This window comes from Cloeon dipterum, chromosome 2 (assembly GCF_949628265.1).
Source record: "Cloeon dipterum chromosome 2, ieCloDipt1.1, whole genome shotgun sequence".
NCBI classification, from domain to species: domain Eukaryota; kingdom Metazoa; phylum Arthropoda; class Insecta; order Ephemeroptera; family Baetidae; genus Cloeon; species Cloeon dipterum.
Genome location: NC_088787.1, coordinates 34,585,698 through 34,707,593, shown reverse-complemented (window position 1 = coordinate 34,707,593; position 121,896 = coordinate 34,585,698). Strand labels below are relative to the sequence as shown.

General features: G+C 39.2%; 13 protein-coding genes and 2 long non-coding RNA genes across 15 annotated transcripts; 9 read left to right on the top strand and 6 right to left on the bottom strand.

Annotated features, from left to right (window-relative positions):
* The first annotated feature begins 5,492 nt into the window (after window positions 1-5,492).
* On the top strand, window positions 5,493-10,888 carry LOC135936209 (uncharacterized). Its single transcript, XM_065478951.1, has 22 exons — window positions 5,493-5,733; window positions 5,928-5,987; window positions 6,210-6,317; window positions 6,377-6,412; window positions 6,465-6,498; window positions 6,904-6,968; window positions 7,021-7,129; window positions 7,187-7,428; window positions 7,874-7,933; window positions 7,986-8,034; window positions 8,087-8,163; window positions 8,223-8,319; window positions 8,382-8,602; window positions 8,656-8,728; window positions 9,113-9,198; window positions 9,255-9,375; window positions 9,426-9,532; window positions 9,589-9,651; window positions 9,710-9,740; window positions 9,797-9,882; window positions 10,368-10,470; window positions 10,523-10,888. The coding sequence occupies exons 1-22, from the start codon at window positions 5,731-5,733 to the stop codon at window positions 10,753-10,755; spliced, it is 2,064 nt and encodes a 687-aa protein (XP_065335023.1). The 5' UTR covers window positions 5,493-5,730; the 3' UTR covers window positions 10,756-10,888.
* A 12,183-nt stretch (window positions 10,889-23,071) lies between these two features.
* Window positions 23,072-25,501, bottom strand: LOC135937575 (uncharacterized). The gene is made up of 4 exons (XM_065480732.1): window positions 23,605-25,501; window positions 23,387-23,544; window positions 23,148-23,325; window positions 23,072-23,086 (listed from the first exon to the last, which is right to left on the bottom strand). The coding sequence occupies exons 1-4, from the start codon at window positions 25,498-25,500 to the stop codon at window positions 23,072-23,074; spliced, it is 2,247 nt and encodes a 748-aa protein (XP_065336804.1). The 5' UTR covers window position 25,501.
* A 1,384-nt stretch (window positions 25,502-26,885) lies between these two features.
* On the top strand, window positions 26,886-30,019 carry LOC135937404 (uncharacterized). The gene is made up of 3 exons (XR_010574500.1): window positions 26,886-27,128; window positions 27,257-27,395; window positions 27,462-30,019. It is a non-coding gene; the product is annotated as an uncharacterized LOC135937404 (long non-coding RNA).
* An 823-nt stretch (window positions 30,020-30,842) lies between these two features.
* Window positions 30,843-33,940, bottom strand: LOC135936380 (uncharacterized). Its single transcript, XM_065479174.1, has 8 exons — window positions 33,417-33,940; window positions 33,302-33,361; window positions 33,085-33,240; window positions 32,961-33,032; window positions 32,787-32,906; window positions 32,677-32,727; window positions 32,511-32,621; window positions 30,843-32,454 (listed from the first exon to the last, which is right to left on the bottom strand). Exons 1-8 carry the CDS (start codon window positions 33,444-33,446, stop codon window positions 32,377-32,379), a joined length of 678 nt encoding a protein of 225 aa, XP_065335246.1. The 5' UTR covers window positions 33,447-33,940; the 3' UTR covers window positions 30,843-32,376.
* LOC135937574 (DNA ligase 1-like) lies at window positions 33,693-35,312 on the bottom strand. Its single transcript, XM_065480730.1, has 6 exons — window positions 34,347-35,312; window positions 34,140-34,292; window positions 34,015-34,089; window positions 33,892-33,966; window positions 33,761-33,836; window positions 33,693-33,709 (listed from the first exon to the last, which is right to left on the bottom strand). The coding sequence occupies exons 1-6, from the start codon at window positions 35,310-35,312 to the stop codon at window positions 33,693-33,695; spliced, it is 1,362 nt and encodes a 453-aa protein (XP_065336802.1).
* Window positions 35,313-42,520: 7,208 nt separating this feature from the next.
* On the top strand, window positions 42,521-45,664 carry LOC135936344 (uncharacterized). The gene is made up of 12 exons (XM_065479120.1): window positions 42,521-42,642; window positions 42,814-42,960; window positions 43,019-43,125; window positions 43,203-43,376; window positions 43,435-43,453; window positions 44,011-44,127; window positions 44,192-44,359; window positions 44,426-44,656; window positions 44,713-44,813; window positions 44,868-45,038; window positions 45,091-45,250; window positions 45,312-45,664. Exons 1-12 carry the CDS (start codon window positions 42,558-42,560, stop codon window positions 45,596-45,598), a joined length of 1,767 nt encoding a protein of 588 aa, XP_065335192.1. The 5' UTR covers window positions 42,521-42,557; the 3' UTR covers window positions 45,599-45,664.
* Window positions 45,665-51,046: 5,382 nt separating this feature from the next.
* Window positions 51,047-54,777, top strand: LOC135936222 (CLIP domain-containing serine protease B15-like). The gene is made up of 10 exons (XM_065478964.1): window positions 51,047-52,457; window positions 52,531-52,731; window positions 52,795-52,810; window positions 53,130-53,249; window positions 53,312-53,482; window positions 53,533-53,757; window positions 53,815-53,915; window positions 53,972-54,142; window positions 54,202-54,361; window positions 54,422-54,777. The coding sequence occupies exons 1-10, from the start codon at window positions 52,305-52,307 to the stop codon at window positions 54,643-54,645; spliced, it is 1,542 nt and encodes a 513-aa protein (XP_065335036.1). The 5' UTR covers window positions 51,047-52,304; the 3' UTR covers window positions 54,646-54,777.
* A 1,998-nt stretch (window positions 54,778-56,775) lies between these two features.
* Window positions 56,776-61,774, top strand: LOC135936283 (transmembrane protease serine 9-like). The gene is made up of 12 exons (XM_065479042.1): window positions 56,776-56,914; window positions 58,821-58,967; window positions 59,023-59,126; window positions 59,200-59,376; window positions 59,434-59,455; window positions 60,172-60,291; window positions 60,353-60,523; window positions 60,573-60,803; window positions 60,861-60,961; window positions 61,017-61,187; window positions 61,248-61,407; window positions 61,467-61,774. Exons 1-12 carry the CDS (start codon window positions 56,824-56,826, stop codon window positions 61,682-61,684), a joined length of 1,713 nt encoding a protein of 570 aa, XP_065335114.1. The 5' UTR covers window positions 56,776-56,823; the 3' UTR covers window positions 61,685-61,774.
* Window positions 61,775-71,422: 9,648 nt separating this feature from the next.
* Window positions 71,423-73,576, bottom strand: LOC135935880 (aurora kinase C-like). Its single transcript, XM_065478466.1, has 6 exons — window positions 73,511-73,576; window positions 73,258-73,392; window positions 73,010-73,201; window positions 72,226-72,525; window positions 71,939-72,167; window positions 71,423-71,879 (listed from the first exon to the last, which is right to left on the bottom strand). Exons 2-6 carry the CDS (start codon window positions 73,380-73,382, stop codon window positions 71,757-71,759), a joined length of 969 nt encoding a protein of 322 aa, XP_065334538.1. The 5' UTR covers window positions 73,383-73,392; window positions 73,511-73,576; the 3' UTR covers window positions 71,423-71,756.
* Window positions 73,577-78,551: 4,975 nt separating this feature from the next.
* On the bottom strand, window positions 78,552-82,382 carry LOC135936300 (uncharacterized). Its single transcript, XM_065479061.1, has 7 exons — window positions 82,245-82,382; window positions 81,747-81,810; window positions 81,248-81,509; window positions 81,113-81,176; window positions 80,824-80,889; window positions 80,677-80,769; window positions 78,552-79,119 (listed from the first exon to the last, which is right to left on the bottom strand). The coding sequence occupies exons 1-7, from the start codon at window positions 82,245-82,247 to the stop codon at window positions 78,838-78,840; spliced, it is 834 nt and encodes a 277-aa protein (XP_065335133.1). The 5' UTR covers window positions 82,248-82,382; the 3' UTR covers window positions 78,552-78,837.
* A 3,205-nt stretch (window positions 82,383-85,587) lies between these two features.
* LOC135936400 (uncharacterized) lies at window positions 85,588-90,503 on the bottom strand. Its single transcript, XM_065479196.1, has 21 exons — window positions 90,414-90,503; window positions 89,120-89,239; window positions 89,029-89,064; window positions 88,829-88,974; window positions 88,653-88,761; window positions 88,363-88,601; window positions 88,250-88,312; window positions 88,142-88,190; window positions 88,010-88,086; window positions 87,861-87,957; window positions 87,399-87,504; window positions 87,220-87,334; window positions 87,093-87,165; window positions 86,952-87,037; window positions 86,776-86,896; window positions 86,614-86,720; window positions 86,495-86,557; window positions 86,397-86,430; window positions 86,250-86,341; window positions 86,092-86,194; window positions 85,588-86,042 (listed from the first exon to the last, which is right to left on the bottom strand). Exons 4-21 carry the CDS (start codon window positions 88,889-88,891, stop codon window positions 85,819-85,821), a joined length of 1,821 nt encoding a protein of 606 aa, XP_065335268.1. The 5' UTR covers window positions 88,892-88,974; window positions 89,029-89,064; window positions 89,120-89,239; window positions 90,414-90,503; the 3' UTR covers window positions 85,588-85,818.
* Window positions 90,504-95,689: 5,186 nt separating this feature from the next.
* Window positions 95,690-98,414, top strand: LOC135937573 (uncharacterized). The gene is made up of 9 exons (XM_065480729.1): window positions 95,690-95,735; window positions 95,792-95,868; window positions 95,923-96,019; window positions 96,320-96,425; window positions 96,948-97,065; window positions 97,116-97,188; window positions 97,589-97,674; window positions 98,121-98,241; window positions 98,293-98,414. Exons 3-9 carry the CDS (start codon window positions 95,959-95,961, stop codon window positions 98,412-98,414), a joined length of 687 nt encoding a protein of 228 aa, XP_065336801.1. The 5' UTR covers window positions 95,690-95,735; window positions 95,792-95,868; window positions 95,923-95,958.
* A 41-nt stretch (window positions 98,415-98,455) lies between these two features.
* LOC135938158 (uncharacterized) lies at window positions 98,456-99,761 on the top strand. The gene is made up of 5 exons (XM_065481722.1): window positions 98,456-98,513; window positions 98,571-98,604; window positions 98,657-98,745; window positions 99,285-99,387; window positions 99,444-99,761. Exons 2-5 carry the CDS (start codon window positions 98,586-98,588, stop codon window positions 99,680-99,682), a joined length of 450 nt encoding a protein of 149 aa, XP_065337794.1. The 5' UTR covers window positions 98,456-98,513; window positions 98,571-98,585; the 3' UTR covers window positions 99,683-99,761.
* A 2,575-nt stretch (window positions 99,762-102,336) lies between these two features.
* On the top strand, window positions 102,337-103,258 carry LOC135935091 (uncharacterized). Its single transcript, XR_010574177.1, has 4 exons — window positions 102,337-102,483; window positions 102,703-102,849; window positions 102,916-103,019; window positions 103,097-103,258. It is a non-coding gene; the product is annotated as an uncharacterized LOC135935091 (long non-coding RNA).
* A 762-nt stretch (window positions 103,259-104,020) lies between these two features.
* Window positions 104,021-106,468, top strand: LOC135937762 (coagulation factor X-like). The gene is made up of 7 exons (XM_065480989.1): window positions 104,021-104,183; window positions 104,238-104,366; window positions 105,343-105,462; window positions 105,531-105,651; window positions 105,751-105,915; window positions 105,972-106,131; window positions 106,193-106,468. Exons 2-5 carry the CDS (start codon window positions 104,333-104,335, stop codon window positions 105,761-105,763), a joined length of 288 nt encoding a protein of 95 aa, XP_065337061.1. The 5' UTR covers window positions 104,021-104,183; window positions 104,238-104,332; the 3' UTR covers window positions 105,764-105,915; window positions 105,972-106,131; window positions 106,193-106,468.
* Window positions 106,469-121,896: the final 15,428 nt, after the last annotated feature.

The window sequence follows — 121,896 nt, the reverse complement described above, 5'->3', positions numbered from 1 at the left end:
ATTGCGCAAATGTTCCAGGTCCCGGTAGAAGGATTAAATGGAACGTCGACAACTCCAATAATTGTTGAAACGATGAGTCAGTCAACAACCCCAATCAGTACTGCTCAGACTACAACAATGGAGGTTTCAAACTGGATTTTAATTTACTTTTTATTATAATCAGAAGAAATCATTTGAAATTATTTATAGAATGATTTCATTACTTATTTACTTTTCCCACACAGGCTAGACGAACAAGTGAAACAATGACGACAATAGCACGGCAAACTGAAACCACCACTACCCGACCCAATTCTACTACCACCTTCACTACTACTGTCACGACCAGCACTTCAACTGTAGTTATCTTATGACTTTCATTCTATAATGATTCCCTTTCCAACTTAGAATTACTAGAAAAACTTAAAATCAATAAAAACTATCGCAATTGTTCCATAGACAACGACAGAAGCAGCAACGGTACTATGGACAACTGTGAGTAAAACGTTTTCTCCTTGGAAAGCGGCCGGCACCAAACCTCCACCTTCAACAACCAAAGCCCCAATGGTATAATAAGATTTTCTTCCTGCTCTAAAATTTTCTTCATTTAAATATTTTAACACCGTAACACAAGGTTTTACCTTTACCTACATGTGTCTCATCGTGCAACAAAGACGTAACAGATTAACTCAATTTTTTTAACTACTAGAACAAAAAAATTATAGACCACCTTGTTTAACCTGGATGGGTCAATTAAAGGTAAGAAAAACGTTCCATCTCGTCATGATAAATAATAAAATCCAATTTTTAGAATTGTCGTCTTACGGTTTTTGGGTGGAAATGTGTGGAAAGCTGTTCGTTTTTGGCAGAAGTTATGTTAGTTTTTTTATAATTTTAAAAATAGTGAAAGAATGAAACCATCATAAAGGTAAACTGGGAGCAAAATGTGGAGAGATGCTGCAAACTCGGAATGAAGCCAATTGATTTGGAGCTCGCAACCGACGTTGAATGTCTCAATTCTTTGATTAATAATAATTGTAAGAGTTTAAAAACTTGTGAAAAACAATAAAAAAGCAACGTTTTGAAAGCCTACAAGAAAAAGATGAGCAGATTTTACTGGACGTCTGGTTTGAGGAGTACACAAGACGCTCAATCCTTCTATTTCTGGTGCAGTAGCGGAAGAAATATAACCGGAAATTGGGCAGCGGGAGAGCCAAATTACAGAAAAAACGCCTCAGAAAACTGTATTCGGCTGGAAATGGCTCCAACACTGAAAGCCGTGAGACTTTCTGACGCAAACTGCGGCGTACTAAGCGTATTTTCATGCCAGGTTATCAATTAATTACTAATTATTACATTCTATTGAATTACAAATCATTTCGCAGGGACCGATTATTCCACAAACTTGTAGCTCTCCTGGCTGCCCAGCTATTCCTTGCAAAAAGAAGGTTTGATCGAAAAAGACCTCATTAAAAAATGTCCCTTAATTTTGAGTTTGGCTACAGGATGATTTATTTAAAATACTGGCAGACAATACAACCAGATACTTGATTGGTAAATGACAATATATCATCTTTTCTTTACAAAAGGTTCGATTTTGTTTTATTTTTAAGACGCGGACAAGCATGGAATTTGGATCAAAAACGATTCACGCGTATTCATGATCAGTCATTCAACCGATTTAAGAACTGTAGGTCGCAAATTGAGTTGAAACGTCTTGTATATTAATAATCTAGAGAAAATATAGTTTACAGAATCGTTGGCTGCGTGTTGCGATGTGGGATTGAAACTGCTCAGTTTGCACCAGGACACTATGTACTCAATTCTGATCAGCGCCTTTAAAAGTTTGACAAAATGAGATGATCGATTTTTTTTTAAATAAAATAAAATTTTGGTCAGACGCAAGTATTTCTGTTGGACAATTCTGGACATCTGCCACCGACCAAGGTTGCAAAAACAACTTTGGTTTCTGCTCGACCAACAAACTGCTCCGCGATAATGCCAGGTTTTTATATCTGATTTTTAATTTTTTTTTCTCAATTTTTGGTCAGGTGGGCACCAAGACAGCTCAACCTGACAAACGTGGACGGAACTTGCTTGGCGGTGTCCCCTGAAGGGCTTTTGCACATCCAAAGGTGCAGCACTGGGATGAGATACGTTTGCGAGGTTTCTCTTGTCCCTTTTCACCAGGAGTTTGAATTAAGCAAATTTAAAAATAGGGAAGAACTCCGACAGTCTCGTTTTTCAAGTCCGTTGAAAGTGAATGCGCGAAGGAATACGGATTGACTGCGAGTGGGTGGTGCTTGCAATTATTAATAAAATATTATCAAATCCGAATTTCTCTCTAGTTGAAGCAAGTTTGCTTTTAAACTCGACTCCGTCCAACTTGAGGGAAAAATGTTTCATAAAATGCTACGGCGAAGAGATTGGATTGGTATAATTTATGATTTTATATAGTTTAAAAATTTATATCGAGTTTTGTATTTTCTCTAGTTTGAAAATGGAAACTTGGCAGAAGACACGATATTTTCTGCTTTCCAAAGATTGACTCAGAATGATATCCAGCTGTTGGACATGTCTGCATCAATGGACTACTGCAGCAATGCAGCAAGTAATATAATTATTCTATAATTTAAAAATGGAACAGTTTTCAAACATGTACATATTTAAGAGGGAATGGATCCTTGTGACAAGAGCAGCAGTCTTCTCAGTTGCGCTCAAGAAAATTCGCCTAGCTTATTATTTGACGGATTCGCAAATTTAATGGAGCTATCAATAACAGTATGAAAGCAACAATTTATTACCATTTTTATTAATTTTAATATTTTAAGGAATCTCCGCTCATTTTGTCTCCATTGACGAAAGGCGTTTGTCCGGAATTCGAGTGCGTTGGCATGGTCAGCGATACTTTGAAATTGTTTCTTTTTACCAAATTTGAAAAACCTTTCATTGCAGGCAGAACTAATACTTAGATTGACGGTCTTAAATGGTATGATAAATATATCAATTCACGATTTGTTGAAATTATCGAATTGTGTTTCAAGTTAATTTGACCATGAATGTCGGTGGACAGAAATTTAAACTGTCAGAGGCGTGCAATAGAAAATATTACATATATCAATCGAACGAATCGGTATGTCATTAGTTCTGTGATTGCAGATTTTCTGATTCCTCCCACTAATTCCAGCGATCGTTTGTTTCAAATCTGGAATATTGCTGTAACTTTGGTATGCGGCTAGTCACAATTGACACACAAGCAGAGTACGACTGCATGGTCCAGAAAAACATAAGTGATATTTAATACCCATTTTGATTTGTTGATAATTGAATTCTATTTTCAGCTGGCTCCTTTGGCGCTGGAACGATGTTTGCCGTGGCAGCCACGCGATTGGGAAAACTGGACCGGCCCGCATGGTGCTTCTCAGAAGCTGAATTCAATCTTACCGTCGAGGTGGACAAGTTGTCGACTGACACCTTGGAAACCAACTACGCGATTGCATTGAGTTTTACTCCCCCGTACACTATGCAAGCAGTGGAAACTACTAAAAGTGTAATTTGCGAACCAATTGATTAATTAATAAATAAAACGTACGGAGAAATATTGCTGTTGCTATTGATTAATAACTTTTTTACGGTATTGTTGCAAAATAATGTTTGGAGGTTGAAATAAAACTTGTTTTTTTACGTATATTGATTCCGAAATTTCATAATTCCCTTGCTACTATTTTTAGACGCAGAACAGGAATGTTTAAATCCCAATAAAAAATACGTTCATCCCCAATCAGGACCAAAAGGAAAAAAAGCACACAAGCACACACAAAAAATTGTACAACATCTGTCGTGTTTTGAATTTTGGGTTGGTATTCAACTTTCTGAACTTGATAAAGATTGAATTTTAGTCGCTGTCCCGTGTTTCACCCGAAATTGAAATGCCTGCGTATAAACGAAGTTCATGGAATACCTAAAATATTGTGGAAAATATTTAGCACGATAAATATAAAACGGCGAGCGTGGAATGCCCAAAAAATTTTATACAGTCTCTAATTTGTATATCGTGCAAAGCAGATCTGATTAATCTTTAATCTAACTAGAGAATATGCTGAAATTCATTAGTTACATCAACAAAACTTATCAAGCAGGGTCCAGAAAACCTCAGTGTTGGTCATTTGAAATGAATGCGATTCATACAATTTCAAATTCTATGAAAAATCCATTGGAAACGTATATGTATCGCGCAATCAGAATATTGCGATAAAATCATTTCAAACGCAACAGTTCCACGAGTTGCGCAGATGAATCATCCATCAATCAATTCACTCTCTCATTTCAGTAAAGCATTCGCAATCATTATGGTCGGAGGAAAAATATTTGCAATATTTCTAGTGGTGCTTGTCGTTTTGGTGGTAATATTTTAAAATAAATTCCTTAATCTAAATAATTTATTGTGATTCTAGATTTCTATTGAAAGTGCCAAAAGACGCAGAGGTATGCAAGTCATTCAGCCCGATTCGTGTATTCAGAAAAATAATTTTCAGTAAATCGAAAACATCCTAAAGCGCATAGGAGAAAGAGCTATATAATCAAGTGCTGCGGGAAGAATTCATGTACAAATCCGAGATCAAACTTGTCCTTTGCGAGAAGGACTGTGCAAACCCACAGCACATTTGTAAGATTTTCAGCATCTTTTAAGGTTGAGAATTTTTAAAATTAGGCACAGAAAAGGAAAGTTGTCCGTTCAACTTCATCAACTTCCAACGGTGCCCCCAAAGCAAGTTTACTGGGTTAAATTTTAACATTTAACTATCAACTGAAGAAAATTCCAGAAAACCTCTGTGGATTTAACATCAGAAGACATTACTGAATCAATGATTTTATCAGAAATAACAACCGAGCTAAGAGATTTTATCAGTTCTCAAGACGAAACCAGTGCTCCCTTGGTGGTATTACGTTATTCAACAGAGATATATTCAGCTGTTGAATTTCTCTTTCGCCCAGCAAAATTCTGTTGCTAGCCCATCATCACCACTCCAAACGGATGCAAGGCCTACACCGTCACTTCCTTTTATCAGCAGCCAGCTGCATACATCGAACGCTGTTTGAAGCCCTCTATTATTATATAACTTTCATCTAAAATTTTCTTTTCGAAACGCAGGCTGAAGAAAGCAGCAGAACGATTAAGACTCTAATCAGTGGATCAACTACTCCATCGAGTACAATCTCAAGAAGTGTTGTTGAAACCCGCCTGCCGTCAACAGAAGCAGCAACCATAAAATTGAAAACAACTGAATATTTTTCCTCTTGGAGAGACAAACCACCTACAACAACCACTAATGCCCCAATGGTAAATTCCGTACCTCCCAATTTCTTTGGCTAGCAGCAGAAACCTGTTGGTAGCCCATCATCACTCCAAACGGATGCAGGGAATATACGTCATCATCATCGTCATTTCCTTTTATCAGCAGCCAGCTGCCCACACCGAGCGCTGTTTCATGCCCTATATCAAATATCTCTCATCTAAAATGATATTAAATTTTCTTTTCGAACAAAATTTAGGCTGAAGAAAGCAGCAGCACCACCATAAAGACTCAAACCAGCAGTGAAATAACTACTCCATCCAGTACAATCTCAAGAAGTGTTGTTGAAACCCAGCCGTCAACAGATTCATCAACCATACAATGGAAAATAAGTGAATATTTTCCCCCTTGGAATGAGACAGGCACCAAACCACCACCAACAACCACTAATGCCCCAATGGTAAATTTTATATGCCTCCCAATTTGTTTGGTTAGCAGCAGACACAGCTAGCCCATCATAACTCCAAACGGATGCAGGGCATATACGTAATCATCGTCACTTCCTTTTACTAGCAGCCAGCTGCCCACATTTGATGACCTATATAAAATAACTCTCATATAAAATGACAATTAATTTTTCTTTTTGAACAACAGGCTGAAGAAAACAGCAGCACCATAAAGACTCAAATCAGCGTACCGTCAACAGTTACAGAGGTAATCACAATTTTAATCTGTTGAATTCCTTTTCAAATTTCAACACTTTGATGTAACGTTTCCAAATGACATTGAAAATTTTTGTAGTTCAATGTTGCGTTCGGCGCTTCTGTAGTTTCATTGCTCTCAGTCAGATAGGCTGTTATGTTGCTTTAGAAATGAAAACCTCAATTTCATAGACACTTGATAACTGAAAGGCGAGTCAAATTGTACTTTTTGCAGTCCACAACAGAAGCAGCAACCATACAGTGGAAAATAAGCGATGAATATTTTTCCCCTTGGAAAGCGGCAGGCACCAAACCACCAACAACAACCACTCAAGCCCCAAAGGTAAAATCTGTATCTGTGCCTCCAAATTTCTTTCAAATCTCTGTCAATTTCCCCTTCAGGTTCTTCCTTCATGCGATTCAACATGCAATAAAGATGTATGAGAATTATTTTAGCAAAAAAACTAATTAGACAAAGGAAATATTCTAGATGTCCTTATTTAATATTGATGGGACCATCAAAGGTTGTAATTTAATTTTACCTTAAACTTTCATGTGGGTCGAATTAGGTTAGACAATTCAATCGGCAGAAATGTAACGAAAACTTAGCAATACTTTAGCGGAGTTTGGTCTGAAATTACCTCAATATTGGCTCACAGGCAGATCGAGACGGCAGCGCCACAGCATGTCGCCTAATTGTATTTGCTGTCGATGTGGCGCTGCTGTCTCGATCTGACTGCGAGCCAAGCAAAAGAACCCATCTCTCTGAAAGGTCCGACTTATATAGAGAAGTTCAGACCGAAAATGTAACGGATTTTACGTTTCCACTGATTTGGCAGTGAAACCTATATTAATTCGACCTTCAGGAATCAATAAGCATACTCTCTAAAAAAATCCGGTTTTCATTACTTTAACGCATTCCTAATTAGATTTATCATCACATGGATTTTGGGTGGAAATGTGCGGAAAGTTGTACCTTTTCGGAAGGAGCTTCGTAAAAACATCAATTAAAAACCCTAATAAATTAAAATAAATAAATCTTCAAGGTTACCTGGGAGCAAAATATGGAGAGATGTTGCAAACTTGGAATGAAGCCTATTGGTTTGGAGCTAGCAACAGACGTTAAATGCCTCAATTCTTTGATTGATGATGATTGTCCGCAGCACAAACACATATTAAACTCCATAAAATTAATTTAAATTTTTTTATCAGACTACAAGAGCAGAATAAGCAGATTTTACTGGACGTTTGGATTAAGGAGGACGCAAGAGGCTAATTCAAGTTACTTCTGGTGCAGCAGCGGAAGCAACATCACTACCAACTGGGCGCCAAATGAGCCGAACTACGCGAAAAATGCGTTTGAAAACTGCGTTCGAATGGAAATGTCCAAGGCAAATAAAGCCGTGCAACTTCTAGACAAGAACTGTGCGGTACTTAGCGTGCTTTCATGTCAGGTAGGAAGTTGCAAAATTAATCGCGGGAGTAATAGACCGTCTTTGACGAACTTTCTGAGCACAGCAAACGATTCTTGAGGGTCGAATTAGGTAAAGTGGATATTTTTTCCGTCCAAAAAGTCCAGCGCGACGTGCTAGCCTTTTTCCCGCCAAAACAATTTGAATGTGAGAAGTGCGCATGCGTCAGAGCTGGCTGGATCTAACAAAGACGTCGTTCGTAAAGGCGGGATCTTTGAAAGTGCTCAAACCAGCTCTCGCGCATGCGCAGTTCTTCGCAAATACATTCATATTGTTTTGGCGGGAAAAAAGTTCGCACGTCCCGCTCGGCTTTTTGGTCGGAAAAAATATCCACTTTATCTAATTCAGCCCTGAGGAATCGATTGGTGTGCTCAGAAAATTCATCAAAAACGGTTATTTATTAATATAACATAATTTTAAAATACAGGGACCAATTATTCCAAGAACCTGTTCCTCTCCGAGATGCCCAAACTCGTGCAAAAAGAAGGTTTAAAAATCAAGGATTAGATTAAACATAGCTGTCTAATATATAGTTACAGGCTAATTTATTTCAAATACTGGCAGATAAAGCCACAAATTATTTAATTGGTAAATTCCAAATCTTTTGCCAACGCCATTATATTTAATGAATCCACCATAGATCCAACGCGACATGGAATTTTGATTAAAAACGATTCTCGAGTGCTTTTGATCAGCCACCCAAACGATTCTCGAACTGTTTGTGCTGAGAAACAAGAAAAAAACATGAGTTTATGACAACACAAATAATTATATAGTTCGCAGATTCTTTTGCCGCGTGTTGCGACGTGGGTTTGAAGCTGCTCAGTTTGCACCAGAATTTCATGTACTCGGTTTTGGTCGGCGCTTTCAACAGTTCAACCTTTTACTACGATTAATTTTTTGTAAATAATTAAAATGAATTTTTTTAACCGCAGACGCAAGCATAAGAGGGGAAAATTTCTGGACCTCCGCGACCGACCAAGGTTGCAGATATAACTTTGGCTTCTGCTCGTCCAACAGACTCCTACGCGAAAATGCAAGGTGGGCAAAGGGACAACCCGATCTTTCATCCGCGAATGGGTCTTGTCTGGCCGTGTCTACAGACGGGCGTTTGTTTGACGAAATTTGTACTTCAAAAATGAGATACGTGTGCGAGGTATTGTATTTAAGTTTGGCATGCAGGTAAAATCCAAATATTTTATTAAACAGGGGAGAGCTCAAACTACATCGTACGCGGGGACGGTCGAGACGGAGTGCGCTGCTGAGTTTAATATGACGGAGAGTGAGATAATTTATTTCTCCGCGTTGAATATTTTTTTTTAAAAATCAACCGCGGTTTTTTTTTAATTTTACTACTGGAAAACTGCCCCAAACCATTAATAATGTTCAAGCAGGGGCCAAAAAATTGTTAAAAGGACTCTGGACCGTGTTTTTATTCCGATATCGGGAATTTCTATAAGAATAAATTTGGATCTCACTGCTTTAGAGCATTATTTATTTGTTTATTTGATACGAAATTGTTATTAATTAGACTTATAAATTTCCTTAGTTAAATTCTTTAATCACCTTTTCCTTTATTTTAGTTTCAAGCTTAATATTTAATTTCAAGTCCTGGAAAAATACGAAATGACATTTTCTTTTATTCCCCTGTAACAATTAATTTCAGGTGAAGTAAAGCACTGTTTTAACTCAACGCCGACTGAATTGAGGCAGAAATGTTTCCTAAAATGTTATGGCGAGGCGACTGGATTGGTTTGTGCATCGTTTAAAAAATAGTCAAAGATCTGAAAGCTATTATTTCTCTATAGTTTGTTGATGGAAACCTAGAAGGAGACAGAGTATTTGCTTCTTTCCACGCTATATCTAACGATGACACAAAGAAAATGCTGGATATGTCCTCAACTTTGGACTACTGCACCAATGCAGCAAGTAATAATTTCTAATTTTATACGTTTCTTTTTTTTAATTGGCTCAAAAAGAGGGAATGGATCCGTGCGATAAATGCAGCAGTCTACTTAGTTGCGGCCAGGAAAATTCACCGAAATTATTCGGGGATTTCTTAGACGTGATGGAATTACCTCTGACGGTATTTAGATTTTCACTTGGCTCCAACCGAAATATTCAAAGTGTATTTTATCTCAGGAGTCGCCAATCATACTTCCTCCTGTGAAGGGCATTCGTCCGGAATACAATTGCTACGCTAGAGTATGTAACCAAATTAAATATTTACACTTAATATAATAGTGCAACTTGTTCATTACAGGCTGAGCCAAAATCAATTGCAGATTCCCCGGGTTTGTGCTGATATCTTGGATTTGATTAAACACTATTTTTTTGTTATTATTTCTAGTTCCATTTCGCGCCCTAGGGCCTGGATTGAAATTGTTTCTTCAGCGTGCATGCAATAAGAAATTTTTGATACTCGGAACCTCACCGGTATGTGCAATCTTTTTAGAGCTTTAAAGGTTTAAAGACCGTCTTTGACGAAGATTCTGAGCTCACCAACTAACTAACTCATCCTTTAGGGTCGAATTAGGTAAAGTAGATATTTTTTCCGACCAAAAAGTGCAGACTATTTTCCCGCCAAAAATATATATGTGAGATGCGCATGCGTGAGAGCTGGTTTGAGCACTTGCAGAGAGACCACCTGTACGAATTAATTCTTTGACAGATCCAGCCAGCTCTTACGCATGCGCATTTCTCTCGCAAATACGTTCATATAGATCTGGCGGGAAAAAAATTTCGCACGTCGCGCTGCACTTTTTGGTCGGAAAAAATAACCACTTTACCTAATTCGACCCTCAAGAATCGATTGGTGTGCTCAGAAACTTCGCCACAGATGGTTTGTAAGAAATTTTAATGAATTATTCAGAAAATAATATATTATTTCTCTACATAATGGAAGACTTTTAAAATTTCAGAGAACCTTAGCATCAAATTTAGAATATTGCTGCAGCCATGGCATGCGACTGGCGACAATCGACACCAAGGAAAAGTACGACTGCATGGTCCAGAGTAATCTGAGTGAGATTTCAATATAATTTTAGCTATTTCCAATCTCACAAACGCATTTTAGCATTTCAATACGCGTCTGGTACTCTGTTCGGCGTGGCTGCCTCGCGCCTCGGCAAGCTGGACCGGCCCGCGTGGTGCTATTCGGAGGCTGAATTCAATTTTACTTGGGCCGAGGACCTTTTGTCCAATGATACACTCGAAACCAACTACGCAATCGCACTCAGCTTTTCCCCACCTTACAAAATGCAGGCTGTTCAGCTCATTTCAAACATCGTGTGTGAATCTCTGCATTGAATTTTTGAGTTTGTAGATTCAAAATGATATTTTAATCCCATTTATTGAGTGGAAAATTGTTGTTTTTGTCAAGATGTATTCACTATATAGGTGAAAGATTTAATTAAAATGGCGTGTGTCGCAGTAAAATTCAGTCCCTTGCTTTGCTTTCACCCTACTTGATGTCTTAAATTTTAAAAAATTAATTATTAAAAATACCCTATGAATAAATTCGTCATTGCCAAAACATTTAAAGTGTTTAAATTTAAGGAAACAAAAGACCTCATGCAGTCTTTCATTGTTTCATAATTTTAACACGCTTCCCGCAACCCTCTAATGAAAATTAGCCGTTGAATACGCTCTTGACTGCATACATTTCATTGACAGGTATTTAAGTTTTAATCTTGTGCGGTAAAAAATTGTACTGCGTCTCATTTTCTCCTGTAACTTTCGCAGGAAATAAACAAGTTGGTGAATTAATTAATTATACTCGATTTTCAAAAATCACAAACGTTCAAGGGTTCAAAGCGAATTAAAATAAATAAAAGTGGCGAACCATTTCGCACCGGCGATGTTTTGTTTTTACATCTAGTTGTTGAACAGTTGCGGGCGCGGGCACATCTGGGCACATCGTAAGCAGACCAGCATATTTTGTCACGTGACTTGCTATCATCCATCTCAAAAGTCGCGCAGCAGATGAGTAGGTGCCCACCTTTAGACAGAAAAATCCAAGCAAATTAAAATTTATTCCGAGTATATTACAAAATGATGGTATAGGGAAATACTACAATAAATGACTAGTCGGACAATACATCGGCAATTAGGGGTCCATCAGTTTAATTCCTGCAATTAAATCGCATCAAAAATCCCTTCGTCGTTTGCAATATCTCCAATTTATGTCAAAATAACTTAAAACGATCGCAAAACAAAGGTTGTCAATTTAATGTCATTGTAACAGCCGCTAAATTTGTCTTTCTATTTATTTTAGAGATACAACCTCAGAAGAAGATAAGAGGGATAAAACCTAGCTTAATAAAGCGGTTCTATCCCTCGGACAATTTATTTTTTCGATGAGTGCTGTGTATGGGTTAATAATATTGCAGTAGAGCGGTAAAGGGTGTGCGCTGGGAGGGCGCTCGGGATAGACTGACAAAAAGCAGCGAGGAGAAGCCGAGCGAGAATGACCTGAGCGTTGTGTATGGATTTATAACAAGCATTGTTGAGAGCGATAAAGGGAGTGCTCTGGGAGGCCGCCCGGGATAGACTGACAAAAAAGCAGCGAGGAGTTGCAGGAGAGCGGTAAAGGGTGTGCGCTGGGAGGGCGCTCGGGATAGACTGACAAAAAGCAGCGAGGAGAAGCCGAGCGAGAATGACCTGAGCGCAGTGTATGGATTTATAACAAGCATTGTTGAGAGCGATAAAGGGAGCGCGCTGGGAGGGCGCTCAGGAGAGACTGACAAAAAAAAGCAGCGAGGAGCATAAAGCTGAATGAAACTTTGAGCGTTGTGTAGAACAAGCATGAGAGCGTTAAAGGTTGACAAAACTCCCTGCAGCTTGGAAGGAATAAGCTGGATAAAACTTGGTGGAAGAGTCCAATATTAGGAGAGGCTGACAAAACTCGCTGCAGCAAGGAAAATCCAAGCGCGCTGCATTTCTATTAAGCTGGATAAAACTTGGTGGAAGAGTCCAATATTAGGAGAGGCTGACAAAACTCGCTGCAGCAAGGAAAATCCAAGCGCGCTGCATTTCCATTAAGATGAATAAAACTTGCTGCTGCTGTTTCCAAGAGTTGACTTCGAGAAAGCTGTTGTTTGAGAGTCCGTGCTGTGTGTGAGGAGAAACCATGAGTCGAGCACAGCTGAATAAAAATAATTGGTATTTTTAAGAAATGAAAAGGGCGGGGAGGTGTTATTTTTATGTGTGTTTATTAAGTTGAGAGTCTTACAACGCTACAAACTGTATCTGGCAGAGAAATAGTGGCATTGTTGTATTGGTTTTTGACACAAACAATTTCGTTGAATTCACGTCTAAATCCAAGTCTCAGCTTAATAGCTTTTCTGATGTAATTTACGCCTCGCTCGTCTTGAACGTGGAAGCAGTGCGAGAACCATTTAGCGTGCTCAAGCCATGGGTCATCTTTGCTCGACAAATTCCTCAAAATTCCGCCGCAGTGGAAACAAGTTAAATCGCCGAACACAGGATGCTTGAAGAAACCGGCTCTCGCAATATCAACATGGTATGAGTGCTGTTTTGAATGAGTTTCAAAAGTAGCGAGTCTATCGATGTATGCTGACATGTCCAAGTTAAGTGGGATGCCTCGAAAGCGATCTGAAATTAAGAAGAGAAATAAATTAACGAATCACTAGCAAGATTTTTTTTTGTTACCTTTATCATTCTTTTCGGAGAGGACTAAGCCATATCTTCGTGGTCGTATTTCTACATCAAGCGCTATATTTCCGCATGGTATGTCTCCAAGCGGACACTTGTACGAGCTGTATCGAAAATGAGCAATCGTACCCGATTCACCTTTGCGCCAAGTTTTAGTTTTTAAATCGCAAAACTGACACATGATAGATTTATCTGTGTGTGAAAAATATAATCCACGTTCAGACAAGCTTCTAGCAGTAGGTAAGGCATCAATGAGGGAAGCAGGTAATTGGCAATGAAGAAAAGAGAAAGTGCGATCTGTCTCAAAATAAAATGAAAGGTCGCCCTCTAGAGGAAAATCATCAATGTTTGAATTATTCTCTTCAGCGCACGACTCATGGTCAGTCAAAATTTTCTCGCAATCATCTAACTTGAAAGAATGATCACTGTTAAAAACACAATGAACGTGATCTTCATCAGTGGCAAGAAAGCCTGAGAGAGCAAATTGCTTGGCAAACTGCCTGTACTTGTTAACGAAGGGAATTTCGAAATGAAGGAAACGCATGAGCGCAGAGGACTCTACATAGGACGGCGTCATTTTCGATACTAACGCTGAAATGGAAAAAGGTTGACTGACTCAAAATTGGTGGGGGTAAATGGAGTGGTGGGGTAAATGGAGTGGTGGGGTAAATGGAGTGGGGGGTTAATAAAAGTAGGAGCATCGTCGTAGAAATTTGTAGTATACCGTGGAACACTACCCTGAGCACCCAACGCTAAAAGATGGCACTCGATGCAGACGAGGTACAGTGTATACACCATATATATATCAAACATGTGATAAATTGCAGACTGGAACTAATATTATTGCTTATTTTATTTTTCAGGTTAAGATTGTGTTTGACGCCGATGCCGACGTTCTTGATACCCTTCATACCAAGTGCATCTTCAAATTCGGTGATGGCTTTGAGAAGATTTGGCGCGGCCGAGAAAAACCAAGAAAACTAACGCGCAATCTAGCCGAAGCCTACGAGTTGTTCTTCAACAAAGCGTCCGATCGGTGTCCTGTCAGCAAAGTGTACGATCGTCTGAACATTGAAAGGAGGAAAAATTATTTCCCTGTTAGCCATGTCACATACGAGATTTCATCAAATGTTAGTTGTGGGCTTGTACACAATGTAGCCAGCAATGGATACGTGATGTCGCATTTCTTCATCAAATGTCACGAACGTCTTGTCTCGTTCTCAGACGTGAGCACAAACCTAAAAAACTCATTCTTTGAAGTCAATACAAACCGATTTGTTGCTGGCAAATCATTCACGAGCGGCGGCGTTAACTTGAAAGTGAACGATGATGATTATGGAAATCTCTGGTTCACTCTGACTGAGTACGAATTACCTGATGATGATGATGACTATAATAATACACATGTGAAACGGCCTTATCGAGTTGTGCTTTCAAACACTCAATTTCTAGCTGTTCGCAACATTGCAAACGACACGATCCCTCAGATCGACGATTGGTTCCAGTCAATGGAAAACGCATACAATGGGGTAATTCGCGACGTTGTTGCTTCAACCATGCGCAGGGTAAAGCGGTGTCGTTACTGTCGCCGTAAAACCCACCGCACGCCTGCCTGCAATTGTCACTTGACGTCTGAAGTAATCATTAAAAGGGAATTGAAGCGCGTCATTAAGAGAAATGCCTCTAGAAGTCGTCATTACGGTCACGAAGTTCTGTACAAAAATATCGCTGCTGTTTCTGACCGCATTGCCGAAAACATTGAGTATGAACTTGTTGGCGAGGGCTTATTCTTCGATGCAACCTCGGTAAATCTCCCACCACCCATTAGAGTGTGTGAATACATTCAGAGAAATGTGACGAACGACAACCAGACTCTTTTTTAGATGTTCTTTGTGCAATGAATAAATACTCTCTTAAAATAAAAAAAGCTGTAGTTTCAATCATGACTTTGCCCTGGATGCATCCTTTCACCTGTACGGTGTCAGGTCCTACATCATGTGGAAAATCATTTTTCGTGACGAAATTCATTAGTTACATCGAATCGATGATAGACACACCAATTGTCGAAATTGTTTGGTGTCATGGAATATCGCAAAAAATGCACACCGAACTCCAACGAATAACCAAAGTTCCGATACGTTTTTTTGAGGGTGTTCCGAGGATTGATGAAATATCGGATGTAGATTCGGGTCCAAAGTTGGTTATATTGGATGATCTAATGGGCAAATACGAAAAAGAAACATTGGAAATATTTAGTAAAGGGAGTCACCATAGATCCTTATCAGTTTTTAATCTGATACAAAATGTTTTTCATCAAGGAAAAGGCTCGCGTGACGTCTCTCTCAACTCTCAATACATGGTAGTTTTTAACAATCCTCGCGATCGAGGACAGATAGCACATCTAGCACGGCAGGTCGAACCTCTAAATTCGAATTATATCATCGAAGCTTATCGCGATGCTACATCTACACCTCATGGTTACATTGTGTTTGATTTTTCACAAGGCTGCGAAGACTCGTATCGCATCAGAACACGAATATTCCCAAACGAGCAAACCATTTGTTACGTTCCGAAAAATAAACGACTATAAAAAGAACAACAAATTATAAATCTAACCATTATCAGCCATGGTTGAGAGACTAAAACATCACGCGGGAATTTTACGGAAAATTGCCCGCAGCAGACCATCGAGGAGATGTGAAATATTAAAAAGCGCAGACGATGAGGTAATTAAATGCATTTGTGAGTGTGCTATAAATACCTTAAATAACAACGTAAGCCTCACAGAGCGTCAGTTCAAGAAACTAGCTCCGCACAAAAAGGTTGTCAGATATTTAGCTAACAAGAAAGTGTCGTTTAAGAAAAAGAGAAACAAAATCATAAAACAGGCTGGTGGATTTTTATTGCCACTGTTGATACCCGTAATATCCACCGTTCTAACTCAGCTTTTACAATGATGCATGCTAAGAAGATGATTTTGGTTCCATACGAGAACCATAACATCAATTACTCTGAAATTCCTAAAGCTCCAGCTCCAGCAGGAGACTATAACCTTATGGATAATGAAATTAAAAAGATTTTGAACGACAAATCCTTAAACGATATAGATAAATGGTTCAAATATGAACAAATCTTGCAGAGATTTATGTCGTTGAAGGAAAGAACTAAAAGAGATTTCACAGTTTCATTGCCGCATGATGATATTTCTGAAGACGAAGATGAACAAAATTCAGAGAGCAAGGAAATATCAAAAATGAATTCTCTTCTCGGAGGAATAACAGCCGTAGCAAAAAGAAAAAAAGCAGAGAGAATTTATCAGCTGCTTTCAAAATATGCACGAATCAAGTGGAGTGATTTGGGAGCAGCCAAAATCGACGGTGGTAAAGTGGGAAATATAGTTGAGCTTATCAGTCACACTTTAACAAATAGTAAGCTCGAGGCCCCTCCTAAGGGATGGCTTGTTTTTGTCAATCTTCTAAAAGATATTAGAATTCCTGTGAGTTATGTTGATAACACAGATTGCAAAAATGCTATAAAGACAACTAATCTTTCAAAACGGACCAGTTTGCCACAGGCTGCCACACCAAAAGGTAACAAAATTGCTGAAAAGAGAATTGAAACAAGATGGGCACCGTACGAGAAGCAACTTCCGAAAAGCTAAGCAAAATTTACTTTGATGTGAAGAGTCCGGCTGGATTTAGTAGCATTAAAAAACTCTCTGTCTACTCTGGTGTACCATACAAAACTGTTAAAAAGTGGGTTGAGGGAGTTGATGTTTATACTTTACACAAACCCGTAATTAGAAAATTTAAAAGGAATAGATATTATGTTCCGACATTATACTATCAGTTTGAATGTGATTTAGCAGAGTTTCAAAATATCGCGTCGGATAACGATAATAATAGATATCTCCTGGTGGTAATTGACGTTTTTTCCAAAAGAGCTTTTGTTGAGCCGATAAAAGATAAACGCGGTCCCACAGTGGCAGTAGCTCTAGAGCATTCATTCAAAACTTTAGGAATACCGCTTAAATGCAGGCACGACAGAGGTCTTGAATTTTTAAACAAACACGTAAAAGATGTTTTAGATAAGAACCACATTCACCAAATCACTACGGATAACGAAGAAACGAAATGCGCAGTTGTGGAAAGATTTATCAGAACATTAAAGAATAAACTTTATAGATATTTTACACACTTTGGGAAAAAAAGATATGTTGATATTATCCAGAGTATTGTCGACAGCTACAATAATTCGAAACATTCTTCAATAGGTAAAGCACCAAATGAAGTGACCACCTTGAATTCAAAAGAAGTGTGGGACTATCTTTATTCAGGAAAAGGAAGATATGAAAAACTGATCATAACTGACAGAAGAAAGCCAATTTTCAAAATTGGAGACTGTGTTAAGATAGTAAGTTCGAAGAAGCAGTTTTCAAAAGGATACATGTCAAACTGGACCACCGAATATTTTATTGTCAGGAAAATTATAAAAAGAAATCCACAAGTCTACGAATTGGAAGATTCTCTTGGAGAAAAAAATCACAGGAGTATTTTACGCGAACGAATTACAAAGAGTTAAAATTGATGCTAGTACAGAGTTCAAGATTGAACAAATACTTGAAAGCAAGGGGATTGGTCGCAGTAAGAAGCTGCTTGTCAAGTGGAAAGGTTATCCTGCGAAATTTAATTCTTGGGTTAGAGCTACAGACCTGAAAGCAGCATGAGTGAGAACATGTACTTGACGCTGAGTAGCGATTCTCCTTGTCACTTTAACGAACAAAATACAACGTCTAAATTCAGAGTTCACTTGGGAAATGTTGTCGAGCTGACTGGTCGGTATGAAGTAGGCTTGTGCGAAGTGTATTATCCCGATACGCTTAAAAATGTAATTCAAGATGAATGCTTCGTTCTCGTTCATAAATTTGATTTCTCGAAAAATAAAGACGACAAGTCCTTTAAAAAATGGGATACGGATTTTGAAGTAAAAAAGACTATGAAAATTACCATCCCTCCAGGTCGATATAAAACTACCAGAGAGTTGATCGATGAATTAAATAAAGGCACTGCACAATTCTTTGTCATGCACTTTAAAGACGAAATTGCATCTATGAAGTATACGGCGCCATATATTCGTGCTGTGTATACGTTTTCTGACAAGCTTGCAGATATTCTAGGATTTCAAAGAGGCGTCACGTATCACGCCTTATCAAAGCAATTCAATTCTACTTACACTGCCGATATCACACGAGGTTATAGTCAAGTGTTGACGATCACTACGGATCTAATCGAAGATCAAATTTGCAATAACAAAAAGGAGAAAATATTAAGGTCATTTCTTGTCAATCGCAAAAATTCGAAATTCGGGATGCAAAACAAGGAAGTTTTTAATAGAATAATGTTTCGGCCCGTGACGAAAAATAAATTCGAAAGCATCGATTTCTATATAAAGGATGAAAACGGTAATCAGGCCCCATTCATTCAGGGAACTCTAACGTTAGTGCTTCTCTTGAGGCGTGTATAAACAATGGAAAACAAATATTATGCTTATTACGAGGCTCAGGCCAGAGGAATTGGTGGTGGAGCCAAATTACACAGATATCAAAAGGGACTGGGCATTGGATCCACTCTTGTTGGACTCTTCAGACGCATTTTCCCATATTTAAAATCAGGATTCAAATCAGTAGGATCGGAGCTACTGGATACAGGCGTGAACATACTAAAAGACACATTGAATAAAAAGAATTTGAAGGAAAGTTTAACTACAAACATGGTAAACGCTGGTAAGAATCTAGGTGAAAAAGGCTCGAAAACAGTGCAGAGTCTTTTAGGGCTCGGATATAAAAGGAAGAGACCTTTAGGGAAGGGTCATTCAAGCAACGGCAAGCGAGCAAAGCAGACGCGCGCAAAGAATAAGAAATTGAAGGCAAAAACAATCAAAAGAAAAGTATCAAAAAAGAGAAAGAGGAAAGATCTATTTGGATTCTAAAATATAGCAAAGATGGGTTCTGATATTGCAGATACGATGGTCTCCGAACTAGATATTTTTCAACCATTGACTGTTCAGACAAGTGTGCTCTCTGGAGATTATCAGTATTATAAACCAATTCAGGCACTCGATAATAATGGACCTATCATCTTCAACGTGACAGGCACAGGCGATTCATATATAGATATGTCGAAGACAATGCTTTATGTAAAGATGAGGATAATTAATGGTACCACCGGGGGTGGATTCGTTGCCGCTGATGGTGCTTACTCGGTAGTAAACAACTTATTAAACTCATTGTTTAGCGACGTGAAACTAGAATTCAACCAAACTACAGTGTCAAACAGCTCCGGCATGAATCATTACCGCTCGTATATTGAAAATCTTTTCAATTACAACGAAACTGCAAAAAAGAGTCATCTAACTGGATCTCTATATTTCATTGACGAAGCTGGTAAATTCGACGACCTCACATCAAAAAGCCACGTAAACCGTATGAAATATGTAGGACTGAGCAAACCAGTTGAGCTGATGGGTAGACTACACGTAGATGTGTGTAATTGTGGAAAACTCTTGTTAAATGAGATTGATTTGAGATACACTCATACTAGAAATCCAGCATCATTGGTCTGCGTTGCAGCACCCGGATTAAATCCTGAAATAGAACTATTAGATGCCGCCTTATTTGTGCGAAAGGTCCAAGTTAATCCAACAATAATGCTGGCACATGCTAATCTATTGCAAACTGTCACAGCTAAATATCCCTACAAAAGAGTCGAGATGCACAATTACACTATACCCGCTGGGGTTTTCCAAAAGTCATTCGAAAATTTATTCCTCGGTAGAATACCTTCACGAGTAATTTTTGGCTTTTGTAAAAATTCCGCCGTCTCTGGTTCGCTTGTTGAAAACTGCTTTGAATTTGAGCATCTGAATGTTTCCCAAATCTCACTATCTGTCAACGGGAAAATTGTCAATTCAAGTCCATACAGATTAAACTATGCTCGAGACGACTGCGTAATACCTTTCATGTTCTCGTTTTTAGGGACGGGTAATAGTCTGATTGATGATGGTTATTGTGTAGATAGATCAGAATTTTCCCAAGGTTACGCTTTATACGCTTATGATTTATCACCGAACGAGAGCGCGTCGTCAGATTATTCCTCTCCGCCGCAGCAAGGAAACGTAAGATTGGAAATAACTTTTTCTGCTGCATTGCCCTACGTTGTTAACGTGATATGTCACTCAGAAATACCCGATATGATTGAAATTGACAGAAATCGCGAGATTCTAATTCAGTATAAAAGGTAGACGATCGTTGATTTAATATTTAGTGATCAAAATGTTCTTGATCGTAGAGGTGCAAGGTTACAGCACTACTGAATTTGGATTTTTACCCAAGGAGGTATATTTACTAGGAAAGGGAATAGCCTCAAAATATTTGATAAAATCAACAAAGCCTCTACATGAATTCAATGCTAAAGATCAGAAAATAATAAATTGGAACACTTTCAAATATCACCATATTCCTTTTAGTGTAGGAAGTTGTAAATTGTCAGATTTCATTCTGCATTTCTCAGAGATTGCCAAAGAATTTGATCACATATTGACTAAAGGATCTGAGAAATCTTTATATCTTTCACAAATTTTAAACCGAACCGTTGTAGATATAAGTTTTTACGGCTGTCCAAGCATTAGAAAAAATAATATTGGTCCACCCTGCAAGCTGCATTTTTCAGACGCCACACATTGTGCTGAAGCTGCAGCAACGTTCATAAAAAATTGGATAGATGGACAGCCAGACATTAAAAACTTGTTTGAGAAAAATAAATGACCTAACAAATAATAGGCACAGCGTAGGTGTTTATTCTGCAGATCGAATACCTAGAGATAGATGTAAACCTATGGCTTTTATTTTACATACTGAAAACGCTAGTGTTCCGATAGGCCATTGGGTTGCCTTTTACGCTCCGAAAAGAGGGAAACCACAGTTTTTTGATTCGTATGGATTAGAACCTTTTATCGATTCACACGTAAAATTCATAAATAAATATGGTAGCTTCAGCTATAATTCACGATGCTATCAAGAAATCGACTCGACAGTTTGTGGCGGTTATGTTTTATTATTTCTAGCCCAAAAAATGGGGTACATAAAACCATTTAAAAAATATTTGGGCGCAGATAAGAAAGCTAATGACGCCTTCATTGCAGACGCTACCGAAGCACTTGTTGACAATTTGAAAATTGAATTCTAGATTTAAAAATGTTCCTCACTCTTTTAACTTGCCCCCACTCTTTTCATGGAGGACTCCATGGTATAAATTAAGCATCAGAGTAGGAATTTTATCAGTCACGTCTGAGTCTTGACAGCAGGAACGTCATCTGTAGCAATGGCCTCCAAGAAGATGTTCAATAGCCGATTCAAGCCTTATCCTTCAAGCGGTAAAGGGAACAAGGATTCTGCATTCCCAGAGAAGACTCAAGCAAAATCATACGAATGTCACGACCGGACCGATTGTGTGCTGAGACATATTTGGCCGATCAACAAGGGAGCAACGAAACATGTTGTCCTAGCAGCTGATCCGGAATACAACTTCAAGCCGACACTGGTGATCAGAAAGCCTGGATTTGTTGGTGTGAAGCTGAATCCAAGTGCAACAGAAATGTTCCTTGATACATTCACCAGTATCAACGAGCATTTCAATTCGCCTGTGCGTGAGCGCTCACACATCAAATCCATTCAGTTTGGACAACGAGAGATTGGTGAACTGGGTGTTCACTACAATCACCAATCTCTGTACATACGTACACAGAGCGGACTTGGCGAAAGCATCAACCTTCTCATCAACCACCACACTTGGAAATTTTTGTATTCCATCCATCCTCTGCTTCGTCACGTCTACAATCACCTGGATGACATTTCTGGAGAAATCAACTCGATGTATCAATCTCTTAAGGACGTTGTGGCCAAAAACTTCAACCTGGATCAGGCGTTGGATCTGAATCAGCTCGAGGAATATCTAACAGCCCTGAGAAGCGAAGAATTGACATTTATTCCAACCTCAGAAGAACCGAACATCGACTATATTCGCCTCTTCTACGAACTAAAGAGATTCTGCATGTATACTTTTGTAAACAAATAATCTGTATTGCAACCAATAAAATTTTCTTTCAAAATTGAAGACAAATTTTTTTTTATTTTCCTAACACCTACATAATAAAAGAAGATTACTTTGACAATGTTTTCTCAAATAAGTTTAAATATTTAACAAATTTCAACTTGAATAAGAAATTCTCCAAAGCAGCTACTTTGAAACTCTTTTTTATTGGATATCAGTGAAACAAAATACATATGTGCATTTGAAAAAAAGGTGGTCATTTTATTATTAATTTACACTGTACAAATCTGATTTAATATAAATTTACACAAATAAACAAAGAAGTATTACATGTCCAATTCAAGGGATATGGTTTCTAATATTCCAGTCATCAATCACGATATTTTCATCGGGGACGGGTTCTTTTGCACCTCTCTTGGTGCCCCAAGGAATTGTTTCATATTTGGAAATCATAGCTCTTTTATCATAGACCAATCGCATTTTCTTAGTACCATTTTCAGAATAAATTTGGAAATCTGATGATCTTTGAATTTTGTTGTAAATTTGAATATTGATTTCGTCAACCTCTCCGTTAAGCAATTTTTCTATTGATTCCATGTTAGTTTCCTTGATATTATTTTGTCTTAATGTTATACCCTTACATTTTCTCACTTCTTTGCAAGTTCCGTCTGGTTTTTGCACGACAAAACAATAGTTTTTAGGACCGAGAGACGCGTATTTGGTTATTTTTGATCCCTCACCGTATTCGGCAACTTCATCTGTCAAACATCCCAAGAAACGGCCTGTCTTCAGGAAAGGTTTTCCTTTCTTTTGAGTGTAAATAACGCTATCGGTGTCAAATGCTAGAACATTCTTACCTAGAATGTGTAAAAGTTGGTATAGCATAATTCGTGCGTGGCTCGTAGTCAACGCTGCTACCAAGACATTAACATTATTCAGAGTATCCTGGTCGTCATTGTACTGAACCACAACTTTTGATGTCGCATCACACATAATATTAGTGACAGTCACGTTAGGAGCTGAGAGAAGTTCAAGAAGCCTGCTGCGTTCACCAATAACTGCTGATTTACTCCTTACGTTTTGACCGAATTTTCCCCTATAACAAGTTGCACAAATATAAATTATCCCAAATAGTTTAGCTAGTTATAATTGCTCACCATAGCGAATTAAGGCAGAGTTTTGCTACGGTTCTTATGACCTCATTCTTCTCGATTTTGCTTTCGTCCAGTTCGATGTTTTCTTCGACAGCGTATGATTCGATGTATTTTTTCTTGTCCTCGTTAGACATATTGTTTACCGGCCAACCGGATGCTTCCTTAAAATCAGAAACGAATGAATTAAGCTATGCTGCACATATTAGTTAAGAGAAACTCACCTGCTTCAATTTCAGGAAAGCGTTCACAAAGCTGGTGAAAAGGCCTTCATCTTCATCCTTCTTGTACTTTGTTGTTTTCTCATAGTGCCAGATTTCGTAAATTTCAGTGATCTTGTATCCAAATTTCCTGGCCAAGTTCAGCTCCCACGAACTCCAAGAGCCATCAAATGATCTTTCGTCATCGGTGTGCGTGCAGTAAGGAGTGTCGTGGTTTTTTTCAACAGCGCATATCTTACATAGATGGAACAAAAGTTTATCTCCAACTTTTTGGGGTAGGACAGGGTGATAAAGAGAATCTGGGGGTAACACTCTGCAGAAAACAAATCCCTTTACAGATTCGAGACTAGGGAAATTCGAGGTGTAGACGGTAGGATGGCCTACAATATATTCACAGTATTTCTGGGTGGTCGGATAGAGGGAAGTAAAATCGTAATAATTAATTTCCTCGTCATGACCGCATTCATGCAATAAAATGACACTGTTAGTACGACCACCGCTAAGGCAATTCCTTGCACGCAAATAACCCTTTTGAACAATCGGATCTTTCAGTAATTTCTCCTTAACTTGTGGCTGATCTTTCAATAATGCTTTAAATTTGCATCCATACATATCTACAACCCTGTATCCCAAATTTTCCAGCGCTTTGGTTCGCATAAATGTAGCCTGTCTTCTGGCCAGTCCAGATTCGTGTTGTTTTTTAGCCTCAAAGTTGGCTTTTTCGTCGTCTGGATAGCAATCTCGACAGAAATGCCAGTAGTCACCCATATATTGGTAAATAGTATTATTTGCTGTGTCTAATGCGTCAACAGGATATCCTCCGACAATTTGCTCTTGCCCATTCCCAGCGTGCTTGAGATTGACCAAATTGAGTTCGGTCTCTAAATATCTAAAATACATCAAAGCTTCTTTACTCTGGTCAGTTCTAAATGAATCGCTTTTCGGTATCAAACCTATTGATTCTGGTTTGTAAAAGTTCCTTCTGTACAAAAGGCTTACAAGAGAAGCAATTGTTACAGATTCAAGAAATGGACTGCAGGCATATTGCTCGAAGAATGAGTTAAATTGCAATGCAGCTTGTCTCAGAATTGTCACATCGTTTTTACAGTACTTTACTATCTCAGTTGAGAAATCAAAGACCTCCTCAGGTGATTCCTCTAGACGTTTCACTTCTTTTTCATACCAACAATTGAAGGCTTCGTATTGAGAAACGGCCATATTTGTAGGGTCATAGAACTCAATCGGAGGTAACGTTTTTTCTCTGTACGCGTAATTTTCCGGTCGATTGAACAAATGGGGAAAGTAACCTTTTGCTAAATCGCCGCTTAGTTTGAATGCTTTTGGTAATTTGCTAAGACTGCATGGTACAAAATTAATGAAATCCTTAAATGAAATTCTTACGCCTGACTCGATGTGAACAATCTCTAGCTGCATTACAGTTAATCCATTTAGTATTACAGATTTCACATTCCATTTGTTGGTACGTAGTATTTCGCTCATGATTAAGATACCGTCATAACCTTTAAGATTATGAAACAGGCACACGTGATCTGTTAATCTACGCTTCGAGTTGCCAGGCCGATGTGTCCCACTGCTTTTTTCATTAAGCACCTCGAGAAACGCTTTTACGACGTTCAAGCTATGATCGTTAATATTCGAAATACATAATTCGCGTATTCCACACACTTCGCATTGTTGGTCGTCTTCGCTAATCTCCCTGTCCCGGCATTTCTTACAAACAGTTTGGGAGCATACCAAATTCACTCTATGGATTCTACGTACCCCATCGCGATTTTTCGCATGCACCTCATCGTGCTGCGTACATTCGAAATCTGCAAACGTGATTAACGTGTTGCTTTCTCTCTCCTCGAGAAATCTATTAGGCCTTGGTTTACGCATGTCCCAGCGAGCAGAGGGGTAACCGCGGTCACTTTTTGGTCACCTGACGAAAGTTGAACAAAGTGTGGTTTTGCATTTAAATAATGATCCTGATTCATGTTTCATTGGATTTTTTTTGAAATTTGGCTTGGATCATGCAAATTTTGAGTGCCCAGCCTTGGGCACCCGATGGGCACCTTTCGGTTACCCAGAGCGGGCAGGGGACACTTGCGGTCACCTAACAAAATTAAAAGTAAGGGTGATTTTGCATTTCAGGCATGATCCTGAATCATGTTTCATCGGATTTTTCTCGAAATTTGGCTCGGATCACCGAAATTGCCAGTGCCCAGTCTTGGGCACCCATCGGGCACCTTTCCGATACTCGGAGCGGGCAGGCGGTTAACTATGGTCACTTTGCGGTCACCTAAAAAAATTAAAACTAAGGGTGATTTTGCATTTCAAGCATGATCCTAATTCATGTTTCTTTGGAATTTTTTTGAAATTTTGCTTGGATCATGCAAATTTTGAGTGCCCAGTCTTGGGCACCCATCGGGCACCTTTCGGTTACCCAGAGCGGGCAGGGGGTCACTTGCGGTCACCTAACAAAATTAAAACTAAGGGTGATTTTGCATTTCAGGCATGATCCTGAATCATGTTTCATTAAATTTTTGTCGAAAGTTTGCTTGGATCACCGAAATTGCCCGTGCCCAGTCTTGGGCACCCATCGGGCACCTTTCGGATACTCGTAGCGGGCAAGCAGTTTACTATGGTCACTTGCGGTCACCTAAAAAAAATTAAACTAATGGTGGTTTTGCATATCAGGCATGACCCTGAACCTGGCTTGGTTGGAATTTTTTTATATTTGGCTGGGATCACCTAAAATTGCCAGTGCCCAGTCGTGGGCAGCCATCGGGCAGCTTTCGGGTAACTCGGATAGGATAACTGCATGCGGTGTGACCGGTTCATGAACTGTTTTCGTAAAATTTTGGGCACAGAAAAAATATTATTATGGTTATTGTAGGATTGAAAAATAAATTTTTATGCATTTAAATATGATTGCTAAAAAGGGGCAACTTTTGGCTACCCAATGGTTAACCGATGCGCGGGCACCATTTTACTTTACTCGTTTTACACTCAAATTTGGTCAGATTTTCGTCACCGCAGGTCTTAATTTATTTTGGAAAATATTTTTTAAAAGTAGCTTAAGTACACAAATAAATAAAAAAAAAACTTTGATAACCAAAATGGGTTACCCAATGGTTAACCAATGGGCAACCTGAGAACCACCGTAAATTCTCGAGTTCGTGTTTCGTAAAAATTATTTTTTAAAAATTTATTTGGTTATAACCGTTATAACACTAATTAGCATTTCAAACTCTTTAAATTATCTCGTTTTGAGCACTAATTTTAGCTCAGCATTATCGCGCGCGCGTTTCTTTGTTACACTCGTGTGGCGCCACTGTCGGCAGCAGCACCAGCTGCGGCTGCCTCTGGCTCAGTGACTGAAAACAAGCATGATGGTTGAGACGCGCTGGATTGCATCATCATTTTTAGCCGAGAATTTCGCCGTGTTTTCGGTTGCTTTTCGACAAATGGACAACATCAGCGGGTTCTTGGATGGATTGTAGGTGTTCCTGATGTTCCGAAAGGTAAGGTATCATTGAATTTACATTAGATTTGCGTACGGCGCGGCGGTGTACAAAAATACGCGCGCGTAGACACATATCAAAATACATATTCGTTTTAAATTGCTTCAAAATCATCCTTGTGTCATCAGGCTTGCACCGTGTCCCGCCCTGATTGATTATTTTGATGTCCTCTGGTTGGGAACTTGGGAATAGCTGCCTGAACGCGATGGCCATCCGGATGACAAGCCTGGACAAGTTCACAAAACTCCGGCCGCATAGTATCCGCAGGTATGCAGTTGAATTCCCGGCGATATTATTGAGTAGATAATTAATACTTTGTATTTTATTTTGCAGGGTTTGTCTGCTGTTTTGTTTCCATTTTCGGCTGACATGAATTGGATGGAACCATGGACCCCAAAGATGAAAAGCAACGCCCATGTTTACAGGATAAGTGCTGGGACGCTGGACGACATGAGTAGGCACATTGAGTGGATTTTTGGTTTACCGGTTTTCTTTGTATGTTTAATGTCGTTTTTTGTGTTTTAATCTTAAATATAATTTTTAACAAGACTCATAAATATATGTTCTGCTCAAATACGTTAGTAAATTCACTCAACTTATGTTTGCAGCAACTGAATCCAATAACTATTGTTATGATTTAGTCTGTGTTTGCGGCATATTTTTAGTTTCGGTTTACATTCTCTAGATGAAATTTTCTATAATTTCCCAGACAACTAATTATTGTGGACACAACTAAATTTTTAAAATTATTGTTCTGATAATGATCTCATAAGTTTAAAAAATAACAATTGCAAAAGCCTTAAATGTTTCAAGCCAATAGCAACAGATGGTGCCACTGGTATACTTCTAATTTTAATTCCCTCTCATTGAGTTTTTTTATTAAATGCTGCTGCTGTGCCTTCTGGACTTATATAATTCATTTTAATGTGCTTAAAACGAAAATCAGTTACGCCAATCACCCTAGAAACATCAGCACATTGAAAACAAATGTAATTACACTTCGAAGACGATTGGTGTCCAGCACATCAAATATAATTATTTTAAGGGTTGAATGTTGAATGCACAGCTGCAGGACCGTGTCCTCTTTCTCTGTGGAATCTTATTAAATCAAAAGTAATAGCTGTCGCCAATTAATGGCAGCCAAGGGGGAATTCCCAACTGCTGGTAAACTCGTACAATTGTTATAATCATCCAATATTATTTGCTCTGTAACTGCATAACCTCAAAAATTAATATGTTATGGTTTTAAACGTTTTAACTATTAAGTCTTATTAATTTGTAAGTGTGCAGTTCTCCGCAGTCTATTGTACGCTTTTTTTTGGTGTTGAAAAATAGTTGTTTACACTTGATAATTTATTTTTTTAATTGTAACTGATTATTCTGTTATTGAAAGGTGGAATGTAACTTAACTGCATCAGGTATAACCTTCGAATTTTCACTGCCAAACCTAGTTTTCAATTGTGAACTACTTTTAATTCGCAGGTCAACGGTCATGGTCACCTTTCTTTTTTGAAAATTCAATATTAATGGATGATAGCCCTCTCAGATTTTTTGGGGTTAGCCCGTGAAAATCTGCACAAGCACACCAAGTTTTAGAAGTACCAAAAATGTTTGCTGTAATTTGAAAATGAAAGTTGAAATACGGCTCGATGCCGCTCGATCGAGCATGGCCTTCGGTCAGCGAGTTCGCCTATCATTCGGCGATGATGTTTTAATCCATTCCATTTGATTAGGCACGACAAGAGGACCAAGGATAGACACATTTAGGTCATAATCAACCTTCAGGGTCTGAACCGAACGAGACCCTGAGATGATAATTTGGAAAATGTCCAATTTCTTCAATCATGGTGTCTTTTTATAGGTTTTGGCCTCTGTACAGCTCAAAAATACAGCCTAAACCGCCAAATGACAATCCTGAAACCAATTCTTGAAATAATTGTGGAAGCCATTAATCCTGACGTGATGTTAAAAAGTGTTAAAATTTGAAATCGGCAGTTTTGGCTTTATATTTGATCTGTAGACTGGTGATAACCTACGGAAAGACACCAAGCTTGATGAAATTTGATATTTTAAAAAAAATTATCTCAGGGTCACGTCAGGTAAAGACCCTGAAGGTCGGTATCGACCTTAGCATGTCTACCCTGGGCCCTCTTGATGTGTCTAAATAAATGGAATGGGTAAAAATATTCTCGACGAATGATGGGCGAACTCGCCGACTAAAGGCCGTGCTCGATCGAGCGGCATCGAGCCGGATTTTAATTTTCAAATTCAAATTACAGCAAAACTACTGTTGCGCCTTTGAAACTTGGTGAGCTTGTGTAGAATTTCAAGGGCTACAATTCAGCCCTGAACCCCAAAAAGATCTAAGGGTTGTATCATCCCTTGATTTTGAATTTTTGAGTAAAGGTTGCAAAAGGTGACCTAGACCTTTGCCCTGCGAATTTTTTGTAGGTTGATAAGTTGTTCATGGTGGAAAACTAGGATAGAAAATGAAAATTTCAAGGTGATAACCTAACCCAGTAAAGAGTTACAGTCCACCCTTCATTCACATAATTTGATTTTCGGGGATTTTTAAAAATAGGGATCTTCAAATTTGATGTAAAAAATGTATTATTTAATTGTACTTTAATTGTTGTATGAATATCATCCAATAAAAGTGCTGCCCATCTAGCTGCCCACTGAGGGTAACCCCAAGCGGGCACCCAATGGTTACCTTTTGGCTACCTCTTACCTAGGGCTGTCATTTTGCGCTACATATTTATCTTTTTTAACGAACAGAGTCAATCGACCTGCCACCTGACAGCCCTAGATAAAAGGTAGCCAAAAGGTAACCATTGGCTGCCCACTGGTGGTAACCTCAGCCGGGCACCCGATGGTTAGCTTTTGGTCAACGAACATTCTCGGCTTCTCATTTATTACGCTCCCTGAATTCAGGTATACTTTAAATGTACATAAAAGGAGATTCTGTGAAAGGTCATATAATGGGTGCCCATTTGGTGACCGAATTCTGGGCATGACCACTCGCGGGTGCCCGAAGGGTTGGACATGCGGTATAACCAATGGGTGCCCATCTGGGTGCCCACGCGGGGTAGCCGGGTGACCGAACGCGGGCACCCAATGGGCACCTTTTGGTTGACTTTTTTCTCGGTGGGGTAGCAGTTGTGTGGAAGATTTTTGAATTTTTCACAATTTTGACAATACCTTGTGTTACAAATATGTTTCTTTCCCTTTAAAAGCTTGAAATCGATTAGCAAACAGCACTTTCCGCAAATTTTCCTCTCTTCACATTTCAGATGCTTTTTGTGCCCTTCAAAACACATTTTAGTCGAGAAATCGAAGTTGCAATCACTACATTTTCTTTTCTCTTGCAAAGGAGCGTCCGATTTACAAGCAAGACCGCATTTTGAGCATTTTGAGCCACGACAGTTGCTGTGGCGTTCGTTAAAATGACCTTGTTCGCAATAAACACAGAAAATTTTTCTCAAGAGAAAACTTGCAGGGCTTTTCATCATGTTATAGTGATGGGTCTCTGAATCGTATGCTAGATAAATATGTTTCTTAGATTCATCACCAGACATATAAGCTCTGCCAAATGAACGAGCTGTGTTTGAGTGCCCAAAATATACTATCAATTTATAATCGTTGCCCAAAAGCTCTTGAATTCTTTTAAGGTGTGCCGTACCTGCTCCGTTCTCTAGAGACATGTTTAAATTTAGTAGGAACCACATCACGTCATTTACAAATTCTCGACTCCTTTGCTTGGTGTCCTCTCTCCACTTTTTTTCTAGTTCAGCCTTTCTACTTTGATATGTATTACGGTCATCTTTCGCAATTTTCAGGTTCTCCTTGTACTCGCAAAATTTCATCCCTGTAACAACAGCATACAGAACACACATTTTCTGCTGTAGGTTTACATCATAGTTCGCATGGAGTAATGCATCTGAGAGAAATTGATTTCTTTGATAGTTTTTTGACGTCACACAAGATTTTTTTTCAGCAACGTTTTGGTTTTCTTTAAACCGGCTTCCCTCCCCATGAAGATCGGGTGCTACTATAACGTCAAGTTGAAAAATATTAGTGGCAATAAATTCTCTCGCAGATTGAGCAAATGATTGAACATGATTTAAAATAAATTCAGGGCTGAATTGACCCCGCCGAATGAAAGGTATTGTCAATGTTTGGTCTTGATTGGTTGATATCACGAATCCAATAAAATCTAAATTGTGCACATGTTCAATCATGTACTCGACACTATCTACGAGAGCCGCCAAAAAAGATATTTGTGGATTGGTATTGACGACTTCGACTTTGCATTTAGTATAACGCATTTGGAATTGCTCAAGAGTGCGAATCGCCCTACTTGTTATTTTGAATGTCTTTGTTCCATCTCGGGGACCTTCAACAGGTTCTAAATCTACCACCTCCTCTATTTGCGAATCGTTTGAATTCAATTCACGTGCACCATTGATGATCTCTGCTAAACGTTGCATTTCGTGTGCTCTGTATGCATTTGAGGTATTTTCCTGAGTTGGCGCGCCTAGCCCGATCTGCGAGTGAAAAAATTTTTTAGTATATAAATATTTTATATCTCAGACGACTTTATGTGAAAGCTAGTTCTTGTATAAAAGCAAAATTGACCCAGTAAGCATCTCTATTTTTCGTGTTATATGAAATAGTTCATAGCTCAACAAACATTCTAGTTTAATGGCTAAATTGATAGTGTGCATCGCTGTAAGAATAAATTTTCTCTAAAAGGTGATTTTAATTCCTCAGGTTAACGAGTTGGAGTGTGATCATTGTTAATAGGAATACAAACTGCTGTGATGTACAAATGCCTCTGTCTTTGCAGCTCGCGAGTTTAAATTTAAAAATATATTAAGTTCTCTGATTATCGATCACTAACAATTTTAGTAATAATCTTATTGATAATTTTAAAAATGTTATAATGAGAGTAATGAAATATAGGACTTTTTTCTAGGTCGTGGTAAATATAAATAATACAGAGCTCAACATAGATTCTAGTTTTAATTGCCAGTTTCTGGCATGAAAAAAATAGTAATTTTCTAAACGTAATTTAAATCTCAATATCGCATCTTTGTATAAGAAATAATTTACTTGTGTTAAAAGTTATGTTAAAAATATTTAGCGAATTTACATTACGATCAAGCAATCACTGTTTTTATAAAAGTAACCTTTTTTGTCGCAAAATGGACATGCGTTGAGCTATGAATATTTTTATACCACGATGCTATTTATTTGAACTTCTGTTACATTTCGTTTTCTTCGTTACCTGTTGCGGGGTGTTTGCAGCTTCGTTGGGGAAAACCTTTAACAGAAATTATATTATATAACCTGTTGTAGTGGTATTTTGTTTATATTTACCTCACAGTAGGCGGAAAGCTTTTTATATATGCCATCTTCTAAGGCATCCTTCAGCGCAGACAGTACAACACGGAATAGTGAAGAAGCGTCTTTGAAGAGTTTGGCCACGTTCTGAAAAAATATCATTAAATTTATGACCTAATATTGTTATATTTTAAAAACTTACCATGGAGAAGTTGTTTAGCAAACCTGTTACCTCGGACCATTTTTTATTGGGCTAGAATGTAAATTTTATATATTCAATATGCAATTTATTGTATATAATTTAATATTTACCATCAGATTTTTCCGCATTTCTTTTATCCCTCTCAATGCAGCCTCTTCAGCACATCTCTTTTTGTTGGACCCTCCTCCTTTGACGATAGTGACAGCTTTTGAAATTATTGTGTTCTTCGCCTGTAAAATATTTTATGAGACTCAAATCGAATAAAAAAACATTAAATCAAGTACCTTCTGTAGAGAAGAAACCTGTTTGACACAAGCTCTCAATTTTTCGTATTCTTGTGTTTGATCGTTCAGTTCCTAAAAATAAATATGAAAATGATGTAAATACGCATTTTATTTTTTTTCTCACTCCATGCGTCATTATAGCTGTAAGAACGCTGTTGATTACATCAAGATGATCGATCTGTTGCTCGAACGATTCAGTCTGTATCTTCTTTTTTTCTGATGAACGGATCGTTGTATCAACGGTACTTGCTCGATCCTCAACCGTCTTTTTTTTCAGCATCTTTTAATAAAAGTTACCATAACTAAATTTTAAAAGATTATATATATATATATATACTTACAGTATTGGCCTGATTTGATGATTTGGGCGCCAGATAATTTTGGATGGTTGTTTTACATGCCTGTTAAAATTTTTAGTCATAATGGCGATATATTTAAATATGTAAATGAACTCACGGCAGAAGTAGACGCTTTCGGATTAAACATATCGTCCTCCGAATCATCATCAAGCCATGTTTTCTGAAATTATATATATATATATTAAAATAATTGAAAATAAATTTCTTCTTCATCTTACCTTAGGCTTAACATTTTCTTTTGACACTTTAGCTGTGTGTGTAGTCGATTTCCCTATGGGCTTCGATCTCTGAAAATATATACGTTAATTATTATCTTGTCAAATATTTTCTGTTTAGTATCACCTTTTTTATGGGCTCATGGTCGGATTCGCTGTCAGACGTCAGGTATCTCTATAAATTGACGTTACAAAATTTTAAACTATAATTAAATTTTCTTTTTACCTTTTTTGTTTTTTTTTTCTTGGGGTTCATTTCCTCTCGCCGTGTGCATTGACAGTTTTCCCGTAACCTTCGGTCTCTGAAAATATATACATTTATTAAAATCTTGTCAAACATTTTCTATTTATTTCTACCTTATTTTTAGGCTCATCATTTTCGGCGAAGATATCGACGTTGCTGTCCGATTCGCTTTCAGACGACGATGAGCTCTATAAATTGAGATTTAATATTTTTAAACATTTTCTATTTATTTCTACCTTATTTTTAGGCTCATCATTTTCGGCGAAGATATCGACGTTGCTGTCCGATTCGCTTTCAGACGACGATGAGCTCTATAAATTGAGATTTAATATTTTAAACATGAAATTAAATTTTTCTTCACCTTTTTAGAGCTAGAGGCGAGTTCGTTTTCCAGGTCCTTGAGCTTTAGTTGAACCCTCTCCAGATCCTTTTGTTGTTGATGCCGTATGTACTTGATTATTTTGTCAAACTCTATGTTGAGCCGATCCATATTTGTTGTTCTCTCGCGCCCAGGCTGAAATTAATTTGATTAGATTCATATATTTAAATTCTACATTTCTACATTTACTTCTTCAATTTTTTCTTTGTAGCTTTTTTCGCAATCTAGTACTCCGGTCTTGTTTAAATTTACGTCCTGTTCTTCACGCGACGAACTCAGCAGATTGATTTGCTTGATGGTCTCCTCCTTTTCTGCCATCTCCTTTCTGATACCGCTCAGCTTCTCGTCTAATTTCTTCATTTCACCATCGATACCTTCTTTAACTCCCATTAAATGTGCGAGATCTTCTTTCGCTTTGTCGCCGTCCTTTCTTCTTACTTCAATTTCTTTTTTCTTCTTTTCCAACGCTGCCTCAGCAACACCCAAGTTTTTTTCGAATTCTCGTTGTCTCTCCAAAATACCATTCGCCTTTACTCTGCTTATTGCCATTTTGTAATCTCGCTCAATTTGATAAATCCTTGTTTGTTTTGATTTTTCAATCTCTTCAATCTCTTTTTCCGAATCAAAGCTATGTTTTCTTACTATTTGCTTCAGATCATCTATACGGCTTTTTAGGGGCCGTGGAATTTTAGCGTCCATTCTTGGATCTCGATTCTCTTCAAGCTTCTCACGGAAAATATTGAGCTTCCTCGGGAACAGACATTTATTTTCGTCTGTAACGGAGGGAGGCACGTCATCTGCTTGCTCCTTAGACGCTGTTTTATTGTTCTGATTGGACGATCCGTCGGGACTTGAAATATCGTGGCGCTCTGGCTCGTGCTCCATATCTTCTGATTCTGCTGATACCGAAGCCTCTTCAGCAGGCTCCGCAACATCGGACGATGAAGGACACATGATTTCTTCAACGCGATCTTGAATTGGCTGGTGGGGCAACGGACCTTGCAGCAGAGGTTCATTTTGTAATGGTTGTAGTTGAGCTTCGTCGTGGCGCTCTGGCTCGTGTTCCATATCTTCTGGTGCTGCTGATATCGCAGAATTCTCTTCAGTGTGCAAAGCTAGCTGAGGTCCCGCAACATCGGACGATGAAGGACACATCCCGCACAGAAAATTATATTCCAAAAATATCCGGAATAATCTTGGGCTATTCGATTTTTATCCGAAAAGATTAATCCGAAAAATTAATCCAAGATTATTCCACGATTATTCCAGGTTAGCCACAGATTATTTAAAGTTCACCCTAAAAATTAATCATCAGGAATATCCCTAGAATATTCCTGGCGGTGAAAATTGTATTAACCATGCATAAATATTCCAGGAATATTCTTTTGGATCATTCCAGGGTTAACCCAAAAAATTAATCTTATTAAATGTTCCAGAAATATTCTTTTGGATCATTCAAGGGTTAACCTAAAAAATTAACCAAATGAATATTCCAGGAATATTTCTTCAAGATGCCCACTAGAATAATTAACTACTTCCCCAGATTTTTCGAGCGGTTCTTAATTATTAAAAATTAAATACACGCATTCCACGTTTTTATAGATTTATCAAACTTGTACGCGCAAAAAATATTCTCGCAAATATTTATTTATAATTTTTTGATGTTGTATTTAATTAAAATATTACGACCAAACAATTTTTTGATTATTTAACTAAAATTTATGAAGCCCCAGAGTCAAAAGTTGAAACTTTGCTTTAAATTCATTTAAATAAACTTATTTACTATCACTAAAGCCAAATAAATTTTCCTAATTAAATATAACGACAAACGGGCAAATCTTTAAATACAGATCTGGTCATGACGAAGGACAAAAAAGGGTTAAAAGGACGATTTTATTCTGCGCGCGGTAGCGGCGGCTGCACAAGCATGCACGCGCTTGCATGGAATGCCTTCTGCCTGCCTGTGTTATGGAGCGGGGGAGGGGGCGACGGGCAGCAGGACAGACAGGCAAGAACAAGCAGGCGACTTCCACTTCCATAATTCCTGCTTCGCTCTCTTCCCTAGTCTAACGAAAGAGTCAAGCGCAAGCGAGTCGTCAACCGTCAACGGCCGTTCAAAGTTTAAGTTCAAAGTGTTTTAACGGTTTTAACGGACATCGGACATCGCTAGACGCCAAAAGTGATAGTGAAGGACAATCGGACAGCCGGCGGTTCGGACGGATTGCCTGGATCGGCTAGACAAGGAAGCGTCGGACGCTTATTTGCCAACGGCTGCCGCGATCCTCAGTTTTGAGTTAGGCCTCAAGATAAACGATACCGGCGTGTTAGAAAATTTTGTACATGGAAAAATTTCAGTTTCTGCCGGACTTCATTGTCACATCTCGCCAGTTCTTATGAGAATCCAACATAAAAGTATTATGGGAGTCTTGCAGGAACTGGCGAGTTGTGTAGCCCGGCGGAAACTTTAATTTTTCCATAATTTTTCGTAATATGTATGTAATTGTTTGGATAAAAATAAATTATGCTATATTTTAAGTAATAAAGAATAAAGTTTTTGCTATTTAAATCAACAATCCTAAATAAAAGCAAAAAAATAAAAATAAAATAAATAATATTCCAGGGTTATTCTCTAGGAACAATCTAGGGTTAACTTAAAAAAATAATCCAGGGATAACTTATGTCACGCTTAAAGTTGTTCAAAGAATAATCGAAAGGTTAACCAAAATATTGTTCCAAGAATAACCCAGAGTTAATCCAAGAGGCAGAAAATAATTCTTCTCCAAGAATATTCCTGGGTTATTCCAGGAATATTTTTTCTGATTAACCAAAAAGGTTAACCTTGAACAAGAAAAAGCGTGACATTAGTTAACTTTCGGACATAAAAAAGTCATTCCTGGCGGTTAATCTTTGGTGAAGATGGTATAGCCCAGGGTTAACTTTGGAACATATTTTTCTGTGCGGGATGATTTCTTCACCACGATCTTGAATTGGCTGGTGGGGCGACGGAACTTGTAGCAGAGCATTATTTTGAAGTGACTGTTGAGCTACTACGTTTAAAAATTGATCTAACTCGGCTAAACAGTCCAATTGGTATGCGGCGGTCTCCTACAACAGATTTCGTCTTGTTATTCAAAACTGATCACTTTGAGTACATGGACAATTCGAAACTTAGATTGTTGCGACTCAAATATAAATTTTAAAAAATATAGGTATTAAATAATATGCGCAACACTGAGAAAAATACTGTTCACACTCATGTATAAGTCAGAACCTTAATATTTTGAATATATTTTACTCACGTTTTGCTGTACAGAGTTTTCGGCTTGGCAAGGCTCTTGCGCGCCAACCCTGAGAGGATCGAAGTTGTTTCCATCTTGCTGTAGTTCTTCTTCAACGTTTGATGAAACAGCTCTCTCAGTGTCTGTTAGCCTGACTTGTCTCACCTCAGCCACGACTTCATCGGCAGTCTGCGTTTCCCACGGTGCTAAATCAGGACAGGCCATAGCTTCAGTGTCTCTCATAGAGATGGTGTGTGTGTGTGTAATTCCACAGTTTATATAACATAGTCTCCGTTAACGCCCCCCCACTCCTACCCTGAAATTAACATCACCTTTAGTATCAACCCTTAACTTACCACCCCTATTGGACCTTTGCTTCGACCAATTGCATTCCTCACTTGTATATCTTCATACTATTGGTTGCACACTCACCCCTACCACAAATTTTAGCTTGGGAACGCCTTTTTCCCCCACCCCACACCTTAAGGCTTAGGAGTCGTTTTTTCCTAACACACAGTCACATTCCAGCTCTCTCTTCCCGCACACCATGCATGTAATTGATGCATTGATCCGTTGGACAATGTTTTATGTTCAGCTTAAAGTTTTTCCTTATACTCGTCACGTTCGACCCAAAGCTGCGGGACACAAGTTTTGTTTGGAAGGACCCTAAAACACTTGTTCATTTCTCTGAGGATCTTTAGGATTTTTTCTTAATCCTCGGCTCCTTGTCGTTCAAGCTGTGTGACCCAAATAATTTTTTGCTTGGAAAGACCCTAAAACACTTTATTCCTTTTCTGTGAGAATTTTCTAAACCAGATATACTATTGTAACATATCACGTACTGAAACACAAAGAGTTTGTAAGGTTTTTTAAACCTCTTCTCCTCGGCCATGAAACTCTACCCGCACAGAAAAATATGTTCCAAAGTTAACCCTGGGCTATACCATCTTCACCAAAGATTAACCGCCAGGAATGACTTTTTTATGTCCTAAAGTTAACTAATGTCACGCTTTTTCTTGTTCAAGGTTAACCTTTTTGGTTAATCAGAAAAAATATTCCTGGAATAACCCAGGAATATCCTTGGAGAAGAATTATTTTCTGCCTCTTGGATTAACCCTGGGTTATTCTTGGAACAATATTTTGGTTAACCTTTCGATTATTCTTTGAACAACTATAAGCGTGACATAAGTTATCCCTGGATTATTTTTTAAAGTTAACCCTAGATTGTTCATAGAGAATAACCCTGGAATATTATTTATTATTTTATTTTTATTTTTTGCTTTTATTTAGGATTGTTGATTTAAATAGCAAAAACTTTATTCTTTATTACTTGAAATATAGCATAATTTATTTTTATCCAAACAATTACATACATATTACGAAAAATTATGGAAAAGTTAAAGTTTCCGCCGGGCTACACAACTCGCCAGTTCCTGCAAGACTCCCATAATACTTTTATGTTGGATTCTCATAAGAACTGGCGAGATGTGACAATGAAGTCCGGCAGAAACTGAAATTTTTCCATGTACAAAATTTTCTAACACGCCGGTATCGTTTATCTTGAGGCCTAACTCAAAACTGAGGATCGCGGCAGCCGTTGGCAAATAAGCGTCCGACGCGTCCTTGTCCAGCCGATCCAGGCAATCCGTCCGAACCGCCGGCTGTCCGATTGTCCTTCACTATCACTTTTGGCGTCTAGCGATGTCCGATGTCCGTTAAAACACTTTGAACTTAAACTTTGAACGGCCGTTGACGACTCGCTTGACTCTTTCGTTAGACTAGAGAAGAGAGCGAAGCAGGAATTATGGAAGTGGAAGTCGCCTGCTTGTTCTTGCCTCTCTGTCCTGCTGCCCGTCGCCCCCTCCCCCGCTCCATAACACAGGCAGGCAGAAGGCATTCCATGCAAGCGCGTGCATGCTTGTGCAGCCGCCGCTACCGCGCGCAGACTAAAATCGTTCTTTTAACCCTTTTTGTCCTTCGTCATGACCAGATCTGTATTTAAAAATCTGCCCGTTTGTCGTTAAATTTAATTAGGACAATTTATTTGGCTTTAGTGATAATAATTAAGTTTATTAAAATGAATTTATAGCAAAATTTCAATTTTTGACTCTGGGGCTTCATGAATTTTAGTTGAATAATAAAAATTGTTTGGTTGTAATATTTTAATTAAGTAAAACATCAAAAAATTATAAATAAATATTTACGAGAATTTTTTTGCGCGTACAAGTTTGAATAATTTATAGTATAGGAAGGAATAACGATGCGCAGTGGTTTCCTATATTATGAATTTTATTAAAGTTGTTGTTGTGGGCTGCGTGTGTGGACTGCGACTTGTGGTTGATGGGACGACATCGGAAATGTGTAGACTGGGCTGCGTGGCTGAATATATGTGAATTGTGAGGCTCGGAGAATGGGACGGAATAAAGACTCGGGACGCGTCCGAGTGGGTCTGTCAGGGACTTCGGTGAAGCGGGGTGCAGCATCCGAAGTGTGGTACCGCTTAAGCCCAGGCATGCGATCAACAACATCGGGGACGGAAGCTACATCGTCCTGCTGCGATGGCGATCTTTACGTCTTACAGGGTCCTCGTCCAGTTTGTCCTCACAATCAGGGTTGGTCCGGTCGTCTAGGCTGCTGCAGGAATTCTCTCTCTTTGAATTGAGTCGCGTCGGTTTATATATGCTCGTCAAACAATGTGATTAGTCTGTTGTGTGAATTTGTGTGTTGCAGAATGGTCATTGTTTGACGGAATGTAGGTACCCTACATACGCCCCTTACTGAGACTGGAAGTCGTATGCAGGTGGAAAATTTTGAATCTCACTTGCCAGGTCTTGATCGAAGAATTCTGCGTGTTCTTGTCTGGATGAATTTAAATACCTGATTGTTGAGGGCCGCGATGCATTTTGAACTAATTGTTGATTCTTGTTAATTGTTGAGCGGCCTCTTCCAGTTTGAAAAATTCTTGAGAATTGGCTGTCTTCATCCAGCGTCTATCGTCGGGGGTCACCAAATATATAGGAAGGAATAACGATGCGCAGTGGTTTCCTATATTATGAATTTTATTAAAGTTGTTGTTGTGGGCTGCGTGTGTGGACTGCGACTTGTGGTTGATGGGACGACATCGGAAATGTGTAGACTGGGCTGCGTGGCTGAATATATGTGAATTGTGAGGCTCGGAGAATGGGACGGAATAAAGACTCGGGACGCGTCCGAGTGGGTCTGTCAGGGACTTCGGTGAAGCGGGGTGCAGCATCCGAAGTGTGGTACCGCTTAAGCCCAGGCATGCGATCAACAACATCGGGGACGGAAGCTACATCGTCCTGCTGCGATGGCGATCTTTACGTCTTACAGGGTCCTCGTCCAGTTTGTCCTCACAATCAGGGTTGGTCCGGTCGTCTAGGCTGCTGCAGGAATTCTCTCTCTTTGAATTGAGTCGCGTCGGTTTATATATGCTCGTCAAACAATGTGATTAGTCTGTTGTGTGAATTTGTGTGTTGCAGAATGGTCATTGTTTGACGGAATGTAGGTACCCTACAATAGAAACGTGGAATGCGTGTATTTAATTTTAAATAATTAAGAACCGCTCGAAAAATATGGGGAAGTAGTTAATTATTCTAGTGGGCATCTTGAATAAATATTCCTGGAATATTCACAAGGTTAATTTTTTAGGTTAACCCTTGAATGATCCAAAAGAATATTTCTGGAACATTTAATAAGATTAATTTTTTGGGTTAACCCTGGAATGATCCAAAAGAATGTTCCTGGAATATTTATTCATGGTTATTTAATTTTCACCGCCAGGAATATTCTAGGGATATTCCTGATGATTAATTTTAAGGGTGAACTTTAAACATTCTGTGGCTAACCTGGAATAATCGTGGAATAATCTTGGATTATTTTTTTGGATTAATCTTTTCGGATAAAAATCGAATAGCCCAAGATTATTCCGGATATTTTTGGAATATAATTTTCTGTGCGGGTATTTGTCACGTTTATCCAAATATAATCTAGGTCATGCTCCCTCACACAGCTCTACCGCCTCGATTACCCCAAACAACAGTTAGTTTTATCCAGCTTCATGAAACTGAAGCACGCTTGGATTTTCCTTTGCGTGTTTTGTCAGTTTCTCCTAATATTGGACTCTTCCAACAACAGTTAGTTTCATCCAGCTTATTCCTTCAACGCTGCAGGGAGTTTTGTCAATCGCTACCTTCTCATGCTTGTTCTAAATCCATACACAACGCTCAAAGTTTCATTCAGCTTTATGCTCGACTTCTCCTCGCTGCTTTTTTGTCAGTTTATCCCGAGCGCCCTCCCAGTGCGCTCCCTTTATCGCTCTCAACAATGCTTGTTATAAATCCATACACAACGCTCAGGTCATTCTCGCTCGGCTTCTCCTCGCTGCTTTTTGTCAGTCTATCCCGAGCGCCCTCCCAGCGCACACCCTTTACCGCTCTACTGCAATATTATTAACCCATACACAGCACTCATCGAAAAAATAAATTGTCCGAGGGATAGAACCGCTTTATTAAGCTAGGTTTTATCCCTCTTATCTTCTTCTAACCTCTCCTGCAGTAAAAAGCGAGCAACTAACAAAATTGATTTTTGTATGCAGAAAACAGGGATAATTTCATCTACCAATTTAAATAAAAATGATTGACCTTGCTCTCATTTGCGCATACCTTAGCGCAAAAGCATTTTTGGTGCTCGCGAGTCGCTGATCACGTGCCCACCCAACACCCAACAAGCCAGACGTAAAAATTGTTTGAATAGCGGTATTTAAACAAAATTTCAACCTTTAAGTTTAACATGAATGTGTTCAAAGTGTCCAATTATTTTCCTTTCTAACTATAATGAAAAGGCCTTTCAGTTAAGAAAATTCAAATAATTTTTCTTACTATGGCCACAAGCCTAAATAAAAACATATCGCGCGCCGGCGATAACTCAAAAGGTCATCCGAATGACGCGCATACAATTAGAGAGGTCAGTCGAAAACTGGTGGAATGGCCAAAAGTATCGTTTTTAATGCTAACACTTGATAATTTAATCAGACTGGGAGTGCTGTGCGCGACGGTCGCAGCAGCAGCCCTGGTCCATCGCGCGCAGAGACGAAATCACGGAGATGAGGCGAGCACTTCTCGTGCTCCTCAGCCTCGCGCTTTGCGCCGCACAAACGTCTGACAGCGATGTTCTTTTTCCAGCTCCGTGTAAGCATTTCTCAATTTTTTATTTTGCCCTCTTAAATTTTGATAGTAGAAGATTTTTGGCCGAGCGCAATTTTAAATAACTAGACAATATAAACCCTTGAATTAATTAACAGCCACTTGGTGTTAATAGACCTAATTGCTATCTTGAACTTGCATATTTCTCCGTCACAGTTTTTGACGAAGGCGAGAATTTGAGTAGCCAGAATTGTGGAAACGAAACAGCTTGGAACCAATCGGCCGTTTTCATTAAACACTCTCATACTGGAGAACATTGCTATTTTTTTATACCAATTTCTCAAAGGACTCTACTTGGATTAGGTAACATATGAATATCTCTCCTATAAGATTATCAACGACAAAGATTTTTACTGTCCAGGTATTTGCCCTCTCTTCGATCAAAGTGATACGTATTTTCTAGAGGTGTTTCCGAATTATTGTCATGGGCGCACAGCAAGCAAAGAATGCTCCGGTGTTTCAGCCAAAGTATGAATTACTTACCATTTTTAGCAAAACCGTTACATTCACCTAGTGCATACAATATATTTTTTCAATGATTAAAGATACTGGACCTAATTGACATTGCTACACAACCATATAAAGGATTCGCTTTCAAGATATTGATAACGGAGACAATGCCAAGTGTGATTTCTCCCGTTTGTTTGTTTAACCGTGACAACGCAATGGACTCGCAATTTCAAAGAGAATCGCCCTACTTTGAATGGTCAGCATGGAACGTTCGTATTTTTAAATCAATTTTCGGCCTTAGACTAATTAATAAATCTTATTTTATAGGATAATCCACCTATCCCAAGTAAGTTTGTTAGATTGTAACCTTAGAAACATTTTTGGACCACTTTGATTTGAAATTAATTACAGGAAAATTCAATACAGATATCGGATAATTTTACTAAGAATAAAAATACTTTGCATCTCTGTTTTAAAACAGTTTTTACTCAACTACTGGGCTCATTAAAATTTCGGCTGTTCTAGCTACCCATATTAATTGAATTCCACTAATACTGATGATATTTTATATTATTGCATATTTATTTACAAGTAAGCGTCGGAGGTGAGAATTTATTTTTTATTCTCATATTTAATTCTTATTTAAAAGTTGTTTGTACGAAAAATATGAGTAACATTAATGTCTTTGTGTTCAATTAAAATTAACGCGATTTAATCAAATACATATTACTATAACCATCTCATGTGAGACTTTCCCCAGCAAGCCTGGATTTTATTCAATTAAAAAGCTGGTTTTCACGGTTTCGAATCACTCGGACACTAAATATTTTCATCAGTGAGATAGTTTTAGACGCCTTCAAACCCATTTTTAATGTCATTTACACGATTTGTCAAATTTAAAAGAAAATGTGACGGGCCAAAGCAACTGCAAAACGGTTCTAAGCAGCTATGATTGGAGTTACTTGGATAATTATGACATTCCCATCCAGAATGTCCTGTGTGTCAAGAGTGGCAGATATCGTAAGATTTATACAAAAATTAATCTCGATCAATGTTAATAATGGTCCCTTTTAATGCCACAAAGACGATTACCTCATCAATTTTTACAAAGGACGATATTTCTTGAGAGGAGTTCAATATTATCGGACAGAACATTTTTACACTGACATATTGCCATACATTGACGAGATCGCAAGACACGCAAGAGACATTTCTGTTTTACGCCCGATCCCTCCGACAAAACCACCGAGAGGTAATTTCACACGCAAAAAAGCTCACATCAATTTTATACTATATTTATATATATATATTAAAAAAGGATTCAAAAACCCCGGAAACGTCAGTTTCCCAAACTGTGGATGGAAACAGACTTCAACAAGAATAAGACGAGGAAATGAAGGTTCTTCCGAAGATTTCCAACCGAGTAAACTTATTTTCGGCGGAAACGTAGCTCACATACGCAGCCACCCGTGGCATGCTTCCATTGAGAATGAGGTGACTGGACAAACCTGTGGCGGGACATTGATTTCACTGAGAGCAGTTTTGACTGGTAGTAAAGCAAAGAAATTGTGAATGTCATGACTTCCATTTAAAAATTTATTTTAGCTGCACATTGCCTTCACGGAGCAAAAGCAAAGGACTTCAGAGTTACAGTTGGGATGGATGATAAAAGAAAAAGAAGAGCTCCTGGCGTTCAGACAAGAAAGGTTTCAACCTCCACGTCAATTACTCTCATCCATAATAATTTTGAAAACATTTAGGTTAGAAGTCTGATCATGCACCCAAAATATGACCCTGCGGAACTCAACAGTGACGTCGCACTCATGATTTTGAAGAAAAAATTTAATATAACCGACGATGTCCGACCGATTTGCTTGTGGAACGACGACTCTGACTCTAACTTGGCTCGCGTGGCTGAAACTGAAGCTATGGTATAAATGAATATGAAAAATCGATTTAATTTTGGTTTATTTTCTACTGAAGGCGGTTGGATTTGGGCTTGTCGACAACCACACGCGCACAGACATACTGCAAGAGGCTCGACTGCCGATTAGAGGTCACAAAGAGTGCTACTTGTCAAGCAGGAGGTTTTTTGGGAAATATTTGCGGCCAGGGGACAATTTTTGCGCTGGCTTCACGAACGGTAAGGAGTCTCCACAATTAGCCATTAGGTAATTCTCTAAGTATTATTCCTTTTAATTCAGGAACGACCGTCTGCAACGGGGACAGCGGAGGTAGCCTTTCCGTGAAAAAAGACGGCCGTTGGTTCATCAGGGGCATTGTCAGCTTTGGAATGTCGAAAAAAGTCATGTTTGAGGGCGAAGAAAGATCCTTCTGTCACCCAAATCAATATGCATTGTTCGCTGACGTCGCAAGTTACGTGGACTGGATCGTGGGAAACACCCCGGAAATTTCTTTCCGAAATTATAAAAGGGAAAAAGGGATTGATATTTCCGATATTTATTCAATAAAAAAATTTAGATATAATTAATAATAATCTCTTATCATAATATTTTTTCTATGGGTTGTTCAGAATAAATTGTTTTAAAAGTTTTCATTGCTCGGCTTTTAATATGAAACCCAAAAAGACGACATTATTTTAGGCGATCCTACTCTGTGCTTATCACACATTTGAGAGAAGAGAAGAGAAAAGAGGTCAAATCTGTGACCTTTCGTCCGTGGCCTGGTCTCCTCTGCCTTTATCGTCTGGTGAGAATCAACTCTCCTGTTTTTGCAGCTACACACGTACCGCATGGGTAGGTAATGATGATGATATTTCAAGAAAGCTGAAAAATAGGACTTGAAGAAAAAATTCGAAAAATTAAATAGCGCATGTCTCACGTTTGCTATCAGAAGACCATATTTTTAATTTATTTGTGCACATTAATTTAGTATACGTATATAATTTAATATATTATTTTACTCGATTCAACATTTATTACTAAATTTATATTTCCTCATAGAGTTGTTGCTACTAAGCCGTCTGCCTCTGCCTTACAAATTATCAAAATCTTTTGTTCAATATTTCCTACATAAAATATCATCAGGTTTACGTTTTTTTAACCTCGTTTGGTTAAATCTATGATTGTTTGTTCAAAAATATAATTCAGTTAAAGAACCAGCGCTTGCAGTGTCTAGGATCAACGCAGTTTGCCTTAATATCGTGAAATTAATAGTATTACTCATTACTCTGCCAAAATGCAAAACAATTGGATGAGAAATAAAGTAAGTTTTGCGAGTACGTGATCAGCAACTCGAGCACCAAAAGAGCTTTTGCGCCGAGAGCTGCGCGAATGAAAACAAGGTCAAGAAGTCATCAGTGAGGCGCCGTGGCGGACAAAATCTCGGCCTCTTTTATCCTCTTCGCGCCGAGACAGACGGCCAAAGTACAAGTATCGCCTTCTCTTGCCAATTTAAATATTAATTTTAGCCGACGCGAATCATCAACGGCAGCACAGTGTCGAAATACGATAACTCCCACGTTAGCTTTTTTATTAACTAATTTATCTATAATTGACTAAAAGGCTCTTGCCAAATTTAAAAAATTAGTATCAATACAGGGCATTACCAATTCTGGCAGCGATTGCTTCACAGAAAAATAATTTCATATCAATTAGAGCATTGTTAAATTTTAATAGTTTGGTTCCAATATTTTTTTCTGATATATTTAAAGACTAGACCAGGGGTAGGGGGCCTCTTCCCGGCCAGCCACCCAAGTAGCGGGCTCTGAGTTATGGCACCTGCCTGTATCTAACATTTTTTACCAGCTCAACCCTCAGTCAGGGTGAACGCGAGACAAAGACCCTCCACGCATTCCAAACTATTTTCAGTTTTTTCCCTTGGCATGCAGCTGCGCGGGAGAATGACTATGAGCATTTTATTTTACCTGCTCCAAAAATATTTATACAACTACACGTCTTCAGCCTCGACCTCAACAAATAGCAGGCTAAGCTGGTTCCAGAATTTAAAAAAATCAAACAAACACAATAGACAGAAGGAAAATTCCCCAGAAAATGAATATGAAGTATGAGAAAACATTAACGAAAAAATAAAAAAATGATAAATTAGTTGCTTTGATTTAAGGTTTTTTGTATTTCTTTCCGATGGAAATTGATGTTCTAAATGTTTTAATTAATTAATGAGGCTTTTTAATTAATTTAACTTAAAAATCTTTTTGGAAACTGAAATATCTACTGTGCAAGAATTGTCACAAAATTGCGACAATATCAGTGGTGACGAGCCAAGCAGAGCTCGCTGCCGCAGCCGTTAAATTATTACAGGCGGTTCAGAATTAATGTAGTCAAGCGAGAAAAACGACAGAAAAATTGATAGCGGTGCTTCGCTCTCCCACGTGGATCTCGCGCCACTCGCTGGAAAAGTGGAGCGGAGAGAGGCAACAAAAGTCTATCTGTTTGGATAGTTAGAAATTCTCTAATTCGGGTGATTCGTGGTCAAGAGGTGAGTCGCTGGCGGCAGAGCCGCACTAAAAACCAATAATTCCGCTATTAGCCGTTAGGCGATTTTATTTGTTCGGTCTGTCTGACAAGTCGTGGTTTTCTCGTCGCGCTAATGTCTGTGTGTTTGTGTATGTTTCAGCGACAGTGTATTTTGTGCTGATTGCCGTTCTTGTCTACTGGTGGATAGCGGCCGCGCGTCTTCTACTTGGGCCGAAGTGTGATCCTACAACAGACCGAAGAAATAAGGTGAGTGACGGATTTATTGTGCCTTCAGATTGTGAGTCTATTAGGGATCAGCCGAGTACTAGGCTGGTCGTAAATAGAGTCGCTTACCTGAGTTAGGTGCTCTAATCTTTTCTCTCTGCTTTCCAGGTCGTAGGCTACGTCAAGGGTTGGTCCGTCCTCGAGCACTCCTGCGAACAAAATAAACGCGGGTGATCAGGCCGTTCTAAATTGCCGGGGAGGTTAACACTCACAGGTAAGGACTGACGTAGGTGTGTTCCCTCCTCACTGAAGCTAGTTTTCTTCCTAGGGCTGCCTGCCACAGTCGGTCGCCTACCAGGTCACTCCGGCTGCAGGGGGCTACACCGAAGGAAGGACTTATCAACAGATCTCCTATTGAAAGAGAGCAGAGAATCAACGAGGGGCCCAACACTACTCGAAGCGGTCGCACCTATTCGGATGGAAGATCTGGCGGAGCCTGGCGATCAGGTAAGGGATCCTATGCCAAGTAATCCGTCTGGTGAAGGTCCAATTTCCTTTCCAGGTGGGCAGCTACCTCTTGAAGGAGATGACAGCTCGTTCTGCCTCGAGTGACGTGCTGCTGGCCTTTATATATCCTTCGCTGACTGCCGCCCCTCAAGCGTCGTGCGGTCGCACTGGCAGGGAGAAGTGGAGGGTGGACTCCTGCTGCAGTGGCGACCTTCTCCTTCATCAGGTGAGCACCTGAGTTAAGAGGGGCGGGAGCGGGGAGGTCTCGGCTGGCAGCCGTGTGACCACGTGCCTTCCCAGCCAGACCGAGCTAGCAAAATCGCCTTCCGACTAAGTGCGGTGAATTTATATCTGATTCTCTTTACATTTAAGTGCCTTTATTTTTAAAATATTTACGTTATTCCATTACTAATTTTAAGCTGGATGGGCTGGGATTATTATCAGTGGACAATTATTTTTGTCTCACTTGGGAAGTAAATATGTATTATATTCTAATAAAATCATTGAACTAAACTAATTAATAAAAAAAAGGGGAGAATTAAAATTCGACTAAAATTATTTACAAGGGCACTGCATTTATGGGCTTTATTAATATTAATGCCATCCAGCTAATACAATAAACTTTGCAGGTCTAGAAGGTCTGGAAGTTCTGCGTCTTGGTCATCCCTAGGTCTCCTCGTTGTGACCGGCAGCTCGTCGGGAATTATTTAAATTAACAAAATTTGTTAATCGGACTCGCCCCGGACCAGCGGCTCTCCCACGAGCAAGCAGAGCAGAATACGGCGCCGCCGCAGAATTTGTGTATAAATTTCATTCATCTTGTAAATTGCTCGTATCAATAAACCAATTAAATATTGGTTCATTTACTGACATTCGAATTTTCTAGGAGTTTTCCATAATATTTGGTAATCACTTTTCATTTCAAAGTGCATTCAATTGAGTCAATTATAGTCACGCTCCCTGCGTCGAGACTTGCGAATCCAAAGCGGCACAATATTCTATTTTAGTTTCGTCAGAGAGAATGGATGATGTTCGCAATTTTGCTCAACACACGCAGGCAGACACGCAGTTTTTTTTTCAAATGCAGCTGTTTATCCCGAGAGTGGCCTTATGAGCTTTTTTAAGGCCTTGAACGCTTGAGAGAAGCGAGGTGAGAGCTGCCGAATGTGCTCAGCCCGCTCGCTGTTGAGAAAGTTAACTCTCGGCAGCGATAAATTTCCTGACCTTTGTAATATTGCCGGAGGAGGCCGGTTTTGGAATTAACAAATAGAGAGAATTCGTCGAAGGTTTGGGTTGTTAGAGCTTTCTTGGATGTTGATTTACAGGACCTAATGCATTTTCGCTTTTGCCATTTCTTGCTCGAAAGCGATTTTCAATTTTTCCCGCTTTTTCCCAAAGTTACGCGTGCATTGCTTGCTTTTCAACCCAATTTTCTTGCTTTTCCTTGCTTTGATCTATGTATTTAATTAATTTAAAAGAAGCGAGACGAACATTTCTTTATTTTTACGGTCCGATCGGAAGAAATTTTAAGATTTTCTAAAGAAAAAACTGATTTAAATATTTTGTGAATTTATTGCTGTGACAAGTTTTAAAATGTTTATCTTATGCGGTAAAAATTTGTATTGCGTCTCATTTTCCCTGAAACTTTCGCAGCAAATTCACGCAGCAATTAAAGGATATCGCCGACTGACCTTCAGTCTGGACTCAAGTCTCTCTTCTCTCTGTCTCCCAAAGATTTTTTAAACTGCTACTTGGACATAATAAGGTGGCAAACGCCACCATGGGTGTGGAAGACGCCAAAGCCAAACGGTGCGAGCTCTATGTTAGAGGTGAAATAAGGAAAAGCGCACTATTTTATATACATGAAAATGTGGCTCTTGTTTCGCGTTGGGTCTGCTGACGCGCGTTGGGGCACAACACGCGACGCTGTGTTTGCTGAGCACGTGTTCAGCCAAAACTCATGTCCTATTAGCAATGAGAATCACGTGCTCTCGAGATGAAAACAAGAGGTCAAAGGCCTCAGACGCGAATCTGGCTGGCTTGATATTGAACTTTGCCTCCGCACGCTCTCCTCGTCTCCTCGCAACATAGACAGAAGATTGGAGCTGAACCAACTTAACCACAAAAGGAACGTGTTTACAACAATAAAATGTAAAAATAATTATTGTAAAGATAGGGCATACTTCTTGAGATGTGCGTTTTTTAAATCCCCAATGATGGACCAAAAATATTAATTAAGTTTGTTAGGATCAAAAATTTTTGGCCCGCTTGTTTCGCAATTTGTGGCGATAACGGAATGACGCACTTTAGCGAGAGAGGTCAATCGCCAACTAGAGGTCAAGTGACCGAAAGTATCGTTTTTCGTGCCAACACTTGATGATTTATTCAGACTGGAAGTACCGTGGGCGACGGTCGCAGCAGCAGCCCTGGTCCATCGCGTGCAGAGAAGAAATCGCGAGATGAGGCGAGCGCTTCTCGTGCTCCTCAGCCTCGCGGTTTGCGCCGCACAAACGTCTCTCAATCAGACCGACGTCTACATTCCAGCACCGTGTAAGTTTCTTACTTGTAAATCGCTTCCCCGTCATTCTGGGTGAAAAAAATCGCCACAGCCGCGTGGATGGACGACAAACCCGGCTGGTCGACGCGGGGCGGTGCCCAATGAAGTGTTCGAGGGTCAGAATCACCCTCGGGCCCATTGGAGCATTAAGAACAAAATTACATGAAACTGTCACTTTTTGCGTCGATTTTTGGGGGGTGGAGAGGGCGGTTTGGGATACTTGGGATGGCAGTGGTTCCCAAGAGACGCAGAATTTACGGCGTGAACAGCAATCATTGGTTTTTGATCGTGCGTCCCATAGGAGCCGAGCTATGAATTTTTAAAGGTGAAAAAACGCGGTTTGTGACATTTCAAAATATTGGTTTTCGGGGACTGGCCGGGGCCCCGAGGGCCGGCGGGCAGTGATTGGTGCACCCGGAGATGCGCCTCGGTGGTGCGTGTCCGCCCGTGTGCGGTTTTTCAAAAACGGACCATTTTTCGAATTACAGCGAATTTCTTACGGCAAAACTTTTGTAAAAGTCAAAATTTTCGGAATTGTCTTTGCACCGTAACCCGAGGTTTAGTCGGATATGCCATCAAACTTCAACCATTTTGAGAGAATTTTATCAAAATCGTTCGAAGAGTTTCGCTTGAGCGGAGGTGGAATTTTGCGAACACGGCGGAGGCCATATCGACATACCTCGCGAATGGGGAACAAAATCGAGCTAAACTCATGGTCAATCTACACGAAATATATCTGGCAAATTTTTTAGGCCAAGTACCACCCGATCCAGCGTGTATATTTTTGCAAGATTGATTTAAAAAAAATTAAAAAACGTGATTTTTTTAACTTTCCCCATATGAATAACATTGGAAATAAAAATATTTGCGATTATTTCGAAACGCAGACTCCTAGAAGGATGCCACCTGTTCCACCCACTGTGGAAGACCAACGCGCGTCTGCATACCGAATTTGGGACTTCTGGAGTTCATAGAAAAATTAAAAATAGATTTTCGTGTTTTCAAGCCGTCCGTTGCGATTGCGATGAGTGCGGTGCCGGCGATGGTTTTATTTTCCGAAAATTTCGACCGCTCGTGCTATCCTCGACCACGAGCCCTCATCGGAGCGGCGCTTGACATTTTTCACAAGAAATATTTTACCCTCTTTAGTTTAGATAATCGAAATTTTCAAACGTTTTTGGCCGAACTTAATTTGAGGGATCAAAGGGAAATTCCCCAAATGAGTTATTGTTAATACAAAATGGAATAGTAAACCTGTCAATAATTTAAGTCACCACTCGGCTTTGCTAGCTTGAACTTACATTTTATTTTCCCTCACAGATTTTGACGAAGGAGAAAACTTGAGTAGAGAGAACTGTGCAAACGTAACAACTCTGAACCAATGTGTCGTTTTCGTTAGAAACATACGTACTGAACAAAATTGCTTTCAATTAATAGCTATTTCTCAAAGGAGTGTTCTTGGATTTGGTATAATGAATATATCTTTCCTAAGATTATCAACGACAAAGATATTTTACTGTCTAGTTACTTGCTATTTTAGTAAAATTGATACAACTGATTTACGGGTCTTTCCGAGCTATTGTCTGCGCAAAACAGAAGAGGAATGCATCAGAGCTTCCGTCAGAGTAATTATTTTGTCATTTTCAGCATAACCATTGCTATCACCTTGTTTATTCATGTCTTTTTCAATTATTTAAGGTGCTGGATACAGTTGAAATTGCCATACATCCAACAGTTGATTATAAAATCTGGATGTTTATAAATTATAAAATCTGGATATACATAACTGAGAAAATGCGGAGTGAGGCCGTAACTCCCATTTGTTTATTCAACCGTGACAACGTGATGGACTTGCAACTTCAAAGAGAATCGCCCTACTTTGAATGGTCACCACTTTGGGTTCGTATATTTTCAAACTACTTTTTGTTCTGTCTTAGATTAATTATGAACTTAATTTTATAGGTATCTCCAATCCGAAGTAAGTTTGTTAGATACACTATTTGAATAATATTTTTGACAGTATTTTAATTAGAAATTAAAGACCTTAAAAATTTAACATGTCGTATAGTTTTTAACAAATTAAATTCTGGGCGCCGATTAGATTCATTGGAAATGTTTTAACTTAAAAATAATCAATGTCCACCATAAACGAATTTTTATCAATTTATTTAATAAACATGTTTATTTTATTCTCAGCATGAACATTTTCTTCCCTATAGAGATATTTAAAGACCGTTTCAAATGTAATTTTTATGACGTATCATAACTTTTTGCTTCGTATTTGTCAAATTTTACAGCAAATGTGACGGGCCAAAGCAACTGTAGTAGGATTCTATGCAGTACTGGATTGGAAGATTTGAAATTTGATCAAATTCCCATCCAGAATATTCTGTGTTTCAAAGAAAACGATATTTTTGGTAAGTTTCATACAAAAATTGATCTCATTTAATTTCAATAATGATTATTAATTGCCATACAGACTATTATAATCTGATCAATTTCTACAAGGGCCGCTATTTCTTGAGAGGTTTAAAATATTCACGGGAAGAAGGAGTGTACATTGATATATTGCCATACATTGACGAGATCGCAAGACACGCAAAAGACATTTCTGCTCTGCGCCCGATCCCGCAAACAAAACAGCCAAGAGGTAATTAACCATAAAAAGGTTCATAGCAACTTTATTTATCTTTAAAAAAGGATTCAATGCACGAGACAACCTCAGTTTCCCAAACTGTGGAAGGAAACGAACGTCAAAAAGACAGAAACGCGGAAATCACGATTCTTCTTTACAACCGGGTACACAAATTTTAGGAGGTAAAAAAGCTCAGAGAGGCGAGCATCCTTGGCATGCTTACATTGAGAATGAGGAAACTGGAGCAACCTGTGGCGGGACAGTGATTTCGCCGACAGCAGTTTTGACTGGTAGTGAACCAAAGAAAAGATTAACTTCAAGAATTCGATTTAAAAAATTCTTTCCAGCTGCACATTGCATTTATGGATCAGAAGCAGAGGACTTCATAGTTTATCTTGGGATGTATGATAAAAGACAAGGAACAGCTCCTGGTGTTCAGACAAGAAAGGTTTTAACTTCCATGTAAATTCTTCTCATCTATAATAATTTTGAAAATATTTTTAGGTCAGCAGTCTGATCGTGCACCCAAAATATGACTCTAAGGAGTTCAACAGTGACGTCGGACTCATGATTTTGAACAAAAAAATTAACATAACCGACCACGTCCGACCGATTTGCCTGTGGAACGACGACTCTGACTCTAACTTGAATCGCGTGGCTGGAACTGAAGCTATGGTATAAATTGTACGTGAATTCGAAAAATAGATTTAATTTTGGTTTATTTTCTTCTGAAGGCGGTTGGGTTCGGGCTTGTCGACAACCACACGCGCACAGACATACTGCAAGAGGCTCGACTGCCGATTAGAGGTCACAAAGAGTGCTACTTGTCAAGCAGGCGGTTTTTTGGGAAATTTTTGGTGCCGGGGGACAACTTTTGCGCCGGCTACATGAATGGTTAGTACACCCCTCAATTAGCAATTAATGAGATTTTCTCAATTTTATTAATGAATTCAGGAACGACCACCTGCAACGGGGACAGCGGTGGCAGCCTTTCCGTGGAAAAAAACGGCCGTTGGTTCATCAGGGGCATTGTCAGCTTTGGAATATCGAAAATGGTGGAGTTTGAGGGCGAAGAAAGATCGTTGTGTCACCCAAATCAATATTCCTTGTTCGTTGACGTGGCAAGTTACGTGGACTGGATCGTGGAAAACACCCCGGAAATTTCTTTCCGAAATTAAAAGCGAAAAGACGTTTGTCAAAGGGATTGATAGTTATTCAATAGAAAAATGTAGATAGAAAGCATATTATAATCTCTTATCAAAATATTTTTTCTATGGGTTGTTCAGAATAAATTGTTTTTAAAATTTTGATTGCTCGGCTTTTAATATGAAACCCACAAAGGTGAAATTATTTTAGGCTTTTTTCACAAATTTGAGAGAAGAGAACGAGGTCTAGTCCGTGACCTTTCGTCTGTGGCCTGGTCTCCCGTCTTTACATTAGGAAATGATGCTGATAATTTAAGAAAGCAGATAAATAGGACTTGAAGGAAAAATTTGAAGAATTATACAGCACGTACGTGTCTCACGTTTGCTATCAGAAGACTGCTTTTTATTATCTTTTCTGTATTTTAGTTCATTTTTGCGCTTACCAAATAAGATGCGCTTTGATTTACTAACATTAATTTAATATACACAATTGGACAAATTGTTGTTACTAAATCGACTGCCTCTACCGTAGAAATTATCAAAAATTTTAGAACCAGCGCTTCCAGGGCCTAGAATCAACGCAGTTTGCCTTAATATCGTGAAATTAATGGTATTACTCATTACTCTGCCAAAATGCAACAAATTGGATAAGAAAAAAGGTAGGTTTAGTGAGCACCAAAAGAGCTTTTGCACAGAGAGCTGCGCGAATGACAACAAGGTCAAAAAGTCATCGGTGGGGCGCCGTGGCGGACTCTGGCTCAAGTCTCGGCCTCGTTCATCCTCTTCACGCCGAGACAGACGGCCAAAGTACAAGTATCGCCTTCTATTGCCAATTTAAATATTAATTTTAGCCGACGCGAATCCTCAACAACGGCACAGTGTGGAAATACGATAGTTCCCGTGTTAGGAGCTCTCAGCTCTTTTAAAAACTTTTTTATTTAAAATTAACTAAAAGGATCGTTGCAAATAAAAAAAATTGGTTGCAATTCTGGCAGCAATTATTGCATTACAGACAATTTCCAGAGGGATAATAATTTCATATCAACGAGAGCATTGTTAAATTTTTATAGTTTGGTTTCAATAAAATTTTCCTGAAATATTATAAGACTAAAACTAGGGGGTCTGTTCCCCATCAGCGACCAAAGTAGCGTGCGTTGAATGATGACTTGATGAGCCTGCCTGTTATCTAGCATTAACCAGCTTGCCTCTCTGTCTAAGTGAAATCGACAAAGATACTCCGCGCATTCCAAACGATTTTGTGTTATTTCCCATGGATTACAGCTGCGCGGGAGAAGAGCGAGCATTTTTTACCTGCTCCAAAGAAATATCTACTCCGCACCTGCTGCACGTCTTCAGCAAAAAGATAGCAGCCGTTTGTTACAGAATATGAAGTCGTTGCCCACGGGATGTGCTGAGCAGAGGTTAAAAAGGAAAATCTGGACCTGGACTCTAGTCTCTCTTCCTTATGCTGGCGAAAGACGCCTCGAAGGCTCGGGGGATGAATTTGACACCACTTGGACCAGTCAGTGATTGGAAAAAGGAATTATCAGGCGTGGAAGACGCCAAGGCTCGCTCTACGTTAGAGGTAAAATTAGGAAAAAGCATATTTTATATACATAAAAATGAAGCTATTGTTTCGCGTTGGGTCTGCTGACGTGCGTTGGGGCACAACACGCGACACTGTGTTTGCTGAGCACGTGTTCAGCCAGAACTGATGTCCTACTGGCTCTTGGCCATGAAATCACGTGCACTCGAGATGAAAACAAGAGGTCAAAGGCCTCAGACGCGAATCCGGCTGGCTTGATATTGAACTTTGCTTCCACGCTCTCCTCGCAACAGAGACAGAAAATTGGAGCTGAGCCAACTTAACCACAAAGTGCAGTGTTTGCAATGTAAAAATGTTAAAATAATTATTGGGAAAAGGGGATAATATATTTCTTGAGGTGTGTGTTTATTAGGTCCCCAATGATGGACCTAAAATATTAATTCAGCTACCAAAGAAGAGAAAATGTTTGCCCCGCTTGTTTACACAATTAGTGGCGATAACGGTATGACGCACTTTAGCGAGAGAGGTCAATCGCCAACTGGAGGTCAAGTGACCGAAAGTATATTTTTAAGTGCTAACGATTGATGATTTATTCAGACTGGGAGTGCCGTGGGAGACGGTCGCAGCAGCAGCCCTGGTCCATCGCGCGCAGAGAAGAAATCACGATGAGGCTTGGACTTCTCGTCCTCCTCGGCCTCGCGCTTTGCGCCGCACAAACGGCAGACAATGAGACCGACCCCTACTTTCCAGCTCCGTGTAAGTTTCTTACTTAACTTCTAAATCGCTCCCCCAAAATTCTGGGTAAAAAAAAATCAGCATTGATGGACGCCAACCCCGGCTGGTCGACGCGGGGCGGTGCCCAATGAAGTGTTCGAGGGTCAGAATTAGAGTGCTTATAACGAGAGTGAGATGGCTAGGCCGACCGACGCGACTGTGGCCTGCGCACTGCCGCATCCCTATCTCTCCCCATGTTAAAATGCGCGCACGCGGTTGGCGCTACAGCTAAATTCATGAAGCCACCCGCGGACTTATTGGTGTCAATCGAACGCGCACGAGTCGTTTTATCATATAACTCGGAACCGAGCCTGAAAACAAAAGCGCTTTCGAGAATTCCACCGCTGAAATCTAACCATTTCGTTTCGCTGCGAGCTCCGACAGCGACGATCGCACCCGAGCGCCAGCGGCTGTCGGCGAAGCACGCATCACCATGGCAACCAGACAACAAGTGAAATTCACTTGTTGTCAGGAAATGGGCAGATTCCAGCGGTGGAATTCTCGAAAGCGCTTTTGTTTTCAGGCTCGGTTCCGAGTTGAATAATAAAACGACTCGTGCGCGTTCGATTGACACCAATAAGTCCGCGGGTGGTTTCATGAATTTAGCTGTAGCGCCAACCGCGTGCGCGCATTTTAACATGGGGAGAGATAGGGATGCGGCAGTGCGCAGGCCACAGTCGCGTCGGTCGGCCTAGCCATCTCACTCTCGTTATAAGCACTCTAGTCAGAATCACCCTCGGGCCCATTGGAGCATTAAGTAAAAAATTATAACAAACTGTAACTTTTTGCGTCGATTTTTGGGGGGTGGAAGTCCCGGGTTGGGATGGAGGTTTAGCCCAACAGACGCGGAATTTTCGGCGAGAACAGCCATCATTGGTTTTTGGTCGTGCGTCTCATAGGAGCCGAGCTATGAATTTTCAAAGGTGAAAAAACGCGGTTTTTGATATTTCAAAATATTGGTTTTCGGGGCCTGGCTGGGGCCCCGAGGACCGGCGGGCGGTGATTTCTGCACCAGATGATGCGCCTCGGTGGTGCGTGTCCACCCGTGTGCGGTTTTTCAAATACGAACCATTTTTATAAAAACAGCGAAATTCTTTCGGCAAAATTTATGAAAAATTTCAAATTTTTTACACCGGGACCCATGGTTTAGTCGGATATGTCGCCTAGCCAACTCACTTATTAAACCATTTTGTGGAAATTTTATCAAAATCGTTCGAAGGGCTTGAGCGGTGCGGTGGAATTTTTGCGAAAACTCGCGCGCGCACTCGCGAATGGGGAACAAAATCGAGCAAAACTCACGGTCAATTTACACGCAATTTATCTGACAATCTTTTGAGGCCAAGTACCACCCGATCCCAAGTGCATATTTCAACAAGATCGATTTAAAAATTAAAAAACGTGATTTTTAATGAATAAAATAGGAAATCGGAAATTATTGGCGATTGTTTCAAAACACGGACTCCAAATGGGATGCCACCCACCGTGAATGACCAACGCGCGTCTGCATACTGAATTTGGAATATTTTGAGCTCTTAGAAAAATTAAAAATCGATTTTCCGTGTTTTCGAGCCGTCCGTTGCGATTGCGATGAGTGCGCGGGTGCCAGCGGTGGTTTTATTTTCCTAAAATTTCGACCACGAGCCCTCATCGGAGCGGCCCGTCGGGCGCCCACAGGGCCAAGCGGCGCGTGCCACTTTTCTCCAAAAATATTTTGTTGCCCTATTTAGTTTAGATGATCGAAATTTTCAAACATTTTCGGCCGAACTTAATTTGACGGATCCTTAAATAAGTTATTGTTAATACGAAATGGAATATAGTAAACCTGTCAATAATTAAAGTCACCACTCGGCTTTGCTAGCTCGAACTTACATTTTATTTTCCCTCGCAGATTTTGACGAAGGAGAAAACTTGAGTAGCCAGAACTGTGGAAACGAAGCATCTTGGAACAAATGGATCGTTTTTGTTAAACAAAATAGTACTAGACAACTTTGCTATCCATTTATCGCTATCTCTCAAAGGACTCTTCTTGGACTGGGTAAAATGAATATCTTTCCTAAGATCATCAGCGACAAAGATATTTTATTGTCTAGGTAATAATTGTCCTTGGATAACAAATGATACAACTAATCTACGGGTCATTCCGAGCTATTGTTTGGGCAAAACACAAGAGGAATGCATCAGAAATTCCGTCAAAGTAATTATTTTATCATTTTCAGCATAACCATTGCTATCACCTTGTTTATTCATGTCTTTTTCAATTATTAAAGGTGCTGAATGTAATTGACACTGACATACATCCAACGGCTGATTTAAAATTCAAGATTTGGATTACTGAGAAAATGCCGAGTGAGCTCGTTACTCCCATTTGTTTGTTCAACCGTGACAACGTAATGGACTTGCAACTTCAAAGAGAATCACCATACTTTGAATTGTCAATATCTTCCGTATTTTCAAACTACTTTTCGCAGTGTCGTAGATTAATTTTGAATTTAATTTTATAGGATCCTCCACCATATATCCCAAGTAAGTTTTTCAGATCCACTATTTGAAGATTATTTTAATTAGAAATTAACGACCTTTAAAATTTAACAAGTCGTATATTTTTTAACAAATTAAATGCTGGGCGCCGATTAGATTTATTGGCAGTATTTTAACTTCCTAATAATCAATGTCCACCTTTTCAATTTATTTAATAAACATGTTTATGTGTGATGTGCGCGCGCGCGTGTGTGTATTGCATATTTTTTAACAGTCAATGTCAGGCGTAAGAATGACTTTTTTATTCTCAGCATGAAATTCCTACTAACGTTAATAATATGCAAAATATTTATAGCTTGCATGTTAAATTAAAGTTATTTTGTCTTGTTTTATCCTTTTTTCTATGTCAAAATCAATTTTGTATCACACGAAAGTTGATCTAAAATCATTTGAAAGGAATAATGTCTTCAGAGATAAATTGATGGATCAAAATCAATAATAATATAAGCATTTATATATTGATCCTTTTGAGCCATTCCCAGCAAGTAGGAAATGTAATGGAAACTATTTCAGTTCTTGGAAAAATGAATTTATACAATTTACAACAAAATATGAACAAATAAAGGCTGTTTGAGCTAGTTTTCACATTTTCTGTCACTTCAGAGGATTAACATTTTCTTCCCTGATTTCGAGAGATATTTATAGACCCATTAAAATGTAAACTTTATGATTTTTTGCGTCGTATTTGTCAAATTTTACAGTATATAATGTGACGGGCCAAAGCAACTGTAACAGGATTCTAAGCAGTGCTCAATTGGAAGATTTGAAAACTAAAAATATTCCCATCCAGAATATCCTGTGTGTCAAGCTAACCAAAATGAGTAAGATTTATAAAAAATAAGTCTAACTCAATTTCAATAATGCTCATTTAATGTCACACAGACTCTCAGTATCTGATCAAATTCTACAAAGGACGGTATTTCTTGAGAGGAGTAAAATATTATCGGAACTACCATTTTTACATTGATTTATTGCCATACATTGACGACATCGCAAGGCAAACAAAAGATATTCCTGCTCTACGCCCGGTCCCGCAAACAAAACAGCCAAGAGGTAATTTAACATATAAAGGTTCATATCAATTTTATTTATCTTTAAAAAGGATTCAAAGCATCAGACAACCTCAGTTTCCCAAACTGTGGAAGGAAACCGACGTCAACGAGAAGGAGACGCGGAATTGTTGATTCTTCTGAAGATTTGCAACCGACTAGACATATTTTGGGCGGAATCATAGCTCAGACCGGCAACCACCCTTGGCATGTTTACATTGAGAATTATATGGCTAGAACAACCTGTGGCGGGACATTGATTTCGCCGACAGCAGTTTTGACTGGTAGTGAAGCAAACAACTGAATAATTTCATGACTTCACCTTGGAAAATTCTTTCCAGCTGCACATTGCATTTATGGATCAGAAGTAGAGGACTTTATAGTTTCTCTTGGGCTCTATGATAAAAGACAAAGATCAGTTCCTGGTGTTCAGACAAGATTGGTTTTTACCGTCCACGTAAAATATTCTTTTCCATAATTATTTTGTAAACATTTAGGTTACCAGACTGATCGTGCACCCGAAATATGACTCAGCGGAATTCAACAGCGACATCGGACTCATGATTTTGAACAAAAAAATTGAAATAACCGACCATGTCCAACCAATTTGCTTGTGGAACGACGACTCTGACTCTAACTTGGCTCGCGTGGCTGGAACTGAAGCTATGGTATAAATTGTACGTGAATTCGAAAAATAGATTTAATTTTTGGTTTATTTTCTGCTAAAGGCGGTTGGATTCGGGCTTGTCGACAACCACACGCGCACAGATGAACTGCTACAAGCTCGACTGCCGATTAGAGGTCACAGAGAGTGCTTCTTGTCAAGCAGGAGGTTTTTTGGGAAATTTTTACGACCGGGAGACAATTTTTGCGCCGGCTACACGAACGGTTAGCACACCCCTCATTTATCCAATACTGATTGATTTAAATTTTATTAATTAACTCAGGAACGACCACCTGCAACGGGGACAGCGGAGGCAGCCTTTCCATCGAAAAAAACGGCCGTTGGTTTATCAGGGGCATTGTCAGCTTTGGAAAATCGAAAAAAGTTATGTTTGAGGGCGAAGAAAGATCGTTCTGTCACCCAAATCAATATACGTTATTCGTTGACGTCGCAAATTACGTGGACTGGATCGTGGAAAATACGCCGGAAATTTCATTCTGAAATTAAAAGCGGAAAGAAGTTTGTCAAATGAATTGATAGTTATTCAATAGAAAAATGTAGATGGAAAGAATATAATAATATCTTATTGATATGTTTCTAAAGATGAACACTTGGGTGTTCGCGCGCTGGCGCCACTTTCGTTTTGGTTTGGTGACTCCTCTAAAAAAAATCAGTACTGACAAGCCAAGCAAAGCCAGTGTTTATGTTCTTTGGTGTTCCCTGAGTTAGATGAATCCAGAAGGGTCGTGGACCCTTGCTAATGGCTGGCGAGGACGCAGTAACTTCGGGTGACGAAAGGAAGAAGGGCAAGAAGTTAACAAGTGGCGACGAGGATATTGTAGCGGACCGCGAGAATTTGGTAGTGGTGCACCGCGTGCGCGTCAGAGCCGGCCGCCATTACGTAATCTAGACGCGGTGAAGGTCACAAAAGCATGGAAAATCAAGGCCATCCGATGTCAGACGGGGATCAAGAGCAGCCGAGTCGTAGAGAAGGGCCAAGAAGAGGGAAAAGGCCGGATCCGTTCAATCCAAACGGACCGTTATCGTTCGAAGAATATCTACAAAGGTGGGCATTTCATTTTCGAGTCCAGAAAATTTCTGACGCTGAGGAAAAACGAGACTACTTTGTGGACAGCCAGGATGATAAGACGTTCAGCATTATCAGTAAAATCTGCACGCCTAAATCGCCGGAAGAAACGTCATTTGAAGTGATTACGGCGAGGCTATCGCAATACTTCATGAGGAACGAGCCGCAGAGGATTGTGTATCAGGACCAGTTTAACCAGCGTGTGCAAGGACCTCAAGAGCCGGCTGCAGAGTATATTGCAGAGCTGTCAAGCTTGGCTACGAAGAGCGGGCTCAAGGCGCGAGAGGAGTTGCTGGTGCCCAAGATTATTAGTGGATTGAAAAACATGAAACTGAAAGAAGAGTTCCTGGCTGAGGAATCAGAAAAGTTGACTTGGGATTTTGTTACAGCAAAGATTTATGCTCATGAACGTGCTGCGTTGAGTGCGCAGTCATTGTCCAGCCCACCTGCAGTGCACCAATTGGGTGAGTCGGCGAGGAAGTTTGGAAAAAAAGGCCAGTTCCAGAAGTATCAGCGTGGACAGGGAGTTGGCCTAGAGGACCAGAAGAAGCCTGTTTGCTCTGGTTGTGGCCGCAGACATGAACGCTCAGAATGCTCGTTTAAGGACGCGGAGTGTTTTATCTGCAAGAAAAAGGGTCACATTGCTAGGGTTTGTAAGGCTAAAGAGAAAAGGGGTAGTGCGCACCATGTGCAGGAAGAGGAGGAGGTGGATGATGGACAAGAGGACGCCGTCACCAACTATTTGTTGCAGATTGAGGCGATGCCGAAGGCAAAGCAGAAGAAAATAGAAGTGAAAATTCCTCTGGCAGGTCGCGAGTTAGCGATGGAAGTGGACACGGGGGCAACCTATTCTCTGATTGGTTGGCCTACGTTTGTGGACTATTTCAAGGATGGCAACTGTCTCCAGCCGAGTGACGTGAAGATGAAGGCCTGGGGACAAAGTGGAGACATCCGAGCAGCAGGAAAAGTCGTGGTGCAGCTCACGCCAGTGGGAAAGCCGCCAGTGACGCTAGACCTGCTAGTTATGGAAAACGAAGGGCCTGCTTTGATTGGTAGGAATTGGTTCAAGCCACTGGGGATCTCGGTGTATGTCCCGGAGCTGAGATATGCTAAGACAAGCCCCAGGGTCTCCGAGGCTGTGGATGTGCCTCGGGTTTTCCACATGACGCAGCTGCCGCCAGAATTGAGTGAGTTTGCTGATGTCTTTGAGCCAGTGCTGGGCAGGTACAAGGGGGCACCTGTGCACATTCCGTTGAAGCCTGAAGCAAAGCCTAGACAGCTGCCAGCCCGAAACGTACCGTTTGGCCTCAGAGAAAAAGCAGGAAAAGCACTAGATGAACTAGAAAGAAAGAAAGTGATTGAAAAAATTATGTTCAGTGAGTGGGCTACGCCTGTAGTGTATGTAGAAAAGGGTGATTCAGTGCGGTTGTGCGCCGATTTTTCGGCAACCGTGAACCCTGCTTGTGCTTCGGCTGATTTCCCACTGCCTTCCATGGACCAGCTGATCTCCGGTGTGAAGCCTGGAAGTCATTTTGCCAAGATCGACCTAGCGGATGCCTACTTGCAGTTTGAAGTGGATGAAGAGTCATCTAAGCTGCTGACCATTAGCACTCATAAAGGTAGATACCGGTTCTTGAGATTGCCCCCAGGGCTGTCCATCTGCCCTGCATTGTTCCAAGAAAAGAACCAATCATTGGTCGGGCACATTCCTGGGGTAAAAGTATACTTTGATGATGTGCTCATCGTGGCCGACTCAAAGGAGGAGTTGGTCACGAGAACACGAGCAGTGCTACACATCTACCAAGAACATGGGTTAAAAGTGAAGCTCTCAAAGTGCATTTTCGATGTTACAGCGTTGGAGTTCCTCGGCTACAGCTTTACTCCAGAAGGGGTGCGACCGACGCCAGAGAAGCTGAAGGCATTGGAAGATATGAGAGTTCCTGAAAATGCAGATGAGCTGCGTGCCTGGCTTGGGTATGTGAATTATTATGATAGATTCATTCCAAGTAAGGCCGCAATCTTGACCCCGGTCTACAGGCTGCTGAAGAAAGGCGTCCCTTTTACATGGTCGGAAAAGTGCCAGGAGGCTTGGGACCGTCTCAAAAGAATGCTGCTAAAGCGCTTCGCGTTAGCCTACTTCGATCCCGCTAAGCCACTCCGCTTGGCGTGCGATGGAAGCAAAAGGGGAGTCGGAGCTGTGCTGAGTCAGCTAGATGAAACGGGAACTGAGGTACCAGTCATGTGCGTGTCCCGAACACTTAAGAAAAGTGAACTGAACTATTCACAGATCGAAGTGGAGGCTCTGTCGATCGTGTGGGCCGTCAAGAAACTCAAGAAATATTTGTGGGGCTTGCCGTTCGAGTTGATTACAGACCATAAACCGCTGCTTGGAATCTTCGCTAAAGGCAAGCCTATGGCTGAAGATTTGCCCTCGAAGTTGAAGAGGTATTGCGTGTTTCTGAGAGATTTCAACTTTTCGCTCGTTCACAAGCCGGGGAAAAGGCATGCTAATGCAGATGTCTTGTCCAGGTTGTCACTGCCGTGCACTGAGGAGGAGGATGAAGAAGAAGAAAGCCGCATCGCTTTCCTCCAAATCATAGAGAATAAGGACCAGCTGTCGCTACAGACGTTCCAAGATGAAACCAAAGTGGACGAGCAACTTCAGTTAGTCTACAGTTGCATTTTGCAAGGTAAACACCCAGCATGTTTGCCCCAGGGGTTTGAAGAATTTAAGAAAAGATGGTCTCAGTTGAAAGTGACTAATGGGGTGTTGGCGTTTGCAGATAGGGCAGTTGTCCCAAGCCGTATACGAACAAGGGTGCTGGAATTGCTGCATAGCAATCACTTTGGGCAGACGAGAATGAAAGCGCTGGCCAGGCAATTTTTTTGGTGGCCACACATGGATGAAGAGATTACCAGAGTGAGCGTCTGCTGCCAGCCATGTGCCTTGTTCAATAGAGCGCCATCAAGAGCGCCTATCATCCCATGGTCGGTGCCTCATCGTCCATGGGGACGGGTACACCTGGATTTCTTCGAAGTCTCCAGAGGAAAAACGTTCATCGTGGCAGCCGACGGATTGTCAGGGTGGATTGACGCCGAATCTACGAAAAACATGGACACAGAAACAGCTATCAAGTTCTGCAGGAAGCTGTTTAGAATGCAAGGCTTGTGTGATATTTTGGTGTGCGACAATGGACCGGCATTCAGAGCCCAGGAGTTCAAGAAATTCTGTGAATGGCAAGGAATTGAACTGATTTTTTCTCCTCCGTACAGCCCGCAGACCAATGGATTGGCTGAAAGGGCTGTGCAAACAGTGAAAACGTTCCTGAAGAAGGTTCCGGAGAGGGAATGGCCTGCAAAGTTGGACAGTTTTCTCTTGGGCCACAACTCAACACCGCTGGTGGCCACCGGAGTTGCCCCGGCTGAGTTTAACTTAGGCCGACGGCCACAGACCGTGCTCGACAGGCTGCGCCCGGAGATGGCTTTCATTCAACGCCAGAGCAACAGAGACAAACAAGCAGTGGCGGCAGTTGAAAATGTGCCAAAGATACCAGTTCCTGCGCAAGCCGCTGTTTGTAGGAGTTACAGGGATCCTAAAATTAGATGGGAGCCAGCTCAGGTCGTACGAGCCCTGGGCCCTAGACGAGTGCTATTGCAGACGAGCCATGGACCAGTCGAGAGGCATGTGGATCAGGTTAAATTACAGCCAGCAGGCCAGGTACCAGGGAGTGGTGCCGTGCAAGTTGACGACAATCTGCCTCAGATTTACCCTGAGCCCCTTCAAACACCACTGGAAGTGCCTGAACTAAGGTTGGAGGAGGAGCACCCACCATCGGAGCCTGGTACAGCCTCTCCGGTAAAGCCGACAACGCCGGTACGGGAGATGAAAACGCGTCCGAAGAGAGAAGTAAGATTGCCAGCGAGATTCAAGGACTATGTGCTGGACTAGAAGAGGCTGATAATATGATGTGTCACACAAGAAGAGTGAGAGTTTCGTTCTGGTGCTAAGTCAAGGTCGGTGTGTAATTTTGACGGGTCATGTGGGTTCTTTCTGTTTTATAATAGTTTTATTTTGTCATTAATTTGCCAAATTAGTTGTTCTGTTCAAACTAAGGTTGGAGGAGTTGATATGTTTCTAAAGATGAACACTTGGGTGTTCGCGCGCTGGCGCCACTTTCGTTTTGGTTTGGTGACTCCTCTAAAAAAAATCAGTACTGACAAGCCAAGCAAAGCCAGTGTTTATGTTCTTTGGTGTTCCCTGAGTTAGATGAATCCAGAAGGGTCGTGGACCCTTGCTAATGGCTGGCGAGGACGCAGTAACTTCGGGTGACGAAAGGAAGAAGGGCAAGAAGTTAACACTTATCAAAATATTTTTTCTTTGGGTTGTTCAGAATAAATTGTTTTTAAATTTTGATTGCTCGACTTTTAATATGAAACCCACAGAGATGAAATTATTTTAGGCTTTTCACACATTTGCGAGGCCTGGTCTCCCAATTTTATCTTCCGACGTGAATCCACTCTTCAGTTTTAGCATCTACACACTTAGCAGGTAATGAAGCAATTAAATAAATAAAGCAGAAAAACATGACCAAAAGGAAAAATTTCGAAAAATTATGCAGCGCGTGTCTCACGTTTGCTATTAGATGACAGCTTTAATTATCTTTGATGTAATTTATTTTCAATTTTGCACCTACCAAATAAGATGCGCTTTGATTTACTAACAATAATTTAATATAACTCGACATTTATTAATGCTAAATTTATATTTCCACTTAAGTTAATTTAAATAAGAAGCATACACATGCCTCAGGTTACCGTTTTTATAACGTCGTTTGGTTAAATCTGATTGTTTTAGTCATAAATTTCTTGCAGGGCCTAGGATCAACGCAGTCTGCCTTAATTTCGTACAATTAGTGATATTACTAATTACTCTGCCAAAATGCAACAAATTGGATAATAAAAAAGGTAGGCATAGTGAGCACCAAAAGAGCTTTTGCACCGAGAGCTGCGCGAATGAAAAAAAGGTCAAGAAATCATCAGTGGGGTGTCGTGGCAGACACTGGCTCAAGTCTCGGTCCGCGGCCTCTTTCATCCTCTTCACGCCGAAACAGACGACCAAAGTGCAATTATTAATTCCTTCTCTTGCCAAATAAATAATAGTTTTAGCTGACGCGAATCCTCAAAGGCGGGACTGTGTCGAAATACGGTAATTCCTATGCACTTAACTTTTTTTATTAACTTATGTGTTTAAATTGACCCAAAAGATCTTTGCAAATTAATAAAAATAGGTTGGAATACAGTGCGTGACCAATTCTGGCAGCAATTATTGCAACAGACAATTTCTGGAGAGTAATATTTTCAGATCAACGAGAGCTCTGTTAATTTTAAATAGTTTGGTTCCAATAGTTTTTCCTGTTTTATTTAAATTTAAAGACTAGTAGAGGAGTAGGGTGTCTCTTCCCAGTCAGCCACCCAAGTAGCGGGCGCTGAGTTATGAACCTGCCTGTATCTAACATTTACCAGCTCACCCCTCTGTCAGGGTGAACGCGACACAAAGACCCACCGCGCATTATTCCAACCTCTTTTGTGTTTTTCCCTTAGAATGCAACTGCGCGGGAGAAGAGTGAGTACTTTATTTTACCTGCTCCAAAAATATCTACACCACCTGCTGCGCGTCTTGCGTCTTCAGCCCCAACATAAAAAATAGGTATGCTGGTTCCAGAATTTAAAAAAAAAATCAAACAAACATAATAAGACGGGGAAGAAAAAATCACCAGAAAGAAATTATATTAGAAATTTTTAATTAATTAATTCCAAAGAATAAATGGTGGAGTTTCTGCCCAACTTGCATAAAAGGATGATTTACATTGCAAAAGTATTCTGGTTTTTTAATTAATTTAATTCAAAAATTTACTTGGAAACAGAATTGTCTACTGTGCATTAATTGTGACAAAATTGCGACTAAATCAGCGGTGACGAGCCAAGCAGAGCTCGCCGCCGCGGCCGTTAAATTATTACAGGCGGTTCAGAATTAATTAAGTCGAGCGAGAAAAATTAATAGCGGCAGAGCAGTATACGGCGCCGTCGTCATCTTGGTTCATCGGATTTAAATCTGCCGATTTTCAATGAATAATTTTTATTTTACTTTCATGATAGCAGAGGAAGTATCCACGAACCAATTAATTATTGGGGAATTTACTAAAATTCGACTAGATAAATCGTAATATGAAGTTTCTAGGGGTTTTCCATAATATTTGATAATCACTTTTCCCTTAATTCAATTACGTAAATTAGTCACAATCCCTGCGTCGTGACTTGCGAATCCAAAGCGGCACAATATTTTTTTTTTAATTCCTTCAGAGTGAATGGATCTATTCACAAAATTTAACAACGAAGCAAAAAGTGAAAAAAAATCACTTACCGGTGAGACAGTCGGATGAGAGCACGCGCGTGGCAAGTTTGTGCAGGAAGCTCGAGGAGGTTGAAGTTGGCGCACAACGTGATTGGAAAGGCCATCAGTCGGTTCATCAGCCTCAGGCACTCCCAACAGTGCCAAGCGCCGGCGACCCTCGATGATTGAGAAGCTCTGGAAAAAAACATGAATTTTTAGCTGGATATGGAGGAGATGACAGAAATGTTTATTGAGAACATTTTGTTGGAGCCTTAAAATATTGATGACCCTGAGCGCAGGGGGGAAACTGACTTAATATCCAGGCTATGAGCATTTCCCGAAGAAAAAGTTGGCCAAAAAAGCCTCTCTCGAGTTCTCCTCGCTCTCGGCTTCGACTCCTTCAGCTGCCAGTTAATAATGTATTTGGTTGTTATCTCATTTGCGTTGCGCTCACGCAGGGCGTTTGCATCTGGGTGGGCCGCCACCTTTAGCCTCAGGTCTCAATCAGGGGGCGCGCACACGATCGTCTTTTCATGCGCAGGTCTTTCCGTGCGCGCCTCCAGGTCGGTCACCAACACCTCCTGGGAGCGAGGTTTGTTGTGCTTGATGCCACCTTTTCCAAGAATTGCAGCCCAAAATGCGCGTCAAGGAGGGTCAAATTCAGGGAAATGCTATTTTGTGTGTTTGCGAAGCAGCTCTAAAGGCAAAATGCAGCTGCTTCTTATTTTCTCTTTTCCATCATCATTATGCCAGTAATAAAAGAATAAACACTCTGTTCTGTATGAAGACTGACCTCACAAAGACTTTTGGCCGTGGTCTTCAAGCCACTCTCCTCATTTTGCAACTTGTCCTGCTAGAGGCCATTCCTGAAAGAAAAGAAATTCGCTTTTATTTACATAGCCCAAAAACAGAACCAATTTCTGGTTTTCAAAGCAAGAATTTCAAGAATAGAATTATTGTTCCGATGGAATTTCCCCAGACCTTGATCGGAGGTTGAGGGTTGTTGCGGGGAGGTTTGCCTCGGTGGCCTCCAGAAGAGGGAGTCAGACTGAGAGGGCGTGCTTTTTGAAAGGGTGTCCGCAGCTCAGGTTTGCGAGCTCTTGTCCACGCGAAGACTCTGCTGCTGGCAGCCGGCAGGTTACGGGTACATAACATACTAACATAGACGACTACGGAACTAGTGGGTGTGGTCGATCGGAGAAGGTTGGCACTACTGCGGGCGGCTGACAATAAGTGGCGGTGACCAGGACCAACTAGCATCTCGGGCTGGCCTGTGTTGTTTCATTGGAAAATAATTAATCAACTTTCTCCGCTGCCAGCACAATAAATTTAACTCGTTTTGAACGGCGGAAAGTAATAATTAAAATACTCAACAAAAGAAAAACTAAAACTGGAAATCCGCCCAAAATTCCATACTTGTTTCTTTTAATTTGAGTTAGTAAAATAAATTTAATTCTCTGTCGCGGAATAACCAGCACAATGAATTTGACGAATTTTGAACTGCCTCAAGTAATTAAAATTCGAAAACTTTTAATTTAAGGAAAAGATTAAAACATGGGCATGATGTCATGGGAAAGGCATGACCTGCGGTACCCTATTAACCTTTTTCAGGGTACCACGTGACCTGAGATCCGCTCCCAAGCCGATTTTTAATATTTTTTCAGTAATTTCGGGCACATTTGGCGTTGCTTTTCGACCATTTGTGTCCCTTTACCTTCAACGACCTCCTCAGGTCGTGCAACCTGAGCACTTTAGCTGTATATTTGAGTCTTTCGGTCAATTTTACCACCAAAAAGTCACTTTTGTTTCAATTGAATTAAAATTCCAGGTGATGGGCACCCTCTGGCAGTTGAGCCACCAAAGCCAGGAAACATTTTATCAGGAATTCATGTCAAACGCAATTTTTGGAAGTAAATCCAAAAATACATCATTATTATTGTTCTTTTACTTACAAAAATTCTGATCAGGGTATTCAGACATGGCGACTCAGCCAGGTGGTGCAGCGGCAGAGCATGTACTACAACGGACCAATTAACCTGCTGCAGCACATCCTCAAGCACCTGTCGAGTCGGTCAAGGACAAGAAACTGCGCCTTTTCGGCTGCATCGATCTCACCCTTGTCGACAAATGCGTCACCCTTGAGGTAAAAACTAAAAATTAATACTAGGAGGGACTGAAAATTTATGTGTCCTCAGTGGATTGCGAGTCTAGTGAACGACATGTACGCAGACACGGTGCTGGCGGCGGTGCTGCAGGCCGAGTCGGTGGAGGACCTGCCGAAAGCGATGCCATCCGCGCCCTCCAAGATGGACAGGATGATACACTTCAAGGCGAGTGCCTCAATGGAGTTCCTGCAGGATTTGGTCGGCGAGGACTCAGTCCCCAAACTATTCAAGGGAGACAAATTACACGTCACGGTTGACACGGCAAAAAGGCAGACGCATTGACCTCGAGCATATGATAATTGAAATGATTAGAATTAAGTTATTTTTTTATTTAAAAATTTTATATCACCTTAGAGGAGACCTATTTTTCGAATTTCACTGGTTTATAGCGATTTTGCAGGGAATTTCACTAACAATCACCCTTAATTTTGATTTAAAATTGGGATTTCGCAGGTTGTCTTCCATGCGAAGAGGACGAGTAGCTGCAGCAAGTAGTACAGACTGCCGGCGTGTCCAAACTGTACAATTCTCTGTCACCACCAAAAGTGGACACTTAATTATATTAATTTCTGTTTCATTAAAATAAAAAACCAAAATTCAAAATTAATTTCTCATTATATTACAGCAAGGAAAGATCGCAGCCATTAATTTATATAAACAAACTGAAAACAAAACAGGGTTGCTAAAAACCCGCGTTTTCTCATGACCTTGACTTGGAAAATTTACAGAGAGAAATCGAGGTAGTAAACAAACAATTTTTGGATGAAATATTTTGGCCACTTGGACCACAAATTTAAGATTTTCAAAGAAGAAATAAGGAATTGAGAGGTAAAACCAGTGGTGAAGATATACCGGGCTCAACTCTGATTAAAACCACAATATCTACAGATCAATATAAACCTTAAAAGAATTACATACAAGTCTTCAAATTCACTCATTGTTAGTGGGCTTCGGGGCATCATCCACGCTCTTCAAGGGCCAGTGCTTGACGATGAAAGGGTGCACCTTCACCTCCTTCAGGGACAGGCGGTTCTCAGGCTTCACCTGCAGCAACTACAGCAGAAATTTTAATTAAAAGCAAACATTTATTTATTGATTAACCGAAAAATTACCTTGGTAATGAGGTCTCTGGCGAGGGTGCCGACGTAGGGCGGGAAGTCGATGTGAGCCTCGCAGATGCGTTGGTAGGTCTTCTGGCTGGACTTGCTCTCGAAGGGCGGCTTGCCCACCAACAGCTCGTAGCAGAGGATGCCGACGCACCAGTTGTCCACCAGGTGCGTGTGCTCCATGTTCTTCACCATCTCCGGCGCCAGGTAGTCCAGCGTTCCACACATAGTCTTCCTGATAATTATTTGTAAATAAATGAATCAATTATTACCAAAAATTATAAGATCCAAACCTTTTGGTGTGGGACGAGTCGTGGACGGACCACCCGAAGTCTGCAATCTTGATGTTGCCCCTGGCAGAGATGAGGATGTTCTCGGGCTTGATGTCCCTGTGTATCACCTGGCAGTCGTGGCACGCCTGCAGGGCGCTGGCTACCTGGTAAATGTACTTGGCGCACTTTGGCTCCTCGAAGCGGCCGTGCTTCTGCGCGTTCAGCTCGCGGAACAACTCGCCCTTGGAGGCGTACTCGAGGACCAAGAAGACCCTCCTTTCGTCCACGAAGTACGTCAGCATCTGCAGGACGTTCTCGTGCCTGAAGAGGAGTTAAGTGTGAAAATACATAATTATAGAATGGAATTCACCAGTTGCATAAACCCTAAGTGTTCGAAGCCGCCAACAGATGGCGCCACCGTAGACTTTCGATTTTTAAGCACTACCGCTGCGATTTCAGACTCAATCTAGCCACTGTGCATTCTTCAATTAATTTGCTTTTTTTTTTCGACGTGCTGAAAACCAAAATCGGTTCAGACAATCGCCGTAGAATCGTGAAAAACTATTTTTTGGAATAAAAAAATCTTTTCCAACGTTTCTACGGCGAATGGCTGAACCGATTTTGGTTTTCAGCACGTCGAAAAAAAGCAAATTATTTAAAAAAAATAGCTAGATTGAGTCTGAAAATGAGCGGAAATGCCTTAAAACCGCTTAAAACAAAATTTTTAAGAAAGTCTGTGGTTGCGCCATCTGTTGGCAGCTTCACTAAGGGTTTATGCAACTGGTCAATTGAATAAATTGATTACTTCAGGTGGGACTGTATTTCGATCTCTCGAATCAGCTGCTCCTCCATTTTGTGCTTAATCAGTTCCTTTTTGAATAACATTTTAAGGGCCACAGGGTACTTTGTCTTCTTCTCTCGGGCGAGATAAACCCTGCCGAACTTCCCTCGGCCCAGGGGACGGCCTACTTGGAAGTCCTCCAAAGCCCATGAGTCCCTGCGAATTTTTCGGTTTAAAAAAATTTAATTAATGACGCGGTTTAAATGACTTACTGGCCAGCGTCACGACGCCTTTTGATTTCCTCCAGCATTCTCCGCTCCATCAGCTCCTTTTCCTGTATCAAACTCGTTTGCTGAGGCGGCTCCATCCTGGACATTGTGCTGACACTCGCTGCCATGGCGAAGAAACTGCTTTTTTGAGAGAGAAAAAAAGTAATTTGATTCTCGTTAAAAAAAAACTGCGTTTCACATGTCTATTGAACGCGCAGAATGAGTTAAATACAAGAAAACGGGTTGTTGTGCTCACTTTCGATGGAGAAAATGGTCAAAATTAGCTGACAGAAATCTTTACGTTAGCCGTTTTATAACCACCCAGCACCCAGTAACCACCTGACACCTGACTAATGCTATCAAAACAAAAGAGAAAGTTTCGTAGTGCGCATGCGTGTCAGCCTGACTCGGCCTGACTGTCGATTAACAGACAAAGTGACGTCATTAGTGCCTGCTTTGTCATTTGACTGCCTTGATAATAATAAGAGAAAGAAGCGCGAAGGAAGAAAGTGTTTTCTTTGTGTTACGATCAGAGGCCAGAGCAGCTAGTACGCGTCGTACTTTTGATCTTTTCTTCCTAGTGATGCGCTGGTCTTGTTCCAAAAAGCGAAAAGTGAATGAAGTGGGTTGCAAATTAGTTAAAACCTTCATAAAATTGGCTGAAATCTGTCTTCTCCCTGTCTCTGATTAAGTGCGTCACTTTTTTTTTGCTATATATGCATTTTTAAATGAAACAAACAAAGCTGACCTCTGTTAAAATTCTTTTTTTTTGGCAAAACAGCCAAAATGTATAATTATTGACACAGTATATTAATTGTATTTTTAACGACCGGAAGCTAAAACCGAATCAATTATTAGATTTTTATTATGTTTAATGTTCTCAATTTTGTAAAAAATCAAAAATTTATACCAAAGATATTTGTTTTCGAGAGGAACACGGTGCTAGGAAGGTTAGCACGATTGTTAATTGGATATGTATATCCAACTCACTACGCCTGGTGGACAACATAGCTGGCTGATTGTTAAGCGTTTAATTTTAATTCAATTGAGCTGTCCAAAACAAAGGAAATAACGATTATTGTTTGTTACATTTATTGACGCTTGAAAAGATGAATAAAAACTGAAACGAGAGAACGCCAGAAATTATGGGACGAATTGAGCCCATTTTTCAACCTTGAGTAATTGTTGGGAGAGCACAGAAATCAAACAAAAAATATATTTATCATGAAACTTAAAATATTGAAAGGGAAAACCTTATGCTTTTTGGGGTGAACCAATTTTTTAAATTGTTTACAAAGGCAACAACAATAAATTGGTGGTTCTAAATTGAGCATTGAGTATATAACTGCTTTTGAATATTAAAAATTTCTCTGAATTCTGTATTTATTTGAGAGAAAAGGGGAACACACATGGTCCATGCTAAAAACAGTTAATTTCAGAAAATTTTCAGTAAATTAGAATTGTTTTGTCCCTTCCAGTGCCTGCTCTGGGAAATTGTGTTTGCGTCAGCTGCATCTCCACGGTTTCATAGTTAAAAATTTAGGGCAACATATTTTCATGAATTCCCACGAACAGTCTTCTTTGTAAAATTATATTCAAGGAGCGACTGTACGTGACCCTCTATTCCTTTCCATGCGAGCATCCTCTGCGCCTTTGTTCAGGTTTCTTCCGTGAGCCTCCAAATTGCAGCGAAGGACCGCGTCTTTGATAGCTCGGCTTTTATACCTGAAAGTGCGGCAGCTGTCTCCCTTGACAAAAGCCAAATTTATTTTTCTAGCTAGCTGCCGTGGCTCTCTTCTGGAAAATTCCACTCTTCCTTAAGGCTCAACAGAGAAATAGGAAAAAAGGAGCGAATTGAACGAAATTTAATTCTTTACCAAGAACATTAATAAAAAAAAATCACGTGAAAGCGGCTCAACTAATCAAGAATTTCGCCTCTAGTCGGGTATTGTTTTTTTTTAAGGTCGTGTAGCAAAGAAGGGGTGCACTGCACCAGCTGGGACACAAAGCAAATTTTAATAAACTCTCCTTTTAGCTACGCAAGTGGCGTGAAACGCGTGTCGGGCGGAAAGAACGAGTTTGGCAGGCGCAAGACATACAATTAAATTATATCAGACTCTTTTTTGGGACGAGGATCGGGATTCTCTCGTCGTCAAGACATTCAAGACCAACATTTCGTATTTTAATCGATTTAAATTTAATGATATTTGAATGAATTTTCCTTGCGTGTGAAAAACTAAAAAATAAACGGAGCATGAACTTCAAAGCAGCAAAAGAGGATACAGAAGCCAGAGACTGATTGTCGCTCTTGGGCCGGCGGCTAATGGACGAAATATTTATGGTATCATCTGTACTTTTGCCCCTGCATTCCACTCCGCCACCGCTATCTAACAATAAGCCTTTTTGTTATGCTCTCCTCTTGAACCTGAAAGTGCTGCTGCTCTGTTGGGTCGAGAAGCCCATAATACGAATTATACCAGTTGCCAAGCAATTCTTTTGCTCATGGAAAATTCCACCTTTAGAGATAAATTGAAAACAGGAGGGAATTTCATAGAATAAAATGATTAATTGCTTATTTGCATCGCGATCAAAGTTGTTCTTATTTTTCCAAATAAAATTGATAGTGCTAAACATTTTAAATCAATTAATTAGCGACGGATTTCTGCCCAGCTTGAATTATATCCGTCTGGACGGCAAGGATTATTTATTGAACTTTTTTAATAATTATATGCCCAAGCTCCAGCAAAAAACACGCATTCTAACTGTCATTTTTTTATCTCCGGAAAAAAAGAAATGATTCACCAATTGGATAAAATATTGTTAAGCTCCTTTGTAATGTCACAGGAATACAGGAAAAAATCATTTGTTAATTTTCAGAAAATTTATCGAGAGTTTAGATTTGACAGCAAGTTTTTTGTCGTGTTATAGTCGAGGAAAAAATCGAGAGTTTAATTTCGCTTTTTATTGTTAGGGAACCAACCAAGGAAACCTCTTTAATTTTTTTGCTCTTGAAACAGAAAATATCAAGTTAATGCTAAGAGTGACCGAGATTTGTAGAAAAGAAATTGGACATTTTAACCAGCGCCAAGCAGTTTGCTTTTGAATGCGCGCTCTTCTCACACAAAAGACGACCTGAATAAAACGAGGAATGTGCGTGTTTCGAACATACCAGTTCATCGATCATCTGTCAAGGAGAACGCGACCCTCCGCGAATTCCTTAAATCTTTTGTTCTCTTTTCCCAGGGATTCGGCTGCACGGGAGAGGAGCGAGCATTCATTTTACCTGCTATAGAAAATACTACTCCCCTGCTGCAGGTCTGCTATTTTGAAGAAAACATGAATAAACCTTTCTCTAAATTTATCCAAAAAGGCACCTATCTGAACAAACAACCGACAAATATCCTCGATCCCGTGCTTGGGAATTGTACCCTAGGGGTGCCAGACTTCCAATGCTAAAACCCGGAGATTTTGGACTCTAAAACCCTATAACTCGAGACCCCTATACTCCCGTGTTAAATTTTTCAGTCCCAAAGCCGGACATCTCCGGTCGAAACCCCGAGAATGGCAGCCCTATAGTACCCTTATCAAGCGCTTCACGCTTGACGTTTGGTGATTTTTGGAACGGCGCCATTGGAAAAATCATGAAAAAAGGCTCTGGGATCGATTTCAGGGTGGGGTACCCTGAAAAAGGTCGTCAGGGTTAGTCAGGTGTATGACTCGGCGAGACCTTTCGTTTAAGGCCTTGTGACTTTAAATCAACTAGCCCAACGAATTTTTATAGAGAATTTTGCGAGAATTTCTGAAATACGGACATTCAAAAATTCGCAGTAATTCGAAAAATGGTAGGATTTTAAAGAACTGGACACGAGAGTTCGTGTCCCACCGAGGGGCGTCGACTGGCCCGAAAATCTTCGCCGTAGAGCCCACAGGGCCACAGCTCGTTTTTGTAATGTCCGATTCAAATTAAATTAATGATTCGGCTCCCATTGGTGGTAGAGTCAAAAAAATCTAATGTTCGCGATAAAATTCTGCGTCGAACGGATTCAGATGCGCGCCCCGCCTCGCCCTGCTGCGCGATAAGCATCCGAAATCTGCTGAAAAAACCCCTTTTTCTTAATTTTTTTTATTAATACACCTCTGGGCCGGAGGGTTTTATTTTTGTCGCTTGATTTTAGTTCGTTTGGCACCAAGAGACGTCGACTGGCTAGGTTTCCGAGTCAAAATAACATTCGGCAATAACATTTTCGGCTCGATTTACAACCGGGGATAGGGGACACTCTGATGTCGGACACTAATTGCTTGCCAAAAAGTCTCCACTGTTTATTTATAAGTTTCGGAACTGGCGCGCACGTACAAAACAGGTTCATTTCGCGCCTTTTGCCGCGTCTACGGCTGCGAGCAGAGAGAGGGAGGAAAAGGACAAATAAGAGAACGGGCCGGCACTCAGCGGCAGAGGGGTGAGGGGAGTGGAAGCCAGGAAGGTTCGTTTCAGTTATCGCTTGGCTTTTGGACGGAGCGGTCGTGGGTCTTCTCAGAGAGCGCTGTGCATTTACTGAGGGTGCTTGTGGTAAAGAGTTTTTGATCTTCTTATCACTTGCGCCTTCAGTCGATGCGCATTGCAAATATTTCAACGCAGAAAAAACATCGACAGACACCTCAAGTACTTTTTGGGTCGGTTTGCGTTTTTTGTTGCCGTCTTTCAGGTTTTCAGTTCGTCAATTCAGCGCATTTTGCTGTTTATTTGCTGAATTTGTTTGGGTCGAGAGTTTTTCTACCTCCTTGACTCATTCATATTCAGCATTTTAACGCAAAAACCATCAACAACCACTGGAACAGGAGGTCCGGCTGGAAGTGCTTTTGCTTTTTGAAATATTTTTAGTAATATGAATATGTGCATTCGCCAGTTTCATTTTTGTAAGTGAAATAAAGATAAATAAATTAATTAAAATTGTATAGTTAATCACATGTCAATCTTGTAGGTTTGTTGATATTTAATCAAAATTTAATCGTTGTTTTGCACAATAGTTTCTCGCCAAAGAAATAAATCTGACGAACGAATAAAATAGCTCTTCAGAGGAGGTGGTTTTGCTCTTTGAAATATTTTTTAGGATTGTCGTAAGTGATGCTGATAAAATTGAACTCAATAAAAAACTGTATTGAACGAATAATGCTTGAATTTCATTCATGATGGATTTTAAACTAACCAAATTTTTTAACAAGGTAACTTTCTGTGCTGTTCATCCAATAGATAAATTATTTTTGTGGAAATTTGTTTTATAAATTAAATCTGAGCCAAATATAATACAGAAAAGCTTTTTATTTTCAAAAATTAAAGATTTTGAACATTTCTTAACAATATTCTGTGAATTTTTCGCTATTTAAGCGTAAACGAATAGAAAACAAAAATAATTCAACCCCAGAAATTCTCAGTGTCTCTCTTACACCTCCTTTTTAAGGGTTATAGACTCATACTCCACCCCAAATCAGAATTGGATTTCTTAAAACCCAAGTATTTCAAAAAAAAAAATCACTAAGTTCGAACTGTCCCGTACGAAACTAAAAGAAAATAAACTTATCGCAGCTTCAGAGGTGGATGGAGAGCTCGTGCATCGTCAGGTTGGCCTCGTTGTACAGCACAGATGGGCACAAAGGGCAGCAAACGGGCTGTCGAAGCTCGTTGAGGATAAAGTGGCGCAGGACGTGGGACGAAAGGCCTTCCATCGGCTTGCACCTGCCGCACAAAGGACACTGCTCTCCGTTTTTCAGGCAGACAGAAAGGTGCTTGACGAATTCCTTCACGCTCATCAGCCTCAGACACTCGCAACAGTGCACCTCCACGCGGCGGCCCTCGATGACTGGGAAGTTCTGGAAAAAAAAGGTTTGTTTATAAAAAGTGAAATCTCTCGACAAAATTTTAGCTACAACATGAGACAGCTATCACAGAAAACAATGGTTAATACGTTTTTTAAAAAATACAATATTTGATTTTAAAATAGAGCTTTACAGGTCAACAATTAAGAAATTTTGCATTGTTTACTATTGGGAGAAGTTCAATATGGAGTTGATTGTTTGTGAAAATTAGCAACAGTTTATCTCTGCAATAAACAGTAATTGAATCAGGACCAAGGAACTGTTCAATTTCAAGTATTGCTCAATCTCTCTCTGCGCCAAGCCATAGCCAGCAAATTTTGGGACAGCAGCTGGTGAAAGAGGATCAAAAATTAAAAAGGGCAGGAGAAAAAATGTCTTTTGACCCATTCGTTCCAAAGCACAATCTAACTTAACGTTTGAAATATTTTCAGCCGCCGGTGAAAATGGCCAGTCACCGCCAGACAAATTTTTTTGGCTGATTGTGAGTGTCTCCTCTCCTCGGCACGTCTAAAGTGTCTGGCACAACGTGAGCTTGGTTCTGATTTTCGAAGACCAGCACAATGTCCATTTGGTGTGATCGAGCGGCCAGGAGAGGAGGCGGCCATGGAGGCCGCGGGCTACAAGCAGCGGCCGCCTTTGCGCCTTTATTCCTCCGCCTCTGCCACAAATGCACAGCAGCGAATTCTGTTAAAGTGAAAATGGCCGGCCGCCTCAAATCTCCCGGCTGAGACCTCGAGAAAATGTTCGAAACTTTGAGATTTTATTTTGATTTTTTTTTAAGAAATTAAGAGTCTTCGTTGTTTACTATTTAGAAATAAGAACCGTTGGTGCCATCTATTGGTAATTGGCAAAAATTCTATTGATAGAAAACTCAGGAATTTCAGAAACCAGGGCAGCGCATAAAAATAATTCTTAATTTTAAGACAAGGACCAAATTATTTTCCACAAATTACAGGACTAAACTATACTCGATTAAAACTGCTCCTAAAGGATTTCATGGTATAATCTGGTCACTCTATTAAGAGGATTTATCTAAAAAATATTGAAAGAGTTAATTTATTTTTATTTTACAGGCCTCAGCTGAAAGATTTACGGGCGGCGACTAGCGGGATCGGCTTAGCAGAATTTTACTGTTGGCGGCGACTGGCCAATTTCACCGGCCTGGAAGACCGGAAGACATTTTCTCTGCCGCACCCTGCCCAAGTTTGACTACGGCTGGCGGCTGCCTACGTGACCAAAAATATGCCGGCTGACACAGCACGGCCGGCTGAAACCTCATTTTCTCTTTCATTAATAATTTGTATCCTTTTTTACTGAATTTTTGCACTTTTCAAAAAGAAAGTATTAAATATAGCTCTTAACACTTCATCCAATGTTTTTAATTTACACAAAACTCTGCGTAATCTAACATCAGCACAAGGTGTGAGGGGTTGAGGTGCTGAAAGTTCCAAACACTGAGCAGTTATTTCAACCGAGGAGCGAATGAGGATAAACAGCTAGATTTTAAAGGTGCACAAAAAAACAATGAAATATTCAGATTCATTGCCTCACCTTATCATAGAGGTCGACGTGAGGAGTTGGTTTTGGAAGTGTGGGGGAAGAAGTGAGTCCGAACGAGAACGTGTCGATCTGCGAACAACACGGCTGAAAATTTGCTCATTTAAAATTACAATTCCTCTTTAAAATATTAATAATTACCGTCAGAACGTCAATGTCTGGCATGTCTTCAGGAGGAACTGGCAGGCCAAGAGCGGCGAGATCGATCTGCAGCAAAAAATTCAAATTTTTATTTAATTCCTGAATTTACCGACATTCTGAGTCAGAGAAAAACTTGCTCAATACGATGAGAACAGTTCTTACGATGATTATGTATGTTTGAACACAGTGAAAGACAAATAAAAAAATGAACACGCAATTTCATAGGTTATTACGTAAAAGTTTTGTTTTTTGAGTGAGAAATTCAAAAAATTTCAAAATATAATATCACCTTGCAGAGCTTTGGTTCAGTCTTGAGGACATACTGCGGGTCTTCATCCACAGAAGGCTCACTCCTGAATAAAAATAAAAGCAACGATTTCATTGAAACAAATTCCTCGTTGTCCAACTATAATTTCTGTCAGACCTGGTGTCGTTGAGGGTCTTGCGGAGGTCCGCCTCCGTGGCCTCTGGGGGCAGCCGCACCGATGGCGTGTTCTTCGTCAGGGCGTCCAGCTCAGGTATTCGCGTGAGGACGACGCGGCACTTGTCCACTCGCAGACTGGCGCCTCCGTCGGCGGCCCGCTGGAACAGGCTTCGGCCCGAAGAACTCGTGCTCGCCACCGGGTCTTGCCGGAGCCACTGCGAGGAGCCACGCCTCCGCACCAAACCAACGCTGCCCGCGGCACCTGACAAATTAAAATATGATTATTCAATTCTGACGCAGCTGAAAGTGATTTCGACGAAATAAGTGATTTTTTGGGAAATTTATTTATAAAAATTGTATTAAAAGAATGAAATTATAATCTCAATCACATGCTAATATTGTTTGTAATATTACATAGCATGATTTTTAATAATTTTAATAAAAAATTTAGTTTACAGGTTCTAACGTTTTTAAAAAACACGTATCTAATTTCACTTACTGTCATTGGCGGACTCCTGCCCGTTTTTTGACTTGGGTCCAGAGACCATCACTACGTAAAGGGGCTGAAAAAGAGCAAAAACATCAGGAATGACGCCAACATGGAGTTATGGAAAAGTTACAGTATCTGCCAGGTTACACATCTCGCCAGTTCTTATGTTAAAGTAGGGGTGGCGTCTGGCGAAAACTGTAACTCGGCGGCGAAAACTGTGACTTTTCCATAACAATAAAAGGGACAAACAATATGGTTACAGTCATGAAGTCATGAAGAGTATAAAAAGCAAGCAATCTGAGGTCCAGCTCAGCATCAGGACCTTTGCAGTTATGTTCCGGCAATTAAAGAGAATCAAAAAAGTACCCTTAAGTATTTTAATTCTCCTTATTTCTCATAACAATCCTCAAATGAAACACAGTTTAATTGGATAAGCCCAGACCAGCCGCGCACACTTCTCGCTGTTGGAGAGAAAAAAGGGGTACATAATTCAGCCACCAAACTCACCATCAAAGCAAAGCACAGATCCTCCAGATGCGGATGCTGCCAAAACCAGCCCCTATGCCTCTCTTAAAACCTTGCAAAATCGATCATGCAAAATAATTTAGCGGATTATGGAGACACCAAATCCCCAAAACAATAGCGAATGGCGGCAGTAGACAGCAGCAGAAGTGAAAGAAGCGTGGTGCGTGGTGCGCATGCCTGACCTGCAGATTTTTCGTCTTCGGCCTGCCTGCAACTGCAAGTGGCGCCTATGTTTCGCTAATCTAGCACGTTGTCACTGCGGCAGCAGCTGTGTCACGTGACTGCTTGTTGAATGAGGAGAGATTAAAACACAGCTTAGCACGAACACGAACACGAATTGTTCCGCCGCAGCAGCAAGAGCGAGGCTGGGGCATTGCCGCCGTTGAACTCGCTGCCTCTTTCTGGTGCGCAAAAAATATTCTTGAAAAAGGAGAGACAGATGATGGCACCGCGATTTTAGCAGAAATTCTTTTCACATTTCTGATATTAATTTGAAGCCTGGGATTTTTAAAGCGGTTTGCTGGTCCATTTTTTTCATGGCACAAATACAAAAAAATCGCAAATTGCCAAATTTAACCTTTTATAATCTTTAAATGGCTACGAAGTTTGAGCATTAATTTAATTTAAATATAAAAAGTTCCAATTTTTCTCCTTAAACCACTCATTTTTTATGTTGGCAAAAATCGAAATTAGGCACAATAATTACGATGATTACAATAAAATTAAGCCACGGAATTTTTCGAAAAAATCTTAATCTCGTTCATTAAGGTAAAATAATACAATGTGTTTCGTGGCGATACAGAAAAAGATTATTGAAAAAAAAATGATAAAATGATTGTCGATTCGCAAATACAAAAACGGCCGGGGTGGTGGCCGTCCTGCAGTATTCTTGCTCAAGTGCAAGGCCGGATATGCGTCTGCGCTGACGATTTAGGCTTTCTCAAAATCGGGCAGGCGAAGCTCTTCATTGATCTTGGAAAAAATGCTTCTTGGCACGTCGGCCGGCAGCCGCGCCGTGTGAGCGCGTTTTGGGGGTTGGGGTGGGGCAGTTATATCAGGCCGACGAGGTTCATGACAGTGACAAAATTCTAAAACAAATGTTATGTTCTTTATTCAAATAATTCATTTCTTTGTTTTAAACCGGCCCCAAATTAAATATTACGTGTTAATTTGATTACTTTATTTTACGAATTTCAATACCATTGAAAATTTTATTTTAGGATAATCATCATTAAATTAATTGCTGTTAATGATTGTACATGAATTTTTAGCTATCATTTCATCTATTTGGGTTTCTTTAAATTCTATTAAAAATATAAGGGATGTTTTTTATTAGTTAAAAAAATTAATTAAACATAAAGAGATGATTAATTTTAAAAACCTGATTGAAGAATCCAGACAATTATCCTAAAAAAATTTTATCTGAGCGAATAACATGTCTATTTTAAAAAATTAGTATTTCGATTCTGCGGGGAAAAAACCGTTCTTAGATTGAGTTTTATCCCCGAGAACTCGTACACAAACTGTGCCAAAATTTTGAGCGTTTCAACCAGATCGATGAACATAATTTTCTATCCTCCATAGGGCCATTGTCCCTTTATACAGTTGCTATTTGCTGTAGAAACGCAATCTATATTTCCGCGGGCGTTATGATTGATCGAGCTGTGGAAGCGGCGATTGCATAATATGTATTAACTGATCACAATCGAGTGTATGATGCAAAAATTGCTCAACAAATGATGTAAAATTTCATTTTTATGCTTTCCGCTGGTGTGGCAATTAAAAGGTAAAATTTCCCTTCTGAGGCAACAAATCATGAATTTATGGGGCTGGGAATTTTATAGACAGCTGCCTATTTTTTTCTTAGCTTCAAATCATCGCGGGACCATGAAATGAGCAAGAAACATGCAATTTTATGCTGTTCGAACCATATACTTTCAATCATTTAAAACCGTCTAAGACTGACTGTTTCGTGGTAAAAATTCTTGAAAATGACTTTATTTAATTAATTATGGGACATTAATCAATATTTTTGCCCTCAAACTTTCAAAATGAAAGTGGTTGCGCGCAAAGAAAATAGGAATTCGTCCTGGTCCCGGTAAAATTGCGCAACGTTCAACAAACACCCAAATTTTCATTGTCAAATGGATTGTTGCCATTTTCTTGCAACAAAGAAATGCGCGTTTGGTTGTTGAAAGTTGCGCAATTTTTCCGCTACTAGGACAAATTGCTCAAATTATCGTTTTTTTTTTGCAATTCCAAATCTCTCGGCTTCTTATCATCGGAATTGCAAAAACTACGCACTATGTTGGACTCGTCTCAACCTGCCCTGACCAGCTGAAGGTTTAAGGGTGCTTACCCTCCACCCGTAAGTTGCTATACTTCAACCCCCTCGAAAAAAGAAAAAAAGTGTTGCGTCTTGGGGGTAGAGGGTTGGGCACCCTTTCAGCTCGTCAGGGCAGGTTGAGACGAGTCCAACGGTGGGTAGTTTTTGCAATTCTGATAGTTAGAACCAAAGATTTAGCGCTGACAAAATATATTAGCAAAAAATATTTTTTGCTAATTTTTTTCATTTTTTAAATCGCTACATCTTGGGTTATAATTGTCAGAATTGCAAAAACCACACACCGTTCGACTTGCCTAAGCCTGCTCTAGATGTTTAATGGAATTTAGGGTAGATTTTTTCAATTCAAGAGAGTTTTGAAGAGCGAATAAAAGTGCTGAAAGTGCACAATGACGTGATTTTTCTCGATACTTTAATAAACAGGGTGGAAGGGGGATGATGGTTGATCACCCTCAAACCCCTTTGGCTGTCTAAGTGTCTAGGGGAGGTTGAGACGAGTTGAACGGTATGCAGTTTTTGCAATTCTGATAATTAGAACCCGAGATTTGAGGTTATAAAATAACGATTTATATGAAAATTCCTATTTTTTCTGCGTGCGGCGCTATTATTTAGAAAGTCTGGGGTAAAAAAATTAACACGACGCCACGAGTTTTTTTAATTTTCAAGAAAATAATCTGCATAACATGATTGTGGGGTTACAGACCAAATTCCGCCGTTTATCACGAAAATAAAAATAATATATACAAATAATAATTAAAAAATTTTGAAGACGCACATTTTCTGAGACAGCTTGATTTTGTTGGGAGTTCTCAAGTGTATTAAAAACGCTATTTGTGCTACGCAAAATTATATTTTTCTAATTTAAAGTTTGCTTGTGATAGAAACAAACACCTAAATTTCAGTGAGTGTTTATTTAATAATTGCATAACAAGACAAAGTTAACAAGGCAAAAGCGATCTGCGTGTGCAGGTTATTTTTTAACAAAAACTACATTAATAATTCTGCTCAAAACTTTAAAAATCTTCATTCTATATACACGAATGAAATTTATTTGTAAGTGAACCCGTAACACCGCTTCATATAGAGGCAAACACGTGATATTCAATGATAAAACAAAACTTTAAATTTATGCAGCATGCAAATCATTTAACATAACAGAAATATGAACTTCCCCAAATGTGAAAACCCAAAAATTATAAAACTTTTATGCATTCATATTTCACACAAGAAATTAGAGACTCTTTCCACAGCCTGCATTTCAGGTCTCTCAAAGCTAAAAGTTATGGCATAGTTAGTTTCAGCCGTGTTAGTGGTAAAAGAGTTCGCTCCGAGAGTGAAGTCGAATTCGGCGTTCGAGAAGCACCAAGAGGGCCGGTCCAGCTTGCCCAAACGCGATGCAGCTACGGCGTAAAATTTTCCAGCGCTGAGTTTTGAAGCTAAAACCCAATTTAAATTGAATTTTTATCGAAATAATCTACAGTTTACTGATTTGACCCCGAATCATGCAGTCGTACTTTTCCTTTGTGTCAACTGTCGCCAGTCGCATTCCGTATTGACAGCACATTGCATGATTATCTCTCATGAATCGCTGCCGAAATTAATTATTTAGTTCAATATTTATGTACAAAAAATATTTAATATACCGGCAAACCAGTTTCGAATGCCGCGAATTTCTTGTTGCAAACTTTGGTCATTTGGAAAGCAAAAGTTCCGGAGAGTGTTGTTTTCGTGAAATCTATAATAAGGTTTTAGAAACTTATGTCTAAAAATTGAGTAATAATATTAAATACTCTTGGCATTCAAAACAGTGGCTCTGGACCCAGCCTTAAATTTCCATTAAATATGAGAAACGATATATTTGGAGAAAATATTTTTACTATAATTATACCTGAACGGCGCAGTCATATTCAGGACAGACTCCCTCTTCTGGTGTCAGAATGAGAGGCGACTCCTGCATGTTTTGCATAATTATTAAACCAAAAGAATAAGGTATAAATTATCAAAGACCGTTATAGATAGTTCGACTGTGTCCACGAATTCCCCAAACGAATCTGGCGAGTTTTCTTGACCGCAACTGAGAAGACTGGAGGACTTATCGCAAGGATCCATGCCCTCTGCGTGAAATAAAAAGATTTCAATCCTGCAAAATTAAAGAAATGCGAATATTACTCGCTGATTTGGAGCAGAAATCCATGGTATTGGACATATCCATTAATTGCGCTATGTTGTCCAGCGTCATTCTCTGAAAATTGGCGAAAATTTTGTCCTCTGCTAAATTTCCGTCTTCAAACTAATTAAAAAACGTATTTTATTTAATTTTCAATTTTTTAAATCCACGTCCTGACCAGTCCTGTTCCCTCGCCATAGCATTTTAAGAAACATTTAGCTCTTAAATCAGTCGGCGTTGAATTCAAAAAAATCTTCACTTCGCCTGGAAGAAAACTTTGGATTGAATATTCCAGGATTAAAATCAATTAATCGCATACTCTCCGTAAAATTGAACTCCTGCGCGCATTCTCTCTCAACAGAATCAAACAGTGACGATTTTGGAACTCTTCCCTGAAATGAAATAATTTAGAAATGTTGCATGACACAGAGATAAGAAATAAGTACATCGCAAACGTATCTCATTTTTTTAGTGCAGAGTTCGTCATGCAAAAGACCATCAGGTGTTACGGCAACACAAGTTCCGTTTGCTACTGAAAGATCAGGCTGTCCTTTCGCCCACCTGACTCAGCACAATCAGCACAAGATTTTAATTAATAATAAACATTTCTTATTCAGAAATAAACCTGGTATGATCGCGCAAGAGTCTTTTCGTGGAACAAAAGCCAAAGTTGTATTTGCAACCAGCGTCAGTCGCCGACGTCCAGAATTTTTCGCCCGATATTCCTGCCCCTAAATAGGACATTTAAATATAGAGCGGTGTTTGTGCAAGAAATATCAATTTTTAGAAAAAAAAATTAAATTATTTATTCTTTTTAGGGAGGGGGGGGCTTAAAAATTCAATTTTTATTAATTTTATAGTTGTTTCAGCTTTATTTTAAACAGTGGTCTCATTTTCTTGCTTAGGTAATGTAATTATATAATATTTAAAAATTCTGCATTTGTTCACAGATGTTAGCAGTTAAAAAAGGCATAAAATTGCACAATCCGTGCTAAATTGGATGCTTTCGTGACAAACTATAGTTTTGAAAAACGTTAAAAATTCACACCCTTTATAAAAAAAGAGGTTAAAACGTAAGCGTTCTTACTTTTAAAAGCGCCGACCAAAAAGGAGAACATCAAATCCTGGTGCAGGCTGAGCAGCTTCAATCCGACGGCGCAACACGCAGAAAACGAGTCTACATACTTTATTTTCATTTTATATTAAATTATTTGCAATTGGTTTGTGGCATCATACAGTTTTTGTATCATTCGGAAAGCTTATCATGATGACACGCGTCAAGTTTTTAATCCAAATCCCCTGCTGATGCTGATCTGCAAGAAATATCATAAAAAAGCTGCGAATTTAGTTAGACCACAAATTACTAACTAATCATGTATCTTGTTGCTTTGTCTGCTAGTGTTTTATAAATGGATGCCTGTTTTACAACACTCTCCTTATTAAATTTGCTTAAAAAATAAACAAAATATTTTAAACCTTCTTTTCGCAAATATAATTAGGGCAAACTGGCGAGGTGCACGGTGTTGGGATTTTCGGTCCCTGCAAAACATTAAAAAATGAACATTTCCGCGCTTCAATTGCATATTTACCTGGCACGCAAATACACTTATTGATGAGCATTTGACGTCAGAGAGTCTGACAGTTCTGTCTCCTCTGATCATCTCCATTCGCACGCAGTTTTCCGATTTGTCTTTATAGTTCGGTTCTCCGCCAGCCCAATTTTTGGTGATGTTGTTTCCGGTATTGCACCAGAAGTAAGACGAGTCAGCATTTTCTGACCTCCTCAAGCCATAAGTCCAGTAAAATCTGCTGATTCTATTCCTGTAGTCTAAAAACTTCAAAAGATTATTTCGAAATTTAAATTTAAATCATTTCCGACCGTCATTAGACGTCAAAGAAGCAACGCATTTGAAATCTGCATCGAGATCCAAATTAATCGGAGTCATTCCCAGCTGGCAGCACTGCTCTACATTGTGCTCCCAGTTAATCTGATCGCGAAGAGAAATTAAGAATCAATTTTTTTGTGGTTGAACCACCAAAGGGGGGAAGAATTACGAATCTCCTGCCGAAGAGGTAGAGCTTTCCGCACATTTCCACCCAAATTCCGTATGATGACATGTCTGAAATTAAATAAATACTCGCATCTAACAATAACAAAATTTGTAACCCTTCAAAGTTCCATCCAGACCAAACAATGTCGTCTTGAATTTTGTATTAGTCTCACAAGTATAAATATTAACCAGTTAATTTATTACATTTTTGTTGCACACCGGGGCACACGTTGGAAAATTCTGTTAAAAATATTTTTTTATTTAAAAGTTAACCAAAATGCTATATTAATTGTACCATTGGAGTCGGTGTTGTAGTTGCATTTGGTTTTTTGCCTGCCACCCTCCACGGGGAATAATTTTCAGTCGTAAAAGTCCATGGTGTGTTGGTGGCATCGGTTGATGTCTGTGCCAATAGCTAAAATTTAAACAAAATTTTTAACATTTTACTGACGTGAATTTTGGCAAGGATTTTGGTCTGTTAGTAAAGTTGGCGATATCACCAGCCCATTTTTCAAAATTTTTAAAAGTAGTGAACTTGGCGATATCGCCAAAATTCGATTTAAAAAAATAGGTTCAGAGGTAGGAAATAAGCATAAGTGAACCAACCCCGCACGCACAAGTGGTTCTAATAGGGGTAGAAACACGCTCAAGAAGAACAGAACCGCTTGAAAGCCGTAGAAAACAGCTAAATAGATACTTCAACACTCAGCAGGGTTTAGCCACCTTGAAACCTCCTCAGGTGGATTCTAAATTTTATGTAGAACAAGATAGGACGGGTGGCGAAGTGGCTAAACCCTGCAGTCTACCCTTAAAAAGGGCCGAAAGCGTGAAAAACGCTGGGGATGCGTCGGAACCTCGGCCGAGTCGATCGGACATTGGGACCCATGAGTTTAGACTGATGTGGGGCGCGGCGACCCCCGAAAACCGAGAAAATGAGCAAAATATCGATCGGCCGCGGCGCCGATCCTATCTGTGGGACTGTGGGAGCGCGACGCGACTTGGGTGCCGGGGCCCTCGCGGAATAACTGGCTCAGAAAAAATCGAGATTTTCGCGGTGCGGCTCGCGCCGACGGTCTACTTCTAAAGTCCCGGTGCCCAAAGTTTTTTCGGGGCCCCGCGGGGCCCTCGCCGATTTCGCGGGAACCCGTCCTATCTTGTTCTACATAAAATTTAGAATCCACCTGAGGAGGTTTCAAGGTGGCTAAACCCTGCTGAGTGTTGAAGTATCTATTTAGCTGTTTTCTACGGCTTTCAAGCGGTTCTGTTCTTCTTGAGCGTGTTTCTACCCCTTAGAACCACTTGTGCGTGCGGGGTTGGTTCACTTATGCTTATTTCCTACCTCTGAACCTATTTTTTTTAAATCGAATTTTGGCGATATCGCCAAGTTCACTACTTTTAAAAATTTTGAAAAATGGGCTGGCGATATCGCCAACTTCACTAACGTTGAAAATGAAAATGACCTTTATTGGCTCCTAAACCATACAAAAATTGAAATAAATACTTTTAGAATTCCAAGCTGAACAATTATTTCCAGAAAAGGCGGATTTGAGAAAGAGGGTGAACAGTTTTATATAGTTACATATAACAACCTCTCTGGCAGTGGAATTGACGTCAGCAGGGACGAGAGAATCGGGTTGTGCGGCAGTTGTTTCGCTTGCTGCAATTTCACTGCTACTTCCTCCAGCCTGTATATTCACAACGAGAGCATTAAAAATGTCACATTGAACATTTATGGTGCTTTGATTCAAACGATTTCTTTTTTTTACACCATGCCAATACTTATTAAAATTAAAACCTCATTCTCATCCGCTGCTGTCGTTGTTTCGTCACTTTGGACAGAGGTGTCAGTGGCTTCAGAAATAATATATTCTTCAGTTTGGCTTGTTGATGTGGACGAGCCTTTGGTTTCTTCAATCTTGCAATTTAAATAGAATGAAATTTTTAAGTTTTGGTGTTTGTAACAGAGGAACGAACAGCGGTTGTTGTGGTGTGTTGAAATTCGGTCGTTGGAGAGTTTGTTTCGTGCGCCACATCCGCTTTCGACACATTTTCCGAACCAGCGAGGCTGCTGGGCGCTTGCTGCGAGTAAAAGCCAGTGAAATTTGCACAACTTTGATCGTTTTAAAACTACCATAGTTGTGCTGGGCTCAAGAATTTGAGCCGTTGTCTCAAGAACAATGTTTTTCTCCAGAGTAGTGATCTTAAAAAAAATTGAGTTAAAAAGTGTTTAGTTAATTTTTTAAATTTTACGACTGGGACTTTTCGGGAAGTGGTCCGAAACGAGGTTAAAGATTTAGTAGTTGACGACTACAAGTGTGTTAAATTTTTCATAATTTAAATAGATAAATATTTTAATTTTACAGAGGTCGGTGCAGTTGTTCTTCTCGCATGAGACACATTTTTTGGAGCTACACACGAATCCTTGCCGCAGCATTTAATAATTGTATTCCTCCTTTTTGCCTTGAGGCGGTTCCGTTGCACTGAAAATTATTCAAAAAATGTCTGAAATCAATTTTTAAATGCAAATAATAGCCACTTCTATTGGGTTTGGAGCCTTCAACGCAGAGCTGAAATCGAATGAAATGAAACTAATTTTGATCCCAAGTTTAAACTTGAAAAGGGAATAAATACCATGTACGTGAGGAGTAAAACAAGTATTAAAAATTTATGTAGAGCACCCATGTTGAATTTTGTGATGTGTGGTCCGAGCAGTTTCCGAGCAGCGACTGCAGCAGCTAGCAACACGTGCTGTCCGACACGAATTGAAGCACAAACATCCTGCTGGCCGCATCCATCAGGCACAACAACTGCGACGAATTTTTACGATTTTTACACTGCAATTCAAAAACTCAAATAATAATTTGTACTGCTCTAGCAATTTTATATTTTTTGGGGTAAATTTAATTTTTTTAAACATTGCGTTGCTTTCTTAAAAGAGGATGATAATATTATTAGGATGTACTTTTTTAATATTAAATTAAGTAATATGGTTAATACGCTGTGCGTTCTAATTGAGATTTCGTCGCAATAACCGGCAAATCTTCCGGCTCCTGACAAGCAATTTCACACACTTTTGTAATACTTCCAAGCGGCTTTTGGTGCTGGTGCCGAAAATTCATAGCAAAATCTAGACCAAAACCATTCATGGCCGCATTGTTGTCATGGCAACCAACTTCATATCCGTTTGAAAATGATCACGTCAGTATTTCCAAAAATTTGAATGAGACGCGATGAATAAAAATATTCAAAATATCAAGATGAAGGCAATTTCTTTTAGAAAACATCGACTTAAATTCCGGTAAAATATAATTTAACGAACGCACTTGGATATTTGCCATGAAAAGCGAGCAGTACAGGTCGATCGCAACTAAACCGGATGTAAATTTATCCGAGTTCCAATAATCACACAGCTGCGCTGCATTGAACAGTATAGCAGAATGGTTGCTCCACATAAAATTGCATTGCTTTTATGGTATTGACTCAAATTGTCACTCTTCTTTGAGCCTATGCAGCAACCCAACCATCCCAAATTATAAATAATTTACAATTATCCTTGGAAGATATTAGGCACCAAAGCTCCAAGTTCATCGACACAAGCAAGTCTTCAACTTTGTGATTCAATTGTGCGTCTTATTTATACGTACAAATAAACCGACTTCATATCCGCTTGAAAATAATCACGACAGTTTTTCCAATTATTTTTTAATTAGAATCGAACTGTGTAATTATGCCGATAAGATATATTTAAAATTAAATTAATCTTGATTGCCTCATATTAAAAAATGTAGGAATTATACACCATATCATCATGGAGATGAAATTTCCCATGATTAATGCCCTGCAGCTCACTCATGAGCGGAGCGGATGCGAATTTATTGGAATAATTCTCATCGAAGCATTCGCGTGCATCGAACAGTCGCTGTATAGTGAAGCGTCCGTTGAGTGAACAGCAGGCAGCAGAATGGTTGCTCCACATAAAATTGCAACAATTCTTTTCGTCGCTTTTATGGTATTTACGAATTGGAGTTTACTTCTTACATCATTTAAATTATTGCAGATTTTTGAAGGGACCGAAGGCGTCAGAAGTGAATATATTTAATGAACCAGATATTAATTTATTTAATTCTAATTATTTTTAGTCCGTCACAAACGCAAAAAGGCCCATTTAAAGAGGGTTAAATACATAATTAAATGCTGCGGAAGGGATTCTTGCATAAATCCAAGGAAACATAAAAATGTGTCAATCGCGGGAAGGACTAAACCCACTCGTCCTTTAGTGAGTTTGCAGTTTTTGCCTCGGTTTTTTAATTTTTAATTTCGTAGCCAAGCGGAGCTTTCCTTTCAACACTCGCGTCACTAGAAAAAGCAAGTTTTATTTAAATTTTGCGTCAGATTTTTCAAGTGCAAAGCATTTTCAGACCACTTCAGTGGAGATTTCGTCTGATTATGTAACTGATGATGGAACAGAAGAAATCATCACGACGAAAGAGCCAAATTCCAACACTGAAACCAGCCCCTCCGCAGTATTTAATTTCAGAAATCACAAATTTGTCTATAAATGATTTTGATTTTTAGGAAAATGACGAAGAGACTCAAGAGACCACCAAGGCTAGTGACTTATTGCCGACTGAAACTCCCGAAATTGGGACTACTGCTGTAATTATAAATAATTGGATTTTAAAGGCCTGGATTGGCAAATTAAATTAAATTATTGGAGTACGAGTGAAGTGGATAGAAATTTAATTTTCATATTATGGAATGCAGGCCGGAGGAAGCGATGTGGCGGCAACAGCAGCGACTGAATTTCCCGAAACGAGTGCCCCACCCAATTCCCTTGACACAGTTGACGTCACAACCACGTCTGCGGACGTAGAGGTTGTTCTCAGAAATAATTAAAACCAACTAATACACAGCCCTTAGTATTTAAACCCGCCAACAGATGGCGCCACTTTTGTAATAAATTTAATTTTAATGCATTTCCGCTGCGATTTCAGACCCAATCCTGCCACTGCGTGCATCCTTCTCTTAATATGCTTTCTTTTGACGTGGTGAAAACCAAAATCAGTCCAGCCATTTGCCGTAGAAACGTCGGAAAAGATTTTGGTATTTAAAAAAATAGTTTATCACGATTCTACGGCGACCGGCTTAGTAAATTTTGGTTTCCAGCCCGTGAAAAGAAAGTATATTAAGTGAAGAACGCACAGTGGCAGGATTGAGTCTCAAATCGCAGTGGAAGGGCCTAAAAATTAAATTTATAACAAAGTATACGGTGGCGCCATCTGTTGGCGGCTATGAACACTAAGGGCTGATACAAATACAACTGGTGTATTAATTTTTAGACATCCACACTGCCGGCAACCATCCTCTCAACCACTAAATTTGATATGTCTTTGTGGAGAAGAGGCACTAAACCTCCAAGTTCATCTACGACAGCTCCAGCAGTTAATAGTCATTAAATTAGACATTTGGTTTTAACTTATTTAAAATCAAAACAAGGCCTTTCCTTCGTGCCCCGCAACGTGCAACAAAGATGTGATCATTGTTTTTAAATTTGTCGTGTTAAGTTAAAAATTCCTTTTAGCCTGCCCTATTCAATCTTGATGGCTCGCTTAAAGGTTTGAATTTACGTCATCTTTTTACGATAATATGAAATAATTATCATTTAAAAACTTTTTAATATTATCTAACTATTAATTCTTACTCAATGTGCATATTTAATTTAAAATTCTCACGATTCAGATTTGTCTTCTTACGGGCTTTGGATAGAAATGTGCGGCAAGCTGTACCTCTTTGGCAGAAAATTTGTAACTTTAATCCCTCCTATAAATATAGACTCTATATGCATAAGATCGTCTCATTATAGCTTTCTTGGGAGCAAAATGCAGCCGAATGCTGCAAAATCGGAATGCAACCTTTGGACCTTGAGACGCAGGACGTCACGTGCATGAAATCAGTTATTTTTAACGAGCGTACGTGACAATTTTAAGCCGTTTCATCATCCTTTGAAATCATATTGGTTTGCAGAATACAGGAGGAGGATCAGCAGATATTACTGGACTTACGGATTGAGAAAGTCGCCGGCCGAAAAAATTTATTACTGGTGCAGCACTAAAAATGTTATTAAGAAGAATTGGGCAAATTCTGAGCCAAATTACCTGAAAAAATCTGAAAACTGCGTTCTGGTAGAAACGAACAAAGCTGGCAAATCGGTGTCGCTTTATGACACAAAATGCGGCTCGCTTTCAGTTTTTGCGTGTCAAGTAAGTTAACACGTTTATTTTTTAAAGAACGTCCTTTATGAAGTTTCTGAGCACATCTATCGATTCTTGAGGGTCGAATTAGGTAAAATGGGTGCTTTTTCCGACCAAAACGTCCAGCGCGACGTGCGAACTTTTTTCCCGCCGAAACAATATGAATGCGAGAAGTGCGCATGCGTGAGAGCTGGCTGGCTCTGACAAAGAAGTCATTCGTACAGATGGTCTCTCTGCAAGTGCTCAAACCAGCTCTATCTCGTGCGCAGTTCTCGCATATACGTTCATATAGTTTTGGCGGGAAAAAAGTTTGCACGTTGCTCTGCACTTTTTGGTTGGAAAAAACATCCACTCTATCTAATTCAACCCTCAGGAATCGATTGGTGTGCTCAGAAACTTCGTCAAAGACGGTCTCTTAAATAATAGTGCTGAATAGTCTAGTCATTTTATTATTTTGAACTAATTGTAAACCTAATTAAACATTAAATGGCAGGGGCCGATAATTCCAAGGAGCTGCTCCTCTCCAGTGTGTCCGAACATACCCTGCGTTAAACAGGTATTTCCAAAAAAAGAAAAAAAAATAAATATATCACGCACGAGTTTGTTTCCAGGAGAATTTGTTTAAAACTTTGGCGGACAATGTTACAAAATATCTATCAGGTCTACAGACACCAAAATGTTTCGTTTTTTAATTACAAATGATTTGTGCAATATAGAACCAAATAAGAGCGGGATTTTAATTCGCAACGGATCACGCACGTTGATAATAAGTCACCCCGATGATTCTAGGACTGTATACGAATCGGAAAAGTAATAATTAACATCGATTCTAAAGAAAAGTGATCAGTTTGCAGATTCTCTGGCCGCGTGTTGCGCCATTGGAATGAAATTAATCAGTTTACATCTAGACGTGACTTACCCAATTTTGGTCGGCGCATTCTACAGTGAATTAAACTCTCACAAAGAAACCCCGCATTGATTTTATTTAATCTGCATTACATAATTTTGTGAATTTAACAAGCAATAATTGAAATCTAGAATTGCATTGTCTTTCAATCTACATGATGAGCCATATAAGCCTCTATAGCAGCTACTGTATCCATTTTAGAAATTAATATTTCATTTTTCCTATTCATGAGTATAGAAATACTAAATAATGTCTCATGCATACAAAATTGCTTTAAATTCATTAAATCATGTGCGGGGTTTCCTTTCTTTGGAAAATTGTAAAACAACTTTGGCAGATGCGAGTATCGCAAGTGGCAAATTCTGGACTTCAGCCACAGACCAAGGCTGCAAAAAGAACTTCGGATTCTGTTCGGCCAACAGACTTTTACGGGGCAATGCCAGGTTAATCCATATAATTATCGCGCGAGTAATTATAAAATAAACCGCGTAACGCCCTACCCGTGACGTGTGACGTCCTCCCCGTTATGCATGACGCCCTACATGTTATTCGTGACGCGTAACGCCCTCCTTGTTATGCGTGACGCCCTCCCCGTTATGCGTGACGCCCTACCCGTGACGCGCGTATATATTGTATATTTTTTAGTTTCGTGAAAAGAAAAAAATCAAGTTCGGTGTCAGAAAATGTTACTATTTTTTATTTTATTGTCGACGTCGTCTTGTTACTTTGAAACAATGCGATTAAGTTAAAAGGTACAAAGGTTAACATGCCTTAATAATTTTATTATATATATGTATACTCTTCGTGGTCATATGTAACAGTACAATTGTTATTATAAATAGTCGAATAAAACTCCAATCGGGAAGAAACGGGGGTGTAATAATTAAGCTGCTCTGATATTGTCCATCTCCTCTTAGCATGCGGGTGGATGGGTGTGGAAAAGTACTATAAAATTTTTAATTTAGGTGGGGAATGGGTCAACCTGACCTTCTAATTGAAGAAGGAACTTGTCTGGCCGTAACTGCTCCGGACGGACTTTTGCATGATGAAATTTGCTCCACGAAGATGAGATATGTTTGCGAGGTATTTTTATTTTTAATGCCTAATTTTGCAAATAATGTTATTTTCAAAAGGCAAGAGTCCAAGCCCCATCTTTCTTCAATGAGATTGAAATAGAATGCGCCCGTGAATATAACCTCACGGCAAGTAAGTAGCATTTTCTGTTAAATTAAAATAAGCTTCATAATTTCTTATTTCTAATTTCACAAAAGTCTGCAAAAATTTACACGTTAGAGTGGAATTTTCTTGTAGGGCTCCATTTTATTATCAGTTACGAAGCAAAAATAAATGGATTTTGAATCTTCAGTTTCACATTTTTATGGTTGGAAGGAAAAATTTCGATAGTTTTGAGGGATTCAAGAAAGTAGTCTTATAAGAATATTATTTATAGAAAATTAGTTTTTTTTAGAAGTTTTCCATTTCTTTGGTTAATTTCTTGGATTAAAAAAAAACTATACTTAATATGCCTTATTATGTATTAATTGTATATAAACCACTGTAAAAATTAAAATAAATTTTGGTTACTCGAGCTCTTAATCGTTTCCAGGTGAAGTGAGGGCTCTTTACAATACGACTGCGGACGAGCTGCGAGAAAAATGTTTCATCAAATGCTATGGCGAGGGAACGGGACTGGTTCGTGACAATGAATGTATCCTCACAAAAATCCCCTTTTAACCAGTCAATATTTAATAAAGACTATATTTGTCGAAGTTTCTTAGCAAACTAATCGATTCTTGAGGTTCGCATTAGGTACAGCAGATATTTTTTCCGACCAAAAGGTCAAGCGCGAGGTGCGAACTTTTTTCCCACCAAAACAATATGAACGTATTTGCGAGAAGTGCGCATGCGTCAGAGCGGTTTGAGCACTTGCAGATAGACCGCTTGTACGAATGACTTCTTTGTCAGATCCAGCCACCTCTCACACACGCGCACTTCTCGCATTCATATTGTTTTGGCGGGAAAAAAGTTCGCACGTTGCGTTGCACTTTTTGGTCGGAAAAATATCCACTTTAACTAATTCGACCCTCAAGAAGCGATTGGTGTGCTCAGAAACTTCGTCAAAAACGGTCTTTCAACAGTTTATAGATGGTGTACTGGCAGAGGACAAGATATTTGCCTTTTTCCAAGACTTCACAACCGACAACTTTCATAAATTGCTCGATATGTACACAACATTAGACTACTGTACAAATGTGACAAGTATAATGAATTTTCTAAGGAATAATTCTATATTTACTCATGCGGGATCAGAGGGAATGGATGTGTGCGACAAATGTAGCGAGCTACTCACGTGCGGCCAGGAAAATTCTCCAGACTATTTTGGAGAATTAGTGGAGACGATGGAGATTTCTATTGCGGTTTGCAAATTATAATTTACTCCCAAAATAAATTACCTGAATAATTCTAAGGAGCCATTTCTCTATTTGGAACCTGAGAAAGGGGTTTGCCCGGAGATTGATTGCATTGTCAACGTGAAATATATGCTTTTTTATGAGGAATAGTTTTTTTATATATTTCTAGAATTACAGGCCCAACAAAAAGCCATGGTTACGAATTTTAGGGGTATGGATTCGTTGTATGTATTTAATTAAAAATAATTCTGAATCTTCTCTAGAAAATATGTTCTATTCTACGGGCGTAGTTAATTACAAAAAGTCGTTTAAGTGCAACAGGAAATTCTTCACATACTCAAACCTTGGTTCGGTATGTAATATTAAAAATTTGCTTAAAAATATTTATATAGTCCGATTTCATAATAAAATTAGAATATTTAATGTCATATCTGGTGATTTTCACGATTGATTTGTCTGGAAATCTGCGGGGTCCAGATTTGACGCGCAGATATATGGCGCGAAAAAACGATCGCGTGGAAATGCGCGAAAAGAAGCAAGTTTTCGGGTCAATATTGTGACATAATTTTCATTACTCTTAACTAATTGTGTCTTTTGGGTCGTAAAAACAAACTCTTGACACTCGTACGGCAATCCAAAGAGAGCTTTTTGCTTCCCTCATTCAGACGCCATCTTGGATCTGCGCAGTGCGAACCAGTTTAATCGCAAATCGCTGGCCCCCGCAGTTGGAAATAAAAAATAATAGGACGTAGTGTTTTAATTGCGGTGATTTAAGAGGAAAACTCTTTATATTTAACCAGAAAAGCTTAATTATCCCTTTTTTCTTGGCGTTAAAAGTTTCAAAAACAATTTTTTAAAAAATTACCTACTCGACTTGCACTCATTTTTCAGAAAAATTACGTTGGCAACATGAGATATTGCTGCAATATGGGCATGCGACTGGTCACAATCGATACCAAAGAAAAGTTCGACTGCATGATCAAAAATAATATCGGTAAGACTCTCGCTTCTTGACTCGATTTTAGTTTAAAATTCTCTGTCGTCATGCAGTTTTGAGGGAAGACGCTGGTGTATTTTTCATGGTGGCCGCGTCGCGCCTCGGCAGGCTGGACCGGCCCTCGTGGTGCTTGTCGAATAAGGAGTTCAACTTAAGCTTCGCCGAGGACTTGGTCTCCAACGACACCCTGGAAAGCAACTATGCAATTGCGCTCACTTTTGATAAGCCTTACAGGATGAAGGCAGTGCAATTTAGTAAAAGCGGAATTTGCGAATCGGCGCTGGATAATTAATTTTCTATATTCATCATTATTTTATATTTAAATAGACGTTAATGAAATTTGGGAAAGGGTCATGCGTGGAATTTTGAAGGAATAAATACACACAAGAATAAAAATATTGAGTAAAATTAATAACTTTTTTATTGAATTTGCAACCCATCCAGAATATTAACAAAATTTAACTTCCAATTATTGCAGAGGTTTATCCATTTATTATTTGGAAATACTCTGCCACAACAATTCTTGTTTCAGAAGATAATACCTCAAATTTTCTGCCAATCAGTTATTTTCATCGATTCGCCCTCTTTGTTGCACCAAAAAAACGACCACTAAAAATAAGAAAAATCCATTTTAAGCTAATTTAGTATTCCATTGCTTAATTATTTATTTTTTGCATGATAATTTTTTACGTAAAAGTAAAAAAATTTTCTCGATGCTCGGACTGATGAAATAATAATTTATTATAAAAAAGTGCTCTTACCTAGGTACATCAAAATGTACATCGCGACGAGCAAAATTACAGATGTAAAAATGTAGGTCAAAATGAAAATAATGCTGCAGGCGATCGCGACCAAAGTTCCTGCCACGATCAGTTCCCCAAGGGTAGGGTTTTCGCTGACTAAGATGAGGAAAGGGAATAGCAAAACAAAGACGAATCCGAAAGATGAACAGCTAGTTATCGCGCCTCCATTTTCAATGAAAACTATTTCATTGTTCAGATTGTATTCCTGCCAAACAAATTAGAATCAACAAAATATTATTTTTTTTACTAATTTTTTTCTGTCCATTTTGAACCAAAGCTGTGTGAAGCAAAAATAAATAAACCATTTGATGGACTGCACAAGAGGAAACGAGATAAATTACAAAGGTAACAAGTTGCAGTTAATTAATTTTTAAAACTGTTTGGTGGCAGTACGATAGATAATCCTCTTTTTTATATTTTAATTAATATTTATTGCACAAAATTAAATCAAGGATGTCAATAATTCGCGGGTTTTTTGTTATTAACATAGCAAAGCAGTATGATAAAATACTCGCAGAAAATCTGAGGATTTCCACCAGGAAAAATAAAATTATTAACATTTTGGCGCACCTGCTTTGGCTGTGAGAGTTTCGCCGGGTCCAAGACGAGTTGAATCTTCGTTGCAGTTTCACAGTCTTGAGTTCTTCCTGCCGTTCCCTCCTCCATTGCAATTGAAAAATTCAACAGTGGTAAAAAAGTATTTTACCGAAGCCGCACTGAACTACGTCTCAGTCTAAACGGCTTGAAGAACAACTATTTAAAAAGTATTTTACAGATAGAGCAGTTAATTATATATTAGAAAGTGTTATTGTAAGTCAAATAGAAACTTTGTTTTACTCATCGTCATCATTTATGAAGAATAAAATGAAATTTACCTTTAAACGGCTTTAATTTTACTAAAAACATCAGAAACCACACCAATTTTTTGACCGTTTCAAAAAACACCGTGCCCCAGCTGGTGCCACTTCTGCGCCTCGTGCGAATCTCTTGTCCAAAAGGTGGTAATATTTATTTATTTCTAAATGAACCATTTGTAAAGGAGATTATTCTACGCAGTTTGAACACCGCGTTTGTTTCCTAATAATGGAAAAATAATAAGAATATTTTTATACAATGCTTTGCTGGCGTATATCTGTCAAAAAGTTAACTTTAAAAATGTAAAAGGCCAGTGTATGCTGACAATGAGCACGTGTTCAGCTAAAAAGTGGCATATGAGGATCACGCACACTCGAGATGAAAACAAAGTGTCAAAGGCCGCAGATATGCTGGTCTGACGGGCTTGATATTCAACTTGGCCCTCTCGTCCTCCACGACCCAGCGACAGATAATCGAAACTGAACCAACACTCATTGTTAAGGCACTCTCAGGAGTGTCAAAGCAATGAGAGGTATTTGAGCAGTTCGGAGATCTAATACTGGCTACCCAATGTCAGAAATGGCAAAAAGTGGTAAGTTTAGTGACTCCTCGAATTGCTCAACGGGCTGGGAGGCGCACCGGCGCCGACTCGCTACTTGCTGGTTTGCACCTTTCCAGCATGCGTGATTTGGCTTCACGGGACAAATGTCTAGCGTTTCAATGCAGTCCTCGGTGCGGAGGCAAGTGGCCCTTGAGTGGGCTGGGTCCCTGTGCGGCCTGGTGCGCCCATGTTATCCGTTCGCGGTCTTATTGGGACCCGGGTTTCAGCTTCCAGCATTCGTGCTAGTGCAGTGCGCGCCCTTCCCGGTCCTCCAGTCCTCGGACAGGGATAAAAAGAGCAAAAAAAAAACATTAAATACATAAAAAAATTCACGCTGAAAATTGTGAAAAAAGGAGAATTTCTCGAGGTGTGTTTAATTAGTTTTCACATCATGTATTTAGTAGTAAATTAATCTAAAGGAATAAACATGCATGCAGTTCTGTTAGGAAACCGGACATTGGGCCCAAAAAACTAAATTAAAGAAAAATATTAATTAAGTTAGCAAAGAAGAGAAAATACTTGCACACAGATTATTCCCCGCTTGTTTCACAAGCTGTGGCGATAACGGAATGACGCACTTCAGCGAGAGAGGTCAATCGCCAACTATGGAGGTCAAATGGCCAAAAGTATCGAATTTGATGCTAACGCTTGATGATTTAATCTGACTCGGAGTGCTGTGCGCGACGGTCGGAGCAGCAGCAGCCCTGGTCCATCGCGTGTGCAGAGAAGAAATCACGATGAGGCGAGCGCTTCCCGTCCTCCTCACAATCAGCCTCGCGGCTTGCGCCGCACAAACATCTGACAATGAGACCGACGACTACATTCCAGCTCCGTGTAAGCATTCCCCAATTTTTCTTTTGCCATCTTTAAATTTAAAATTTTCTAACAATTTCGGTTTAACTTAATTTAACGGATGAAAGGAAAATTCTTTGAATGTAAAAATATTAAAAAAATAATGGGAAACCCATCAATTAATTATAACGACCACTCGGTTTTAATAGACTTAATCGTAGCTTATGGACCATCTTGAAATCACACTATTTACCCTCACAGATTTTGACGACGGAGAAAACTTGAGTAGCCAGAACTGTGGAAACGAATCAACTCTGAATCAATCGACCGTTTTTATTAGAAACATACGGACTGGAAAACATTGCTCTCCATACATAGCTATTTCTCAAAGGACTATTCTTGGAATTGGTAATATGAACAATATCTTTTCCCTATAAGAATATCAACATCGATGAAGATTTTTTTATCGTCTAGGTTATTGCAGTATGAATAAAAGTGATACAACTGACATACGGGTCTTTCCAACATTTTGTTTTTGGCGAACAAAACAAGAGGAATGCATCAGATTTTCCGTTAAAGTAAATATTTTGCTATTTTAAGCAAAACACATGCTTTCACCTTGTTTGTACAATGCCTTTTTCCATGATTATTCAAGGTGCTGGATGTAATTGACATTGCCGTAAACCCGACATCTGATTTAAAATTCACGATTGTGATAACCGAGGAAATGCGGAAGTAAGGCCGTAAATCCCATTTGTTTGTTTAACCGCGACAACGTAATGGACTTGCAACTTCAAAGGGAATCACCCTACTTTCAATGGTCAACATTCCACGTTCGTAATTTTCAAACTAATTTTTGGCAGCGTGTCTTATTTTAAATCTAATTTTATAGGCTTCACCATCTGACCCAAGTAAGTTTGTGATGTATACTATTAGAAACTCATTCATTACAGAAGTTTAATTTGAAAATTAAACACTTATAGTATTATATATAGATTTACTAGAAATTAATTTCATGTTGTATCCTTATTCTTATCTTCTATATCAAAATGAGTTCTTTTTTGTTCTCTTTTACTGCAAGAAATACATACTATCTAAAATAAACATAAAAATTATATATTTTAACAAAATCTATATTAACCATCATTTACGATGATTCCTAACAAGCGAGGAAATAAAAAGGAATTTATTCGAAGTCTAAAATGAAAATATATAATTTAAATTTAAAATATATTAAGATTGAACATATTAATTAAAGGCTGTGTGAGCTAGTTTCCACGGTCTCAATAATTAAGAAACTAAATATTTTCTGAAATAAATTTCTAGACGCTTTCAGATATATTTTTAATACAATGACTCGATTTTGATTCGCATTTTTCAATTTATTCACAGAAAATGTGACAGGCAACAGTAACTGTAGCAGGTTTCTAGGCAATGATGATTTGGGATTTTTGGAATATTATAAAATTTCCACCCAGAATATCCTATGCATCGAGGAACTCAAATTTCGTAAGTTTCATACAAAAATAGGTCAATTCAATTTTCAAAAATGGTCATTCAATGTCACACAGTCTCTCTTTTTCTGATCAACTACTACAAAGGCCGCTATTTCTTGAGAGGCTTAAAATATTATTGGAACCACCGTTTTTACATTGATTTATTGCCATACATTGACGAGATCGCAAGGCAAGCAGAAGATGTATATGCTCTACACCCGATCCCGCAGACAAGACAACCGAGAGGTAATTTCAAACAAATTAAATAATCTCACAGAAATTTTGTTTATCTTTAAAAAGGGTTCACCGGGCGAGACAACCTCAGTTTCTCAAACTGTGGAACGAAACTGACGTCAACAAGAAAGAAACGAGGAAATGGCGATTACTACGACTCTATGTTAGACAGCGAACCAAATCTGATCTTTGGAAGTAGGTAGCAAAATATATTTTTGAAAATAATTTTTAAATATTTTAGTGGTTATCTTAGCATTATTTCTTCTAGTATTAACAAAATCTCTTCAAATCATTATTTTACAATGGATAAAATGTAACTCTTTTTCAATGGTTTAAAAATATTTAAAAAGGTATTTTCAAAATAGCTTGAAATTATTTTTGAACAGATTTTCAACAAAAATAAATCTCACTTGAATATCAATCGGAAATCTTTTAAGAATCTTTTAGGGACATTTTGAACAGCGGGGACCAGATTCGTGTGACGCACAAATATGGCGTTCGGTGGAGTTTGGCGCGAAAAAAAGGTCACGTAAAAACGCGCGAAAAGAAGCAAGTTTTCTTCAATATTGTGACATGTACTATAATTGTGTCTTTTGGATCGTAAAAACAAACTCTTCGCACTCGTACTGCTATCCAAAGAGAGCTTTTTGTTTCCCACCTTCAGACGCTATCTTGGAACTGCGCAGTGCGAACGCGAACCAATTCTAGTGCATATCTCTGGACCCCGCTGATTTTGAAATATTTTTGGTGTCCTTTTCACGATATTTATAAATTATTTTCTTTTCATTTATTTTGAGGATAATCTATTGTTGGGCACATGCAGCGCTTGTTCTTGAGAGTTTCCTTTGTTCCTGCTGACAAGAAAAATCAAATTTATTGAAAATTCCTTAAATTTTTACATATTTTGTTGCTTTGCTGTTGCTAGAGGTCGGTCTCTGCAGATCGAGTAAGGCGGTTGTTCATTAAATTTGGCTTTAAGTAACAATGCCAGTCAGGCAACTGTGAACTGCAAATATAGATATCATTTTTTTAACAATCAGCTGGCCATTGTTGAGTTTATTCATTCGTTCAGCAAACTGATTTTACAAAATTTAGGCAAGATTTGAGGTGATTTTAACGATTGCAGAGACGAACACAATTGTTTGAAATAGTTTATGTCATCATTTTCCAGTGTTCTCCGGCACGGACGTGCTATCTGCCAAGAAACAACCTTGGCATGCTTATATTGAGAATGAGGTGACTGGAGCAACCTGTGGTGGGACGTTGATTTCGCCGACAGCAGTTTTAACAGGTATGTATTATAGTGTGTAGCAGAGAAATGATAAATTTCATGACTTCCATTTAAAATGTTCTTTTTAGCTGCACATTGCATTCATGGATCAGAAGCGGATGACTTTATAGTTATTGTTGGAATGTATGATATAACACAAATAAAAGCTAAAGCTAATATAGTGGTGTTCAGAGACGAAAGGTTCGCCAAGTATGTATATATATATATATATATATATATATATATATATATATATATATATATATATATATATTATTCTCCTCCATGATAATTTTGAAAATATTTTAGGTCGGCAGACTGATCACGCACCCAAAACATGACCCTACGGAATTGATTAGTGACGTCGGACTCTTGATATTTAAAAAAGAAATCAGGCCAACCGAACATGTCCGACCAATTTGCCTGTGGAACGAAGACTCTAGCTTGGCTCGCGTGGCTGGAACTAAAGCTACGGTATCGGATGTACGTGAATTCAAAAATATAGATTTAACTTTTTTTTTCAACTGAAGGCGGTTGGCCATGGTCTTGTTGAGACCTACACGTTGCCAGATAAACTGCAAGAGCTTCGACTGCCGATTAGAGATCACAAAGAGTGCTACCTGTCGAAAAGGAAATTTTTTGGAAGATATTTGCGGCCGGGAGACAACTTTTGTGCAGGCTACACGAACGGTTAGGAGTCTCCACAATTAGCCATTTGTTTATTTTCAAAATCGTATTCCTTTTAATTCAGGAACAACCACCTGCAATGGGGACAGCGGAGGCAGCCTTTCCGTGAAAAAAGACGGTCGTTGGTTCATCAGGGGCATTGTCAGCTTTGGAATGCCAAAAATAGTGGATTTTAATGGCGTAGAAAGATCGTCCTGTGACCCGAATCAATATTCCGTGTTCACTGATGTCGCAAGTTACATGGACTGGATCGTGGAAAACACGCCGGACATTTCATTCCGAAATTAAATGTGTATTTTTAAGAAAAAATCTCAATTTTTCATTTGAAAATTGTAGTTTGACAGCAATCAAATTTTATGTTTTCAAAATAAAATGGTTTTAAAAGTGTTTATTGCTGGGCTCTTAATAACTAACCCAAAACACGATGACATTATTTGATCCGACTCTATATTTTGTGCTTATCTCACACATTTGGGAGAGAAGGAAGAGGTCAAATCCGCGACCTTTTTGTCCGTGACCTGATGGTCTCCCGTCTTTATTGTCTGGTAAGAATTGATCTCTTATTTTGCAACTACAATGGTTAAGGGAATACGCACGAGATACAAGACCATCACAAACACTTTAATTGTTTTAGATTGTTGATGAAAATATACTTCTTAAGATCAATTCTCCGCCACAACAATTTGCGTTTCGGAAGATAATTCCTCCCCTTATCTGCCAGTCAGATATTTTCATAGTTTCGCCGTCGTTGTTGCACCAAAAAACGACCACTAAAATACGAAAAAATCCATTGGTAAAATTATTTTTACATTGCTTGATTAAATTAAAGAAATATTTTTTGCATGCTCACTCAATACTCGGGTATGTGGATGAAACAATGCGATCTATGATAAAAAGTCAAAAAGTGCTCTTATACCTAAATACATCAAAATATACACCACGATGAGCATAATAATATGTGTAAAAATGTAGATCAAAATGAAAATAATGCTGCAGATGATCGCGATCAAAGTTCCTGCCACGATCACCTCCACAAGGGTAGGCTTTTCTTTGACCAAAATGAGGAACGGGAACAGCAAAACGAAGATGAATTCCACAGATGAACAGCTAATTATTAACGAGAGAAATGCCATTTAATTGTTGTGAATGTATTCCTGCCAAACAACATAATATAGAATCAGTAAAGTGTTATGAAAGGACTCTTTCTGGTAGTGTGTTATTGCAAACGCGTGGAAATTATTTTTCTTTTTAAATACGACCGTCCGTAAAAAACCCAAGCAGCAGAGTGTGAAGCAAAAACAAATTACACACATATTTGTCGGGGCTACGCAGAGGAGGAAACGAGATAAACTGATGGCAACAAGTTACAATCAATTAATTTTAAAAAGTTTTTGGTGAGATATTGATGAAAAATTCTCTTTATTTTGATGAATTAACATTGCACAAAATTGAGTCAAAGATGTCAATAATACGCGGTTTTTTTAACAGGAAAGCAGAAAATTATCCGGAGAATATTTCAGAATTTTCACCAGGAATGAAATAATATTTTGGCGCACCTGCTTTTAGCTGTGTGAATTTCGCCGGGTCCACGATGAGTTGAATCCACGTTGCAGTTTCACTGGCTGAGGCGGATTCATGAGTTCTTCCTGACATTCCCTCCTTCATTGCAAAAAATAAATTTAGCAATATGGTAAAAAAATGTATTTTACTGAAGCCGTACACTGAACTACGTCATTCAAAATTGCTTTAAGAACAACTATAATGTATTTTATCTATATAGAGCAGTTACATATAACACTATATATTAGAAAATGTTATTGTGAGTCTTGTTAGTAATAAAAATGCTCAACATATTTGCTTTAATCATTATTTTTGATAGCTATTAAGTAAGTGGAAACAACCTTTAAACAGCTTTAATGTTATAGAATCATAAACAATAGAATAACAATATTTTTGTCTTCATCACTCAAGCACGGTAGATTTGGTTCCAGCCAGACAGTGCAAGATAGCGCGTCAAAATGTGTCAAGCCATTAATAATTTTGTTCTCATATCTACTATTTTTTATTTTGCTTTTAGGGTCGGAAATGTAAGACAGTCAATTTTATTTTTCTGCGCACCCTGATTTACTTTTATGTGCCAAATCAGCATGAATCAAGCTTTTAAATACCGTTTTTGACTAGGATTCGGAGCACACCGATCGCGATTTGTGAGGGTCGAATTCAGTTAAATGTATATTTTTTCCAACCAAAAAGCCCAGCGCGACGTGCAAATTATTTTCCTGCCAAAGAATCTGACAAAGAAGTCATTCGTACAGGCGGTCTATCTGCAATTGCTCGAGCCAGCTCTGACGCATGCGCACTTCTCGCATATATACGTTCATATTGCTTTGGCGGGAAAAAAATTTGCACGTCGCGCTGGGTGTTTTGGTCGGAAAAAATATCCACTCTACCTAAGTCGACCCTCAGAAACTTCCTCAAAGACGGTCTTTAATTATTAGACAAAAATTATACGTGTTATCGCTTTTCGAGTTGGTGTTGAACACCTGGTATATAGACGCAGAAAATGGTCCAAATTTTCGGTGCTCACTAAATTTTCTTCTTATAGCTCCAAAGCGATAAATTTACAAGTTTCCCTTTAAGCGTTTTTATTAAACTGAAATTTACCTTCAAGTTTTCAAGTCAAAATACATGCTCCTATATCGGCAAGACAAAATGGGTAAAAATCATCCAAGTATACACTGTCTAAAAATATTTTAATTCGTTCCTCGAAAAAACCAATTAAATTTCCAAACAATATGCTTTTGCTTGGATCAAATTCCGCCTGCTCCCACGACTACCTGTTCTCTCACTTCATCGTCATCGGTTCGAATTCGTTCGTACATGAAGACAAACACGACTGAAAAACAAATATAATTATATAATCTAGATAATCTATAAATATTAAATACAGATTATCAATATTTACCGACGTAAAATAGTAAATAAACCAGTAATAGCCATTGCGCCCCCAAGAAAATAAAGACAGAATACGAGACCGCGGCGATGATCAAGAAATTGGCGCCAACAATGAGCTTCATATACGTGGTTCTTTCGTCAATTAAAATCAGAGAAGGAACCAGCATATACATGATAAGCCCGATGAGAATTGTGACTGTGAAAAATATTAACATTTTTTGTAAACATATTGTTATCATTTTAAAATAACAAAAAACTTGCTTATTCCAAAGCAGTTGTTCCGCGCCGGATCGTCCCCCGCATGGTGGTCGGGGTGGATGTTCCAATGCTGGTATTGAAAGGACTAAATATTAAATAAGAATTTAAATGTTTCTACGGTACCTGTTTATTAGTATGGGCTAGTTGTCCCGGATCCAAGACAAGTTGAATCTTGGTGGCTTCATCAATAGGTGTTGTTGTTGTTGCTGAATTCGGACTTTCAGTGTCCTTGATCAACGAAATTTACAATAAATAATGTTGTGGTTGCAAACCAAGGTTTTTATACCAAGTTGACGGTGCAAGTGTCATTTTTTACCGATGCATGGCTGGTTTCTGGACTATCCTCGGACATGGTTTCGACCATTTCTCATTCTCTTCAACTGTGCGGAGTGTTTTAAGTTGAGAAAATATTTCCTCTACGGAGCACTAAAGCGATAATTACTATTTAGTGTGTTCAAACGGGGAATCATAATATCCTTTGATCGTCGTTTCACTTAAAATGAGATAGTAAATGCGTCCAGTCCTGGAAGAAAATTCAAAATTACTTAAGAAAATGTTTTGAACGAGACTTAACTCACTGGCAGACCGCATGCAACGACGAAAATTAAAGCCGTGTTGTAATAACTGTATATTATAATTATATTGTTCTCCCACCCCCATTCATTGCTGGTGAACTCACGTGTTTCACTGTTGATTGTTTTTATTTTTTTAAACACCAACTAGAAATAATTGTGTTATTCCAATTTTATCAATTCCTGATTGTGAGAGTTGAAATAGGGGGGCGGGTAAAAAAATGCAACGCGTGAACCTTCTATTATCGCTACTGCGCAAGCGCCACCCCTCTGACGTCACAGCCATGCTACATGCTTGCATTGTCAGCTGACTACGAGAGAGCTGTGACGTCAGAGGAGTGTCGCTTGCGCAGTAGCGATTAGAAGGTTCATGCATTGCGTGCGCCAAAGCAACGAGCGTGTTATACTTTGAACCACTGTTCGCACGTGTGACACTTACTCACCTATATTCTGACCCTCAGGAATCGATTGGAAAGCGAAAAAATGCGGTTTCAGTGGTTTTTGGTGACTCTGCAAAACCACTCTAAAATCGTTCTCGTGAGTATTTTCTAAATAATATTTTATTGCAAGATTTTAACCTATAAATTAGATAATGATTGTGATTCCCATATCCCCTGTCCCTATATTTTTTTAATGTCCGCCGCAGTCCTAGTTATACCGTCATTTAGGGAAAGGTTGCGACTTCTCGCACGAATAAAGTCGCAGCAGTCAGTCGCCCAATAACTACCGTCCGCCGACCTTCCTGAACGTTTCGCCAGAAGATTCCGGTAAATACTTCGTCCGTGGACAGGATGGATCTAACAGAATCTCGCTCTCGAGTGGAGTAAGCTTAATTAGCTTATTCAAACCATATTTTTGGTTGACTTAAAAATTGAGCAACTTTCTGGGTGCTCATTTCTATTTTCATTGGCGCGTCTGACGGTAGACTTTGTGCGTTGTGTCCCTCAGGTAGCCCTGGTGGGCTCCTTCGTAAGGCCTGGTACGGCCCCGTCTGCTGGTGGTCTATTTCAGAAGTTTAGGTTGGCACCACCCCAACCTGAAGTGGTCGGCACGCAACACCTCGCCTAAACCCTTCCTGAAGCAGCTCCGCGCGACTACGGCACTGGAAACGTCCTCTGTTTAAGCGTCACCTGCCGTCGTCGTCGTCACCGTCATCGACTCCCTCTTCATTGTTCATCTAGATCGTCAATCGCTAAGTACAATATTAAGAAATCGTGTGCCCGCGTATTTCCGTGTTTTCGAATACGAATATTTTTTATTCAAAGACTTTTCCCTAATTATTCTATATATCATATGTACTTGTTATCACAATTATTATTGATTTTCGTTATATCTTTCGTATTCTATTTAATAATAATTCTTCTACGCTTTAATCGTTTTACGAATAATTTGTCCGTGCACCAGCAACACTTTTAATTCATATCAAGGGTCCATTTCCCACGAGCTGAGAGAATAGATTTAATTTTAGTCCGGAGTTTTGTTAGTTTATTTGATTTTTTAGTAATAAACGACTTTTGTGTCGTTAGTCGTTATATACACCTATCACTTTATCCAAAATGAGTCAAGCTGGCAAGGAAAAGCTGGTCAACGACATAGTAACAAGGATAAAACTTATCAAAGCACAATGACTCGGTTAAAACGTGATTCAATGACAAGTTTTATCCATGTCCAAATTTCCTGCTCATAATGACATGCATATAACTTGTCAAAGTGCTATGACGCAGTTTAAGCTTGTCAAAATGACATGTTTTATCTTTAAAAAGCTAATTTTAATTAAAAATGAATTATTTAATTGGTTCAATAGCTCATGACTCGTTAGGAAATAACCAAGGGAAAATTACAAGGTTTTTCCGTTTTGGAAAACATCATTGGCTAGCATCGGCACAGTAGGCGTGCCTCGGGAAGGGATAGACCAGTAATATATCGCGTTTACATTTTGAATTTTTATCTTAGACTTAAAGCAACCAACGGTTATCCACGATATATGCGTCCAGTTTTATCCGGGAATTCAGTCAATGCGCACCATTTAATTTTTTGTGCATACTCCCGCTCTCATAGTCGGCCGCATTGAGGAATATGCGCAATAATTCGCGAAATTTCTTGTTCGTGGATGAAAGCCAAAAAAGGTAAGAGACTTTCAATGTTACACACGGCACGATTGTTCATAATTGGATAATGTACTATTTAATTTTATTAATTAATAAATTTAATAATGATAAAATGTCGCGCGGCCAACACCAGGAGCGGCGCGCGATTGGGTGGCCACACACCGGGGGCGGTCAGTACCGGGGGTGGTGAGTGTAGGGGCGGCCGCGACTAGCGGTGGTGGCCAGCACTGAGAGCGGCCAGCAGTGGCGAAGCGGCAGGCTAGTAGTGACACGGTTTAAGCTAATTAGTTTTGAGCTTGTCAGCGCTTTTAACTAGTCAAGAGATTAAAATCGTGGCGAGTTTAACGCTTGTTATAAAGCGGTCATCATCTATTTGACAAGTTTTTCCTTGTCAAATTACTCCAGTTTAGGTACAGTGCATTTAATAAGTTTATATTTTTATAATCGATTTCTGTATAGCTGAAAAATTTTTAATTACCTTTAAACTTTCTCTAAAACGTATCTTATTTTTGAAGCTGATTTCAATTTTTCTCGTCCAACAATTTGTTGTGAATTTAAACGGAATTTCAAGTAGGGTTGAGATAATGGTCATAATTAGTAAAGCAGTTTTTCTAAAAAATGCAAAGCGCCTATCTTTGTTAATTTTGGCTAAAAAAATCAGCATTCATTGTCAATAAGGGTTTTTCGGAGTCAAAATGCTCTCGGGGAGAGGAATTAAGGTCTAAAATTTAATTAACTTATGTGTATCCTAGCTCTGGGGCTTCTTCTTGTTATTACTTTCCAGTTTCCAGCATTATTTTCGATTTTTTATATCATTATTTTGTTCTACGCATATCAATTTCTAATTAGAGGTCTGATTATAAGCCCCCCAATTTTTGTCAGCTGCTCGTTAAACCGGGTTAGCCGCCTAAATCTGGCGGCTGCTGACTCACGGAGCGGCTCGAGTCACTCACCAAAATCACATTTATAAATTGAATTTTCCTATAAAAATATGTTTGCCAAAAATGTTTTTTAAAAGGACAATTAGGTTGAATTAATTAATTAGCTTATTTTTACTTCCTATCAGTCAACAAGAACGCATGTGGCTTGAAATCGGAATCCGGTCCTTTTCCGGTTTTTCACACGGAACCAGAAATATTTTAGCTAGAAAAAAACTGGACAGGATTTCAACAAACCAAAATATTTTCAATATTTTTTTCTTTTTTAATTAAAATTAATAATAAAACTCTCGCCACAGCGAAAATTTTAGAGTGGTTTTGTTATCAGTTTTCATGAAATTCCACATGGCATTCTTCGATTTTTTGGGTTATTTGAACCTCGAAATCTCGGGTTCTAACCGTCAGAATTAATACATAATCCATAGAGAGGTGTTAAATGCTTTACTTTTTCGAGGGGGTTGAAGCGTATATACACTTTAAGGTAAGCCCCCTGACTCCCTCAGTTGGTCAGGGGAAATTGAAACGAGTTCAACGGTGGTTAGTTTTTGCAATTCTGATAATTAGAGTTGCAAAAATAACGAAATTAGAAAAAATTCATATTATTTTGACGTTTTAATTATGGAATTTCATGAGAAAACTCCATCTATATGCAATAATCTGCAAAGTTTAGTCATGGAACGATATTTGAATGCATTTTCTGCTGCTAAAAATCATATGATATTAATATAATTATATTAATAAAAAAATTGACTTTAACAGCATGGAAAATATGTAAAAATTTACCAACTATATGATTTATAAAGTTGCACGCATATCTGCGTTTTATAAAATTATTATTAATTTAGTTAAATGAGTTTTTGGATAAATTTTGACAGCGTTAGTTGGTTTGTTATTCAATTTACACGATTTGGTTTAATTCTAATTTCCTCTGCATTTACTATATTACCATGGTCAAAACTCAATGGAAAATATCCAAATCTAGTGATGTGTTTAAAATTTGTTACCTCAAACTTTCTAAATAATAGCGGCCGCCGCCAGAAAAAATAAAGGAATGCATAAAATTTCGTTATTTTTACAACTTGAAATCTCGGGTTCTAACAATCAGAATGGCAAAAACTGAATACCGTTCAACTCTTCTTAACCTTCCCTAGATAGCCAAAATGTTTTGAGGGTGATCAACCCTCATCCCTCTTTCACCCCCGTTTATTAAAGTAATGAGAAAATCGAGTGATTGTGCACTTTCAGCACTTTTATTCGCTCTTCAAAACTCTCTTGAATTGAAAAATCTACCCCAAAATCCATTGCATATCTAGAGGACGTTTAGGCTATTCGAATGGTGTGCAGTTTTTGCAATTCTGACAATTAGTACCAGAGATTTAGCGATTGAAATGTTCGCAAAAATTCGAAATATTTATTTTTTTCCAATATACATTGTCAGTGCTAAATCTTTGGTTCTAATTATCAGAATTGCAGAAACTATACCCACCGTTGGATTCGTCTCAACCTGCCCTGACGAGCTGATAGGGTGTTAACCCTCCACCCCTGAGTAACTACATTTTTTTTACTTTTTTCTAGGGGTTTGAAGTATAACAGCTTAGGGGGAGGGTAAGCACCCCTAAACCTTTCAGCTCGTCAGGGCAGATTGAGATGAGTCCAACGGGGGTTGGTTTTTGAAATTCTAATGGTTTGAAGCTGAGATTTGGAGTTGCAAAAAAAAACGATATTTGAAAAATTCCTATATTCTCGGCGCAAGGAAAATGTTATTTAGAAAGTTTGGGTTTGTAATATGAACTATAGTTAATATTAATTATTGTATTAATCAATATTTCATTAAAGATCATTTTCTAGAATTTTAAAAAGTCGTTTTAGACGGTTTAAGTCGATTTTAAGTGTGGTTCAAATTTCAAACAGCATTAAATTGCATGATTTATGCTCATTTGATGGTACCGCTTATGATTTCAAGCTTAGAAAAAAATGTTCAACTGTCTAAAATTCACAGAAATAGTAGTTTTATTTGCAGAATCAACAAGGCAACCTAAAATCTGGTGCTTAACCTCACATCACAATTTTAATTTTATTCGAGCTCTATTTATTACTTTGTATGATTAATTGGGAGGATAATCAATTGGATTTATTTCTACTGTCTGAATTTTTGGAAAACTATTTGACATCATTTTTTTAGAAAAAGTCATATTGTCACTTAAAGACCGTCAGAGCACACCAATCGATACTTGAGAGTTGATGTATGCAAAATGGTTATTTTTTCCGACCAAAAAGTGCAGCGCGACGCGCGAACCTTTTTACCGCCAGAAATATGAACCTTTGTGCGAGAAGTGCGCACGCGTCAGAGCTGGTGTGGCTGACAATGAGGATGAGGAGAGGCGTCGTGTCAGCCGCTATAGCAGCCGGTGGTTAGCGTGTGACAGCATTGATTAATATAATAATTAATATTAACTATAGTTCATCTTGTTTGGCCTCAAACTTTATAAATAATATTTGCCGTGCGCCGAGAAAATAGGTATTTTTCAAACATAATTATTTTTGCAAAAACTCCAAATCTCGGCTTCAAACCATTAGAATTTCAAAAACCAACCCCTGTTGGACTCGTCTCAATCTACCCTGATGAGCTGAAAGGTTTAGGGGTGCTTACCCTCCACCCCTAAGTTGTAATACTTCATCCCCTAGAAAAAAGTAAAAATTTTGCCAACATTTCAATCGCTAAATCTCTGGTACTAATTGTCAGAGTTGCAAAAACTGCACACCTTTCGACATTTCTTAACCCCCTCTAGATAGTCAATGGAATTTGGCGTAGGTTTTTTCAATTTAAGAGTGTTTTTAAAAGAGAATAAGTTCTTGCTGAAAATGCAAACGATTCGATTTTTTCTTGTTGCTTAAATAAACGGAATGGAAGGGGGCTGAGGGTTGATTTTACCCTCAAAACAAGCCACACCAGCTCTGACGCGTGCGCACTTCTCGCACAAAGGTTCATATTTCTGGCGGTAAAAAAGTTCTACCTGTGCTACAGACGCACGTCGCGCTGGACATTTTAGTCGGCAAAAATATCCACTTTATTTCTTATTTTTTGCTTTTTATCCCTGTCCGAGGACCGGGAAAATAGCGCACTGTACTAATGCTGAAACTGGGGTCCAAATAATACCACGAACGGATTGAATGGGCACACACACCAGGCCGCACAGGGACCCAGCCCACTCAAGGGCCACTTGCCTCCGCACCAAGATAAGGACTTCATTGAAACGCTAGACAATCGTCCCGTGATGCCAAATCCCTCATGCTGGAAAGGTGCAAACCAGCAAAAGTAGCGAGTTGGCCTAATAGTGTTATGTAGCCGGCCGCCAATCGGTCACCCAAGCTATAATGAACTGCACTTGCACTCAATGTTGGTTAACTTCGGTGTTCTAACGAGAACCAGTGTGCCCAACATATGACCAAGACTCTACCTAATGAGCCTCTCAATAATCGATTGGTATGTGCTCAGTCAGAAACTTCGTCAAAGACGGTCTTTAATCATAATTATGATTAATATGTAGGTCAATTTGGAAAGATGTAAATCTCTATTCTGGAAACTTCGGTGAGAGGGGTGAGTTGAACGATGGGTATTATCTAAAACGTAAATAGCGAGGCGTTAGGAAGTTTCACTTATTATTTCCCAATTATATGTAGTGGGGACAACCTCCACATATGTCTAATTATTATTTTTTCCAGAAAGTTCGAACACTTATGTTGAAAACACACACGACCTAAAAGAAAACACACTCCGTCTCAAATCGACGCATTGCGATAAGGACGGTATAACTAAAGGACTGGCGCGAAACCTTTCCCCTCCGTAAAAATGGCGGGTGTACCTCTGTCCTATAGTCATACCGTACTTACATTGCGTGTGACGCTTGACACATTCCTCAGACGGCGGCTCATTATAAAGCAAGTCAGTCATTAACGCAGCAACTCTTGTCAGCTTCGTTTTCTTTCATTCTGTGTTTGAAGCTGTCATCGTCACGGTCACGACTCACGACGACCCCACTTGAAATGTAGTTGTTGCGCAAGGTGGCCACACAGGTAGGAAAGGAATTATGTTCTCTGTTTAACATATCAGCCATACACAGACTGACACTAATTTATTTCACACTCTGCACTCTCTGCGTACACACATCCATGAAATGCGTTTGAGTGAATAATAGTTGGAAAAAAACAGGAAACGAGTTGACACACTCTGTTTGTAGAGATATGGAACGACACACATTCGCTGGCCGGGTTTAAAAAATAAGCAAGGGCGTTGATATTTTTTCTATTTTATCCAGACTGAAGTTAGATAAATAATATAATTTTTAAAATTCAAAATGTTTTGAGTAGAGTATTAATTTACTTTCTTATTTTCATTCTTATCCCTAATTTTACTTAAATAATATTTACGGCTTATTATAGTGTTAATAGACGATCGACTATTTTCTTACTCAGATGAACAGCTTCTCAAAACATGCAGTTCAATAAAAGTCTATCAAAACACTCTTGAAATCGTGTAAATCTGTCAAAAACCGTAAATGGGACTAAAACCTGCCTAATTGGCTCAGTTAATAGGCATTGAACTTGAATTCAAACAATTTTTCTCTTTAAAATTAAATGATAACCCTATAATTATGTATTGGCAGCGGCTGGCGGAACCAGAACCAGCTTAGCCGATTTTTTTCCCGGTGGCTGGCGCTACTGAAAATATTTTAACCGTGAAGTTTGATAGTGGTACACAGCCCGAAGGTCGGAAAACATATTTTACTCCTGCCCTTCTTAATTTTTGACCCTTTTTCACCGGCGGCTGGCGCAGCTTATAGCTAGATTCACGGCGGCTGCCCATCACGTGATTAAAATTTGTCGGCTGGCACGGCTGGCTTGTTGTTAGACCTCTAGACAATCCTTGTTTATTTTTCTGAACATCTGGAACTAACCAGAAATTTCCGTTTTTTCTAAATCTCGGGTTCTAATTTTCGGAATTGCAAAAACAGCACACCGTTTGACTCGTCTCAGCCTCCCCTAGGCAGCCAAAGGATTTTGGGCGTGATCAACCCTCATCCTCTTTCCACCTTACGAATTGAAATAACTATACAATCACATCGCATTGAACTTTTTCGCTTATCAAGAGATCAAAAATCTCTTGAATCATTACAAACCTACCCCAAGCTACCCCTTTATAGGTCTTTATGGAGGGTGAAACAGTTAAAAATTAAAATCTAAATAGCAGAACCGTATGTTTACTTCTGTGGTGTGGTTACAAGACAAATTAGGGTTAGTGGGGTTCGAAATCAACCCCCGAAAACCATCGGCTATCTAGGGGAGGTTGAGACGAGTCGAACGGTGTGTAGTTTTTGTAATTTTGATGGCTCAAACTCGAAGATTTGGTGTTGACAATGTTGAAGAAAATTGACTTTTTCATTTGGCTCGATTAATCAGCTCAATAATTATTCTTCTTACTTAAAGGAATAAATATTTTTTATAATTTAAATGCAAAAAATCCCTACAACTAATCATTAATTGACGACTTTTTTGCTTTTAAAATACATCTGTTAGCCTGAAAAGACTTTTAAAATTTCGTAGGAAATATTTTTCCATTAAAATTAATTTTTTATATGCATGATGTACTTATAAGTTAACGCACATCGAATAATTGAAAAATCCCGTCTATAAACCATCTAGATTGATTGAAATGCTTCGAAATACCGTTGTAAAATAAAACCCAATTATTACATAAGACATTTTCCAGATGGAATGTTCAGATATTAATAAAACAATAATTAGAGTTATTATATACAGAAATTTCCTATGTTTAAAACTAAAGCAAAAACGGAATTTAATTCTAGATCAAATCTAACGAACATTTTATACCCGGAAGATCATCCAGTTAGATATTATGTCAAAATTAATTGTTTTGAAAAAATTATAGAAAGCTATTATAATTGTAGACAATTAAGCTGTCAGATATTTTTTTTTATTATACTTTTATAGTTTCTGCATGCCTTTTTCGTTATTTTGGAACACGCAAAAATGATTATAAAATAGCTATATAAAAGATAAATTTCTTAGAAATACATAATTAATTCAGCCAGCTTTATTAAGATTATAATAACAAGTTTCAGCTCGCGCCAGAGTCGGCAAATTCTGGGCTACGTAGGCAGCCGCCATGAATCTGGCTAAACCGCGCCAGCCGTCGATGAAAAACTGTCAAAAATTAATAAGTGCAGGAGAGAAAAATCTTTTTCGGTCAGTCGAGCCGCAAAATTCACGTTTAAAATAATATCAGCCGCCGGTGAAAATAACCAGCCGCTGTCGCCCCGGGGCAAAATATTCGGCTGAGCCAATTTCATCAGCCGCCGCCTTAAATCTCGCGGTGATGACCTTGATTCATATAATAGGTTTAGGAAAAAACATGTATATCTTATTTTTTTCAAAAACATAACAATTCGAAATCTATTAGCATCAATTTGTAGATTTATATGGGCTATATATGTTTATTTTTCAAACTGCTGCACTCGAAATTGTTTTCTTGTTTATATAAAAATATCTTTTAAGTGATGAGAACGATATATCTTTTACATTACTATTATAAAACATTCGAAAATATTTTAAGAATTTATGAGGATAATTAAGGAGAATGAATAATAAATTTTGAAACCCATTTTCAAATGAATCATGAAAAATATTTATTCAGTAAAAAGTTTTAACCAGCCCGTTGGCTCGCATTGTTAAGGCATTCTCAGGAGTGTCAAAGCAATGAGAGGTATTTGAGCAGTTCGGAGATCTAATACTGGCTACCCAATGCGTCAGAGATGGCAAAAGTGGTTAGTTTAGTGACTCGAATTGCTCAAATTGCTCAACGGGCTGGGAGGCGCACCGGCGCCGACTCGCTACTTGCTGGTTTGCACCTTTCCAGCATGCGTGATTTGGCTTCACGGGACGAATGTCTAGCGTTTCAATGCAGTCCTCGGTGCGGAGGAAAGTGGCCCTCGAGTGGGCCGGGTCCCTGAAATGTGCGGCCTGGTGCGCCCATTCAATCCGTTTGCGGTGTTATTGGGACCCGGGTTTCAGCATTCGTGCTAGCACGGTGCGCGCCCTTCCCGCTCCAAGAGGACAGGCATAAAAAGAGCAAAAAAATAATAAACTATACGATGTAAATTATAATATTTTTTACATTCCACAGTATTTTCCGTGGGCCATGAGCTGCAGAGAATCTTGGGCCCAATTTGGCTGCTTATTTTCGCTTCCCCGCACCAAGATCTTTTATTTAAACGCTAGACACATTAGTCCCTAAAGCCGCTGGAAATGTGCGAAATAATCAACAAGTTGCAATTCCTCCCAGCGCGTTGAGCTGTCTCTAAATTAACCACCTTTTGCCATTTCTGACATTAAACAGCTCCCACGCTGCTTTGACACTCCTGAGAATGTCCTAACAATGTGTGCCAAAACGGGCTGGTTTTATTTTATTCATATAAAAAATGAGACCCAGATATTTGCATTCCGTTGAAACATTGTTAAAGCAGACGTGAGAATTTCGCATAATACTAAAAACAAGAAAATAAAGTCTTTAATAATCATGATATTGCGCGCTTATCTTTTTCAACGTATTTGGTGTTATGAGTTCACTGTTAAAGTTTATGTTTTTACCACTTATCGCAGTACCTGACAGCCGCCCTTCCCTTGTATGTAAGCCTATAAAATAGACGAGCTACAGAAAAGCTCTTAGTTCCCTCACACTCTACTTCAAAGAAAGGGGTCCGCCTCCAATCTGGTAAGTGAAGCTTGACTCCCATTTTTAACTTATTTTGATGGTCACGTGCAGACAAGCTCAAAAATTGACTGCAAGTCTAATTTAAATTTTGTCTTGACTCTATATGGTAGAAATACTACTGATGTCTGTTAAGGAATTCAAGTTTTTAAATTTGAAAAGTTAATATTAATTTTTTCATTTGTATTTGACTTTACAATTCAAAATATAGTTTCGATATCGCCAAGCAACATTTTCAGCTCTGCAATCTTAAAAGAGAGCAGTAGTGAACAAATTAGACCTGTCAAATTATTTTATATAAATTACATTACATATTTACAATACGTTTTTATCTTTTTATTATAAATTTATGATGTACATTATAAACTTCCCGCAATTTACTTGCGCTTTATTAATTAAATTTTTTATTTAAAATTCCTTAATGATCTGAAAAAACAAATACTAAACTTAGATATAACCCCGACTTTCTTCAGATTTTTTAAAATATCTCTTTGTAGCATCCATCAAGATGGCTTGGCATTATGGAACTAACCTGCCACCAAACGCCTTTGTCGCAGGTCTTGACTCTTCGCAGAAAAACATCTACATCGGCATCGCGTCGATCGCAAACTGCGCATACCCAGGCACCTTGAAGTCGTCAGGAGGAAAGCTGCTTGTGTGTCACGATGGAAAGGTTTACGGCGTCGACGGCCCTTTCGACGTGCTGGTGGACAAGGAGGATTGCACGTATACCTGGGTCCACGTGAAGCCCGATGATCTGATTCCGGACGATGCCCTCGTTGCCATCGTCAATAGAAACCATGGACCAGTCTATATCGGCAGAATCGTGGTCGGCGGATCCCATGCCATAGGGAAGGTTCGTAATCAGAAAAACTGAAATATTTGAAGGCTTAATTTTAACAATATTTTTTCTCCAAAATTATTCGATTTTTTGCATTTATTTGATCAGAGGCTGATCTAAATCAAATTTTGAGGGTAAACAGGAAATAGATTTAATTAAACCTCTTACAATTAGACGAACAAATATTTCAAATTTAGGCACCAAAATATGTTAAAAATCAATTAAAAACCGTTTAAGTAAAAATCATATTTTTTAGAAATCAACAAATACTAATACTTTACATATTGAAAAATAGATAATACGAGGGAAT

Coding starts and splice junctions, on each gene's coding strand:
- LOC135936209 (XM_065478951.1), top strand. Junction 6,499..6,903: donor TATTGATGGGACCATCAAAG/GTTGTAATTTAA, acceptor ATTCCTAATTAG/ATTTATCATCACATGGATTT. Junction 8,035..8,086: donor AGCCACAAATTATTTAATTG/GTAAATTCCAAA, acceptor AATCCACCATAG/ATCCAACGCGACATGGAATT.
- LOC135937575 (XM_065480732.1), bottom strand. CDS start 25,500: ATGCGTAAACCAAGGCCTAATAGATTTCTCGAGGAGAGAGAAAGCAAC. Junction 23,545..23,604: donor CTTTCCTGAAATTGAAGCAG/GTGAGTTTCTCT, acceptor TCTGATTTTAAG/GAAGCATCCGGTTGGCCGGT. Junction 23,326..23,386: donor CTCTGCCTTAATTCGCTATG/GTGAGCAATTAT, acceptor AACTTGTTATAG/GGGAAAATTCGGTCAAAACG.
- LOC135936380 (XM_065479174.1), bottom strand. CDS start 33,446: ATGTTTAATCCGAAAGCGTCTACTTCTGCC. Junction 32,728..32,786: donor AAATGCGGAAAAATCTGATG/GTAAATATTAAA, acceptor TTTACATTCTAG/CCCAATAAAAAATGGTCCGA. Junction 32,455..32,510: donor AGCTTTCCGCCTACTGTGAG/GTAAATATAAAC, acceptor TTTCTGTTAAAG/GTTTTCCCCAACGAAGCTGC.
- LOC135937574 (XM_065480730.1), bottom strand. CDS start 35,312: ATGTGTCCTTCATCGTCCGATGTTGCGGGACCTCAGCTAGCTTTGCAC. Junction 34,090..34,139: donor TCGCCTCTAGCTCTAAAAAG/GTGAAGAAAAAT, acceptor CTCAATTTATAG/AGCTCATCGTCGTCTGAAAG. Junction 33,837..33,891: donor ATGATGAGCCTAAAAATAAG/GTAGAAATAAAT, acceptor ATATATTTTCAG/AGACCGAAGGTTACGGGAAA.
- LOC135936344 (XM_065479120.1), top strand. CDS start 42,558: ATGAGGCGAGCACTTCTCGTGCTCCTCAGCCTCGCGCTTTGCGCCGCA. Junction 42,961..43,018: donor AAGGACTCTACTTGGATTAG/GTAACATATGAA, acceptor TTTACTGTCCAG/GTATTTGCCCTCTCTTCGAT. Junction 43,126..43,202: donor GCTCCGGTGTTTCAGCCAAA/GTATGAATTACT, acceptor CAATGATTAAAG/ATACTGGACCTAATTGACAT.
- LOC135936222 (XM_065478964.1), top strand. CDS start 52,305: ATGAATATATCTTTCCTAAGATTATCAACGACAAAGATATTTTACTGT. Junction 53,758..53,814: donor GCCGACAGCAGTTTTGACTG/GTAGTGAACCAA, acceptor AATTCTTTCCAG/CTGCACATTGCATTTATGGA. Junction 53,916..53,971: donor CTGGTGTTCAGACAAGAAAG/GTTTTAACTTCC, acceptor AAATATTTTTAG/GTCAGCAGTCTGATCGTGCA.
- LOC135936283 (XM_065479042.1), top strand. CDS start 56,824: ATGAGGCTTGGACTTCTCGTCCTCCTCGGCCTCGCGCTTTGCGCCGCA. Junction 61,188..61,247: donor TGGCTGGAACTGAAGCTATG/GTATAAATTGTA, acceptor TTTCTGCTAAAG/GCGGTTGGATTCGGGCTTGT. Junction 61,408..61,466: donor TTGCGCCGGCTACACGAACG/GTTAGCACACCC, acceptor TAATTAACTCAG/GAACGACCACCTGCAACGGG.
- LOC135935880 (XM_065478466.1), bottom strand. CDS start 73,382: ATGGCAGCGAGTGTCAGCACAATGTCCAGGATGGAGCCGCCTCAGCAA. Junction 73,202..73,257: donor AGGCGTCGTGACGCTGGCCA/GTAAGTCATTTA, acceptor AAAAATTCGCAG/GGACTCATGGGCTTTGGAGG. Junction 72,168..72,225: donor GACTCGTCCCACACCAAAAG/GTTTGGATCTTA, acceptor AATAATTATCAG/GAAGACTATGTGTGGAACGC.
- LOC135936300 (XM_065479061.1), bottom strand. Junction 81,177..81,247: donor AAGACCCTCAACGACACCAG/GTCTGACAGAAA, acceptor ATTTTTATTCAG/GAGTGAGCCTTCTGTGGATG. Junction 80,770..80,823: donor CAGACATTGACGTTCTGACG/GTAATTATTAAT, acceptor GCAAATTTTCAG/CCGTGTTGTTCGCAGATCGA.
- LOC135936400 (XM_065479196.1), bottom strand. CDS start 88,891: ATGTCATCATACGGAATTTGGGTGGAAATGTGCGGAAAGCTCTACCTC. Junction 88,191..88,249: donor ATTATATTTGCGAAAAGAAG/GTTTAAAATATT, acceptor GTTGTAAAACAG/GCATCCATTTATAAAACACT. Junction 86,431..86,494: donor AATATGACTGCGCCGTTCAG/GTATAATTATAG, acceptor TGGAAATTTAAG/GCTGGGTCCAGAGCCACTGT.
- LOC135937573 (XM_065480729.1), top strand. CDS start 95,959: ATGAAATTAATCAGTTTACATCTAGACGTGACTTACCCAATTTTGGTC. Junction 96,426..96,947: donor CTTTTACGGGGCAATGCCAG/GTTAATCCATAT, acceptor TTTTTAATTTAG/GTGGGGAATGGGTCAACCTG. Junction 97,066..97,115: donor AGATGAGATATGTTTGCGAG/GTATTTTTATTT, acceptor TATTTTCAAAAG/GCAAGAGTCCAAGCCCCATC.
- LOC135938158 (XM_065481722.1), top strand. Junction 98,746..99,284: donor CATACTCAAACCTTGGTTCG/GTATGTAATATT, acceptor CTCATTTTTCAG/AAAAATTACGTTGGCAACAT. Junction 99,388..99,443: donor CATGATCAAAAATAATATCG/GTAAGACTCTCG, acceptor GTCGTCATGCAG/TTTTGAGGGAAGACGCTGGT.
- LOC135937762 (XM_065480989.1), top strand. CDS start 104,333: ATGTTAGACAGCGAACCAAATCTGATCTTTGGAA. Junction 104,367..105,342: donor ACCAAATCTGATCTTTGGAA/GTAGGTAGCAAA, acceptor ATCATTTTCCAG/TGTTCTCCGGCACGGACGTG. Junction 105,463..105,530: donor GCCGACAGCAGTTTTAACAG/GTATGTATTATA, acceptor TGTTCTTTTTAG/CTGCACATTGCATTCATGGA.